Raw genomic sequence first — 144,179 nt, 5'->3', positions numbered from 1 at the left:
AGGGGCCGGTGTACGCACCTGGTGATCGAGTCTGGCTCTCTACCAGAAACCTGCCCCTCCGCCTGCCCTGTCGGAAACTGGGTCGGCGGTTTGTGGGGCCATTTAAAGTCCTGAGAAGATTGAACGAGGTGTGTTACAGATTACAACTGCCTATTGAGTATAAGAATATTAACCCCTCGTTCCATGTGTCTCTTCTCAGGCCGGTGGTAGCTGGTCCACTCCAGGAAGATGAAATCAGGGAGACTCCTCCGCCCCCATTGGACATCGAGGGGGCACCGGCGTACTCCGTGCGGTCCATCTTGGATTTGAGACGTCGGATGGGGGGTCTCCAATATCTCGTGGAGTGGGAGGGGTACGGCCCGGAGGAACGGTGCTGGGTGCCGAGGAGAGACATTTTGGACCCGTCTCTCCTGACAGAATTCCACCGTAGTCACCCGACGCGCCCTGCTCCGCGTCCTCCTGGTCGTCCCCGAGGCCGGAGTCGGCGCACGTCTGGAGCCGCGCGTCAAGGGGGGGTACTGTCACGGTTTCGGCCGAGGCTGCCTCTCTTCCTTGCTCGGGCAGGCTTCGGCGGTCGTCGTCTCCGGAGTACTAGCTGCCACCGTTGTATGTTTCGATGTTCGTTTGGTTTTGTCTTTATGTTGTACACCTGTTTTCGTTTAGCGCTCATTAGTGTCCTATAAGTTCTCGTTGTGTTTGTCAGGTGTTGTGTGTGATTGTTCTTGCTGTCGGGATTGTGCGCTACTGTTGCTCGTCTGCTCTTCGTTGTTTTCCTCCTCTGTTTAGGAGGGTTATCGCGCATGTTAGTGCGCATTTTGGTTTACGCCTGTGTGCGTATTTTCTCGCCTCCGGGCTTTTTGGCTCGTGTATTAAGTGAGCATTCACTAAAGTCTTTTGGACTAATTTTCTGCGTCCTGCGCCTGATTCCTGCACCACACCCATCTACAGCACCCACTGACAGTGTGCTCAACTATGAATGGTCCTGGCGCACCATAAAAAAGTGTCAAAGGAAGCCAGTTTGGATTTGGCTTCACACCAATCACAAGCCAAATGTAATTTACAGAAAAAACTTGAATTGTTGCGTCTCTTTGTGTCGTTGTCCTCCGGTGGCTAGCTAGCTAAAATGGTCCCTTTCCTAAATTAGCCATGGATGGAGATAGGGATTTGGACTTGTGGTTTTACTTAGTTCTCCATACTGGTGAATTGTGCCCCTGGCCTGAGAGGATGAAAGTTCAATATGTAGCTTGATGTAGTAGGCTAATGTTAAATAGGTGGCCTGGTGCATTGTTGCCCATGAAAGGAAGTTAGGCGAGCAAGTATTTTAGCCAGGTAGCCTAGGACAACAAAAACTACAAGCGTTTACTGAGTCATGAAAGAGAGGAGGATGGCATTGGCGTTTCTGGGTGAGTCAACTTGTTCTTTTTTTTATTTTCACGCACACACGCACACAGAAATCAGTACCATGGACAGCCATATCATATTTAGCTTTCGTTGATTGGACTAAATTGTTTTTGGTATCTTAGTTGTCACTGTATTAGACTAAGCATAGGTGATTTGATGAGGTTGAAATATTGAAGTTGAAATGGTGGTGGAATAGTGAAGGCAGATGTGTTGTTACCTACCCTTACCACCTGTGGGTGGCCCGTCAGGAAATCCAGGATCCAGTTGCAGAGGGAGGTGTTTAGTCCCAGGGTCCTTAGCTTAGTGATGAGATTTGAGGGCACTATGGTGTTGAACGCTGAGCTGTGTGGAGCGCAATAGAGATTGCATCATCTGTGAATCTGTTGGGGCGGTATGCAAATTGGAGTGGGTCTAGGGTTTCTGGGATAATGGTGTTGATGTGAGCCATGACCAGCCTTTCAAAGCACTTCATGGCTACAGACGTGAGTGCTATGGGTCGGTAGTCATTTAGGCAGGTTACCTTAGTGTTCTTGGGCACAGGGACTATGGTGGTCTACTTGAAACATGTTGGTATTACAGACTCAGACAGGGAGAGGTTAAAAGTGTCAGTGAAGACACCTGCCAGTTGGTCAGCGCATGCTCAGAGTACACGTCCTGGTAATCCGTCTGGCCCTGCGACCTTGTGAATGTTGACCTGTTTAAAGGTCTTACTCACATCAGCTACGGAGAGCGTGATCACACAGTCTTCCGGAACAGTGTTACTTGCCTCGAAGCGAGCATAGAAGTAATTTAGCTAGTCTGGTAGGCTTGTGTCACTGGGCAGCTCGCGGCTGTGCTTCCCTTTGTAGTCTGTAATAGTTTGCAAGCCCTGCCACATCCGTCGAGCGTCGGAGCCGGTGTAGTAGAATTCGATCTTAGTCCTGTATTGACGTTTTGCCTGTTTGATGGTTCGTCGGAGGGCATAGCGGGATTTATTATAAACTTCCGGGTTAGAGTCCCGCTCCTTGAAAGCGGCAGCTCTACCCTTTAGCTCAGTGCGGATGTTGCCTGTAATCTATGGCTTCTGGTTGGGGTATGTACGTACGGTCATTGTGGGGACGACATCATCGATGCACTTATTGATGAAGCCAGTGACTGATGTGGTGTACTCCTCAATGCCATCAGAAGAATCCCGGAACATATTCCAGTCTGTGCTAGCAAAACAGTCCTGTAGCTTAGCATCTGCTTCATCTGACCACTGTTTTATTGACCAAATCACTGGTGCTTCCTGCTTTAGTTTTTGCTTGTAAGCAGGAATCAGGAGGATAGAATTATGTTCAGATTTGCCAAATGGAGGGCGAGGAAGAGCTTTGTACGCATCTCTGTGTGTGGAGTAAAGGTGGTCAAGAGTTGTTTTCCCTCTGGTTGCACATTTAACATGCTGGTAGAAATGAGGTTAAACAGATTTAAGTTTCCCTGCATTAAAGTCCCCGGCCACTAGGAGACCCGCATCTGGATGAGCGTTTTCCAGTTTTCTTAAGGCCGTATACAGTTCATTGAGTGCGGTCTTAGTGCCAGCATCGGTTTGTGGTGGTAAATAGACAGCTACGAAGAATATAGATGAAAACTCTCTTGGTAGATAGTGTGGTCTACAGTTTATCATGAGATACTCTACCTCAGGCGAGCAAAACCTCAAGACTTCCTTAGATATCGTGCACCAGCTGTTGTTTACAAATATACATAGACCGCCACCTCTTGTCTTACCAGAGGCTGCTGTTCTATCCTGCCGATACAGTGCATAACCCACCAGCTGAATGTTATTCATGTCGTCGTTCAGCCACGACTCGGTGAAACATAAGATATTACAGTTTTTAATGTACCGTTGGTAGGATATACGTGCTTGTAGTTCGGCCACTTTATTATCAAGCGATTGTAAGTTGGCCAATAGTATCGATGGCAAAGGCAGATTAGCCACTCGTCGCCGACTCCTTACCAGGCACCCCGATCTCCTTCCGCGATATCTCCTTTTCTTTCTACTGCGAATGACGGGGATGAGGGCCCTGTCGGGTGTCTGGAGTCTGGAGAAAATGTATTCATCCAGTTCAAGGTGAGTAATCGCTGTTCTGATGTCCAGAAGCTCTTTTCGGTCATAAGAGACGGGAGCAGCAACATTATGTACAAAATAAGTTACAAACAATGCGAAAAAACACACAAAATAGCACGGTTGGTTAAGAGTCCATTAAACGACAGCCATCCCCTCCGGCGCCATTATCTATCTATTATTGTGTCACTTTTTGCAAAGAACTGCAGCTTTGGATCTCTGGCTGAGGCTGACCATACTAAGAATGAAATATACCTTTAGACAATATCAAGACTATCACATCACTTTCTTTACACATGTTAATTTAACCACAGATTAATCTCGCCCACCAGCCCACTCTCTCTCTCTGTGGAGACATCTGGTTTCCGAGTGCCTCAAAACGGGACTTGACTGGAGGCCTATGGCAGGACCGGACGAAACAACCGCTGGATTTTCATTGGCTGATCTCTCAATCCATCACCATCTAGCATAACCCTTAGAACCTCGCCTCTACATTGTGGATTTCAAAGCGCGAGCAGCACAAGTCAGCAAGGATAAGCAAGGAAATTAGTTCGGGAAATCAGAAAGTATGCATCAAATAAATAGTTTTCACATATGAACTATATATGCCTGAACTCAGAAATAATTGGGCTCTCCAAAAACATGGTCGCTGTGATAGAACATTGCCGATTTTCTGCACTTTGTTGGACAGTGTCTGTAGGCTCTATATGTGGTAGCAATTTAGCCTGGGGACAAGGTTAATCACAGATGGATATGGGAAATGTACAAATATATATATTTTACCTGCAAGAAAGTGGTACAGTGCCTTCAGAAAGTATTCACACCCCTTGACTACCTCATGAAGCTGGTTGAGAGAATGCCAAGAGTGTCACGCCCTGGCTCTGGGGACTCTTATATGTTGAGCCAGGGTGTGGATTTTCTATGTGTTATTTTCTATGTTGTGTTCTAGATCGTTTAGATCTATGTTGGCCAGGGTGGTTCCCAATCAGAGGCAGCTGTAGCTCGTTGTCTCTGATTGGGGACCATACTTAGGCAGCCTGTTTTCACTAGTTTGGTGTGGGATCTTGTTCCGGAAGGTTTGTGTTGTAACCTAGGACTTCACGTATCGTTTGTTTATTGTTTTGGTTCGTGTTGTGTACGCAATAAAATATGTACGCTTATCACGCTGCGCCTTGGTCCGCTTCATCAGTCAGCGATCGTGACAAAGAGTGTGCAAAGCTGTCATCAAGGCAAAGGGTGGCTATTTGAAGAATCTCAAATATAAAATATGTTTTGATTTGTTTAACACTTTTTTGGTTACTACATGATTCCATATGTGTTATTTCATATTTTTAATGTCTTCACTATTATTCTACAATGTAGAAAATAGTAAAAATTAAGAAAAACCCTTGAATGAGTAGGTGTGTCCAAACTTCTGACTCGTACTGTATGACTGTAACCAGCCATAAAATAACACAATATATGTCACAACAGGTGTAAATATATGGGTCATGACAGTGTTATGACCATATTATGACAGGTTATGACATGTTATGTCAGCTGTTATGACATATGTCATGGATTTGACCGTGTCATAACATGTTATGGCGCTGGGTGTCAAGTAAAGTGTTACCCAATTATCTGTAAGGTCGCCCAGTCGAGCAGTGAATTTCAAACAGATTCAACCACAAAGACCAGAGACGTTTTCCAATGCCTCACAAAGAAAGGCACCTATTGGTAGATCGGTAAAAAAAATAAAAATACTGATATTGAATATTCCTTTGAACATGATGAAGTTATTAATTACACTTTGGATAGTGTATCAATACACCCAGTCACTACAAAGATACAGTCGTCCTTCCTAAAAAAGAAGAAGCCTGGCTGGCCTTTCTCCAAGGGGAACCCTATGCTTGGCACCTGAATAATCAACATGTTGAGGGACAGCTGAGAGAGAAATCTTTCTCTTCCCCGTTGAATGCTAACTGGGAAGTGTCTGAACACCTACATTGTACTTTTGCTGTTCCCGAAGAGGACCCTGAACACCAACAGAGATGGTCAAAACAAAAAGAGAAAGTTGAGAAGACTTCGTAGCAGTTGGAGTGTTGCTGACTAAGTCTGTATGAAGTCCCTGGCTCTGTTCCCCACTGTAGCTTATCAAAAGCTTCTGGAACACAATGGAAAGATGTGGGTGTTTGGATGAAGAAAGTGATGGCAGCAACTGATTGGGTGGCCTGTGAGGGAGAGGGAAAGTGGTAAGCTTCAACAGCAACTCACACATTTATTGGCTAAATGATATACCTAAAGAACTGTGGGCTAAATCAAAGACCGACATTGGGCGCATGAAAGGAGCGGCGCCAGTTGTGGTCGTTCCAAAAAGCACACACAGACCTTACAAAGCTCAGTACCCTCTTAGCAAAGAAGCCGAAAAGGGTATAGTGCATTAATTGAAAGAGGCAGTCTGGTTCCCTGCACGAATTCGCCCTGTAACACACCAATTTTATCTGTTAGGAAACCATCTGGTGATTATCGTTTTGTGCAAGACCTTAGAATAGTAAACGATGCCGGGGGCGCTGTTGGAAGCCAAGGATGTAGCACGCGTCTCCCTATCGCTCCTGAATTAGTGACCAAATTTATATATTTAACTTTGCAAAATTGCATACATTTCTGTTTGCCCAGGCGTCTGAAGAGACCCATAAACAACTCAGTTCAAGTTTAATAAATTTAAATTCGTAATGACATCAACCCGGCCAAAAACAGAGTCTGCAAGAGCAGGCCGCAGCAAGCCTGCAACTTCTCCCGACTCACCCCCGCCACCGAACGCTGCCAATGCCGGCCCCACGGAAACACTGACTGTGGAGATGCTGCAATCCGTGATAGGCACCCTCAAAACCGACATTTTCGGAAAAATTGACTGTCTCTCTACCAATCTCAGGTCAGAGATATCAACGATCAAAGACGAGCTTAAAAAATCTATCGAGAGTATACAGAATAAGCTCGACGCACATGGGGTGACTTTATCGGATTTGGAGCGAGGTGCTACAGACCACAGCACTCGCATTAGCGAGCTAGAGGCTAACGTCGGCTCATTGACAACTAGGGTGGCATTCCTCGATAATAGATGCGAAGATATGGAAAGTAGAATGCGGAGGAACAACATTCGTCTACTGGGAATACCGGAGGGAGTGGAGGGCCCAAGGCCCACGGAGTACATGGCCCAGCTACTTCAGGAGCTGCTCGGGCTAGAGGAGAAGCCATTGCTAGACCGGGCTCACCGCACTCTGCGTAGCCGACCCAGGGATGGAGAACCCCCGCGACCATTTGTCATCAGGGTGCATTTCTTTCACGTCCGCAACGACATACTGAGAAGATCGGGAGAAGCATCCCCTCTTCTACATAAGGGTAAAAGAGTCTCGATATTTGCGGACTACACAACAGCTGTGGCTAAGAGGCGGGCTAGCTTTGGAGCTGTGAAACGCCAACTACACGCCTGCCCGGGCGTGAAGTTCGGCCTCATCTACCCTGCGGTTTTGAGACTGACTTTACCGGACGGCTCCATGCACAGATTCGAGGACCCGGCTATAGCGGCAGATTTCATCAACAAGAACGTGAAAGCGGCTGTTGTACCGCATGGTGTGTAACAAATGGTTGGCTGGCTGGTCTTCCTAGCAGGCTAGTTAGCAGGCCGAATGGGTGACTAACGAAGCCATCTTTGCTGGGTTCATCGACATATGAAGGTCATTCTCTTTTTTATCTCTTTATTTCCAGCCCAGGTTTGCCGCCTCTAATGCCAATATCTGGGGGTCTGCATGGCTGTTTCAGTTTGATCATTTACCATCTGCGTCGAGGTTAAACCTCTCTTAATCGAGGATAGTTTTCCTTAGACTCTGTTGGGGACCATTCTATCCATGTTTGGCTTACTCTAGTTAAATGGTCACTAATCTTAGGTAGCACAGAGTAAGAGTTATCATGCTTAGCTCTAAACTTTCTTTGTATTTAGGGTTTTGCTTGCATCTCATTTGGGGAGATGCTTCGGCAAGGGCGGGTGTGAGGGAAGGGTTTGTTCACTCTCTATTTGTATATAGTTTGTATATGTTTTTTGTGCCTCTTCGCTTGTCTTTGTTTTTTACATTTGCGCTTTTAGGTTCAACTAAGATCTTCAGTTTACATTGTACCTTGTCCTTTACACATCCTCTCTCTCTCTTAAGATATGACTCAGCCTAGTGTAGCCCATACTGCTGGAGGGAATGGCTTTAATTTTCTTACTTGGAACTGCAGGGGCATAAATAACCCAGTTAAACGTAGTAAGGTGCTACACCATCTTCATCATTTGAAAGCTCACATCATCTTTCTCCAAGAAACTCATCTGAAGGTATCACAACACTCAAGTCTTAGGTGCAGATGGGTGGGTCAGGTGTTCCATTCCTCATTTCAGAGTAAGGCGAGAGGGGTGGCTATTTTACTTCACAGATCGGTACCTTTTACATGTTCTAAGGTGATCGCAGATCCCCATGGTAGATATATAATTGTCAGTGGTAGGCTGCTCAATACAAAGGTTCTTCTTGTTAATATCTATGCTCCTAATTGGGACAATGGTGATTTTTTCAAATCGGTTTTCTCTACACTCCCAGATATGTCCACCCATATGTTGATTTTAGGAGGTGACTTTAACTGTTGGTTAGACCCACAATTGGATCGATCCTCCACTAAACCTACCACCTTATCAACCTCAGCTAGAGTTGTTCGAACCTTTATGTCTGAATTCGCAGTCTCAGATCCTTGGAGAATGGTTAATCCAGCTGGGAAAGCATACTCTTTTTTCTCATCGGTTCACCACACTTTTACGCGCATAGACTACTTCCTTGTTGATGACCGGCTCCTCCACTCCATATCTTCATGTTCATATAACCCAATTGTTGTATCTGACCACGCCCCTGTTACTATGGAAGTAGCTTTTCAAAATGTTGACAATCAGCGACCGCCTTGGCGACTAAAAACTCAACTGCTCAGTAATGAACACTTTGTCAATTTTGTTTTGAGTCAAATCGACTTTTTCATGATTACAAATAGAACCCCAAACATCTCTGCGTCTACTCTCTGGGAAACTTTGAAAGCTTATATCAGAGGTGAAATTATCTCCTACACCGCACATGAGAACAAATTGAAAAGGCATAGGTTATCTATGTTAACACGCTGTATTGCCCAATTAGATGACATTTATGCCGTTTCACCATCCCCGGATATTTATAAGGAACGTTTAACTCTGCAAGCAGAATTTGACACACTATTAACAGACCAGGTTACTGAAATGCTTGTCAAGTCTAGGAGCACTTACTATGAACAAGGAGATAAAGCCAGTAAATTATTAGCTCACAAGTTACGTCAACTATCATCATCATCTCAGATTACAAAAATTCGTACATCATCTGGGATATCATTAGATCCTGGGGGGATCAATGAGGAGTTCAAGAGATATTACCAGTCTCTATATACCTCTGAAAGTAAAGCGGATACACTGGAATTGGATGATTTCTTCCACTCACTTTCTGTGCCTTCGGTCGGCCGGGATTTGGTTAAAAAATTAGAGCAGCCGATCACTGTTGAAGAACTGTCTAACGCTGTCAAATCCCTTCAATCTGGGAGAAGCCCAGGGCCTGATGGCTACTCGACAGAGTTTTATAAAAAGTTTATCTCCAAAATAGCCCCTATTCTAATTGAAATGTACAATGATGCATTTGTAAATGGTGCTCTCCCACATACTCTCACTCAAGCAACCATTTGTGTTATTCTTAAAAAAAACAAAGACCCTCTTGACTGTGCATCATACCGTCCAATTAGCCTGCTAAATGTGGACTATAAAATTCTAGCCAAAATTCTGGCAACGCGGCTAGAAACAGTCCTCCCATCAATTATCTCTCCGGATCAAACAGGATTTATAAAAAATAGACACTCATTCTTCAATCTCCGAAGATTATTTAATATTATATACAATCCTTCTGTCGACAATACCTCTGAAGCCATTATATCCCTGGACGCGGAGAAAGCGTTTGATCGGGTGGAATGGAAATACCTTTTTTACACTCTAAATAAATTTGGCTTTGGCTCCAAATTCATGACCTGGATAAAACTTCTGTACTCATCCCCCCAAGCCTCTGTCAGGACTAATAACACTCAATCAGATCGCTTCCCTTTGCAAAGATCGACACGTCAGGGTTGCCCTTTAAGTCCCTTACTGTTTGCCCTCGCCATAGAGCCACTTGCAATAGCACTTCGCTCCAACCCCCTCATCAAAGGCATAGTCAGATACGGACACGAACACAAACTGTCTTTATATGCAGATGATTTATTAATATACACATCCAATCTTTCTGTCTCTGTCCCTGCTGCCCTTGCTACTTTCGCATCCTTCGGTCACTTATCAGGGTATAAACTAAATCTCAGTAAAAGTGAATTGATGCCACTTAACATGGCTGCAAAAAAATCCCCTTTACATAACTTGCCATTTAAAATAGCTCACAGTAGTTTTATTTATCTCGGGGTACATGTCACAATTAGGTTTGAAAACCTTTTTCAAGCCAACTTTGCTCCTCTCTTAACCCGTACTAAGGACGATTTGGAACGGTGGTCTTTGCTACACCTCTCCTTAGTTGCTAGAATTAACTCTATTAAAATGAATACTCTCCCTAAATTCTTATACCTCTATCAGTGCCTTCCAATATTTCTACCCAATACATTTTTCAAAAAGATCGACGGCCTAATTCTACCCTTTATATGGGACAAAAAGCCTCCTAGGATGCGAAAACAGCTCTTGCAGAGGCCCAAACCAGACGGCGGTCTAGCTCTACCAGATTTCAGATTCTATTATTGGGCCGCTAACCTTAGGATCATTCAGTACTGGTTGCAGAGCAGAGTGATATTCCCACCCCCAACTTGGCTGGAGATGGAGGCTGCCTCGTCTACACCGGCATCATTGTCTTCCCTCGCTCACTCCTCTGTTACAGGCCCTTACTCCTCCTTCACCAATAATATATGTGTCAAAACAACATTGAAGATCTGGAATCAATTTAGGCGCCACTTTGGGTTTCAAACAACCTCTTCCTTGGCTCCGGTAGCCTCAAACCCAGCTTTTATCTATGATTGATGGTGCTTTCTCAACATGGTCTAATCTCGGTATTAAAAGATTCAGAGATCTGTATACTAACAATACATTTAGTACGTTTCAACAATTATCAGCTAAATTTGGTCTCCCCAGACATCATTTTTTTAGGTTCTTACAAGTCCGGAGTTATGTCCGCAGCATAGATCCAGGATTCCCCAACCTTTCTGGTGGAACACAGTTCGACACATTTCTCACCCCACTTCCTAATCAGAAAGGCACATTGTCAATAATCTATAGTCAAATTTGCTCACTACAAGCCATCTCATTAAACAATATCAAATCCTCTTGGGAGGAGGAACTGGGTGAGGAAATATCTGATGAACTATGGGAAGGGGCACTCAAAAGGGTACATAGCTCTTCTATTCGCGCTCGACACGGCCTCATCCAATGCAAACTCATTCATAGGGCCCACTGGACCAAAGCAAGACTATCAAAAATTTACAAGGATGTGAACCCTAATTGTGTTCGATGTAACCAGTCCCCTGCTAATCATGTGCACATGTTTTGGTGCTGCCCATCTCTTGTTGGTTTCTGGAAAGACATCTTTAACACACTCTCAGAATTAAGCGGCACACAGATCGAGCCAGACCCTCTCATTGCATTATTTGGAGTTTCCTTACCCACAATACAATTGACCAAAATGAATAAGGATGTAATTGCCTTTGTCACGTTGTTAGCGAGACGATTAATTTTACTTAGATGGAAATCCCCTGCAGCCCCTTCTCATGCTCTTTGGATTAAATCTATTTTGAATTGCATAAAGTTGGAGAAAATAAAACAGACACTCAATGGGTCTGTAGACAAATTCTATGCAAAGTGGGCTCCCTTCTTTTCTTATGTTAAAAGAATACATTTCCCTGCAGTTCCAGAGTGATGTGTATTTATATATTGGTGATGTAAGAAGCCTGGGATGTGCATATACGACATCTCGGATGTTAAGGACGGTAATAACTGTGCTAGCTGACCTATAACAACTGGATCAAAACAGATATTTTTCCTTTTTTTTTTTTTTTTTTTTTTGTGTTTTATCTTATTTATGTGTTTAATGTCTATTTTTTCTTTCATGTCTGTCTCTCTATGTTTTGCTGTATCGTTGTCTTCAAATTGTTGTTCCATATTCATACCAAATAACTTTCAAGTGCAATTATTTACTAAATGCTGGTACTGAAAATTCAATAAACAAAGTATAAAAAAAAAAGAATAGTAAACGATGCCGTACATGCTAGAGCACGCCTGGTGCCTAACACTGTTACCATTTTATCCCAGGTGCCTCCAGGTAGTTGTTGTTTTTCAGTAATTGATTTAGCTCATGCTTTCTTTTTCTCTTCTCTTCTTTTGTTGCTCCTGGAGGGAGTATTTTGGTTCAGTATGTTGACAATTTGTTGGTTTGCTCACAATCAGAGGAGATATGTCACGAGGACACTCTGGCATTGTTGATTTTTTGTTTTGTTTTGGCAGAAAATGGTCATAAAGTTTTCTCCAGTCAGATGCAATTATGCCGGAACGCCATTAAATATTTGGGTCATGACATTAATTCTGAGGGTTGCACCCGCTCCAAAGATAGATTAAAGGCAATTAAAGCTTTGCCTAAACCTGTTATGCCCTCTCCAGAGATATATTAGAGGCAATTCATGAGTTAAACCAGTGCAGGATTGTATTTATGGGACAAAGATGGAGGCGAGTGAAGTTGAGATCGGTAGCGGCTGCTACTGAGGCTGTTTTGACATGTTCTGATATTGTGGCAATGTCTTCTCTAACCATACATGTGCCCCATGCTGTGCACGCAATTATTACACAGGCAAGAACAGCTCATTTGCCGCCTCTGAGACTGCTAGACTATCAGAACATTCTGTTGACAATGTCCCATGTTACTCTGAAACGATGTACAATTCTTAACCCTTCAACTCTTCTCCCTACAGCAGATGCCGGTGAAGACCATGACTGTGATTTAGCTATTGAAGCAGACTGTAGCCCTAGATTGGACTTGAGAGACACCCCATTAGAGACCCCGGACTTTGAGTTTTGTACAACTATTTGGCTTGACTAGAGCTTGTATTTTGGCAAAGGACAGCTCTGTTAACATTTACACTGACAGTAGATATGTGTTTGGTATAGTGCATGATTTTGGAACATTGTGGAAGAATAGAGGGTTTTTGACCTCGTCTGGAAAACAGATTGCAGACAGTAATCTTGTTTCGTCTCTGTTACAGGCTGTGTTAGGGACATACTTCCTCTGAAGATAACATTTCTAAATTGGCTGCTTCATCTTCTGCCCCCCCCCCCCCCACACACACACACAGATGGCAGCAGTTCCTGCTTCCACTAATGACATCATTGCTTTGCAGGCAAATGCAGATGCATCAGAGAAGGACGCCTCAGGTGTATGTCTGGACGAGTAGAGCAGACCAGCCATGCCCCGTTGAACCAAACTCTGAAAACAAAATTGATTAAACAAATTAATTGGTGAAATAAGCCTGACATGGGTAAAGGTGATTCCATTGGCATTGATGAGAATTTCCCCAGAACAGGTTGTCCCTGCAAGGAATGTGTCACGACTTCCGCCGAGGCTGCCTCATTACATTACATTTACGTCATTTAGCAGACGCTCTTATCCAGAGCGACTTACAAATAGGTGCATTCACCTTATAGCCAGTGGGATAACCACTTTACAATGTTATTTTTTTTGGGGGGGGGGGGGGGGGGGGGTTGGAGTAAGGGGGGGGGGGGGGTAGAAGGATTACTTTATCCTATCCCAGGTATTCCTTAAAGAGGTGGGGTTTCAAATGTCTCCGGAAGGTGGTCAGTGACTCCGCTGTCCTGGCGTCGTGAGGGAGCTTGTTCCACCATTGGGGTGCCAGAGCAGCGAACAGTTTTGACTGGGCTGAGCGGGAACTATGCTTCCGCAGAGGTAGGGGAGCCAGCAGGCCAGAGGTGGATGAACGCAGTGCCCTCGTTTGGGTGTAGGGACTGATCAGAGCCTGAAAGTACAGAGGTGCCTTTCCCCTCACAGCTCCGTAGGCAAGCACCATGGTCTTGTAGCAGATGCGAGCTTCAACTGGAAGCCAGTGGAGTGTGCGGAGGAGCGGGGTGACGTGAGAGAACTTGGGAAGGTTGAACACCAGACGGCCTGCGACATTCTGGATGAGTTGTAGGGGTTTAATGGCACAGGCAGGGAGCCCAGCCAACAGCGAGTTGCAGTAATCCAGACGGGAGATGACAAGTGCCTGGATTAGGACCTGTGCCGCTTCCTGTGTAAGGCAGGGTCGTACTCTCCGAATGTTGTAGAGCATGAACCTACAGGATCGGGTCACCGCCTTGATGTTAGCGGAGAACGACAGGGTGTTGTCCAGGGTCACGCCAAGGCTCTTCGCACTCTGGGAGGAGGACACAACGGAGTTGTCAACCGTGATGGCGAGATCATGGAACAGGCAGTCCTTCCCCGGGAGGAAGAGCAGCTCCGTCTTGCCAAGGTTCAGCTTGAGGTGGTGATCCGTCATCCATACTGATATGTCTGCCAGACATGCAGAGATGCGATTCGCCACCTGGTTATCAGAAGGGGGAAAGGAGAAGATTAGTTGTGTGTCGTCAGCGTAGCAATGATAGGAGAGGCCATGTGAGGATATGACAGAGCCAAGTGACTTGGTGTATAGCGAGAATAGGAGAGGGCCTAGAACTGAGCCCTGGGGGACACCAGTGGTGAGAGCACGTGGTGCGGAGACAGCTTCTCGCCACGCCACTTGGTAGGAGCGACCGGTCAGGTAGGACGCAATCCAAGAGTGAGCCGCGCCGGAGATGCCCAGCTCGGAGAGGGTGGAGAGGAGGATCTGATGGTTCACAGTATCAAAGGCAGCAGACAGGTCTAGAAGGACAAGAGCAGAGGAGAGAGAGTTAGCTTTAGCAGTGCGGAGAGCCTCCGTGACACAGAGAAGAGCAGTCTCAGTTGAATGACCAGTCTTGAAACCTGACTGGTTTGGATCAAGAAGGTCATTCTGAGAGAGATAGCAAGAGAGTTGGCTAAAGTCGGCACGCTCAATAGTTTTGGAGAGAAAAGAAAGAAGGGATACTGGTCTGTAGTTGTTGACATCAGAGGGATCGAGTGTTGGTTTTTTGAGAAGGGGTGCAACTCTCGCTCTCTTGAAGACAGAAGGGACATAGCCAGCAGTCAAGGATGAGTTGATCAGCGAGGTGAGGTAAGGGAGAAGGTCACCGGAGATGGTCTGGAGAAGAGAGGAGGGGATAGGGTCAAGCGGGCAGGTTGTTGGGCGGCCTGCCGTCACAAGTCGCAAGATTTTATCTGGAGAGAGAGGGGAGAAAGAAGTCAAAGCATAGGGTAGGGCAGTGTGAGCAGGACCAGCAGTGTCATTTGACTTAACAAACGAGGATCGGATGTCGTCAACCTTCTTTTCAAAATGGTTGACGAAGTCATCCACAGAGAGGGGGGGGGGGATTCAGCAGGGAGGAGAATGTGGCAAAGAGCTTCCTAGGGTTAGAGGCAGATGCTTGGAATTTAGAGTGGTAGAAAGTGGCCTTAGCAGCAGAAACAGATGAAGAAAATGTAGAGAGGAGGGAGTGAAAAGATGCCAGGTCCGCAGGGAGTCTAGTTTTCTTCCATTTCCGCTCAGCTGCCCGGAGCTCTGTTCTGTGAGCTCGCAATGAGTCATCAAGCCACGGAGCTGGAGGGGAGGACCGAGCCGGCCGGGAGGATAGGGGACATAGAGAGTCAAAGGATGCAGAAAGGGAGGAGAGGAGGGTTGAGGAGGCAGAATCAGGAGATTGGAGGGAGAAGGATTGAGCAGAGGGAAGAGATGATAGGATGGAAGAGGAGAGAGTAGCGGGAGAGAGAGAGCGAAGGTTGCGACGGCGCATTACCATCTGTGTAGGGGCAGAGTGAGTAGTGTTGGAGGAGAGGGAGAGAGAAAAGGATACCATGTAGTGGTCGGAGACTTGGAGGGGAGTTGCAGTGAGATTAGTAGAACAACAGCATCTAGTAAAGATGAGGTCAAGCGTATTGCCTGCCTTGTGAGTAGGGGGGGACGGTGAGAGGGTGAGGTCAAAAGAGGAGAGGAGTGGAAAGAAGGAGGCAGAGAGAAATTAGTCAAATGTAGACGTAGGGAGGTTGAAATCCCCCAGAACTGTGAGGGGTGAGCCATCCTCAGGAAAGGAACTTATCAATGCGTCAAGCTCATTGATGAACTCTCCAAGGGAACCTGGAGGGCGATAGATGACAAGGATATTAAGCTTAAATGGGCTAGTGACTGTGACAGCATGGCATTCAAATGAGGAGATAGACAGATGGGTCAGGGGAAAAATTGAGAATGTCCACTTAGGAGAGATGAGGATTCCTGTGCCACCACCCCGCTGACCAGATGCTCTCGGGGTATGCGAGAACACATGGTCAGACGAGGAGAGAGCAGCAGGAGTAGCAGTGTTTTCAGTGGTAATCCATGTTTCCGTCAGCTTCAAGAAGTCGAGGGACTGGAGGGTAGCATAGGCTGAGATGAACTCTGCCTTGTTGGCAGCAGAACGGCAGTTCCAGAGGCTGCCTGAGACCTGGAACTCCACGTGGGTCGTGCGTGCAGGGACCACCAGGTTAGAGAGGCAGCAGCCACGCGGTGTGAGGCGTTTGTGTAGCCTGTGCGGAGAGGAGAGAACAGGGATAGGCAGAGGCATAGTTGACAGGCTGCAGCAGATGGCTACAATAATGCAGAGGAGATCGGAATGAAATGAACTAAACATCTGGGAAAGGAGAGAGCGGGGCCTCCCTCACCACAACTCCCAAATATAACTCTCCCAACTTCCACCTCAGAAACTATAATTGTTGTAAACTACAGCGGTTCAATGTTTTCTAGGAATAGACTAACTTAGTTTATTCAGCTAGCTAACTAGGTGCAGTATTATTCCGTGAAAAACGTGTCCGTGTCTAAGGTTGTGGGTTAGTCCCGACAGCTTGAGCGAGTCCGTCGTCAACTTATTCAGCCAGTTAGTTAGCTAGAATAGTTAGCAAACTAGCTAGCCATTGCTTTCAGACAAAGAAGAACCCCTCCTTTCACGGCACGAACACACAGAGAGAGCCAAACTAACGTTAACTAGTCACCCATGTCCCGAATTCCTTGAACGACTTGGGCTATCAATATGTAAAAAACAAAACACAAGTGTAGGTTATGACTTACCCCTAGCAGCTACTGTTAGCTAGCCAAGTGCAAAGCTAGCCACTGAATTGACTCAGCCAGTTCGCGTCTGTTCGCTCGGTCGTTCCAAAAAAAAAGAGTAACTTTCATGTTTTTTTTGGGGGGGGGGCTTAGTTATAGTGAAACACGTCAATTCTGGTCTTCATTTTGACAGTTCGTTGCAAAAGTAATATGTTTTGGTCTTTTAGTAGTGAATGCCTCCCCTCCTTGTTCAGGCAGGTTTCAGCGTTCGTCGTCACCGGCTTACTAGCTGCTGCCGATCCATTTATCATCACTCCACTTGTCTTGTCTAATTAATCACACACACCTGGTCCTTATCTCCAATTAGTCATTGTATAAGTGTTCCCTCTGCTTCCTTGTCTGTGTGGGTGATTGTTTGTAGTGAGCTGTGTGTAGCTCGGTTGAGCTACCCTTACCTGGTTGTTGCCAGGGTAGATATTTCCCCTGTGCCTGAGTTTTGTTGTCGCATGCTTGCGCAACTCTTTATCGACGGAATAAACTCTTTGGATGCGTATTACTCTCCTGCACCTGACTCCTTCTATCACACGCATCACAGAATGGAGAAAGACATGGTTGAGTATTGTGTCACCCTTAACAGTGTTCTTAAGACTCTTTTACCCCGGGTGGCGTCTTTGCCAAACTTGGCAGGTGGAGCTGAGCACTATTTGAACCCAGGTGATTTCGTGGTGGTCAAAGACTTCAGGAGAAAGAGTTGGAAGGACCCCCATTGAGAAGGCCGTACCAAGTTCTTCTGACCATCCCCACTGTGGAAACCTGACAGAGGGTGAGATGAGTCCTGAGCCAAAGGGACCAACGCAGGCCCGGAGTAGTGGCCCAGAAGAGGGTGAGATGAGTCCTGAGCCAAAGGGACCAACGCAGGCACGGAGTAGTGGCCCAAAAGTAGATGGTCATCGTAGAAGGAGAGCCCTGCTGGGCCCTCATAACCAAGAGGACTGATGGAATGGCCACTACCAAGTTTTCTGATGAGTATGACTGTCTAAAGGTTCTGGGAAATAAAGCCTCAGACAAAGATTGGTACATTTTCTATACTTTTAAAACAGCTTCCAACGCAAAATATTATCGCCATGTTAAATCAGAGGCTTCGTCAATAATTAAATTAAATTAACCAGCCACAATAGGGACGCCCCTCAGGAGAGACAACATATTTAATACAGCAATACCCACAACAGCAATACCCACAGATAAAAGTAGACCAATCTGGCCCAAACATTATGGTAAAAATACAAGGGAAAGAAATTCCTATGTTGGTGGATATGGATGCTACTACCTCCACTTTTGGTAAAGGTACGGGACTTGACCTACCCCTAACCTATAAAACTATAAACGCGTATGGGATTTCCTCCACCCGGTAATACATTTTGAAACAAAACCCATGCCCTGTTCAATAGGACCAATTAATGTTGAAAATGATTTTCTTTATTCACCCACTCAATCGTTTAACTTGCTAGGTAGAGACTTGTTAACTAAACTTACGGCTACAATTGATTGTACTCCAGATGGATATTTTTTTAAATATCCCAAACAATGGATATTAAACCAATGAGTAAGCAGGCAAATTGAACCACTCCCCCAGGAGGAGTGGGAGTCTGACACTGTTTACCAGTCTATCCTGTCTCAGATGCCAGACTCATTATGGACAGAGCACTCCAATCACAGTGGACTGATAGGCAGTGCTAGCCCAGTTATAATAACTGTTGATCCCAGAAAGAAACTCTAGTCTCGAGAGCTACCTTAAAAAGGAGGCTCCCTCCAAAGTTTATCTCTCCACTTCTGAACTGGCCAATGTATTTTATAATTTTGGCGCATTACATATGAATCTCAAAATAATAGACATTTAATGAGTGCGAAGCATAAAGTGAATATTCAACATAAATTGGTAATAAATATAGAGTAACATTGTTAGGGTTAATGCAAACAATGCCTTCCAATAAGGAGAAAGTTATCATGTTTGTTTTGTTTGTTTTTAAACCTTACAGTAGGGGTAAAAGCAGAACATAGTTTGAGAGTGATCCGTGTGCATTAGCAGTAGTGATTGAGAGGGTTTTTCCTATTGGGAAGAGCAGAGGGATCCTAGTTGAAGGAAACTGATATGACGACTAGTGAAAGTAAGCAAAGACAGTGATAAAGACAGTAAAATGGAAAGATTCATGGTACTCATGATCTATCAGTTGATGTCAAATTTAATGAGTGTTGACAGTATGTGAATGGTAATATTAGTGACTTTCCGATAGCACTCTAATAATGCAGTGTCTTAGTAATTTGAAGAAGTAAATGTTTCAATACAAGGTCACATGACTAACAGAGGGATTGAGCCTTGGGACTGATATAATATTAGAGGCTGCCATCTGGTGTTTAGTTTAAAGATAAGCTTCCTGTGGACCAATAGATAAGCCACCAGTGAAAGTGAGTGTTACTCACTGAAAACAGGCTGTAAGGGACACAGTGGGGAAATTTGGGACAGAGTTATGAATAATTGAATAAGATACGTTTTTGACAATTTCCAATTATTATTTCTCAATTCGATAGTTTGAATATACCAGTGATTAAATAAGGAGGTAATGTCATCTAAAACAATAATCTGTTTCCATTACATGGAACACTGTCCAGAATTGAAGTAGATCCAAGTAAATGTTTTTAGTACTGAATATTGAGCTGATAAGTCAGTAGCAACTTTTTGAAGGCCCTAGCAGATTTGCTAAACAACAGGTTTTATATTTTGACTAGTTGATGTCCCAGGGAAAGTTAGTGCAGAACAGATGTCACTGCAACCCGATTGAGGTAAGAGCCATGGAAACAATGGTTAAACATTGAGAGATTTGTTTACCTCTGACTCTACAGATCCCTTGTGTATGTGTGTGTATTTTAGATTGTACAACCCAGAGTGAAGGGTTTGAAGGGATAAATGTCTGGTTTTATGTGTTGATTTCGCTTACTTTAATAGAAGTATAGAACCTCCTTTTTACTAGTTTAAGCCATAATCTAATGCTTACCTTAAAATGTAACAATAATTATCACAGAGTGATTAAAGGAGGGAATGTGAGGGAAGATGTTGTTGTCTGAAGAGATAGCATTGAATTGAACACAGCATCTCCTCTCAGTCTATCTTGGTTCGTGCAGGTGACAGTGACCTCCTCCTCAGTCCAATTGGCAGTATGCCCAGAACATTGTTCTGGGAATCAAGAGTAGTATCTCAGTTTCAAGGTCCCAGCTTTGAGAGAAGAAGCCTCGTGAGGTGTCAGTCAGTCACGTGCAGGAACCAATGTTAATAATGAATAATGAATAATGTACATCATGCTTATATGACTTGCTTGTGTAGCAGTATATAAGAACTGAGAGGGAAGGCCCTTTTCAGAGTTTACGTCAAGCTTGGATTGAGTTTGTGAACCTCTCCGGCCATGATAATAAAGATTGATTCATTTACATTGAGTATGAGTCCTCAGTGGTGAATTTCTACGACACTAGCTAATGTTGCGCATGAATGAATGTAACACTTGCGGTAACTCTCTGTGGTTCTAAATCAATAGTTGTTTAGTGGTCCGAAAATGTCAAACATTCACTTGCTTGACCATGCTGTAGGTAATGTAACTGTCCGTTACTGTACATGCAATATGCTTTGTGGACTTCACTGGACAGAGGTTGCTATCAAGTTTTGTGATAAAACAAAGTTGTGGTTGAATTTATTCTGCCGCTGAGTCTTCTTATTGTCTCTGCCTTTAGGCCTACAGTGCATTCGGAAAGTATTCAGACCCCTTTACTTTTTCCACATTTTGTTACGTTACAGCATTATTCTAAAACGGATTAAATTGTTTTGTTTTTCCCTCATCAATCTACACACAATACCCCATAATGACAAAGCAAAAACAGGTTTGTAGAGATTTTAGCAAATTTATAAGTATATAAGTATTCAGACCCTTTTCTCAGTACTTTGTTGAAGCACCTTTGGCAGCGATTACAGCCTTGAGTCTTCTTGGGTATGACGCTACAAGCTTGGCACACATGTATTTGGAGAGTTTTTCCCATTCTTCTCTGCAGATCCTCTCAAGCTCGGTCAGGTTGGATGGGGAGCGTCGCTGCGCAGCTATTTTCAGGTCTCTCCAGAGATGTTCGATCGGTTTCAAGTCCAGGCTCTGGCTGGGCCACTCAAGGACATTCAGAAACTTGTCCCGTAGCCACTCCTGCGTTTTCTTGGCTGTGGGCTTAGGGTCATTGTCCTGTTGGAAGGTGAACCTTCACCCCAGTCTGAGGTCCTGAGCGCTCTGGAGCAGGTTTTCATGAAGGATCTCTCTGTACTTTGCTCCGTTCACCTATCCTGACTAGTCTCCCAGTCCCTGCAGGTAGCTTAGTGGTTAAGAGCGTTGTGCCAGTAACCGAAAGGTCGCTGGTTCTAATCCCCGAGCCGACTAGGTGAAAAATCTGTCGATGTGCCCTTGAGCAAGGCACTTAACCCTAATTGCTCCTGTAAGTCGCTCTGGATAAGAGCGTCTGCTAAATGTCTAAAATGTAAATGTAATAAACATCCCCACAGCATGATGCTGCCACCACCATGCTTCACCGTGGGGATGGTTCCAGGTTTCCTCCAGATGTGATGCTTGGCATTCAGGCCAAAGAGTTCAATCTTGGTTTCATCAGACCGTCTGGCCACTCTACCATAAAGGCCTGATTGGTGGAGTGCTGCAGAGATGGTTGTCCTTCTGGAAGATTCTCCCATCTCCACAGAGAAACTCTGGAGCTCTGTCAGAGTGACAATCGGGTTCTTGGTTACCTCCCTGACCAAGGCCCTTCTCCCCGGATTGCTCAGTTTGGCCGGGCGGCCAGCTCTAGGAAGAATCTTGGTTGTTCCAAACTTCTTCCATTTAAGAATGATGGAGGCCACTGTGTCTTTGGGGACCGTCAATGCTGCAGAAATGTTTTGGTACCCTTCCCCAGATAAGTGCCTCTACATAATATTGTGTCGGAGCACTACGGACAATTCCTTCAACCTCATGGCTTGGTTTTAGCACTGACATGCACTGTCAACCATGGGACCTTATATAGACAGGTGTGTGCCTTTCCAAATCATTTCCAATCAATTTAATTTACCACATGTGGACTCAAGTTGTCGAAACATCTCAAGGATGATCAATGGAAACAGGATGCACCTGAGCTCAATTTCGAGTCTCATAGCAAAGGGTCTGAATACTTACGTAAATAAAGTATTTCTGTTTTTTTTTTTTATACATTTGCAAAAATGTCTAAAAACCTGTTTTTGCTTTGTCATTATGGGGTATTGTGGGTAGATTGATGAGGAAAAAAAGTAATTTAATACATTTTAGAATAAGGCTGTAACGTAACAAAATGTGGAAAAAGGGATGTGGTCTGAATACTTTCCAAATGCACTATATATATCACGGACGCAATTAGAACAAACAACGCAATTATAACAACACATACAGTACCTGTCAAAAGTTTGGACACACCTACTCATTCAAGGGTTTTTCTTTATTTTTTACTATTTTCTACATTGTAGAATAATAGTGAAGACATCAAAACTATGAAATAACACATATGGAATCATGTAGTAACCAAAAAAGTGTTAAACAAATCAAAATATATTTCATATTTGAGATTCTTCAAATAGCCACCATTTGCCTTGATTACAGCTTTGCACACTCTTGGCACTCTCTCAACCAGCTTCACCTGGAATGCTTTTCCAACAGTCTTGAAGGAGTTCCCACATATGCTGAGCACTTGTTGGCTGCTTTTCCTTCACTCTGCAGTCCAACTCATCCAAAACCATCTCAATTGGGTTGAGGTCGGGTGATTGTGGAGGCCAGGTCATCTGATGCAGCACTCCATCACTCTCCTTCTTGGTAAAAATAACCCTTACACAGCCTGGAGGTGTGTTCGGTCATTGTCCTGTTGAAAAACAAATGATAGAACCACTAAGCCCAAACCAGATGGGATGGCGTATCGCTGCAGAACGCTGTGGTAGCCATGCTGGTTAAGTGTGCCTTGAATTGTAAATAAATCACAGACAGTGTCACCAGCAAAGCACCCCCACACCATAACACCTCCTCCTCCATGCTTCATGGTGGGAAATACACATGCAGAGATCATCCGTTCACCCACACCGCATCTCACGAAGCCACGGCGGTTGGATCCAAAAATCTCCAATTTCGACTCCAGACCAAAGGACAAATTTCCACCGGTCTAATGTTCATTGCTCGTGTTTCTTGGCCCAAGCAAGTCTCTTCTTCTTATTGATGTCCTTTAGTAGTGGTTTCATTGCAGCAATTCAACCATGAAGGCCTGATTTACACAGACTCCTCTGAACAGTTGATGTTGAGATGTGTCTGTTACTTGAACTCTGTGAAGCCTTTATTTCTGAGGCTAGTAACTCTAATTAACTTATCCTCTGCAGCAGAGGTAACTCTGGGTCTTCCATTCCTGTGGCGGTCCTCATGAGAGCCAGTTTCATCATAGCGCTTGATGGTTTTTGTGACTGCACTTGAAGAAACGTTCAAAGTTCTTGAAATGTTCCATATTGACTGACCTTCATGTCTTAAAGTAATGATAGGCTGTTGTTTCTCTTTGCTTATTTGAGCTGTTCTTGAGTTAATGTGGACTTAATAATAATATACCCCCCCCCCCCACCTTGTCACAACACAACTGATTGGCTCAAACGTATTAAGAAGGAAAGAAATTCCACAAATTAACTTTTAACAAGGCACACCTGTTAGTTGAAATGCATTCCAGGTGACTACCTCATGAAGCTGGTTGAGAGAATGGCAAGAATGTGCAAAGCTGTCATCAAGGCAAAGGGTGGCTATTTGACGAATCTCAAATAGAAAATATATTTTGATTTGTTTAACACTTTTTTGGTTACTACATGATTCCATATGTGTTATTTCATAGTTTTGATGTCTTCCCTATTATTCTACAATGTAGAAAATAGTATGAATAAAGAAATACCCTTGAATGAGTAGGTGTGTCCAAACTTTTGACTGGTAGTGTAGGTTGCACTATGGCTTTTTTTTTTTACCCACGCACCGCTACTGCTCATGACGTGACTATGAGACGTGGCTGTATCTAGGGGGCTTTTTATTATTTAGCTGATTCTGCTAGCTAGCAAAATGTTGGCTAGCTAGCAATTGCTGTGAAGTCACCAAAATCATTTGAAATAACAATCAAGGTAGCTACAGTATGTATTAAAGTTAACTAATTTAAGTTACAATAAATAAAGGCTAAGTTAGTTGTTTTTCACATTATCAACAACACTAAAAAAGTACTTTGGGGTCAAGGAATTTTCAAAATAAAAGTGCCCCACGTAATTGTAGAAACGTTTCAATAACCTGTATTTATTCATGATATATGAAAAATAATTGTCTAAACATGAACATTGACTCATATTTGTTCATATTTAATTGACATTTGCATTACATTTGGGTTTTACATGTTCCAAGGTCAAATACAAGCATTTCGCAACACCCGCAATAACATCAGCTAAATATGTGTATGCGACCAATAACATTTTATTTTATTTGATATATTCCCCCAATGCTAATCACTGTATATGGAATACATATTGGCTTAGAGCAAGAACTATTCTGGGTGCAGCAGTAAAAGTATTGTAGGGAATACTCAGTAGGGTCCGTAGAATGTATATATGGTGCCATTTCATGGGGCTCTGAATAATACGGAGTGTTGCTGGCCTTCTACTCCACCCATTCCATTGGAGGCCACAATTCAAATCACTGTATCTGGAATACATGATCATCATGTGCGCTTACTGAGCTACAGAAAACCCGCTAACCAAACAACACTGCAGGGCATGCTCACTGAATTAAAGGGCAACTACACTCAAAAAGTAGTTTTTAAAAATTTTCCCAGACCTAAAAGTCATCCCGATGTGGTTTAAGCATTGTTGTGAACACAGAAAATCAAATGTAGTTGTTTTTCTATTAAAAAAGTGTGAAAAAATAGGAAAAACTGAACAAATGGGGGAAATCCGAAACCTGGAAAAACAAAACAGAGAAAACAAAATTTTGAAGAAGAAAAACTGAAATAGGCAAACAAATTCACTGATTTTAAAAGGCCCTACCAACAATTTTTTTGCTGTGCATGACTGCACTTTAGAGTGTGTGTCATCTTGCAGCACAGCATTTTGGAGAAGGTTGAGGTCAGGTCCAATATTGACTATGCACCCAAGAGGTAAAGAGGTTGGGCCATCCTAGGTTGGGCCATCCATTTAGAGTAATATAATATATATACAATTTAGCAGACACTTTTAACCAAAACGACTTACAGTCATGCGTGAATACATTTTTACGTATGGGTTGTCCCGGGAATCCCAAGATGCATGACAGGGTTATAAATGCTTTGTGAAGCCTCGGGCTTATGTCATATTTGACATAGTGGGTTATGTCACGTTTGACATTGTTGGTTATGGCACAAAGTTATGCCACATTTATTAACCTTTTATAAAGCATGACATACAGTTATAGATGATTTGTAACACATTTATGTAGTGTTTATGAAGGCTTTATGAGCCTTTATAAGCTGCACTTCATTTAAAGCGGGACCCAGTTTTGACTTAAATCTGCTTGAAAATCTATGGCAAGACCTGAAAATGGTTGTCTAGCAATGATCAATAACCAACTTTACAGAGCTTGAAGAATTTGGAAAATAATGGTCAAGTGTTGCAAAATCCAGGTGTGCAAAGCTCTTAGAGACTTACCCAGAAAGACTCACAGCTGTAATCGCTGCCAAAGGCGCTTCTACAAAGTATTGACTCAGGGGTGGGAATAGCTTACTTATGTAAATTAGATATTTCTGTATTTAATTTTCAATAAATTCGCACAAAAAAACAAACATGTTTTCACTTTGTCATTATGGTGTATTGTGTGTAAATGGGTGAGATTAAAAAAACGTATATTAATCAATTTTGAATTCTGGCTGTAACACAACAAAATGTGAAATAAGTCAAGGGGTATGAATACTTTCTGAAAGCACTGTAAACCTTGTCTTATATATTTTTTTACAGGTAATATACCACATCTTCTGTCTGAAATGGGTACTAAAGACCTAGTCATGATTCCTGCATTTTCACAGACCCTGCAACCTAAATACAGGTATCGGGTTTGTAAATGGTTCCATTGCTTAAGGCCCAATGCAGCCATTTTTATCTCAACATCAAATCATTTCTGGGTAACACCTTACTGTGATTGTTTTCAAACAAAATGGTCAAAAAGGAAAAAAAGAGCTTCTTAGCAAGAGCAATTTCTCAAGCAATAATTTTGATAAGACTGTCTGGGAGTGGTCTGAGTGGCGAGGGGGAGACTGAAAATTAGCTGTTATTGGCAGAGAGGTTTGGAACTCTGTCTTATTTGGTCTATTAACTAATTTACCACTTGGGGATGTCACCAGGCAGGCCAAAACACCATCTCACCAAAACAGGCTGAAATTTCAGGCGGTATTTTAAAACAGCTCTTACACTAAAAAGGCATTATTATAATTTTCACAATTTCACAGTATTATTACAACCTCAGAGTGGAAATATATATAAAACACAGAAAAATCCAGTTTTTGACTGCACTGGGCCTTTAACACCTTCCTAATTTGAAATGCAAACAGCCCATCTGGTGTTAACAACACCTCCCAATTTGCCAGTTACCCACTGATATGTATAAAAGGGGTATACCTGCAAGAAAGTGTTAAATAAAGGGCTGTTTGGAAGGGGGTTGCCTTATGTTTTAAAAACCGGTAATACCGGTGTCTGAAATGTGTATTTGATCACTTTGAATTTGCCTGCAGTAGCACAACCACGCCATAGGGCGGCGCTGTAGCATCAGATTGTGTCTTTTACAGCGAGTCTCTTATCTTGGATAGAAAAGCATGAGCTTTCCTTGACTTATCGGTGATATCCATGGCAACTAGAGATAGACAACAAAAACGGGCAGAAGTAGTCAGACAAGAAGTAACAACAATGGAGACGGACGATAAGATAATGGAAAATTAAACGTTAGCTAGCTAGCTAGCTAATTAGCGAACCCAGCAATCAACGGTCAGCTTGAACAGTTGAAGTTAAAAAGTTGAAGTTTAACTTTGTTGTTTCAAATCAACTACGCCAGATATGGCAACTTTTCGATTCACCGTCCAAAGTGCGAAAAAGTTGTGGTTTCTGAAGTGAGCAAGTTACTGTGCCTTTATCTGTAAAACGAAGTGGGTGTCTGCGTGAAACGCCATAGAGGTAGACAGAGTGACTCATTTAGTATCTAACGTTCAGTGACCGGTTTGGTAATGGGAGAAGTGTGTGTGCGGGTTGTGGTTCGGGTCAGACCGCTGCTTCCCAAAGAGGTGCTCCACAACCACCAGCTGTGTGTGCGCGTGGTGCCCGACACCGCCCAGGTGATGCTGGGTAGCGACCGAATCTTTTCTTTTGACCACGCCTTTGGACCGACCGCACAGCACGGTCAGATTTACAAGTCCTGTGTCAAACCTCTGGTGGCATCTCTAGTTGACGGCAACAATGCTACAGTGTTCGCCTATGGACAAACCGGGTCTGGAAAGACATACACTCTTGGTGGGGGACATGTAGGTAAGTTATTGGTCCAGTGCAGCCGTTTTTATCTCAATATAAAATCATTTCTGGGTAACAATTAAGTACCTTACTGTGATTGTTTTAAATTAAAATGGTCAAAAACAATTCTGCTTGACTGTCTGGGAGGGGTCTGAGTGGGAAGGGGAAACCTGAAAATGTGGTTGATGTCACCATGGAAGGCTAAAACTCCATCCCACCAAATAGGCTGAGATTTCAGCTGCTTTTCAAACAGCTCTTACACTAAAAGGGCATTGTCATCATTTTCACAATTTCACAGTATTATTCCAACATCATAGTGTGGAAATATATATATAAAACACAGGAAAATCTATTTTTTGACTGCACTGGGCCTTTAAAAGTGTGAGCTCAAGTGTACTCTTTGACATCATGCCGACACCAAGTGCATTGAGGGATGATGATGTTCTGTTCTGACATGAATCCTTGAATAATCTATCTACTATGATTCTACCCTGAGCTGTCACTTGAGGCAAATGCAGAGAATGTTATGATTATACGATTATTCTCTAGTGAGAGGATAAACACCTTTAACCTGACCCTCCTCTCCAGGCAGTTCTTGCACGCGCAAGTTCAGTTGGTAGAGCATGGCGTTTGCAACGCCAGGGTTGTGGGTTCGATTCCCACGGGGGGCCAGTATGAAAATGTATGCACTCACTAACTGTAAGTCGCTCTGGATAAGAGCATCTGCTAAATGACTAAAATCTAAATGTAATATGATTATATTATCATCAGACAACTCTGCTTTTGTGTTTTCACCAAGGAAGTTGCTCTCCCTCTGTACTTGTACCCTTGATAGCATCTCTGTCGGTGGAGGAGAGTGGGATCATTGGTCGGGTTGCAGCGGATCTGTTTGTGCTCCTGGGGGAGAGGAGGGCTGCGGACGCCAGGGCTGCAGTAGACGTTAGGGTGTCCTACATGGAACTGTACCAGGAGGAGCTCAGGGACCTGCTGGAGCTCCACACTGCACACAAGGAGCTGCACATCAGAGAGGATGACAGGGGCAACACTGGTAACACCACTCACTCTGTCTGTGCTAGGGTGTGTGTGTGATGTGTCGAGTGTGTGTGTTTAACCCCTTATGGTTGATGTCCGCCCCCCCGCGGAAATCAAATTAGCAAATTGACATAATAGAAATCTGTCCGTTTAAGCTAGAGATACAGTATCTGTTTTTTTGCATTGGATGTGTCTCAATTTGTCACACTTCCACATCGCTGGTGAAAGGTGACAGAGCTAGAGCGTCATTTGTCAGACCATGAGACATCCCGAAACTCGGTCTTCTCACAAAATCGTCTGAACGGTTTGGCCTACAAACTATGGAAAGATGAGACTCACATTTTTACATTACATTTTAGTCATTTAGCAACGCTCTTATCCAGAGCGACTTACAGGAGCAATTAGGGTTAAGTGCCTTGCTCAAGGGCACATCAACAGATTTTTCACCTAGTCGGCTCTGGGATTAGAACCAGCGACCTTTCGGTTACTGGCACAACGCTCTTAACCACTAAGCTACCTGCCGCCCTCACGAACACGATGGTGTTCTCCGGTTTGCTCTACGACCTCCACAAGTGTCAGGAGACTCGTCTGAAGTCAGTACAACTGATCTGCCAACTTCTGTCTGAACTGTTTGGGCTACACACTAATATGACCCCTCTGTGCAAAGGTGAGACTCTCACGAACATGTTTTGCTCTAGGACGCCCACAGGCCTCACAAGACTCGTCTGAAGGTCCCCCGGTAGCAGTTTAAAAAATGAATGGAAGTACAGTGCATTCGGAAAGTATTCAGACCCCTTTAATTTTCCACATTTTGTTACATTACAGCCTTACAGTTTTTGCTTTGTCATTATGGGGTATTGTGTGTATATTGATGAGGGAAAAAAAACTATTTAATCCATTTTAGAAATTGATTAAATTGTTTTTTCCCCTCATCAATCTACACATAATACCCCAGAATGACAAAGCAAAAACTGGTTTTTAGAAATTTTGGCAAATGTATTAAAAATAAAAAATGGAAATATCACATAACTATTCAGACCTTTTACTCAGTACTTTGTTGAAGCACCTTTGGCAGCGATTACAGCCTCAAGTCTTCTTGGGTATGATGCTACACACCTGTATTTGGGGAGTTTCTCCCATTCTTCTCTGCAGATCCTCTCAAGCTCTGTCAGGTTGGATGGGGAGAGTCTCTGCACAGCTATTTTCAGGTCTCTCCAGAGATGTTCGATCGGGTTCAAGTCCGGGCTCTGGCTGGGCCACTCATGGACATTCAGAGATTTGTCCTGAAGCCACTCCTGCGTTTTCTTGCCTATGTTCTTAGGGTTGTTGTCCTGTTGTAACGTGAACCTTCGCCCCAGTCTGAGGTCCTGAGCGCTCTGGAGCAGGTTTTCATCAAGGATCTCTCTGTACTTTGCTCCGTTCATCTTTCCCTCGATCCTCACTAGTCTCCCAGTCCCTGCCGCTGAAAAACATCCCCACAGCATGATGCTGCCACCACCATGCTTCACCGTGGGGATGGTTTCAGGTTTCCTCCAGACGTGACGCTTGGCATTCAGGCCAAAGAGTTCAATCTTGGTTTCATCAGACCAGATAATCTTTTCTCATGGTCTGAGAGTCCTTTAGGTGCCTTTTGGCAAACTCCAAGCGGGCTATCATGTGTATTTTACTGAGGAGTGGCTTCCGTCTGGCCACTCTACCATAAAGGCCAGATTGGTGGAGTGCTGCAGAGATGGTTGTCCTTCTGGAAGGTTCTCCCATTACCACAGAGGAACTCTGGAGCTCTGTCAGAGTGACCATCGGGTTCTTGGTCACCTCCCTGACCAAGGCCCTTCTCCCCGATTGCTCAGTTTGGCCGGGCGGCCAGCTCTAGGAAGAGTCTTGGTGGTTCCAAACTTCTTCCATTTAAGAATGATGGCGGCGACTGTGTTCTTGGGGACCTTCAATGCTGCAGAAATATTTTGGTACACTTCCCCAGATCTGTGCCTCGACACAATCGTGACTCAGAGCTCTACGGACAATTCCTTCGACCTCAAGGCTTAGTTTTTGCTCTGATATGCACTGTCAACTGTGGGATCTTATATAAACAGGTGTGTGCCTTTCCAAAATTTTATTTAATCATGTCCAATCAATTGAATTTACAACCGGTGGAACCCAATCAAGTTGTAGAAACATCTCAAGGATGATCAATGGAAACAGAATGCACCTGATCTCAATTTCGAGTCTCATAGGAAAGGGTCTGAATATTTATGTAAATAAGGTATGTTTTTTATTTGTAATACATTTGAAAACATTTCTAAAAACCTGTTTTCGCTTTGTCATTATGGGGTATTGTGTGTAGATTGTTGAGGACATTTTATTTAATCCATTTTAGAATAATACTTTCCGAATGCACTGTATATATGGAGACTGTTTAATGTCAAAAATATGGGGTTAAATACATGTCAAAAAAACTAACAAATGTTTCCTGATCTTTCTTATATCTCTCAGATATAGGAGAGACACTTCAGAACAAACTTCCTTTTGATATTTTTTTGGGACTATCTGTTGTTCCATGTAGTGAATCTGTTATTCAATGCGTTTGTATGGGCTAATAGCAGTAAGGCCAAAACATTTTTTTCATCTAATAATTTTTTGGGTAGTTCAAGGGGTCCTTAAATTCTAAATCAAATAGCTAAATGATCCTTGGTATGACCTTAAAACAATTCCATAAAGCTTAGTAGATATATATATATATATATATATATATATATATAGCTTTAGACAAGGCTTAGACTCTGATGGGTTAAACCAGCTTCATGGAATGCATTTCAATTAACAGGTGTGGCTTGTTAAAAGTTAATTTGTCGAATTTCTTTCCTTAATGCGTTTGAGCCATTCAGTTGTGTTGTGACAAGGTAGGGGTGGTGTACAGAAGATAGCCCTATTTGGTAAAAGACCAAGTCCATATTATGGCAAGAACAGCTCAAATAAGCAAAGAGAAACGACAGTCCATCATTACTTGAAGACATGAAGGTCAGTCAATCCGGAAAATGTCAAGAACTTTGAAAGTTTCTTTAAGTACAGTCGTAAAAACCATCAAGCGCTATGATGAAACTGGCTCTCATGAGGACTGCCACAGGAAAGGAAGACCCAGAGTTACCTCTGCTGCAGAGGATAAGTTCATTAGATTTAACTGCACCTCAGATTGCAGCCCAAATATATGCTTCACAGAATTCAAGTAACAGACACATCTCAACATCAACTGTTCAGAGGAGACTGCGTAAATCAGGCCTTCATGGTCGAATTGCTGCAAAGAAACCACTACTAAAGGACACCAATAAGAAGAAGAGACTTTCTTGGGCCAAGAAACACAAGCAATGGACATTAGATCGGTGGAAATATGTCCTTTGGTCTGATGAGTCCAAATGTGAGATTTTTGGTTCCAACCGCCGTGTCTTTGTGAGACGCAGAGTAGGTGAACGGATGATCTCCGCATTTGTGGTTCCCACCGTGAAGCATGGAGGAGGAGGTGTGATGGTGTGGTGGTGCTTTGCTGGTGACACTGTCTGTGATTTATTTAGAATTCAAGGCACACTTAAACAGCATGGCTACCACAGCATTCTGCAGCGATACGCCATCCCATCTGGTTTGCGCTTAGTGGGACTATCATTTGTTTTTCAACAGCACAATGACCAAACACATCTCCAGGCTGTGTAAGGGCTATTTGACCAAGAAGCAGAGTGATGGAGTGCTGCATCAGATGCCCTGGCCTCCACAATCACCCGACCTCAACCCAATTGAGATGGTTTGGGATGAGTTGGACCGCAGAGTGAAGAAAAAGCAGCCAACAAGTGCTCAGCATATGTGGGAACTCCTTCAAGACCGTTGGAAAAGCATTCCAGGTGAAGCTGGTTGGGAGAGTGCCAAGAGTGTGCAAAGCTGTCATCAAGTCAAAGGGTGGCTACATTGAAGAATCTCAAATATGAAATATATTTAGATTTGTTTAGCACTTTCTTAGTTACTACATGATTCCATATGTGTTATTTCATAGTTTTGATGTCTTCACTATTTTTCTACAATGTAGAAAATAGTAAAAATAAAGAAAAACCCTTGAAAGAGTAGGTGTGTCCAAGCTTTCGACTGGTGCTGTCATGCTGTATGGAATCTGACTGTAGTGTGTGGGTGTGTTTCAGTGGTAGTTGGGGCCAGAGAGGCTGTGATTACCTCAGCTGAGGAGTTGCTGAGCGTCCTTGAGGCTGGCAATGCCATGAGGCACACTGGCCACACTCAGATGAACGAGCGCTCCAGCCGCTCTCACGCCATCGTTACCCTACAGCTGATGCAGCATCACCACGACAATGGCTCCGTCCGCTCCTCTAAACTCCACTTGGTGGATCTGTCCGGGTCAGAGCGGGCTGCACGCACCGGGAACACAGGCCTGCGCCTCAAAGAGTCCGTCCACATCAACACCGGCCTGCTGGCGCTGGGCAACGTCATCCGCGCACTCTCCAACCCCCATCGCCGCCGCAACCATGTGCCATACCGCGACGCCAAGATCACGCGCATCCTCCGGGACTCACTGGGTGGCTCCGCCCACACACTGATGGTGGCCTGCGTCAGCCCTTCTCACCACAGTGTCACAGAGACACTGAGTGTGCTGCAGTTTGCCTCACGGGCACGCCACGTGAAGAACCAGCCTGGGTTGTGTCCTGCCAGGGCGTGTCCGGGCTGGCACCCTGAAGAGGCTCGTGTGGGGGAGCTGGAGCAGGAGGTCCAGACTCTGAGAGACGCACTGAGAGAGAAGGATAAGACAGGGGGAGGGATTGCTTTGACTGACAGCACCAAACAGGCCACTCAGGAGGAGCGTGATGACAGGGGGATGGACCTAGTGGAGGAGTCCCAGTACCGCTGCCTTGCACAGGACGCTGCCTTCCTATTGGAGGAGCTCCAGAGTTCCACCCAGAGTCCTGTTCTGCAGCAGCGTTTGCAGGAATGGCTGGAGAGACACAGGGAGCTTAGCCACTCCGGCCACACTGACTATCAACAACCTGTGGGGGATGCAGGGGATGAGCCTCACCAGATCACCATCCTCCAGCTCAGACGTGAGCTCAAGAACTGCCAGGTAGTGTATGTAGTGGGCTCAGTTTCTCAGCTTTGTTTGCTCAATATGATCTGTTACAAACATATTCTAAACATAGGTATGAATTGTAATTGTCTCTCTTCCCCCCCCCCCCCCCCCCAACTCTATTTTACTCACTCTCTCTCCCACTCTCCATCAGGATACTCTGGCTATAGACAAGCAGGTGTTTGACCAGAGGGCATCTGAGCTGCAGCAGGTGCAGAGGCAGGTGCAGACACTGCTACAGGAGAAACAGACACACCTCCAGTCCTTACAGGAGGAGAGGGAGCACAGACGCATACAGGTAAAGAGAGAGACAGGATAGCGAGAAATTGAGAAACAGTATATGCAATGTTTGAATGGGGCATTTCTACATTGGTTGATGACTGATGTTTTTTTCCGTTGGTTGGGTAGCTGGTGGAGCAGCAGCTATTAATAGATCGTCTCCGTGGTGATCTCCTGACCTCCAGGATGGGATCCTTGAGAGCCTCGCTGGACACTGGAGCTTCTAGGAAGTCAGCGAGGAGACCTCACAGTGTTCCCCTGATCAGCCAGGGCCAAGGCAATGGTGGTACGAGGAAGGTACGTGTCCAGAGCAACTGTGTGTGTGTGTGTGTGTGTGTGTGTGTGTGTGTGTGTGTGTGCAACAATGGAGTTTATTTTTCTGTGTCTCTTATGTAGATCCATACTAGTCCTCCGGCCTGTTCATTGGAGAGGGTAATGGCTGCCTTTAAGACCCGCAGTCAGCTGCTGCTGACTCAGATAGAGGAGAGAGACGAGGTCCTCTGCCCTCAAAAAACACAGAAGGAAAGGAGGGAAGATGAGGAAGAGGAGGAGGAGCTGGGGGGGAGAAGGGTATTCAGGTGAGCAAGACTGTAATACTGTAACATCCTGCTTCAGAGCTATGTAATTGTTCTGCTTGCTCAGAACAGACTAGTTCTTTAATCAGATGGATATATAGTACCAGTCAAAAGTTTGGACACACCTACTCATTCAAGGGTTTTTCTTTATTTTTACTATTTTCTACATTGTAGAATAATAGGGAAGACATCAAAACTATAAAATAACAAAAAAGTGTTAAACAAATCAAAATATATTTGAGATTTGAGATTCTTCAAAGTAGCCACCCTTTGCCTTGATGACAGCTTTGCACACTCTTGGCATTCTCTCAACCAGCTTCACCTGGAATGCTTTTCCAACCGTCTTGAAGGACTTCCCACATATGCTAAGCACTTGTTGGCTGCTTTTCTTTCACTCTGCAGTCCAACTCGTCCCAAACCATCTCAATTGGGTTGAGGTCGGGTGATTGTGGAGGCCAGGTCATCTGATTCAGCACTCCATCACTCTCCTTCTTGGTAAAATAGCCCTTACACAGCCTGGAGGTGTGTTGGGTCATTGTCCTATTGAAAAACAAATGACAGTCCCACTAAGTGCAAACCAGATGGGATGGCGTATTGCTGCAGAATGCTGTGGTAGCCATACTGGTTAAGTGTGCCTTGAATTGTAAATACATCACCGACAGTGTCACCAGCAAAGCACCACCACACCATCACACCTCCTCCTCCATGCTTCACGGTGGGAACCACACATGTGGAGATCATCCGTTCACCTACTCTGCGTCTCACAAAGACACGGCGGTTGGAACCAAAAATAAGAATAATAAGAAGAGACTCATCAGACCAAAGGACACATTTCCACCGGTCGAATGTCCATTGCTCGTGTTTCTTGGCCCAAGCAGGTCTCTTCTTATTATTGGTGTCCTTTAGTAGCGGTTTCTTAACAGCAATTCGACCATGAAGGCCTGATTCACACAGTCCCCTCTGAACAGTTGATGTTGAGATGTGTCTGTTACTTGAACTCTGTGAAGCATTTATTTGGGCTGCAATTTTTGAGGCTGGTAACTCTAATGAACTTGTCCTCTGCAGCAGAGGTAACTCTGGGTCTTCCATCCCTGTGGCGGTCCTCATGAGAGCCAGTTTCATCATAGCACTTGATGGTTTTTGCGACTGCACTTGAAGAAACTTTCCAAGTTCTTGAAATCTTCCGGATTGACTGACCTTCATGTCTTAAAGTAATGATGGACTGTTGTTTCTCTTTGCTTATTTGAGCTGTTCTTGCCATAATATGGACTTGGTCTTTTACCAAATAGGGCTATCTTCTGTATACCACCCCTACCTTGTCACAACACAACTGATTGGCTCAAGCGCATGAATAAGGAAATACATTCTACAAATTAACTTTTAACAAGGCACACCTGTTAATTGAAATGCATTCCAGGTGACTACCTCATGAAGCTGGTTGAGAGAATGCGACGAGTGTGCAAAACTGTCATCAAGGCAAAGGGTGGCTGCTTTGAAGAATCTCAAATATAAAATATGTTTTATTTGTTTAACACTTTTTTGGTTACTACATGATTCCATATATGTTGTTTCATAGTTTTGATTTCTTCAGTATTATTCTACAATGTAGAAAATAGTAAAAAATAAAGAAAAACCTTGAATGAATGAGTAGGTGTGTCCAAACTGTTGACTGGTACTGTATTGCAGGCGCTCTATGAACCACACATGGACAATCAGACAGATTCCAGCCTGCTTTAGCCAGAACCAGGCACAAAATACTAGTTTGGACCAGATTCAGGACGGGCTCCAGTTACTTCACCCGTCAGAACGCCCTACAGGTAAATACAGTTTATATTACACTATATGAGTCTTAGGGGGAATATTACCTGTATTTTCTGTTTCATTGCCAAGACCGGCCTGTGCCTTCTATATGGTGCAAGGAGCGCAGAGTGAGGCGGAGGCAGACGGTGAACCTGCAGCGCTTAAAGACGGCGGAGACACAGAGCAGGGCTAGCCTGCAGACCAGTGGCTCCAGGAATCTGCACAGGACCAAGGTCAGTGCTAACAATACAGCATTCAGAGAACATTCATAGAGCATTTATACAGACCTCATAGAGCATTTATATAGCATTCATAGAGCATTTATGGTGCATTTATACAGCACTCGTATAGCATTCATAGAGCACTTAGAGTATTCATTTAGCATTCATAAACGCTCTCATAGAGCATTCATAGAGCATTCCTACAGCACTCATATAGCACTCAGAGTATTCATATAGCATTCATAAAGCTCTCAGCGCATTCAGAGAGCATTTATACAGCACTCAGAGTCATAAAGCATTTATTAAGCACTAATAGAGTATTGAAGGAGCATTAATACAGAACTCCTGTTGACCTTCACGACTGTCAGTCCTTGCATCCATATAGCTCCATCAGTGGATGTGGTTACATTTCTCCAGTCCCATCCTTCAGCATCATAGCAAACCAAGTGGTGGGGCTGCCATTTTGTTGTTTTTCAAATGTAGGAGTGGGCCTTTCATTAAAGAGAATTCATCCTGTGAACAGCATGCTAAAGGGTTTGCTGCTGCTGTGTTGCAGGACCTGAGGACAGACAACAAGGCTGTCTTTCAAAATGGAGACTGCAAAGACTCAGAGGAAAAGGTAGAATGACGTTCCAGAATTAAAAGTGTGCCCACATTACATCTGTAAAGGATCACAGGTTTGGGGTGCCCCTCCCTGCAGGATGAGTTTGTTATGGCAAAAAAGTATATTTCAATGTTCACCATGCAGTCATGGTGATTCCTTAGATCTCATTTGGATATTCAACATAGTTGAAAATAGGCAAACTGTGTGTGTTTTGAAGTGTTGATGTGTTCGTTTTGCCACTGTATGATGCCCAGCTGTCTGAGAGACGTGCGTGGCTGGAGCAAGAGGAGGAGCGTGCTCTGCAGAGGAGAAGGGGCCTGCAAGAGCTGGAGGAGGAGCTGAGGCGCAGAGAAGAGGTGCTGCAGCACCGAGAGGCCTGTGTCCAGGAGAGGAACCAGCTGCAGATCAAGAGGCTTCGCTCCAGCCAGGTAAACACAGAGTGGGGCTCTATGGAAGAAAAAAAAGAAGAACCGTATATTTATTTTTTGTGTGTGTAATTTACGGCATTCCAATGTTATTATCTGCAATTGAAAGTGATTGTGCGTATGTTCACGTGTGTTCCTCAGGCTCTGAGTCAGGACTTGCTGCGAGTGTCGGCTCGTCTGGGAGATCTGGATCAGGAGCTTGAGGAGAGAGGAGGGGTAGAGAGGCGACGGTCCTCCTCTGCAGCGGGGCTGTGTGGAGCGTCCATGGAGGAGCTGCTGAAGGAGAGAGAGAGCCTGTGTCAGAGGAGGGACACGCTGGACACACAGCTGAGGGACGGCAGGGTGCTCACGCAAGAGGTGAGCTCCTTAACATTCACTATTTTCCTTCAGCCTGGATGTCACTCTGACTACGGGGGGCTGATGTGGAAATACATGGTGTGTGTGTTCTCGTGTGTGTGTTCTTGTGTGTGTGTGTATAGGAGGAGCATGCTCTGCTGCAGTTGGAGGAGGCCTTGGAGGCGCTGGATGCTGCAGTAGAGTTTAAGAACCGTTCCATCCAGGAGAGACAGAGAGACCTCAGGGACACTTCTAACTCCGCCCACGGAGACGACGACAATGATGTCATGAGGGCGCTGAGAGAGCTGTCACTTCCAGAGGCCTCGGCGCTGTTGGTGAAATACTTCAACAAGGTCAGAGTCCCAACACACACACACACACACACACTCACCACAAACTACTTTGAGCAACCAAACTACCGTAATTCAGTTATTTTCGATGAAGGAGGCGACATGAGGAGAATTATTTGACCATTGGCGAGCGATACGACCAGAGTTGTGCAAAGTGAAACTCTATGCAAATCATCATCAGAGATTTGGCTGCGTGATAACCAATCTGGGGAGGGAGGCTCTTACTAGTCTAGCCAGCTTTGACACTATGCTTGATGGTGAACATGATATTTTGCATGCTGTTTGGAATAAACACCCACAATGGGCGAACTAGGTGATGCCTACAACAAAGTAGTATCTCTAGACGACGGTACACTCTGCATTAGAACCCTCATTTGAGGAAAGGCTGGGGGGCTGGGATTGAGATTAGGGGGTCGAAAATAAAAGAGGCAGACATAAAAGAGATGGTTCACCGCACTCCTAACCTTCCATTACCCTCCTGCTAAACTGCCAGTTGAACCAATAACTGAGCAGATAGTTGAAAGCGTTCCCATGGCCCCTCCAGGTGCTGTGTCTGCGGGAGTCGGAGCGGCAGCTGCAGCTGCGCTGTGAGGAGCTGCAGCTGCAGAGTGGAGAGCAGGAGGCGGCGACCAGGGAGTTGGAGGCAGCTCTACATCGCCTCACTCTGGACACAGACCGCCGGCTCACTGAGCAGCATCAAGAGCACCAACACAGCATACAGCTACTAATGCAGCAGGTCCGAGGTCAGTGTGTGTATGTATGCATCAAGTGTGTGGTATTCCTGCCCCTTCATGATGTTTCTGTCTGTTTTACAGTGTTCTCACTGCTCATTTTGTGTGTGTGTAGAGGGTGGCTTAGGGGACAGTGATCAGGCGGTCCAGGCTAGGCTGCAGCAGCTGGAGAGAGACCTGTTCTTCTATAAGAGCTCCAGCCGTGAGCTGAAGAGGAAGCTCAGAGAGCTGGTCACAGACTCCCTCCCCCCCCAGGCTCCAGACCTGCAGGGCAGTAAGGAGGCCAGTGACGGAGCAGGGGACAGCCCCAGCCTGCAGACTCCCAGAGTGGAGCTGGCCCCTGTCCGTCTGTCCTGTAGAGAGCTGAGGCAGAGCTCACCCTCTGACTTCTGCAGCACTAGGGGGCACTCTGCCTTGAAGGCCAGCAGAGGCTCATTCCAGGAGGACTCCATCGAAGTGCCCAGAAACACTGACTGACCACGAGGCTCGAGCACATACTGACCATTTCTTTCCTCCGTCCACACTAATCTAGAAGAACAGGTTAGGTGAAACTAAGGGCTCTATTCAATCAGATCCGCTTTAGCCAACATCCGCATAGCGGTTGTTTTGGCAGAGGTGGAACTGTGTTAGAGCTGTCAAATCCAAAAGTGGCTCAGGACATTCTACCTAAAGCTGGACATTGCCATTAGCTGCACGTAGTCACATTAAGTCATCCCATGCAGTCAAGTTCAAACACTGGAATGTGAGATGTAATCTACACTTCGATTAGGATGATAGAAATCCTCATGATTTAGTTGAATGATTTTTCAATTTGAGCGTAATTACAATGTATATACAAAGGTATGTGGACACCCCTTCAAATTAGTGGATTCGGCTATTTCAGCAACACCGGTTGCTGACAGGTGTATACAATCAGTAGAATGGCCTTACTGAAGAGCTCAGTAACTTTCAACATTGCACCGTCATAGGATGCCACCTTTCCAACAAGTCAGTATGTCAAATTTCTGCCTGCTAGAGCTGCCCCGGTCAACTGTTAGTGCTGTTATTGTGAAGTGGAAACGTCTAGGAGCAACAATGGCTCAGCCACGAAGTGGTAGGCCACACAAGCTCACAGAACGGGACCACCGAGTGCTGAAGCGCGTAAAAATAATCTGTCCTCGGTTGCAACACTAACTACCCAGTTCCAAACTGTTTCTGGAAGCAACGTCGGCACAAGAACTGTTCGTCGGGAGATTCATGAAATGTGTTTCCATTACTGAGCAGCCGCACACAAGCCTAAGATCACCATGCGCAATGCCAACCGTCGGCTGGAGTGGTGTAAAGCTTGCCACCATTGGACTCTGGAGCAGTGGAAACACGTTCTCTGGAGTGATGAATTATGCTTCACCATCTGGCAGTCCGACTGACAAATCTGGGTTTGGCGGATGCCAGGAGAACAGTGCATAGTGCCAACTGGAGTAATGGTGCGGGGCTGTTTTTCACTGTTCGGGCTAGGCCCCCTTAGTTCCAGTGAAGGAAAATCTTAACGCTACAGCATACAATGACATTCTAGACGATTCTGTGCTTCCAACTTTGTGGCAATAGTCTGGGGAAGGCCCTTTCCTGTTTCAGCATGACAATACCCCGTGCACAAAGCGAGGTCCATACAGAAATGTTTTGTCGAGATCCCATCTAACACCTTTGGGGTGAATTGGAACGCCGACTGCGAGCCAGGCCAAATCGCCCAACATCAGTGCCCGACCTCACTAATGCTCGTGGCTGAATGGAAGAAAGTCCCTGCAGCAAGTCCCTGTTATAGCAGCAAAGGGGGGACCAACTCCATATTAATGGCCTTGATTCTGGAATGAGATGTTCGACGGGCAGGTGTCCACATACTTTTGGTCATGTAGTGTATTTATATATAGCCTACTCTTTCTCATTTTGACCTTCTAACCGAGTTGGGCTGGTGTGGCTTCATGACAATGATCACAAGAGCAGCTGCTCACCGATTTGACGGCTCCAACGCAGTTACACCTCTGACGCCACCAAAACATCTGCTATGCGGGTGTCTGCTATCACCCGTTAAATGGTTGATCTGATTGAATCTAGGCCCAAGTCAAATAGGACTCCTATTTGTTGTTCTCACTCATGCAGTGTGATTGAGATCAATATGGATGAAGGAGAGGCGGCAAGGAATGGAAGCCACCAACTGTGAAACTATTGAGACACACGTAGACTGATCCCAAGCACAGAGTGAAAGCCCTGTGCACTTTGCAACACTTAAAGCAGACTGAATAGCACTTCAAACTTCACTCATCGGTTACTCAGAGATCAGATGAGCACACAGCTAAATGATATCACAATCATGTGTATTATAAATGAGTTGTTTAAATGTTCCTTTTTTAACTTTTAAAGATGATTTAAAATCATTCGGTTTTTTGCCTTTGTTTAAAGTGTGTTTTATACAGTAGTGTGTTTGCGGCGTTCTAGACCCTCAGACCACTAACACTAATCAAGCCATTGGTCATTCATGCAATACAATGTACCTTCCCCTGCTTCCGTAGGTGTGGTTTGGTTATTTTAGTGTTGCACAACTGTTGACATCAAATTAATTGGATCAAACCTCTTAATTTGCAGTAGTTCAATAATTGGCCGTACATTTTTTTGCAGACTACTGGTTAATGCAAGTGCAATCTGCAATGGTCATTGTTGCATGGTTTAATGGTCATTTCAACAATTGATATACCCATTGATTCTTGAATAATAAAACTTACAGTATAACTAATACATGCCTCTAATATCATAAAGCCAAAAATGTTAGTCTGATGCCTGGTAGCCTGGCTGACACACAAGTCTAGTCATCCACCACCACCCCTGAAATGTTTTTGTTGCAAAACAAAAACGTTAAAATTCTAAATGTCATTCATGCTTGTGTAATGTAGTGCTCATGATATGAGATGAGGAAATAAATCTAAGTTAGAAAGGCAATTGGAAAAATAAGAATCATTACATGACATTTTTTTACAAATACATATACCATTTAATATCTATATTTAGAATTGGATTGTTTTCAATTTAGTTTTACTGACTTCAAAGTAACAAGTATATAACCTTTACATACAAAAGCAGAAACTTCATAAATAAATAAATATGTTAACTAATAAATAGATGTTACAAGATAATACAATTGTTAGGTTTTCTTATTCTGGTGTAACATACAGCAGTTTGCATTCACAGAGAACCATCAATGCTCAATGCAATAGGTGTCAACACATTCATGAAACAACACTGGTAGAACTGAAGTGATGTTCTACCTCGGCAATAGAAAACAGGAATGGTGGTTCAAGAAATATATTACATTTACAATTAGCATTAATTTAAGGGAATGAAAGCACACACATATTCCCCCACAAAAATCTTAACTAGCTAGGCTCCTTCAAGATATAGTAACACACCCCTAATCCTTCATCTGTTTCCTAGATCCACCCGTTTTAGATGGATTCCTAGGGCCAAAATTAATATCCATATCCGTCTTGATCTTGCTGGCCAGGGATCTAAGCATCCCCCAACCTTTAAATTGGCAACCATGATTGGCAATTGTCACAGAGCACAATAGCTTGGCTATCTAATAAGATATTCCCCATTCACCATTATGTTCCAACTTTTAAAGCAAAACTGAATACGTAATTATTTGGAATCCTATTTCCACTCTCTCTGCAAATACAGACATTTGTGGCCAACCACTTCTCCAAAACAAAAACAAAAAACATTAAGAATTTGATTAAAAGAACAGAAGAACATGAAATGCCAAAAGACAATACGAGGTACTGAGAAAGCAACACAATTGACATAATATAGAGTGGCTCACTGGAGTATATCAATAATTGAAAAAAGAAATAAGACCACTTAAATAGTCAACTCTGGGATTATTTTGTATCCATTTCTGCTCAGACAACTATAAGTCACATGTATGATCATATACGTATGTATCATAAATATATGTTTTGAAGGTTTAAAATTGCCTCGGTTTAGTTCACCTTAAAAGTACAATTCATACACAACAATATACAGAGACATAATATAGAATAGACAAACAAGGCAGAGTGAGAAATAATCAAAACTTTGCCCATTACTAAATTACTGACATGGTTTCAACTGATTCATGACTCATACCAGTTATATGTACCCATTGATTTTAGATTCTTAGTTCAACAGTTGTACCCATCAGAACCCAAAATATAAGCTTGTTTTACTCCAATGTTTGTAAACAAATTAAATGTAAGAAAACACTATATAGCATCAAAACAGGGTTCAAACTATAATGTTGATATCATGGATGGATCCATAGCTCTGTCTATATTTCTCCAGCCCCATCCCTCAGCTTTTTACCGAAACAGAGGCGGGGAAATTGCTTTGTTATTGTTTCTACTGCTGATTGCAGCTTTAAGCAACCCAATTAATGATGTTCCTTGATTTCAGTTGAAAGAAATTCTAAAATATATTGTGATATAACACCTACCTACCAAACTACATGCAGTAACAACTTACTTGGGACAAGGTTACTTGCGAGGTAGTCTACTTATTCAACACAGTGGAAAATTTAAGCTAATCTAATTTGCTCCCTAATGCTGTCCTTTGGCACATCTGGTAGGTACCCTACCTGTCACCTAATTTAAACTACTGCTCCAGACGGAGTCTGTTAATGAGTTTAAACTCTAACATTATGGACATTTCGCTTGACCAGGTTAAGCCTACTCCTGTACTGAATTGCACTTTAATAAAGATTCATGGTAACTATCACATCTTAAAATATTCCAGGACTAATTGTTCATCTTATTTTGAAAAAAATAAAATAGTTAACTGATATTCAGTTCTTGAGTAACTACGGCAGAAAAAATAATCTATATTCATTTGATCTGGGTCTGTGAAACCAGCCTTGTGTACGTATATTCAAACCCCACTTCAATCAAGACAGGCCACTGTCTACAAGGCATACCACATACACATCCTATGATGACTAAATATATGTCACAGTTAACAATAAAAAATAAATCAAACTGTTTCACTGACAGAATAACTGGAGGTAAATCACCATTCCTTTGGTGTTCCATGACATAACCTGAAATGACAGAGTAATGGTATAACATGATATGGCATACCCTGGCTGGTATTACATAAATAAGGAGAAGGTAGTGAACAGTGGAGCACATCTCAGTCATGTTCATTAAGGCACGCAATTTTAAACGTTTTAAAACCTTTTGTGACAGTTTCTTATAGGACTAGTCTAAGTAGTGCCTCCCTATGTCTGTTTTATTCCATTTGGTGCCTAATGATCTGAACCCTGATCTCTCTGTTCTGTTGCAGCTGTTCAAACTGACCATAGAGAATGATAGAGGCCTCTAGTAGCCAAAAGGCTGTATTAGCATGTGCAGCGCAGGGTCATCAGGAGGGATCAGCCAATCGTGAAAATGTACTACTTCGAAATGGAGATAGCCTCAATGGCACTGCCCATGCTGTCACAGACGCTGTAATGGCACAGATACAAAGATGAGTCCTCTATCTATCTCTATGTTTGAGAAAGACTGATGGGAAACAGGAAGAGGAAGAATGAAGAGAAGTGGACGGCTCCTGGAGATCACTTGTTCTCAATGAGCGTCTGCACCTTGCACACCAGTTCCCGGGCCAGTGTCAGGATCTGCTTGCTGTTGTGATGCTCAGCCATTTCTGAAAGGAGAAGAGAGAAGATTTAATTCCCGCTGGACCACTTCCAACATCGATACACAAGGCAATAACACCATTTTTATTTTGTGTATGCGTGTTATTCATTGAACCATTCATTTGCTCAGCACAGGTACCCATTCAACATTATTATTACCCTTTCAACTATTGACAGTGGGACATGAACAAAAAAACACCTTTAGATTTCTCTAGGCAATTAAAGCAATGGCATGCTCCACATTGAAAATGTATCTGTAATCTACAGCTTGTGCCCTAGTCGAGTGTTTCATATAAACTGCTGCAAGGTGGTAGACAGTTTACCATAAAAAAGGTATAGTACTGTACACAAATGTACATTTACATTTTAGTCATTTAGCAGACGCTCTTATCCAGAGCGACTTACAGTTAGTGAGTGCATACATTTTTCATACTTTTTTTCATACTTTTTTCATACTTGAGATCAGAATTTTAACGCCCACAGTGTTAAATGTAAAATGTTCTTAGAAATTACATGTGACCCATAGGGGTGTAATGGTTCACCAAACCCACGGTTCGGAAGGTAGTGCGGTTTTGGGGTGACGGTTCAATTCGGGTTTTGGTACAGTGGGAAAATGTAATGCCATTCACAATGTTCAGCATTCACAATGTTCATGGCATTGTCTGTTGTGACCAGATTGTTATGTTGGGCCTCTCAAGTTTCCACTCTGATGCTGCATTTGTAACCATGTGGGAGGTGGGAATTTACCAGTTGTGAATTCGTAAATACCAGTTGGATGCATTCATGTGATTTGAACTAGTTGAGAAACACCGATTGGCTAATGCCCAACAAGCTGCGTCAACCATAAACTAAAAGTACAGCTATCATGATCGTAAACAAATTATAGTTAAAAAAAACACATGAATGGATTGCTTTTTACAAAATGTTTTGTTGTTGCATTTAATAATAATAATAATAATAATAATAATAAGCCATTTAGCAGACGCTTTTATCCAAAGCGACTTACAGTCATGCGTGCATACATTTTTGTGTATGAGTGGTCCCGGGAATCGAACCCACTACCCTGACGTTATAAGCGCCGTGCTCTACCAGCTGAGCTACAGAGGACGTAACTGCCGATAATGCTGTTATAGAGGCCATTTCCTTAGTAGGTGACGTCAGAGGTTACCATGTGGGAGCTCAGGATGATAGATGAGTTTTCTCACTAGTAATTATCAAATCAAATTGTATTGGCCACATGCGCCGAATACAACAGGTGCAGACATTACAGTGAAATGCTTACTTACAGCCCTTAACCAACAGTGCATTTATTTTTAACTAAAAAGTAAAAATAAAACAACAACAAAAAAAGTGTTGAGAAAAAAAGAGCAGAAGTAAAATAAAATAACAGTAGGGAGGCTATATATACAGGGGGGTACCGGTGCAGAGTCAATGTGCGGGGGCACCGGCTAGTTGAGGTAGTTGAAGTAATATGTACATGTGGGCAGAGTTAAAGTGACTATGCATAAATAATTAACAGAGTAGCAGCAGCGTAAAAGGATGGGGTGGGGTGGTAGCCATGATTAGCTGTTCAGGAGTCTTATGGCTTGGGGGTAGAAGCTGTTGAGAAGTCTTTTGGACCTAGACTTGGCACTCCGGTACCGCTTGCCGTGCGGTAGCAGAGAGAACAGTCTATGACTAGGGTGGCTGGAGTCTTTGACAATTTTGAGGGCTTTCCTCTGACACCGCCTGGTATAGAGGTCCTGGATGGCAGGAAGCTTGGCCCCAGTGATGTACCATTTAGAGGCCGGTCAACTATTCTTTTGAGGAATTCCCACTTCCATCTTGGTTACGAAAGCACTATGACACTGCCTCCTTCAGTGCCAGATGCGCACTTGAGATTCATAAAGGGGACGTGTCTGTAGCGCGGTACATTTCCCACTCTGGGGTAAAGTGATGGGCTGTCACCAGTGTTGCCATGGTCGCAGTTTTCCGGCCAAATTGGGCTACTTTGAAAACGATGTCGCGCATGCATTGTTTTTTGGTTGCGGGTTTTTGGCCTATTTCTAAGTTGCACCGCGGCCGCCATGGCATTTCTCCTTAAAAATATATATTTCCATTTCACCTGCTGTTGACTGTCAGGGAGTGAGGCATGCTGTTGCTGAGTGAGTGAGTTGTGGGGAGGGCCGTGTGTATGTGTGTGTTGAGAGAGCACTACAGCTATTGGCTGAGTCACTTGAGCGAGAGGAGAGGGAGCAGCACGCGCGCACTTAGTAGACACTAAGCAGTGTAAAATGACTTTGGGCGCACATGATCGGAGGTGGTTTAAACGGCATTCTAATGTTGACTTTGCTTAAAGAAAAATGGTATCAAGCTATGTGTTTTATGCATTCTCAGTTCTTGAGTCTCGGGGCCTGCCTGAATGGAAATTTGAAATTGAAGTTTTGGAACTGCCTCACGTGGTTCTTTTTAAAAATGTGGAAAAGTCCTCAATGAAACTGACATTAAAATGTGGAGAATGATACATTTGTATCTGTTGGCCATCAAGTATCCTATTCATTTATATGCTATTGTAGCCTACCATTTGATACAATAAATATGTTGAAATGACTATCACTGGAATATATATTGCAAATATATTTGTTTCACTTGTGTAGCCTACCTGGAGCTGGCAAACCAATTTAATAGCCTATAACTTCAGTTTATTGTTTTGTAGCATTATGTTATTATGCTATTATTAATAGTCATGTTTAGTTAATTAAATTGGAAGTTATCAAAGTGGAAAGGTCTAGGAGCAACAACGGCTCACTCGCGAAGTGGTAGGCCACACAAGCTCACGGAACGGGATCGACGTGTGCTGAAGTGCGTAAAAATCTGGAGCAGTTGAAACGCATTCTCTGGAGTGATGAATCACCATCTGGCAGTCCAACGGACTAATCTGGGTTTGCGGATGCCAAGAGAACGCTACCTGCCCGAATGCATAGTGCCAACTGTAAAGTTTGGTGGAGGAGGAATAATGGTGTGGAGCTGATTTTCATGGTTCGGGATAGGCCCCTTAGTTCCAGTGAAGGGAAATCTTAACGCTACAGCATACATTTTATTTTATTTTATTTTATTTATTTCACCTTTATTTAACCAGGTAGGCCAGTTGAGAACAAGTTCTCAAGTTCTCATACAATGACATTCTAGACGATTCTGTGCTTCCAACTTTGTGGCAACAGTTTGGGGAAGGCCCTTTGCTGTTTCAGCATGACAATGCCCCCATGCACAAAGTGAGGTCCATACAGAAATGGTTTGTCGAGCTCGGTGTGGAAGAACATGACTGGCCTGCACAGAGCCCTGACCTCAACCCCATCGTACACCTTTGGGATGAATTGGAACGCAGACTGCGAGCCAGGCCAAATCGCCCAACATCAGTGCCCACCCTCACTAATGCTCGTGGCTGAATGGAAGCAAGTCCCCGCAGCAATGTTACAACATCTAGTGGAAAGCCTTCCCAGAAGAGTGGAGGCTGTTATAGCAGCAAAGGGAGGGACCAACTCCATATTAATGCCCATGATTTTGGAATGAGATGTTCGACGAGCAGGTGTCCACATACTTTTGGTAATGTAGTGTTTGTTGACTATGAAGTGACAATGATAGTTAGAAGTCATGATTTGAAGGTTTGGCTTGGAAAGATTTTTTTGCCTGGTCACAGATAGCTAATTTGTTGTGCACTTAAGTGCACAAGCGAAGGGAAAAGGTCAACGAAATGGGGATAAACATAGCTGAATTTGTCCAATAGAAACTCTCATTTGTAACTGTTGGATTAATGATTACATCCTAGATCAGCTAGATGCAGGAAAGCGTGTGCAAGGCGGTATTGAATGTGTCACTGTCACCTTGATTACTCAATTCTCTCGACCTGTGCACCTACGTTGTAAACTTTCATTCATAGGATAGGTTGTAGCAACCTCATGATGGGTACAGGGACATTTCGAGCATCATGTAGTAGCCTAAACCTATCACTGTTACATTGAGCTGTGTGAATGGAATATGAATGACAGTCATCCAATATGCTGTAATAGAAATAAGGCCACGCATCATTTAAACGGCACCGACCACCACTGGTCTGTAGTCTATGCCTATTGAAATTACAAGTCAATCTCGCAAATGGGCCATTTATAATGGTTTGTGGTCTTAACATCTGGCACATAGTTTTTTTAAAATCTTCGTCCAAGCCTCTGTCCAACTTTCATAACTCAAAACTCTCCTGTTGGATTTATTATAGTTCTGCACATTCGCAAACCTCGTTCGAGCCTTGAATGCTGAAAGCCGTGGTATATCAGACCATATACCACGGGTATGACAAAAAAATACTAATTACGTTGGTAACCAGTTTATAATAGCAATAAGGCTTCCCGGGGGTTTGTGGTATATGGCCAATATACCACGGCTAACAGCTGTATCCAGGCACTACGTGTTGCGTCATGCTTAAGAACAGCCCTTAGCCGTGGTATATTTAAGTGATAATGCCAGAGAAGCCGGTGTTTGGAGGATATATTGGCACGGGTGTTGTTAGGCTTGAGACAAAGTCAAGGGCTGGCAAACCGTGCCAATATATCCTCCAAACACCGGCTTCTCTGGCATTATCACTTTTATACAATGAGTTATCAACATATTCAAATAATAATTTACATATTTTCATAAAAAACATTATTTTGATGAATTTACTCATACTATTTCATCCTTCCATGAGCTACAGTTCCAACACAAATCTAAAGGTTGCTACCCAAAGCCGGGTGGTCGTTTGTTCTATTGGTTCGGTTGCCCGATACGCGACCCAGTTAAGTATTTTTGTTCTGCATCTATGGTTCGTTCTAAATGTTCCATTGCCATACTGGCTGGCAACGTTCCTATCCCTTGCTTGCTAGCTAGCCAACTACAGCTAACTTGCAGTCACATCAAACAGTGCAGCCAGAATAACAGCAAAGTAGCTGCATTTGCGTTTGTTTAAGCTGACAATTATTTGGATACATCCATAACAATGAGCTAATGATGCACGATTTCACCTGGCATGGAAAATGTCCTCTCTCATCAGGACACTGTTGTTCAGAGGAGCTAGCCAACAACACATCTAACACAATCACTTCAAACTGAAGCTGGACAGACTGCAAACTAGCTGCATTTCGTTTAGTTTTACCTGTTTTCTATTAACATTCCTTTGTATATATCCATAAAAATTATGCCAGCTGATTCATGATTTCGACTGGCTGAGAAAAGCTGTCTGTCTCGTCCCGACAGCTGGAGATCGAATTTCAATATTGAAACAATGTTGCAAATGTCGGAGAGACAGACAGCAAGATTTATACAAATCTCCGCTGTTGAAAACCAAATGTTAGTCTAAAATAAATGGGAGATAATGTCTAGATGCTTTTTACAGTGGAGATGAAGTTTACAAATTGCCTGGCTGGGCTGATGAGACAGTGGATTGCGCAGTGAGATGGAACAGAGTAAATAGGCATTTCAACATCATAGTTTTAGCTGGTGATGACTTGTTGAATAGACACCGACTGGAATGGGGTTTTAACCAATCAGCATCCAGGATTATGGCAACTCCTCTCTTATGGAAAAAAAATTGGGCTCGTTTTCAGGCCTTTTGGGTGGGTTTTGAGTGGTCATCGGGCTATACATTTTTGTTTGACCTGCCAACCATGGCTGTCATTGTTAAGTAAGCACAATACAGGGTGCATTGGCCAATTCATTGAAAACTTCAGCTTTGGTTTGCATATATAGAGCGGGTACACCCGTTTGCTGAAATGAGTACAAGAGGGAAATTCGTAACTTTGCTCGAGCACTTTCACGAGGTGCTGAAACCGCCTATTCTCAACCACCGAGAATGGGCGCATATCCGCAGATATAAACCAAAGACTGTAAAAAAATATAAACATAGCCTACCTATCGCGCTTGTAATTTCTTTGGCCCTGTCAGCTGCCAAGGGCTGCTTGAATGCAGAGGGGAGGCGATGTTGTGTTGTTTCTTCGCGTTTCTGTCTTGTTCTGGTATACTGGGAATATGTCGGTGTAAATGTGTAAACCATATTTGAGGTATTGGCAGCTGCATAGGTTATTCTCGTTGAGCGTGGCGACATACTGTTAACGTTTTATCCACAACTCTCTCGCCGTTGTAATCTACTGGGAAGCCAACATTTTCCCAAACTGGAGATTTAAAATGATGATGGACGATGCTCCAATTCTGGTTTATTGACCCCATCATTCGCAATCGTACAGAACTAGTTCCCGGCTGCGCCTCACAAAAGGACAGTTTGAAATGGCCAATTTAAGATTTGAATTTTGATTACAATGCGCGCATAGGCTGTGGTTGTTTTAATGGAATAGCTCAGATTTACTCAAGAGACAGGCAAATATTTATTTTATAACTAACCCAAGATAGATTCAAATGGGAGCAAATTAATCATAGTGGGCAGAACAAACAAGAAGATGGGCAGAGCCAAGCATGAGTTAGTGAGATCATATTTCCATTAGGGAACGCCTACTCTGTGAAGTGCACTTGTGCAATAACAGAATTCGCCCTTGCACTCCTAAACAACGCAATTTTTTGAAACTTTGGCAAAGGGTAAAGTCTACAAAATGCAGTCCACTCTGATACAGAGTCTAGTTTTGGAAACAGAAAACTGTATGGAGATGAAATATTTCATCATGAGAAAATTAACAGAAGTTCGGCCCAAATCCATCTGGCTCCTTCTCCCACTGCCGGCCACTAGGCTTCCTCTCATCACCATATTTGGTAGTGAGTGGAAACGCCAACTGGATACTTCACATTTATACAGTACATCCAGTGAAATGTCTGGCTCATTGTTCCATTCGTGGCATAGGCCAACAACGCAGCATAGGCATGCATAGCCTATAGTCCTAGTGTTTTTATTTTGAATTATATATTTTTTAATGTACTCATTCTGGTTCACAGTGCGGACCGAACCGAAGACCCCGTACTGAATGGGAATACATGTAGGCCTACCTTTACACCCCTAGTGACCCACTGAAATAGTGTTAAACTAACACTTTTCAAAGTGTTCACAAACGAACACTTGTGTTGGTCCCTAAAACCATGGGTGTTGTAAATTCCGATTTAAATTAACACTTTAATAGATGCCATTACACGTTTTTTTGTTTTAGGTAAAATGTAGTGTTACAGTATATTGGGGGGTTGCTTTAACATTGTAGGTTGTAAAGCCTTATTTGCATATTTCCCAGCATGCCTTTCAAGTGAATGTGAGAGATATCCACCTATGACTGTGTTTGTTAGTGACAGAGGCATGGTTGTTGCATTCAATAACTAGTCCTGAAGCCTTAACCAAGTGGCTGCCTAAGTGAATGTGTTTGAATAAAAAAGTAAACCCTTTATGACCATATATTATACATTTCATAAGGCCTTTAGTTATGGCCTAGTTATCCCCAACATTGTGGTCTGAAAATCTTGGCCCATGGGGCCACATTAGACCTGCAAGTCACAATAAACTGGTTTGTGAAGTGATTAGTAATTCCTATTGGAATCCAGCCAGAGGGAGGATATCCAACAATTTGAATATTTTATCACCCACAACCTGCACTCAGAATGACTGCTATGGTGAAGGACTTGATAAACAAGACTACCTAAACCACCTAAACTGGAACACCCATTTCAGTAACAGGTGCAATAATAATAATAATAAGCCATTTAGCAGACGCTTTTATCCAAAGCGACTTACAGTCATGCGTGCATACATTTTTGTGTATGGGTGGTCCCGGGGATCGAACCCACTACCTTGGCGTTACAAGCGCCGTGCTCTACCAGCTGAGCTACAGAGGACCACCAAATCCAACCCCTTACAGATTGGATTGGTTTAGAAAAATGTAAGTTATTTATCTTTGTATAGTATAAGAGCAATTCATCAATCAATGAGCATGCAGAAACATAGATATTAAAACAAACTATTAAAAAAAAAAAATACCTGCAACAAAGCATTCTGGGAAGAATGATAATGAGGCCCTGCCCACGTCTTTTTCACTCATAGATTTAACGGAAATGAATTTAACACAGTTGAGTAACAACAACATGCAGTGTTGATTGCACTGTGATTCAAATAACACCTCATTTATTCACCGCATGTGGTGTCAATTTCAGTCCTACTGGTGTTAACCCCACTAGAGTCAACACTCGGGTATAACACTCAAAACACTTTTTACCTTAACACAGAGATTTAACACTTGCACATTTGCTGTGTATGCACATACTTATCGTATGTCCAAGTGCAGGGGAAAAAATCAGTGTAAATACATATTTTGAGAGCTTGGGACTATAAAGTTATATCTACATTTATTTAATTTTTTTGTTAGCGTCACACTGTGTAGAGATCACTGTGGCAGCAAGCTCAATTTAAGTTAGATTTTCTTAACCACCTGCGTTGCGGGTGAAGGGTAACTTTTAAACTAGCGCAACTGTATGAAGAAAGACTCCAGACCTCTAATGCTCCACAAACAATTGAATGAATGTTGATTCATTGTTAGAAAGTGTACCGTTGAAAAACTTAATGATGTCGGTGAAGTCCATGTTGTTCTCCAGAATGATGTCCCGGTAGACCTCAACCAGTGCCAGCGCGATGAAGAGGACAAAGTGGCCAGAGGAGGCGTACTTCGCTGCCCAGATGGTTTCCCACACCGCAAACACATCGTCATACACCAGCTCTGAGAAAGAAAAAGGTACAGGGGATGCAGAAGTCAGGTGTGGTTGGGGTATGGCATATTAAAATGGAATAAGTCATGGCAAAATGTGAAGAATTTCAGCTAATTAGCTTTGAAACTGAAAAATTGACTCAACCCCATGGCAAAACGTGTAGAATTGCAGAAAACTAACTGTCTCTCTGCAGTCAAAAGGGGGGAAACTAAAGTGTTTTGCCCGCGAGGTGGGGGGGCCCGCCACCAAATCTTGCTTAGGACCCCCAAAAGGCTAGGGCCGGCCCTGAATCAGTTACCCAACCACGGCAGGGCCCTTTAGTTACCCATGTTGGCCTGTTTTTCCTGAGTGATCTTACTGCCTGCCATATCCTTCATATGGAAACGGCTCATTAGAACTAGGTCTTGTTAGCCTTCTTCTTTGCTGTTTGACATTTAGTTGACGGTATGAAAACACTCTCCCCTAAGTTTAATTGGTATTTGCTACGGTATAAAATCCCCTAACAGCAGGATGTCATTACCACGCTTTAAGTCTAGGAGGAACCATCGGTAGCAGAAGTAGAAGTGGGTGTAGTCGCCATTCTGGTGCATTAGCTCAAATAGCTCAGAATCCAGGATCTACAGAGGGGTAGGCAGGAGTAGGAGGAGAGAGGGCACACAGACAGTTGAAGGAAGAGAGATGGGTTTGGTTGAGTAGTGGAAAAGGGTCGGGGAAGAGAGGAGGGAGAGGTTAGTGGAGAACATAAAGTTGGATGTGTTATATTCACTGTATCCTACTTTTCATGACAACAACTGGATGCATGCCAATATATACACAACATGACAAAAGGTATGTGGACACCTGCTCGTCGAACATTCTAAAATCATGGGCATTAATATGGAGTTGGTCCCCCCTTTGCTGCTGCAACAGCCTACATTCTTCTGGGAAAGCTTTCCACTAGATGTTGTACCATTGCTGCTGGGACTTGCTTCCATTCAGCCACAAGAGCTTTAGTGAGGTCGGGCACTGATGTTGGGCGATTTGGCCTGGTTCACAGTCGGCGTTCCAATTCATCCCAAAGGGAGGTCAGGGCTCTGTGCAGGCCAGTCAAGTTCTTCCACACAGATCTCGACAAACCATTTCTGTATGGACCTCGCCTTGTGCATGGGGGCATTGTCATGCTGAAACCGGAAAGGGCCTTCCCCAAACTGTTGCCACAAAGTTGGAAGTACAGAATCGTCTAGAATGTCATTGTATGCTCTAGCCCAAACCACAATAACAGCACTTACAGTTCACCGGGGCAACTCTAGCAGGGCAGACATTTTACAAACTGACTTGTTGGAAAGGTGGCATCCTATGACGGTGCCACGTTGAAAGTCACTGAGCTCTTCAGTAAGGCCATTCTATTGCCAATGTTTGTCTATGGAGATTACATGGCTGTGTGCTCGATTTTATACACCTGTCAGCAACGGGTGTGGCTGAAATAGCCAAATCCACTAATTTGAAGGTGTGTCCACATACTTTTGTACCGTGTATTCAGAAAGTATTCAGACCCCTTCCCTTTTTCCACATTGTTACGTTACAGCCTTATTCTAAAATGGATTGAATAAACTTTTTGCCTCATCAATTTACTCACAATACCCCATAATAACAAAGAAAACAGGTTTTTAGATATTTTTGCAATTGTATTAAAAATAAAAAACAGAAATACCTAAGTATTCAGACCCTTTGCTCTCAGACTCGAAATTGAGCTCAGGTGCATCTTGTTTCCATTGATCATCCTTGAGATGTTTCTACAACTTGACTGGAGTCCACCTGTGGTCAATTCAATTGATTGGACATGATTTGGAAAGGCACACACCAGTCTAGATAAGGCCTCACAGTTGACAGTGCATGTCAGAGCAAAAACCAGGCCATGAGGTTAAAGGAATTGTCCGTAGAGCTCCGAGACAGGATTGTGTCGAAGCACAGATCTGGGGAAAGGTACCTTTTTTTTCAGCATTGAAGGTCCCCAAGAACACAGTGGCCTCCATCATTCTTAAATGGAAGAAGTTTGGAACCACCAAGACTCTTCCTAGAGCTGTCCACCCGGCCCAACTGAGCAATCGGGGGAAAAGGGCCTTGGTCAGGGAGGTGACCAAGAACCCGATGGTCACTCTGGCAGAGTTCCTCTGTGGAGATGGGAGAACCTTCCAGAAGGACAACCATCTCTGCAGCACTCCACCAAATCAGACCTTTATGGTAGAGTGGCCAGACTGAAGCCACTCCTCAGTAAAAGGCACATGACAGCCTGCTTGGAATTTGCCAAAAGGCACCTAAAGGACTCTCAGACCATGAGAAACATGATTCTCTGGTCTGATGAAACCAAGATTGAACTCTTTGGCCTGAATGCCAAGCGTCACGTCTGGAGGAAACCTGGCACAATCCCTACGGTGAAGCATGGTGGTGGCAGCATCATGCTGTGGGGATGTTTTTCAGCGGCAGGGACTGGGAGACTAGTCAGGATCGAGGGAAAGATGAACGGGGCAAAGTACAGAGAGATCCTTGATGAAAACCTACTTCAGAGCTCTCAGGACCTCAGACTGGGGCGAAGGTTCACCTTCCAACAGGACAACGACCCTAAGCACACAGCCAAGACAACACAGGAGTGGCTTCGTGACAAGTCTCTTAATGTCCTTGAGTGGACCAGCCAGAGCCCAGACATCCCTGGAGAGACCTGAAAATAGATGTGCAGCAACGCTCCCCATCCAACCTGACAGAGTTTGAGAGGATCTGCAGAGAAGAATGGGAGAAACTCCCCAAATACAGGTGTGCCAAGCTTGTAGCGTCATACCCAAGAAGACTCAAGGCTGTAATCACTGCCAAAGGTGCTTCAACAAAGTACTGAGTAAAGGGTCAATACTTATGTAAATAAGGTATTTCTGTTGAATTGTTTTTAGAAATTAGCAAAGATTTCTAAAAACCTGTTTTTGCTTCATCATTATGGGGTATTGTGTGTAGATTGAGGGGAAAAAACGATGTAATCAATTTTAGAATAAGGCTGTAACGTAACAAAATATGGAAAAAGTAAAGGGATCTGAATACTTTCCGAAGGCACTGTATATATGTATATATAGAAGTTAAAGTGCCTCTGTGGCCTCACCTGGATGAGAGAGCGCATGTTGGAAAAGTGAGTGTCCATGGCCCCGCCGTGGGGGAAGTTCTGATTCATCCGCTTCATGAGCTCAGTGAAACAGCTGAAGGCCATGGCCTCTGAGAGTGAGTGAGCGTGAGAGAGCGTGAGAGAGAGAGAAAAAAAGACCGACAGGGAGAGATGAGGAAAGACCGGGAGAGAGATTGATGAAAGACAGATAAATGTTGAGCGGCCCGCTTCATCGCCATTTCTGTTGTCCTCCCTGAAGCACAACAATATCCCTGTCCTGTTTCATAAGATTATATTCATTGTACTCCTCCTTTACATTCCAATACTGCCGTATGATATAGTGATAATCTATGATGAGTCTCATTGACAGACTGTCATTTGACTAAGCTTATGTAGAATCTTAATTTGACCTTTTGCCACAGCAAAATAATTCTGTAGTAATGGGATTTTAACGTTTAGTCCATTACGTTGGTTGATCGGTGGTTAGGCTATTAGCTGGCCTAAAGTAGGCTACATGAAGTGCAATACCGTTAATATAAACGTGTGTTAGTGTGGGTTTTCAGTGAATTTATGTAAATCACAAAGCTCATCAGCATTTCCTGCAGTGCAGGAAAATTCTCAGCAACAAAAGAGTGATCAAATGAAGATCCTACATCTGTATATGTGTGTTAAAAAAAGGACTGATCAAATCAAATTTCAGAAGGTAAAGTAATCTTGAAGGTTGACACATTTTGCTGCCATCGCAGAATCCATATCACAACTACCAAGGAGGAGAGTGACGGGGGAACACACACAGTCACAGCCTTGACTCAACAGCGTTAACTCACCATCATCCAGAATGACAAGGAGGGGAGCCAGCAGGTCACACATGCCCTGCACATAGCCAATCTCCAGGTGCTGCCAGATATAGCTGAGAAGAGAAGTCAGCATCATGTGTAACTCGTTTATTCTTCCTATTTTCCATTTGACATTGAGCTCCACACATAACATAATGAGTCAAGATTATTTCCAAACCTTTCTGCAAAAGAGCACTAGAGAAACATGAATGACTGTTTTTATTTTACCTGCACATGATGTTGCGCAGTTTCTCCAGGTTGGCAGGGGTAAAGTACCAGTAGTTTCTGTCACATCGCTGGACATCCTTCTCAATGCGGTGCAGGTTCATCGTGTACATGTCTAAAAGCTCCTGCTGCAACAAAAGGCGCAACACCCCCCCACACACAAATGTTAAAGCATAACTTACTCGGAACTGTAAAACCAAAAACCTAAATAAATCTTGATTATTCGGGAAGAATATATTCCGAAAATAAAATGCCAAGTGCCTACAGAATAGGTGGTTCCGATGGATGACACTGGAGAGATGGCCTCGTTTTTCAGCTCTCTGCCCACGGCCAGGGAGTCAAATTGTGGGAAAATGCTCTCCATCTCAGGCTCCTCAGACAAGTTGGACTCTGTGCCCTCTGGGCTGGGCTTGCACTGTTCCTCCTCCTCCAGTCGGAGCTCCAGATGGGGGACTGAGCCCTCAGAGAGAGCAGCCCCGACCCCGGAACGGTCGCACGGACCCTTCCTGTCCCACAGTGGGGCCATGGAGACTTTTGCCAAGGAGATCTCCTCCATCTCAATGGCTGAAGGAGACTCGTCAGATTCTGTGGTGGCCAGAGCCTCCTCACTCTGGGTGGTGCAACCAAATGCTTCCATTGCCCTTGCCAACCTGGTCTCTGCTACGGGGCTTGTATTCTTCTCGGTCTCTGGGAGCTCGGCCTCAGATGGTATGATCTCCTCCTCCTCTCTTTTTCCCACTTCCTTAGATTTTGTAATGTCCTCCACTTTTGCCTCTGCAACTTCTTTGTGTGACACCGTCTTAACCACCTTTGTTTCGGCTACCTCAGATTTTAAAGTCTGATTGGCTCCTACTTCTTTCTCAGTTTCTGTCTTTTCCATAGTATTTTCTTCGGCTTCCTTTACTTCCGATGTTTCAGCACTCTTTGTTTCTCCAGCCTCTGAAGTTCGCTCATCCTCCAGTTCTGATGTCTTGTCCTCCATTGCTTCTGCAGTCACCGTTGATATCAATGACTTCTCCTCTTTTGGCTCTCTATGGTTTGTTTCATTCTCTTCTGGATCTACAGATTCTGGTTCTGATCCTTCGTCCTCTGTTTCTCTTGACTCTCGAGTTTTCAATGTTTCCAGTGACTGCATCTCCTCTGTGTCTGCTAGCATGGCTGGCTCTCCATCCAACATTTTCACCACTTCTGTCTCAGGCTCTTTAGCATCCATTGTTTTGAACTCATCTGTTTCGGACTCCACTGTTTCTTCTACAGCATCCACTTCTGCTTTCGGTAACTCAATGTCCTCCCTTTCAGAGGTCCTTACCTCTTCTGTCTCGGCAGTTTCAGTCACGGAAGTATTTTCTTCCTCTATTTTCTGGCTCTCTAACACACCTGCGTCTGTTGCCTTGTCCCCCCTTGTCACTGTCTTTTTGTCTATTTCTATATCTGGCACTTCTGTCTCGTTGCCCTCAGTCTCTTGGGTCACTTCGGTCACACTCTCTTCCTTCTCTTTTTCCTCCTTCTCTGGTGGGTCCATGGCCTGGAGGTCCCTCTCCTCCTGCAGGGCCTGGGGTTGGATGTTTGGGCTCTCTGCCTCCAACTCTTCCTCATGGGCTATGACTGGGCTCTGTGGGGCTGGGGCCAACTGTGGAGGAGTGCTGGTGGTGTTTTTAGGGGTGGTGTCAGGTGCAGTGCTGTCCTCTGTGCTCAGAGAGCGTTCTGACAGGCCTGAGGTGACTGAGAAGTTGCGAGAGGAGGGGTGCCCCGAGTCTGGGGAGCTGGTCCCGTTGGGCAGGGCTCCTCCATTGGGGATCTTGGGCACCTGCTTGGCCTCTTCGCTCTTGGGCTCGGTCTCAATCTGATCCACCTCCTCCACGGACTCAAACACCTAAAAGAACAAGCCAAAGGGAAGCAGGCTAGTCTAGGCGAAGGAATGGGAGGATGTGAACTGAAGAACTAGCAGGAGAGAGAGTGTGGGGTTGAGGAACTTTGGTTCAAAAAAGCTAAAAGATCACTTTACACATATAACAATATAACTGTAAAAGACTAGAGCAGCGTTTCCCAAACTCTTCTTAAAGATTGGGTTGGTGGATTGCATCCAACTTAAGGTGCATACACCGCCACCTACTGTACTGGAGTGTGAGGCCAGTCACAGCCTACCTTATTAAATTCTTCATTAGTCCTGTTGCTCTAAGAAAGTGAAATAGAGCCCTAGACACACTGTCTGTAATTTATTTAGAATTCAAGGCACACTTAACCAGCATGGCTACCACAGCATTCTGCAGCGATACGCCACCCCATCTGGTTTGGGCTTAGTGGGACTATAATTTGTTTTTCAACAGGACAATGACCCAACACACCTCCAGGCTGTGTAAGGGCTATTTAACCAAGAAAGTGAGTGATGGAGTGCTGCATCAGATGACCTGGCCTCCACAATCCCCCGACCTCAACCAAATTGAGATGGCTTGGGCTCAGTCGGACCGCAGAGTGAAGGAAAAGCAGCCAACAAGTGCTCAGCTTATGTGGGAACTCCTTCAAGACTGTTGGAAAAGCATTCCAGGTGAAGCTGGTTGAGAGAATGCCAAGAGTGTGCAAAGCTGTCATCAAAGCAAAGGGTGGCTATTTGAAGAATCTCAAATATATAAAATATAATTTGAATTGTTTAACACATTTTTGGTTACTACATGTGTGTTATTTCATAGTTTTGATGTCTTCACTATTATTCTACAATGTAGAAAATAGTAAAAATTAAAGAAAAACCCTTGAATAAGTAGGTGTTCTAAAACTTTTGACCGGTAGTGTGTAATATATATCTTCACACCCCATCTCACGTCCTCACCCAATTCTCTCCTACCCTCAATCATATCCACAGCTACACTTGGTTTCAGAAACAACCACGGAGGAACATTCCCCAATGCAATTGCCAGCCCCATCTCGCTCTACCCTAGTCCATATTCTACCACCTTCTGGCCAATTGTCCACCCGTACGCCTTCTGCTTACCCACTCCTCGCTCCCAACATTCCCCATTTGCCATGACCGCAGGATGTCCTTCTGAACTCCCTTTCAACCTCGCCCAGTATGCTAATGCAAGTTTGTCCCGCTTTATCCTCACTGGCACTTCCCCACTATCCACCTACAATACCTCAACAGGTGTCGTCCTGAAGGCACCCATACACAATCTCAGGCCGTTGACTGTATCCTATCCAGATGCTGTAGTACCGTTTTGGTTGCCGATCCATATACAAAGCACCCATAATCCAAAGATGACCTGATCAATGCCTGATACATACACAAGTGTTTGTCTATCCAACCCCCAATCATATCCTTCCACTGCCCTCATGAGGTTCAGCACCTTCCTACACTTAATTTCAATATACTCAACATGTCTCTTCCACGTAAGCCTCTCATCAAACCACATACCTAAATATTTAAACTCAGACACCCTACCTATATCCTGAACGTATATTTGCAGCCTAACATCTTTTGACCTTCCTCCTAGAAAACACCATAAAGCAGGACTTGGTCACAGACATCCTAAATCCCCATGTTAGAGACCAATCTTCCACAACTCCCACAGCTTCTTGCTTCTTCCTCATCACATTTCACATTCCTACCTCTCTTCCATACAGCCCCATCATCAGCATTCAAGGCCACACCCACTCCCTGTCCCACCTTTTTAAATATATAATCTATCATCAGGGTGAACGACACCGGACTAACCACACTTCCCTGAGGAGTACCATTGTCCACTTCAAACCACATTGACAATTCTGACCCCACCCTCAACCGTATGACCCGATCGAACAGGAAGTCCATGATCCAGTTATACAGACGTCCCCCAATGCACTCAACTTGATCAACAACCCATCCCTCCACATGGTATCGTAAGCTTGCTCAATGTCAAAATACACAACACTCATCACCTCTTTTATTGACAGGGCCTTGGCTATCTCTGTACTAATGGTCACCAGAGCATCCATGGCAGACCTCCCTCTCCTGAACCCACTCTGTGCTACACTCAACAAACCCCTAACTTCCAAGCAATACATCATCCTACTCACTATAATATTTTCCATGAATGTACACATATTGGATGTCAACACGATAGGCCTATAACTGCCCGCCCTCGCAGGATCTTTACCTGGTTTTACAAACGGCAACACCACCACACGTTTCCACCCAGCACCTTATTATACAACCTTACACTGCTTCCAACACACTGTTCGGTGCATGCTTAAACATCACGTAACACACCCTATCTTCTCCAGGAGCAGTCCGCCCGCATCCCACCAACACCCTTGTCATCTCATACATAGATAACTCTGCATCCATAGCTTCTCCTGACTCCCCTTTTTCCTTTAAACATCTCCATTCTCCTTTAACCTTTCCCTACGTCTCCTCTTACTCTCACCTGCAAATGCACCACCTAGGACATTAGCCTTTTCTTTCCTTTTCTTGTTGGTGACATTTGTTTCTACCAACACTGGAATTCCAGCATATTTACCCTTCCCCATAATGTTTTTAAACATTTTCCAAAACGCACCATTCCCAAACTCTGTGCACATTTTGGTTTTTGCCCTAACACTACACAGCTGATTCACTACACAGCTGATCAAAGCTTGATGATTAGTTAATTATTTGAATGTAGTGCTAGGGCAAAAACCAAAACATGCATCCCTTGGGGTCCTGAGGACTGAGTTTGGGAAACCCTGGACTAGAGTAATTCAATAGGTTTGAAACAATAGGAATATTATAATTCTAATATGAAAGGTGTTTTTGGTATGAATTACAAAAATGGAACGATTGTATTTTATAAAAAATGCAACGTATCGTGTGTCATGGAACGATTTCTAGCTTTTGGAGGCACTCTTAGAATTTGACCTTGAAGCCATAATCCAACATATTTCCATTAAAATAGTGATTGCTAGACCATAATCGTTGTACACCATCATGGGTAAGCTCAGGACATCGTTCTACAGTTCACTTTTCAGTACTGTGGGACTAAGCAGCTTTTGTGTATGGGTCATTCTACAGAAGTGGTGCAAATAGGGGGTTGGACAAAAATTGAAATGTGTATCCTATTTTTCATAAGTCTTCCAACATTGAGTATATATTAGTCACACACTTTGTTTGTATTGCATATATGAAATATTTACCCGAATTCCTTATCACCCCACTACATTTGTCACTACCGAAACATAGTAAAACAGTTGCAATAAAGGGAGAACAGTAGTGATTCTTTTTTATTACAGATACATTTTATAAAATGTTATTTGCATACCAAATTAACAAAAAAGTAATAACATGATTTAACTAGATTTTTTAAATTGAATTTAGAGAAATATAATATCCATTGTTCTCTGTTGATTGTATGAATCTGAAACTTGTTAATTGATTGAATTACTTACGCATCTAATTAATGATGTTGTTACAGTGAGGGAAAAAAGTATTTGATCCCCTGCTGATTTTGTACGTTTGCCCACTGACAAAGAAATGATCAGTTTAATTTTAATGGTAGGTTTATTTGAACAGTGAGAGACAGAATAACAACAACAAAATCCAGAAAAACGTATGTCAAAAATGTTATACATTGATTTGCATTTTAATGAGGGAAATAAGTATTTTACCCCCTCTCAATCAGAAAGATTTCTGGCTCCCAGGTGTCTTTTATACAGGTAACGAGCTGAGATTAGGAGCACACTCTTAAAGGGAGTGCTCCTAATCTCAGCTTGTTACCTGTATAAAAGACACCTGTCCACAGAAGCAATCAATCAGATTCCAAACTCTCCACCATGGCCAAGACGAAAGAGCTCTCCAAGGATGTCAGGGACAAGATTGTAGACCTACACAAGGCTGGAATGGGCTACAAGACCATCGCCAAGCAGCTTGGTGAGAAGGTGACAACAGTTGGTGCAATTACTCGCAAATGGAAGAAACACAAAATAACTGTCAATCTCCCTCGGCCTGGGGCTCCATGCAAGATCTCACCTCGTGGAGTTGCAATGATCATGAGAACGGTGAGGAATCAGCCCAGAACTACACGGGAGGATCTTGTCAATGATCTCAAGGCAGCTGGGACCATAGTCACCAAGAAAACAATTGGTAACACACCACGCCGCGAAGGACTGAAATCCTGCAGCGCCCGCAAGGTCCCCCTGCTCAAGAAAGCACATATACATGCCCGTCTGAAGTTTGCCAATGAACATCTGAATGATTCAGAGGAGAACTGGGTGAAAGTGTTGTGATCAGATGAGACCAAAATCGAGCTCTTTGGCATCAACTCAACTCGCCGTGTTTGGAGGAGGAGGAATGCTGCCTATGACCCCAAGAACACCATCCCCACGTCAAACATGGAGGTGGAAACATTATGCTTTGGGGGTGTTTTTCTGCTAAGGGGACAGGAAAACTTCACCGCATCAAAGGGATGATGGACGGGGCCATGTACCGTCAAATCTTGGGTGAGAACCTCCTTCCCTCAGCCAGGGCATTGAAAATGGGTCGTGGATGGGTATTCCAGCATGACAATGACCCAAAACACACGGCCAAGGCAACAAAGGAGTGGCTCAAGAAGCAGCACATTAAGGTCCTGGAGTGGCCTAGCCAGTCTCCAGACCTTAATCCCATAGAAAATCTGTGGAGGGAGCTGAAGGTTTGAGTTGGCAAACGTCAGCCTCGAAACCTTAATGACTTGGAGAATATCTGCAAAGAGGAGTGGGACAAAATCCCTCCTGAGATGTGTGCAAACCTGGTGGCCAACTACAAGAAACGTCTGACCTCTGATTGCCAACAAGGGTTTTGCCACCAAGTACTAAGTAATGTTTTGCAGAGGGGTCAAATACTTATTTCCCTCATTAAAATGCAAATCCATTTATAACATTTTTGACATGCGTTTTTCTGGATTTTTTTGTTGTTATTCTGTCTCTCACTGTTCAAATAAACCTACCATAAAAATGATAGACTGATAATTTATTTGTCAGTGGGCAAACGTACAAAATCAGCATGGGATCAAATACTTTTTTCCCTTCACTGTAGACGTTTAAATTATTACTTTAGCAATCTTTATTTTGGCAGCATAACAGGCATTTTGGTGTCAAGTGTAAATCATAGAGATAAATGGAGGACTCTAGATGGATATAACTCCTTTTAGTATAGACATTGCAATTGAGGGCTTCCACCATTTAAAAGTAGACCAATGGGTGGGGATTCCTATGGGTTGGGAGTGATCAGCCAATGATCAGAGAGCATTGTCTTCTTCAGATTGGGTTGCCTATGGTTTGTAAACCAAAGACTAAGGTAATATCCAGGCTAAGACCAAGATTTATACCAGGACATTGGTCCCAAGATCCAGACCCAGTGAGTTGAGACAAATGACAAATTAAAGACTGAATTTATTTATGTTATGTCTCAAGACCATGAAATCAAGAGTCCATGGGCCCTTTCTTCAATTGTAAGAAACTCAAGTAGAGTAAACTTGAGTACAGTATAGAACAGTACGGTAGAGCACATTATAGACGTCTAGGTTTTGGCCAAATAGATGTCAATGTTTGGGCTCTTGGAGGGTTGAAGCCCCCCTGCTGGCTATGCATTTCAATACTCTATACCTTTTCCTGAAGACGTGCACTTGTCCACTACCCACATGGTGGTCCTCTGTAGCTCAGTTGGTAGAGCATGGCGCATGCAACTTTAAAATGGAGATAGCCTCTATGGCGCTGCCCGTGCCGTCACAGACGCCATAATGGCACAGATACAAAGATGAGACCTCTATATCGCTATGGTTTCAATTGTTTCGGTTGTGACCATTTCAGTTTGGACAATTTTGACTTATTTTGTATTTTAAAGAATCTCCATAGTTAACATATGGCTGGCTATCTTTCATTTGGATGGATGTACATCCCAGCAAACATATTTTAGTCACAAATCCGTACTTCTTATATTTCTTGATACATTAGATGTTCAGTAGTGACACGTCGTAAAAAGACATGAAGATTTACCAACTTGCTCACTCATTTTCTCCAAAATGATTGCAGACAGACTATTCGCCATGCTGGAGAGGGGTGCAATCCCATCACCTGGTGATACCTGTAGGGGTGTGACTTAAGGCACATTTATTTTAAAGTTTTAATGTGGTGACATCAAAAGGTGGGACAGACTTTTTTGAGAAAGCGGTTTAAAAATAAACAAAACGACTAATTATATCCGTATATTTCAATGTAATAATATAACTCAAATCATTAATTGCTTTATTTTCAAACATGAAGTTTAGGAGTCAGGGTTTGGGACAACTACCTCTCAATAGATATAGGTGTGTAAACAATGCCTTTGTACTATATTAATTTAACAATATGTTTATTATTGCCTTGGATTGAATTAGAACATATCATGATGTAAATAAATGTCCTAAGTTTTTGGGGATGGGACTGTAATTTGCAAAACTTCTGTAGAATCACCTGTATACAGGCAAGTGTGTATTCAGCCCTGTGTGTTATTATTTGTATTGTTAGTTATTATGAATAATTAGATACTTTTAATTAGGTGAGCATAGAGCATAGAATGACATACAAAATCAAATGTAACATTTCAGCTCCAGTATTTAATAGGATCTCAGTGTGCATGAGGGGTACCTGGGTGCTGCTGCTGGAGCCACTCTGCAGGCGAGCCAGGCTCTGTCTGTCTGAGCTGCAGCTCTGGGAGGACTGGCATGGGTAGTACCAGAGAACCAGCAGGGGAGAAAACAGGTCAGTAAAACCTGGCACAACACAACATACTAATGTGGACACGTTTGACAGTAGGCCTGTATGTATTGATATGTAACTGTCGTAAAGGCAGTGTATTATTAGTGCCCCAAGTTAACATTTCACTATATGCTTTGTACTTTCATATTATTGAGGCGTTGGAGATCTAACATGTTGGTCAAGACAACATATTGGTCTACCGGGTATCCTGTGTTCCATAAGACTGTGCGTGTGGACAGGCGTGGGTGCGTCACCTCATTACTGATGCTGGAGTCACGGTGCATCATCCTCTGAACAGGGCTTGGATTATCCACGCTGGCCGAGACAGACAAGCACTTAGCCAGCGCCGCTGCATGCTGCTCCTTCTCCCGCTGCCGCACGATGGCCTCGCAGCCCAGCCACTCGCTCATGGTCTGCTCGTAGCACGCCCGCACCTGCTCATCCACCTGCACAGTGTCACAGGGCAAGGATCAGGGGATGGAGGTCAAAGGGTTTTGGTGGTGATATCTAATGGCAAGGGTGACACCAACCTCTTCCCTGTCAGACTCAGACATGCCAAACTGGTAGTGGCCCAGGAGGAAGGGCCACACCTCCTTACGCAGCGAAGGTTCAACACCGCCGAAGTACACCAGGCGCAGCAGCTCCTGCTCCTTATAGGCCTGGAGAGCAGAGGGGGACAGGCCTCAGTCATTGAACCGCAACACACACAGATATAGAAAGGCGTATGTACAGACTTGGGTTGAAATACCAGTAGTAGTCGCTTTCATTAAGTTACTCGTTTTGAGAGTTTGATCGAGCCTGTCTGGAGTGCGGGTTTCACTTTTAGGACTATTCCATTGGTTCCATTGTGCCAGGTGAGCTCATTTAAGCGCCACTAAACTATTTGAAAGCTAACAAATATTTTGTGAGCCCAGGTCGGAATATACTGTACAGTACACACAATGACGTACCCACACATGAATACACTAACATTTACATATACACTGACATAAAACAATTCACAAGAACACATAACAAAAAAAGGAGGCCAGTGGCTTATCTACAGTACATCAATTCTTCTGCAGAATGGTTGTGTACCACTGGATGTCAGTGGGGGTCCTAATTCACTGTTAAATAATGTATAATACATAATCTAGCCCTTTTAGCTAAATGCCCAGATTGACTACACACAGTAGAACTGTACAAACACAGATTGGACACACATGGATGAACTAGATAGATTATTAGTCAACCGAGTCCCTCCCATGAAAATGTCTGCTGTTACGCTTAATGGCAGGGCATTAGTCACCCTTGCATACGTTTGGTTGTGTGAGTAAGAATGTGTGAGTGATGTGATGATTAACGGGTGAATATAGATGAGTGTGTGTATGTGCGTGCGTGTGTCTGTATGTGCATCTGTGTGTGCGCGCGCATCTTGTCGCCAGGGGGTTTGAGCTGGCTGGTACTGCACAGTGTGTGTCTGTGATGATGTTAGCAATGATGCTAATAATGTGATGGTGATACTTACAGTGCAGTCCTGAAGGAACCTCTGCCACACCTCGGCGGTGAGGCCCGTGAAGGCATCACTGGGCACATCGGGCGCCACGATGGTGTGGTTGACCAGGGCCGAGAGGTGTGTACGTACAGTGGACAGTTGACGACAATAAGCTAGCCCTGAAATACAAAAACATAACTGCTTTCAAATGATCCTCCTTTCCGAGATTTTATGTGATAAAGTATCTAATAAGGCGATCATACATCTGACACCTAATTAATAGTTGGACGCTAGACTAATTGATGAACTGTTTGAAATTAAAATCCGTTGCAACGCGTTGCAAATCATCTAGGGGTACAGAAGATAGAGGAGTTGTGTTCACAATCACGTACAGCCGTAGAACGCCCGGGAGATGATCTGATTCTTCATTTGGTCACACAGCAGCTTCAAAGGGGCTCTGCAGAGGGAAACAGCACACAAATCTAAGTGTCCTCGATACTGCCTTCAGCTGTTTGTTCTTCAGCCTTTACCGATCCCACTGACCTGAGAAGGATACGAGATCCACAAACCCGCGTTCAAATACTATTTGAAATTATTTGTGCTTGAATGAGCTTGCCTATTGCAATGGAACCAATAGAAAAGTCTAGAAAGTGCATACCCCGCCCACCTGGCACTCCAAGTCAGGCTAAAGCAAACACTCAAAGTATTTGAAAGATTTCAAAGAGTATTTGAACCTGGGTCTGTGGATCTCGTATCCTTCTCAGGTCAGTGGGATCAGTAAAGGCCAGGGATGATGTCTGGGTAACCAGCAGTGTGTGTCCTTCTCTGACCTTTCATGGTTGCACCCGTTGGGGGGTCCTCCATGTGAGAAGCTGACCTGGGTACAGGACGAGCAGGAGGACTTCCTGGGGGTGGGCTGCCACATGTTGGCCCCCTGGTCCATCAGCTCTGGAGCCACTACACCACAGAACAGCATACACACACATCATGGTTAGCGCACAGTGTGAGGTTTGAAACATATCAGACCCACGTCAAATACATAAATAAAATACTTGAAAGTATTTGAGGTGTACCTGATTTAGCTTGGAGTTGCCATTGTACTAGGCAAACTATATCAAGCATAGCTCACGTATGAGAGTATCTGACTTATATGTACAGGAAACTGCCAAAATAAAGGAAATGTATATTGAACGCAGGTGCTTCCACACAGGTGTGGTTCCTGAGTTAATTAAGCAATTAAAACATCCCATCATGCTTAGGGTCATGTATATAAATGCCCAGTTGCCCATTATTTTGTCTACCATGGCTAGAAGAGATCTCAGTAGCTAGGTTTCCATCCAATTGGCGATATAGTTTCATGCGAATATTCTAAAATCTGCATAAAGAAAATATGTGTGTTTCCACCAAACTGACTTGTTGCATATAAAAATCAGTGCGTGATGACAGTGCACACAAAATGTACTTTTTTGCTTAAGTTTTCATGTACCGAATAAAATTTTAAAGTTAAATGTGTTTCCACTGCATTTTCAACTCTACCTATAGTTTTGTCACAAAAACTGTTGCGTTAAATAGAAAATGTGCTTACTCTGGTCTTGGCACGTGCAAGTAGGCTAGTCTACATGATGAGATTATTAATATTTTTAGTTGTCAAAACGGCAGACAAGTATCAATCATCATGTCACCAGAATAAGACCCTCGATATTTATTAGCTCATCCCCGTGCACTTTCACCACCCTGTGAAGCTCATCATATAATTTATTTAATCCGTAGCCTAATAAACTGCATGGTTTATTGAGTCGTAGTGGGACGACCTAACGCCATATCATCGCGTGACTCCAAGTTTACTTTGATATGATCTTTCCATTGCCATTTCTCGCATAATTAATTTTACAGACACAGAAAGATACCACCATGTTTTAACGAAAAAATGTGTCGGCATTTATAAAATTGAACCGAAACTTCCTGTTTCCATCACAGCTGTTGGGATTTTGTTTTTCATGAAGGTATAACTTTACTCGCATAAAAACTGTGCATGGAAATGTGGTTAGTGACTTTAAAAGAGGGGTCTCAAAGGAGCATAGGGGGTTTAAAAGTGTGTGTGTGTGTCTCAGTCACCAGATCGCAACCCTATTGAACACTTATGGAAGATTCTGGAGCGGCACCTGAGACAGCGTTTTCCACCACCATCAACAAAACACCAAATTATGGAATTTATCATGGAAGAATAGGGTTGCATCCCTCCAATAGAGTTCCAAACACTTGTAGAATCTATGCCAAGCGCGTTGAAGCTGTTCTGGCGGCTCATTGTGGCCCAACGCCCTATTAAGACACTTTATGTTGGTTTTTCCTTTATTTTGGCAGTTACCTGTATTTGACCATGGTCAAACTCTGTGCTATACTGTCACTGCACAGGCTCAAACTCTCAGACAGAATCACATTGCCCCATCATGATTTGGATACCTCTGCAGATGATTCTCAAGACACGATCACAGCTGAATTAGATTGAGCATGATCCGTCACTAGATTAGAGGATAGGTTAATAGCTGCCATAGAGGTTAGGTGGCATTAGAGAACAAATCAAGCACATCAACAAGGACATTTGGGGAATCAAAACATTTCAATCTGTGGAGGGTGTAGAACTGTCTGTCGGCATGGTAATGACGACACATTCTTATTGGACTTTCTCTATTCTGTTAACGCGCACATACTGAAGTTTTCACGCAAATCTTCCATTGACGTCAAGGCATGACATTCTGAGTTAAGTGTGTGCATCTGAACTTAGGATTCAACCCTTAACATGTCAATTTCAACATTTGCTCTTTTGCTACTACTGTAAACCACTATTTACCTCGACATAACGTTTTGATTTTTCGATTGGAAGACCCATAGTCAGCCACCTATTGTCCAAGAGGAACTGAGGTTAAGGAAAGGGGACAGAGAGTGCTTGATTAGGGGACTCATTTGTAAGGTTTGTAGGGAGGAGACAGAGGGCGAGGCGGTGATTGAAGCAAAGCAAGTGGACGGACAGACAGACGGAGGAGCTGAGGTGTGGCAACATTACAGCTGTTCCCTGTGGTGTGTGAGGAGGGGTCTCTGGGACAGCTGAAGGAGCGCTTGGGGACCACCAAGGTCCATTTGGATGGGGGCTGTCCTCTCAGGTGGAGGGAGAAGGAGTGGGACTGGAGAGGAGCCCCCGGGGAAACACGGGGAGGGTGTGTTATAGTCACTGGAACGGACAATGAGGACAGTTGGACAAAAAATAAACAAAAAACATGATTCCGGGGCCACCTGAAGTTACCACACGAATAATAGTTGTCATGGAGCAAATGAAAACCAGGATATTACCAGTGCTCTGGAGGAGGGGTCAAAGTCACTTACCAAACTCTGATTGGCTGTTGGGGAACAGGATGCGGAAGACATAGTCTGTGGCTTCATCCTCCTCCTTATCGGACACTGAGTCCGAGGAGCCCTGTAAACACTTGTTTCTCAGTTTAGGGAACACCTTCCCCTGTAATCAGAAATAGGTGAATAGTAGATACAGTAAATGCCAACAAAACAATTTTTAAGAAGGTGACAAACTGTAGCAAAACTGTTATTCAGGATCGAAAATGATTAACAGCATTCTTTGTTTGTTTAGACAAAACTAATAATAAATTTAAAAAATGACAATTTTAAATCGCACAGGGTCTTTAAATAGCCTAGATTTTGAAAACATCCACACTTTCACCAAACCGAAGGACTGCTTATATAAGCCATACTTAATAAGGTCTGGCTTAAAGCAGCCATGTGTGGGTGGTTTTTATCATTTCTTCTGCCCAGTAGACATGATGTAGTCTTTACAGTCTAACACATACAGTGCCTAGTGAAAGTCTACAAACCCCTTTCCCAATTGTCAAAAAAGGGATTCAATTATATTATTTTTCCTACAGATTTACATAACCTGCTCCACATTTTCAAGTAAAAGAAACAGTAAAGAACACTTTCTAAATTAATAAAAAATTCACACCAAGAGTTAATACTTGGTGTAAGCCACTTTGGCAGCAATATATTTTTTTTTTACAGATGTAATTCTATTGGAATAATATTCTACTCTGCACAACTCTTAGGGCAACATACACTATATATACAAAGGTATGTGGACACCCCTTGAAATGCGTGAAAAGGAAATTTCAGCCACACCCGTTGCGGATATGTCTATAAAATGTAGCACACTGCCATGGAATCTACATAAACAAACATTGGCAGTAGAATGGCCTTACTGAAGAGCTGAATGACTTTCAACGTGGCACCGTCATAGGATGCCACCTTTCCAACAAGTCAGTTCGTCAAATTTCTGCCCTGCTAGAGCTGCCCTGGTCAACTAAGTGCTTTTATTGTGAAGTGGAAACATCTAGGAGCAACAACGGCTCAGTCACAATGTGGTAGGCCACACAAGCTCACAGAACGGGACCAGCATAAGAACTGTTCAGGAACTTAATGAAATGGGTTTCCATGGCCAAGCAGCAGCACACAAGCCTAAGATCACCATGCGCAATGTGAAGCGTCGGCTGGAGTGGTGTAAAGCTCGCCGCCATTGGACTCTGGAGCAGTGGAAACGCGTTCTCTGCGGTGATGAATCACGCTTCCCCATCTGGCAGTCCAATAGACGAATCTGGGATTGGCGGATACCAGGAGAACTCTACACGCCCCAATGCATAGTGCCAACTGTAAAGTTTGGTGGAGGAGGAATAATGGTCTGGGGCTGTTTTCCATGGTTTGGGCTAGGCCCCTTAGTTCCAGTGAAGGGAAATCTTAACGCTACAGCATACAATTACATTCTAGACGATTCTGTGCTTCCAACTTTGTGGCAACAGTTTGGGGAAGGCCCTTTCCTGTTTGAGCATGACAATGCCCCCGTGCACAAAGCGAGGTCCGTACAGAAATGGTTTGTCAAGATCGGTGTGGAAGAACTTGACTGGCCTGCACAGAGCCCTGACCTCAACCCCATCAAACACCTTTGAGATTAATTGGAACGCCGACTGTGAGCCAGGCTTAGTCACCCAACATCAGTGCCCGAACTCACTAATGCTTGTGGCAGCAAGTCCCTGCAGCAATGTTCCAACATCTAGTGGAAAGCCTTCCCAGAAGAGTGGAGGCTGTTTTAGCAGCAAAAGGGGGACAAACTCCATATTAATGCTCATGATTTTGGAACGAGATGATCGACAAGCAGGTGTCTGCATACCTTTGGTCATGTAGTGTACAGTGCATTCGGAAAGTATTCAGACCCCTTGGACTTTTTCCACATTTTGTTACGTTACAGCCATATTCTAAAATGGATAAAAAAAAAAAAATCCTCTTCAATCTACACACAATTCCCCATAATGACAAAGCGAAAACAGGTTTTTAGAAATGTTTGCTAATTTATTACGATTAAAAAACAGAAATACCTTATTTACATAAGTATTCAGACATTTGCTATTAGACTCGAAATTGAGCTCATGTGCATCCTGTTTCCATTGATCATCCTTGAGATGTTTCTACAATGTGATTGGAGTCCACCTGTGGTAAATTGAATTGATTGGACATGATTTGGAAAGGCACACACCTGTCTATATAAGGTCCCATAGTTGACAGTGCATGTCAGAGCAAAAACCAAGCCATGAGGTCGAAGGAATTGTCCGTAGAGCTCAGAGAAAGGATTGTGTCGAGGCACAGATCTGGGGAAAGGTACCAAAAAAATTTCTGCAGCATTGAAGATCCCCAAGAACACAATGGCCTCCATAATTCTTAAATGGAAAAAGTTTGGAACCACCAAGACTCTTTCTAGAGCTGGCCGCCTGGCCAAACTGAGCAATCGGGGGAGAAGGGCTTTGGTCAGGGAGGTGACCAAGAACCCGATGGTCACTCTAACAGAGCTCATATGTGGAGATTTGAGAACCTTCCAGAAGGGCAACCATCTCTGCAGCACTCCACCAATCAGGCCTTTATGGTAGAGTGGCCAGACGGAAGCCACTCCTCAGTAAAAGGCACATGACAGCCCACTTGGAGTTTGAAAAAATGGCACCTAAAGGACTCAGACCATTAGAAACAAGATTCTCTGGTCTGATGAAACTAAACTTGATCTCTTTGGCCTGAATGCCAAGTGTCACGTCTGGAGGAAACCTGGCACCATCCCTACAGTGAAGCATGGTGGTGGCAGTATCATGTTTTTCAGCAGCAGGGACTGGGAGACTAGTCAGGATCGAGGGAAAGATGAACGGAGCAAAGTACAGAGAGATCCTTGATGAAAACCTGCTCCAGAGCGCTCAGGACCTCGGACTGGGGAGAAGGTTCACCTTCCAACAGGACAACGACCCTAAGCACACAGCCAAGAAAACTCAGGAGTGGTCTCTGAATGTCCTTGAGTGGCCCAGCCAGAGCCCGGACTTGAACCCGATCTAATATCTCTGGAGAGACCTGAAAATAGCTGTGGAGCAGCGCTCCCCATCAACCTGACGGAGTTGGAGAGGATCTGCAGAGAAGAATGGGAGAAACTCCCCAAATACAGGTGTGCCAAGCTTGTAGCGTCATACCCAAGAATACTCGAGGCTGTAATCGCTGCCAAAGTTGTTTCAACAAAGTATTGAGTAAAGGGTCTGAATACTTATGTAAAATGTGATATTTTGCAAAAATGTCTTTGTTATTATGGGGTATTGTGTGTAGATTGAGATGAGGGGGAAAAAACAATTGAATCCATTTTAGAATAAGGCTGTAACATAACAAAATGTGGAAATAGTTAAGTGGTCTGAATACTTTTCGAATGCACTGTATATCCATTGTTTTTGTAAAAATTGCTCAAGCGCTGTAAATTTGGTTGGGAATCATTAATGGACAGCAATATTCAAACCTTGTCTCAGTTTTTCAAGCAGTTTAAATGTCAGGACTGAGACTGGACCCCTCAGGAACACTCAACACCTCTTGGAAAGCCATTCTGGTGTCTTTGGCATAATCTGGCAGGGAATTGTCCTGCTGAAAAATGTAATTCTATTACATTTACATTTTAGCAGACGCTCTTATCCAGAGCGACTTACAGTTAGTGCACACATTATTATTATTTTTAATTTTTTTCATACTGGCCCCCCATGGGAATCGAACCCACAACCCTGGCGTTGCAAACGCCATGCTCTACCAACTGAGCTACATCCCTGGGTTATGTATTCAGGAGACTGAGGCAGGTTTTCCTCTAGCTTTAAACCTGGGCTTTGCTCCTTTCACATTATTTTGATCCTGACAAACTCCCCAGCCCCTGCCAGTTACAAGCATACCCATAACATGATGCTGCCCCCACAATACTTGAAAATATAAAAAGGATCAACAACATTGCATTCACACTACATTACTGCCATTTTGACAAAGTGAAACAAAGGAAGCCTGTGTTAAGAAAAATAAATGTCAAGTCATCCATTAGGTTTGCAAGAAGGCCCTTAAGTAATACTGGAAGACATCATGGCAAATAAATTAACCTTTTGGCTTAAAATAAAAACTTTAGGTTTGGGACAAACCCAATAAAACACATCACAGTGTGTATTTTCAAGTATTGTGGTGGCAGCATCTTGTTATATGTACGCTTCTCACCGGGAAGGGACATCATGAGTTTGTCAGGGACTGAGGAGTTCGTCAGGATCAAAATAAATATGAAAGGAGCAAAGCCCAGGTAAAAAGGTAGAGGAAAACCTTTCTATACTTCTATAATTTTCTATACTTGTTCTTTCACTTTGAAAATGTGGATCAGGTTGTGTAGATCTGTAGGCAAAATATCAAATGTAATCCCTTTTTAGTTTTAATTTTAAGGCAGCAAAAATGTGACATCTGTGCAAGGGGTGTTTAAACCCTGGATTGCTGATGCTATGCATTGGCCATTAAGAGGCTTTGAAGCCACTGGTCGGCCATATTGGCACTCCCCAGTAGGAGCAGTCCTCAATAAGAATTAATGGAATTCAATGTTTCAAGGACAAAATTACATGTATTTATGTCTTTTTTGTTTTAGTGAGGACAGTAACATTAGAAATCCCAAAAATATATATTTTAAGGATTCTTTCTGTAATAGAATAAATGTTGCAAAAACGAATGTAGACATTAAGAAATGCATTTCTATAGCTTCCAAAATATATTTTACAATGGTGGGAGAGTGCAAAGATGGAGTCACGGTGGCTTCAACACTGCGCCCCCCTATCGGTCAAGTGTATATACAGTGCATATACATCATTGATATTAACACACGTGCAGGTTCCAAAATAATCCAATATCTGCCCCCCAAAAATCGAACTATTAAATGAAATAATATTTGGCTCTGTCAGGGACCCCCCATTCACATGGTTGTATTGAACTGTTGGATGACTAAACAGAGCATTCCCCCATGTGTCACCCCTCAGATAGTCCCTTGTGAGTAGACATCCAGGGCTGACCTTTCCTCTCTGGGACCAGAGCGGAGGATCCAGCTGGCCATGGGGCAAGAGGCCGTTCTCCAGGCAGGAGAGGAACTGGAGCAGATGCCCCCCTCTGGGGAAGTGCAGCGGGGGTCTCTGGATGCCGTCCTGGCTCACCAGCACCACCGTGCCCCCGCTGTCCACTGCAGAGACAATATTATACCTTTTATGGACCTTTTAAACCTATTATTACAGTTTTGATGGTAAAATCATAATGAAAAAACTGTGCAAATTGATTATCCATTGTAAGGATATGAACAACTCTATAAATGAACCAGAACTAGCTGTTGTTGATATCAGTAGCTAGCAGACTAGCTCCATAAAAGACACAGCAATTACATTCCAGACATTACAATGAGCCTGTGCTCTGAATGTCTACCTCCACTAGCCTCTGCTTGTGAACCTACCCTGCTGATGACAGTGCAAATAAACAATCTCCTCCAGACGGATGGTCATAGCGTAATCCCAGTACACACTGAAAGAGATGGAATCAAAGCCGGGGTTATTGAGATGTCACTCACCTTGTCACACTGAGCTAAACAACAAAGTTGGCCAAAGGGATATGTGTGTTGTATCGCTCTTGGTGTGTGTAGAACTCTGAATAGGATTGGTGTTACTGAATGTAGAAACGATTTAAGTTGGGGTTCAGTATTTTGCATAAGTAGGTGGAGTGAAACCGATGCTGGCACTAAGACCACACTCAATGAACTGTATACAGCCATAAGCAAACAGGAAAACGCTCATCCAGAGGTGGCGCTCCTAGTGGCCAGGGACTTTAATGCAGGGAAACTTAAATAAGTTTTACCTAATTTCTACCAGCATGTTAAATGTGCAACCAGAGGGGGAAAAAAAAAAACTCTAGACGACCTTTACTCCACACACAGAGACGCGTACAAAGCTCTCCCTCGCCCTCCATTTGGCAAATCTGACCATAATTCTATCCTCCTGATTCCTGCATAGAAGCAAAAACTAAAGCAGGAAGCACCAGTGACTCGGTCAATAAAAAAGTGGTCAGATGAAGCAGATGCTAAGCTACAGGACTGTTTTGCTAGCACAGACTGGAATATGTTCAGAGATTCTTACGATGGCATTGAGGAGTACACCACATCAGTCACTGGCTTCATCAATAAGTGCATTGATGACGTCGTCCCCACAGTGACCGTACGTACATACCCCAACCAGAAGCCATGGATTACAGGCAACATCCGCACTGAGCTAAAGGGTAGAGCTGCCACTTCAAGGAGCGGGACTCTAACCCGGAAGCTTATAAGAAATCCCGCTATGCCCTCCGACGAACCATCAAACAGGCAAAGCGTCAATTCAGGACTAAGATAGAATCGTACTAAACAGGCTCCGACGCTCGTCGAATTTGGCAGGGCTTGCAAACTATTACAGACTACAAAAGGGAAGCACAGCCGCGGCTGCCCAGTGACACGAGCCTACCAGACGAGCTAAATTACTTCTATGCTTGCTTCGAGGCAAGTAACACTGAAACATGCATGAGAGCATCAGCTGTTCAGGACGACTGTGTGATCATACTCTCCGTAGTCGATGTGAGTAAGACCTTTAAACAGGTCAACATTCACAAGGCCGCAGGGCCAGATGGACTACCAGGACGTGTACTCCGAGCACTGACATTTTCAACCTCTCCCTGTCTGAGTCTGTAATACCAACATGTTTCAAGCAGACCACCATAGTCCCTGTGCCCAAGAACACTAAGGTAACCTGGCTAAGTGACTACCGACCCATAGCACTCACGTCTGAAGCCATGAAGTGCTTTGAAAGGCTGGTCATGGCTCACATCAACACCATTATCCCAAAACCATAGACCAACTCCAATTTGCATACCGCCCCAACAGATCCACCGATGACGCAATCTCTATTGCGCTCCACACTGCCCTTTCACACCTGGACAAAAGGAACACCTATGTGAGAATGCTATTCATTGACTACAGCTCAGCGTTCAACACCAAAGTGCCCTCAAAGCTCATCACTAAGCTAATGACCCTGGGACTAAACACCTCCCTCTGCAACTGGATCCTGGACTTCCTGACGGGCCGCCCCCAGGTGGTAAGGGTAGGTAACAACACATCTGCCACGCTGATCCTCAACACGGGGGCCCCTCAGGGGTGCGTGCTCAGTCCCCTCATGTACTCCCTATTCACTCATGACTACATGGCCAGGCACGACTCCAACACCATCATTAAGTTTGCCGATGACACAACAGTGGTAGGCCTGATCACCGACAACGACGAGACAGCCTATAGGGAGGAGGTCAGAGACCTGGCCATGTGGTGCCGGGACAACAACCCCTCCCTCAACGTGATCAAGACAAATGAGATGATTGTGGACTACAGGAAAAAAATGAGGAACGAGCACGCCCCCATTCTCATCGACGGGGCTGTAGTAGAGCATGTTGAGAGCTTCAAGTTCCTTGGTGTCCACATCACCAACAAACTAACATTGTCCAAGCACACCAAGACAGTCGTGAAGAGGGCACGACAAAACCTATTCCCCCTAAGGAGACTGAAAAGATTTGGCATGGGTCCTCAGATCCTCAAAAAGTTCTACATCTGCACCATCGAGAGCATCCTGACTGGTTGCATCACTGCCTGGTATGGCAACTGCTTGGCCTCCGACTGCAAGGCACTACAGAGGGTAGTGCATACGGCCCAGTACATCACTGGGGCCAAGCTTCCTGCCATCCAGGACCTCTATACCAGATGGTGTCAGAGGAAGGCCCTAAAAATTGTCTAAGACTCCAGCCATCCTAGTCATAGACTGTTCTCTGCTACCGCACGGCAAGCGGTACAGGAGCGCCAAGTCTAGATCCAAGAGGCTTCTTAACAGCTTCTACCCCCAAGCCATAAGACTCCTGAACATCTAATCAAATGGTTACCCAGACTATTTGCATTGCCCCCCCTCTTTTACGCTGCTGCTACTCTCTGTTTATTATCTATGCATAGTCACATTAATAACTCTACCTACAAGTACAGTGACGGAAAATAGTATTTGATCCCCTGCTGATTTTGTATGTTTGCCCACTGACAAAGAAATGATCAGTCTATAATTTTAATGGTAGGTTTATTTGAACAGTGAGAGGCATTTTATTGAGGGAAATAAGTATTTGACGCCCTCTCAATCAGAAAGATTTCTGGCTCCCAGGTGTCTTTTATACAGGTAACGAGCTGAGATTAGGAGCACACTCTTAAAGGGAGTGCTCCTAATCTCTGCTTGTTACCTGTATAAAAGACACCTGTCCACAGAAGCAATCAATCAATCAGATTCCAAACTCTCCACCATGGCCAAGACCAAAGAGCTCTCCAAGGATGTCAGGGACAAGATTGTAGACCTACACAAGGCTGGAATGGGCTACAAGACCATCGCCAAGCAGCTTGGTGAGAAGATGACAACAGTTGGTGCGATTATTCGCAAATGGAAGAAACACAAAAGAACTGTCAATCTCCCTCGGCCTGGGGCTCCATGCAAGATCTCACCTCGTGGAGTTGCAATGATCATGAGAACGGTGAGGAATCAGCCCAGAACTACACGGGAGGATCTTGTCAATGATCTCAAGGCAGCTGGCACCATAGTCACCAAGAAAACAATTGGTAACACACTACGCCGTGAAGGACTGAAATCCTGCAGCGCCCGCAAGGTCCCCCTGCTCAAGAAAGCACATATACAGGGTCGTCTGAAGTTTGCCAATGAACATCTGAAAGATTCAGAGGAGAACTGGGTAAGTGTTGTGGTCAGATGAGACCAAAATGGAGCTCTTTGGCATCAACTCAACTCGCTGTGTTAGGAGGAGGAATGCTGCCTATGACCCCCAAGAACACCATCCCCACCGTCAAATATGGAGGTGGAAACACTATGCTTTGGGGGTGTTTTTCTGCTAAGGAACAGGACAACTTCACTGCATCAAAGTGACGATGGACGGGGCCATGTACCGTCAAATCTTGGGTGAGAACCTCCTTCCCTCAGCCAGGGCATTGAAAATGGGTCATGGATGGGTATTCCAGCATGACAATGACCCAAAACACACGGCCAAGGCAACAAAGGAGTGGCTCAAGAAGAAGCACATTAAGGTCCTGGAGTGGCCTATCCAGTCTCCAGACCTTAATCCCATAGAAAATCTGTGGAGGGAGCTGAAGGTTCGAGTTGCCAAACGTCAGCCTCGAAACCTTAATGACTTGGAGAAGATTTGCAAAGAGGAGTGGGACAAAATCCCTCCTGAGATGTGTGCAAACCTGGTGGCCAACTACAAGAAACTTCTGACCTCTGATTGCCAACAAGGGTTTTGCCACCAAGTACTAAGTCATGTTTTGCAGAGGGGTCAAATACTTATTTCCCTCATTAAAATGCAAATCAATTCATAACATTTTTGACATACGTTTTTCTGGATTTTTTTGTTGTTATTCTGTCTCACACTGTTCAAATAAACCTACCATTAAAATGATAGACTGATCATTTCTTTGTCAGTGGGCAAACGTACAAAATCAGCAGGGGATCAAATACTTTTCCCCCCTCACTGTACATATTACCCAAATTACCTCGACTAACCGGTGCCCCTGCACATTGGCACATTGACTCGTTACCAGTACCCCCTGTATGTAGCCTCGCGGTTGTTATTTTTACTGCTGCTCTTTAATTATTTGTTCATTTCATTTCGTATAATTTTTTATTGTATTTATTTGTGTAATTTTTTTTGGTATTCTTTCTTAAAACTGCATTGTTGGTTAAGGGCTTGTAAGTAAGCATTTCACTGTAAGGTCTACACCTGTTGTATTTGGCGCTTGTGACAAATATTTGATTTGATTTGGAGGGGCATTTTATTGTACATTGAGAATGAGTGGCTAAGAACCAGATGTGTTTTACATGCCCTATAACACGTACGAACACACAGATGTGATCATTCTACAGTGGTCGCTGCAGCGTACGCTCAAACCGGTGTGATTAGAACACTTATTTAGAACGTCCAGTTATGATTGACGCAACAGTCAGCGTTTGAGCTGGCCACACTGTTTTTGCACAGAAACATTTTGCACAAACAGTCTTTACAACGTTATGTCCTCAATGTGAGCAGTTTATTTTTGGATGCAATGTTCAGACATTCACAGAAGTAGCGACAGTATAACACAATTCTCATCCAAACTGGAACATTTTGGCTACATTAGTCGTAGCGCTAACTGAGGAAGGAATGACCTAACACAAGCGGTCCTATTTAGCTAACGCTCGGCTGACAGAACCATAATATGAATTAGCTAATAGCAATTACTATTTACAATTCACACATCACGGGTTACCTCACCAGTGATTGAAATAATTGAGTAAAACTTTAAAAGTTTAAAGTTATCCAACGATGGGTAGTTTGTGCACGCCGCCATGTTTGTTTTTTCGCGTTAACCAAAGACAAGAGGTTGCAAGAAGAGTTGGGTCTGTTTGCAGTATGCAGGTTGAAGGGGGGGTGTCGTCTACCATCATTCAATTCCGTCATTCACTTGCGGAAGTTTATTTGAAAGACGAGTGAACCATTCCTTCACCTCGTTTTGTTATAACATCTTTGGTCTGACAGACGTCTACGTGACAACCAGACTGCATTGCATGATGTCAACAAACATGGCGGCAAACATAGCTGTAATTAGCTTAGCATTAGCTCATCATAATCAGTACAACCTTCAAAAAAGTATTTTACACACATCATATCTGTCCATTACAATCTATGCAAGAATCGGAATGCATGATTTGTCACCAGTACTTGAAAACGGGAATAAAACAGCAAATACATTATGCTCCATAAGGTGTGCTACAGTAGAAACGACAACACGATATACAGAAACTATAATAATACAGTAATAAGGCACTTAATTTGATAGGAACGCACACATGTCCAAAGTTATTATTAGTAGTGAAGGCAATGCAGGCGTCAGACGGAAAATGTGCCAGGGAGGAAAAAGTTTGTTTGGGCTCTCTTCAAAGAGGGAAGTTTGTCCGGCTCAGTAATGCCTCAAACGTAAAATGTCCGCCACAGTGAAATGGGCTACTTCTATGTGAATTAATGAGGAGGCGGAACACACCTCAATTCAAACGGGTGTTAGAAAATAAAACTTGTTAAAAAATAATTGACAGGTTGAAACACAGCCTATAGATAATTAGCAGGCAGCGTGCTTTGGTTTGAGGGCAGTAAGGGTTAACTGTTCTGTTGTGTAACAATCACATTTTGGAACAGTGAGTGCATTCTGACATCACGCGCATAAAATAAAAAAAACTCACGATATTTGGAACTCACGTGTGAAAAGGTTAATACAGCCACAAACAACATTACGGCCTAAGAACCAGAGTCACTAAAATAATATGACTGGTTGCTTTGAAATATGCATGAACATTTCCCCATCAAAACCGTACCCCTGCTGCCCCTGAAAGCAACCCTCATCATATCCCCATCTCCAGAGTTGACCCCAGGACACAGAGCCCTCCTGAATCTCACTCAGACAGACACGCTGCATGATTTAGTGACACTGATCCACTGTAGACAATAACTACAACACACAGGTGGTGCATGTCATCGCTCTGTTGTGCCAGCTTGATGTACATAAATAAGAGACATGATTGTTAGTGAATTGCTCTCCACACCTGTGCTCATAGTCCAGGTCTCCCACAGAGCCGTTCATCAGCTGATTGGGCGTCCACTTCAGCGTCATGATGTCGGCGGTCTGGTGGAGAGAGAGGTATCCTGGGATAGCCTCCATGTCATCCCTCTGTAACACCAAGAAGGATATTAGTTTGACGATCTGTTTTCTATAGTGCACTATGAAGAAATGTTTGACACTTTTTTTTTCAGATTGGCATTAGAAATGTCTCTCCAAATGGGTCTACTATTTTGTGGTGTTAACAACTGGTATATTCGCTTTCACTGAATATTTTGAGAGTTTCCAAAAGCTATCATAAATATGGGGGAGTCCGGACACTGACAGATCATCTTGCACAGCAACCACAAAATGGCCAATCTCTCTACATACTGTATATGGCTCTGAGCATATCTAGAGATGCTCATTTCTTATTTATACAGTACATAGAACACTCCTAGAGATGGTAGAAGGATGAAATGTTTACCGGCTGCACCAGCACGTTGTTCTTTCCAAACAGCAGGGTGGCTCTGTTGTTCTGGTGCAGTGACTCCACATAGTCCCGGGCTGAGGGCGAGGGGGAAGGCCGCTCATCAATGCTGCTACTGGAATGTCTCTTCTGGATCTGGAAACACAGACAATTTGTATGTTTTTACCCCCATTCCAATTTATCCATCCGTCCATCCAGCTTCCATATATTGGCCAATTAGTTTCACACATCATAGGCTGTCCACCCACTCTGCCCGCTTTGGTGATGACATTTCACTTCCTTATATATTCGTAAGCTAATACATCCGCTAATAAGCACCGATCTCTGTTGACAGAGGGGTGCAGCTAAACTTTTTAGGATTTTACATTTTGTTGTCGTTGTCTTCCAAGTTGTTTCCGCGGGTGACAAGTAGCAAAATTAGCATGACACAAGCTGAATTAAGTGTAAAAGGCTTTGGAAATAAAAAGCTTGCGGTACGCTCAGTGCTCCGTTGACATTTCACAGAGATACGCTTGCCCAGCAAACATGACTGAGCGGGGCCCTTTGTGGCTGAGATTGGGCTGTGCGGGCTTAAGATGGCCCGAAATCAGCCATCAGTGGCCCCTCGCGGTCAAGAAAATTCTGGGCCACCACTGAGCGGTTGGGATTGGACCCGCACTCAGTGAAGCGCACATTAAGAATACTCCAATCGTTTGCCAATTCATCATCTTCACTAGAGGATATTAATGATTAATGTGTTAGAAGATGTTCATCCGGAATTGAATCTTCACGAGGAGCCTAATCATGTGTATCTGGATTGCTTAAGTTCTTTGGATGAAAATCTTGTTGGTGACGATAGTGATGAGACAAGTAACAGCTTTGATGAGGAAGAAGAGGAAGATAATAATTCTGCAAAGTTATGCAAGGTGTTATGTGAGTGGGCATTGAGAAATGATATACCACAGAACACCCTCTCAGATCTTCTTGGTGTGCTGAAGGAATTCCATCCAAATCTACCAAAGCATGCTCGTACTGTCCTACAAACGGCAAAAATAGAATCCAACGTTCAAACCATTAAGGGTGGCGAGTATTTACACCTTGGCATTGTGTCTTATCTCAAGACAATATCCAGCCGCCTCGTCAACATTGCCAACACCACCATTGGCCTCCAAGTGAATGTTGATGGTTTTTCCTTATACAGCTCTTCTTTGCAGTTGTGACCAATTTTAGGCAAAGTCTATTTTGAGAAGGAGTGTTTTTTCTGGCAAGAGTAAACCACATGATTTGGGGGTATATTTGTCTGACTTTATGGAGGAGGTAGGGAGACTACAGGAGGGTTTTGAGGTGGCAGGGAAATCATTCACTTTACATATTGTTTCATTTGTGATGCTCCAGCAAGATCGTTCATTAAGAACATTAAGGGCCATAATGGGTACAGTGGGTGTGAGCGCTGTACTCAGGAAGGGGTCTATGTCAAGAATCATATGACGTTCCCAGATAAAACAGCTACAATCCGCACAGAAGATCAGTTTGAGACAGGAAGATGAAAATCACCATAAAAGGACAATCTAATGTTACCCCGATGAACATAGGCATGGTCACAACGTTCATTCTTGACTACATGCACCTTGTTTGTCTTGGAGTAACTCGGAAGTTGATGTATTTTTGGATGAAATGGGATTTTTCTTGTAGATTGGAATCTTGGGCAGTGAGAGCCACCTCAAGGGGTTGGTGTCAATCACACAGCACATTCCAATGGAGTTTCAGAGAAAACCAAGAGGATTGGAAGAAATAGACAGATGGAAGCAACCGAATTCTGCCAATTCCTATTATACACAGGCCCTTGTCGTGTTGCAAGACATCCTTTCCTCCTCCCACTACAGCAACTTCTTGAGTCTTTCCATTGCCATGTACTTGATGCTCTGCCCTGCCTTGTGCTGTTACTACTGTGACTATGCAGATGACCTCATGAAACACTTCCTCAGTGAGTTTGAGAATTTGTATGGTATTGAAGAGTTGGTCTACAATGTCCATAATCTGACTCATTTGTCAGAGGATGTGAGGAGGTTTGGGTCCTTAGATAGTGTGTCAGCTTTTCCTTTTGAAAACTATCTGAGAAAGTTGAAGAAAGTCTGCCGGAAACCACAATTTGTTCTCAAACAAATTAATCACCAAATTACTTGAGGACGTTTCCATCCAAAAAGACAAAAGAGAACCAAGGACAAGAAACATTCTCTGAAAAGAACACTCTAGAGGCCCAACCATTCCCTCACTCCACCCAGTTTCTGAAAGCTATATTTGAACAGTTCAGCATTGCCACTACTGGGGACAACTGTGTTATGGTTAACGGAGACCTGGGACTGGTACAGAACATCCTACGGAATAGTCACACAGGGGAGGAGTACATTATTTTCAGGAAGTTCTTGACATTAGAGTCACTCTTCTCCAGTCCCCTGGATTCAAAAGACATTGGCATTTATAAAGCACGCCATCTTCAACTAAGAGACGAAGCTCACCACCTATTGGACATTACCAGAAAATATGTTTTGATCCCAATGGGCACAGATTGGGCAGCCACGCCCTTGCTGCATAGTCAGAGGTATACCGTTTTTTGTTTTGTTTTACCTATTTACTGAATTTCCCAAACTCTTATTTTTCTATTGTCCTACAGAGATCTACATTGTTTACTAATGGCACAGTATCACATTGTGGTGTTTCTTGATCATTCAGTTGGGATTGTTAGTCATACATAGATACAGGAGCACTCATCCATAATGTTATGGCCACCTTATACCGATCCGAACAAACGCAAGAGAGCTTTAATGACTCATGAAGTACCTGGTGAAACATGGATTTCATATGAGATGACAACTTCAGGCCCAGCAGGTAGGCATTTTTTCTGAATTCTTTCTGCATGTAAGGTCACCCACAAAAATACAATAGGAACATGTAAATAGCACCAGATTCTTGACCCATATGGTGTGCTGAAAGAATAACGTCTTGAACAGCATAATGTCATATTAAGGGGTGAATAGATTTTTTGTACAGTACGTCCCACAAATTGCGAACAGCTGCCAAATTAAATTAATTTGTCTTTTACAGTTGATTATGAAAAGGCAAGATTCAAAGCTAGAGAAGCGGAGACCAAAATGGTTTTACTAAGCGACCCAGAAGAACTTGAACGCAACAGACTTTTCCAAGTGCAAGTGACCTGTGTCCAGTTGTGTCTGTGCTTCCATTCCCACCACCACCAATACGTTTGCCAATACCTTCACCTCCCAGTAACTCTCCATCTACCAGCAACCCTACGAACCCTGTGAGCCACTCACTTATTTTGAGTCGCCCCCAATCTGCGAGACGCTCTCTGACTCCAAGCCATCTTCTAGCGCCGAGAGACCCGCTGCCTCCGAGCCACCCTTTGCCTGCTAGCCACTCTTTGTCTGCAGGTAAGTCTTGCAAAATTCTTTGCTAAGCCGAAATTATATAAAAATAACGCAATTGGGCTTTCAGCGTCGCTGAGTACATGTGGCCAAAGTTTGTGATTAGATGCTTTCTTGTCAGGTATCGATAGGTACTTGGTCAATGCGCTTGAAGAAATGAAGGACAGACTGACAAAACTTGAGAGAATGGTGTCAGATCTCTCTCGATCAAGTATAGCAGAGGCCACTTTATCTGACGACATCAGCCTACCCTTACAAAACTATGATGAACTTGATCGCCTGGAACAAAAAATTGAGGACCACCAAAGTCGAAAAGACTTAGTAAACCTACTCAATACAGTAATTACTTTCTTACTAATAGTGTCTCTTTCCATTACACATTTTAGTTTTTATTTATTTCCCTTAATTTTAGATTACATATCTGGCGACCATTGGAGCTTGTGATGTCCAAGTGACAACAAGAAGGACAATGGCAGCACTGTTAAGTCATGCCCTGGCAAGACAGCTCAACTGGAAAGGCACGAATGACAAAATACCCTTTCACAACCTGGGGCTAAGGAAGGTTGTTGCAGGTACATCCGGGGGAATCTCAAACATTTTCACATTCTTTCGAACACCTAGACATCTGTGATTTAAATGTTTGAAACTGCAACGGTTTCAACTCCTTCTCCGACTATGGCCTGAAATGGTAATTATGTAGAATATCAATGTGTTGCCATGGGAACCTTGTCGGCTATAGTAAGCATGACACATGCTGCTTAAATGTGGGGGGTGAGTTTATCGTAGCAGAAACCACATCTTCCTACTAGACACCCGTAGCTTTCTCGTGATATATGGCGATCCTATATCTGACCCCTGACCCTTTTTCTTTGCAACTCTGCCTAGAAGGTCAGCATCCCGGAGTCCCCTCTTAACTGTTGACATTGAGACTGGTGTTTTGCGGGTACTATTTAATGAAGCTGCCAGTTGAGGACCTGTGAGGCGTCTGTTTCTCAAACTAGACACTAATGTATTTGTCCTCTTGCTCAGTTGTGCACTGGGGCCTCCCACTCCTCTTTCTATTCTGATTAGAGCCAATTTGCGCTGTTCTGTGAAGGGAGTAGTACACAGCGTTGTACGAGATCTTCAGTTTCTTGGCAATTTCTCGCATGGAATTACCTTCATTTCTCAAAACATGAATAGACTGAAGAGTTTCAGAAGAAAGTTCTTTGTTTCTGGCCATTTTGAGCCTGTAATCGAACCCACAATTGCTGATGCTCCAGATACTCAACTAGTCTCAAGAAGGCCAGTTTTATTGCTTCTTTAATCAGCACAACAGTTTTCAGCTGTGCTAACATAATTGCAAAAGGGTTTTCTAATGATCAATTAGCCTTTTAAAATGATAAACTTGGATTAGCAAACAACATGCCATTGGAACACAGGACTGATGGTTGCTGATAAATGGGCCTCTGTACGCCTATGTAGATATTCCATTAGAAATCAGACGTTTCCAGCTACAATAGCCATTTACAACATCTACACTGTATTTCTGATCAATTTTATGTTATTTTAAAAATGGACAAAAAAATTTGCTTTTCTTTTGAAAACAAGGACATTTCTAAGTGTCCCCAAACTTTTGAACGGTAGTGTATATAGTATTGTATATATCGTATGCACGTTCATATTTAAGTGCAGGAATGTTTTTCTGAAACCAAGTTTAGCACCATCTGTTGACCATGTGTTGTAAAATATTACACAAATATGATACGAAATTGAGGGACATAGATTAACTATGTTACGAACCCGATTGTGAGGTCAGGTTGGGCTATGCTATACCCTAAAAGAGACTCATCTCACTCTAACAGAGGGTATAGTTCAAGTGGGTGACTGTGTGGCGCTCACTGCAGAGTTGTCAGTGAGGTGGCCCTTCATCACTCCAACTCACCTGCACTCTAACGGACTGAGAGAGACTAATGGGAAGAGCTAACTACACACTCAGACAAGACGGGTGAAAGAGAGCAAGGGGAGCACAAGAAAATCTGAGACGTTGCTACACAGTAGAGGTCACACAGGAGAAAGACTAGCGGCGGAAACCTGGAGAGAGAACACTGGAACTACTTTGTCTCGGAGGCTGTCTGTGTACAGATACGTAACAGCCCAGTATCAGCCTAGTCCTTGAGGTTCACGTCTAAACGTTTGGTTGCTGGACGCAAGCTCAAAAATGGGGATTGTGTTTACATTTTAGCCCCACAGTCAACCTCAGCTTTTTCTGATGTGAACACAGCCTGAGAAACCGTCTGTCAGCTCTCACAGCTGCTGGACAGAGTATACATGAGAATCATACGTTCTGTATACTCTGTCCAGCAGCTGATGTGTTTGTAATTGTCTGTGGTGTGTCTCTGTATATTTAAACCAGGAAATGTTCATGTTATGTTAATGAAACGTCAATGTTGTGCATGTTGAAGTTGTAAACTCACTTTGAAAGCACACTTTCTTAATTAATATTTTATTGTACTTAAGCTAAAGACTCCATTCAAAGTCTTATATACTTAAATGGGCTCCCGAGTGGCGCAGCGGTCTAAGGCACTGCATCTCAGTGCTTGAGGCGTCACTACAGACCCCCTGGTTCAATTCCAGGCTGTATCACAACTGGCCGTGATTGGGAGTCCCATAGGGCAGCGCACAATTGGTCCAGCGTCGTCCGGGTTTGGCCGGTGTAGGCCGTCATTGTAAATAAGAATTTGTTCTTAACTGACTTGCCTTGTTAAATAAAAAAATAAAAAATACTCAATGTTATGCTTGTTATTTCTCTGAAAAACTATGTTATATTTATATTCATTTTATTATATTATATTATCCAATTGTTAGAAAATCTTGCCCTTTTAATTGTATTGTATTTACTGCATATTAACCTAAGACTCCATTCAGACCCTGAGGTACTTAACTGTTATTTAATATTGACAATAAAATCTATAGAATTTGAACATGTTATTTAATTTATGTTTATTACATTTTTGGGACTTAACATAGATATTTTATACCTGCAGAATTAACAGGTTTACTGCAGCTGTTTGGGTAGAATGTGGGTAATATTTGGGAATTCATCACTAGGCCATCAAACTTTAATTTGGACCGTAATGGACCCAATGACGGCAGGCCTAATAACATAAGGGCTTCTTGTGGGCTGGTACTGGGCTACCCACACTTACCTGGGGCTGAATAAGGGCTGACAGCAATTAGGGGCCAACTATTTGCCCATGAGCAAAAACCCACGGGCCCAGTGCATGTAGCCCAAGGCGGGCCTTTATTACAGCCCAAAGTGGACCCCTACGGTGCCAACCTGGGTGTGTTTTCTGGGTGTTTTTGTGAAAAGGAACAGGAACTTCGCATTAAATGGATACTTTGAGATTTTGGCAAGGAGGCCCTTCATCTACTTCCCCAGAGTCAGATAAACTTGTGGATACCATTTTTATATATCTGTGTCCAGTATTAAGGAAGTCGGAGGTAGTTTTGCGAGCCAATGCTAACTAGCATTAGTGCATTGCGCTAACGCTAGTTAGCAACTGCGCTATCGCTAGTTAGCAACTTCCTTCAAACTGCATGCAGAGATAAAAAAAATGGTATCCACGAGTTCATCTGACTCCAGGCAAGTAGATAAAGGGCCTCATTGCCAAACTCCCAAAGTATCCCTTTAACATGAACAGTGTATAGTAAAATATGAAAATACTACATTTAATGTCTCAAAATCGATATATAGTTTTTATTTTTAGTCATTTTAGCAGACGCTCTTATCCAGAGCGACTTACAGTTAGTGAGTGCATACATTTTTCATACTGACCAACTGTTTTATGTCCTCCGGATTTGAGAAGAAAGATGACGAGTTCAATGGTAAGCCTGTCAGGTAGCCTTAATTCTTGCACAGCATCCAGCCTTGCTGGAGTGATGCTATTTTACAGATTTCTTTACAACTTTTTTTCTCTGGCCTCCATCAACTTAGTCACCCTAATTTTGACCATCCTACAAGGGTAAAAACTCAGATACCTTTTGAACGGAGTATGATAGAGACATGAGGTTTGGACCATTCACATTCTTAGAGGATTATCTACAGAATTAACATAATTGTACCAATTGGTCAAAATATGCATTTTTGATTGGATACCCTACACATCAATGGCACAAAATGTATGTATTGTGCATATTGTTCATCCACCATTGAGCGCATTTAGTTTGTTTGATACTGTTTACCACAATAATTATCCACTGTGAATGAATTAGCCACGACTGAACTTATCCCACTCTGTAAGAACCCTTTAAGCCCTGTATTTGAGTCAGGTTGCTACACTTGCGTTTGCTTGCTTGAAGAAAAACTAAATGGGAAACCATCTCGCCACTTTGTTTGTGTTGACAAAGCCCATTACATTTGCCTCTGGGGTACAAAGGATACAATCCTGCAATAAGTAGCTCTCCATTGTCAACGAGCATGGGAGTGGGATACGTGGCGAGATGTTTCTAGCTGCAGGGGTCATTGACAATGTGAAAATACTGTCCTCTCCGAAGGGATGCACTGTGCTCCTTAATGCATTGACAACAGCAGGTCTTTCTTCTACTGAAAGAGAGAGGCTGGGGGAGACTTCAATGACAGGATTGGTCACTGATATCCCCGCTACCTTTAAGCTAATTTTGTCCAGTGTCAGCAAAACAAAGATATTAAATAATCAAGAGCAATGTATACCAGGGGATAATGTGGTCATGGTCAATCCTATTTGGGGGAGTTTGGTAGACTAGTTGGATGGAAACTTACACAAAGGGCAGGCCTCTTGGTGGGGGAGTCCTGTCTGCAGTGGCCACTGTGGATGCGGTGTCTCTGGACCAGCTCGTCTGCTGAGGGGTCTGTCCAGAAGTGGTCAGCCGTCTTCATCTTCGTGTACTCCAAGGCACAGGGCCCCACTGCCAGAGTACAGAACAATGGCATGAAAAGATGCATGTGAGGAGAATCCCTTACATCAATCGGTGCCCTGTGTAAGTCGAAATCCCCTACCTACACTGATATAATGTCTGAGATGAGATGTATGTGAATAAAAGCTTAACAATGTTACCTAACAAAGAGGCCAGAATGGGTCCGTCCACCGGATCCATCAGAATGGCCTTTTTTTCGTAGAATTTACTGGAACATAAAGATGTGATGGAGGTGAGCCATGAATTTCTGCATTTTCTTTTCCTCCTCCTTGCAGGTGACCACGCCCCCCCCCCCCCCCCCCCCCCCCCCCCCCGACTCACCTGCTGTTCTCCACGAGGTAGAGCACGATCTTGTCCAGCACCTTCTCGATGAGGGCCGTGCGGAGCCACAGGTTTCTGACCACCTGCGGGTTGAGGCTGGGCAGCCTGGGCAGTCTCCGTACGCTGTCCTGGTTGGGAAAGCTTTGGTTCCGTCTGCCATGTAGAAACAGGGGAGAGGGAGGGAGGAACCCAGCAGTTTCCTTTGGTTAACCATGGCAATTTGCTACCAGTGATCATGTATTACAGTATGTTACACATTTATTGCATCAGTAAACTATAAATATGTGTGACAGATCATGACAAGCACTTCTTAGCAGTACTATACAGTAACAGCTCTTTGATTTTGAGTGCTATGGTCTGTGTCTGTACAGGGATCCGGTGGTGTATGTGTGTGTGTGGATATGAAGGTGTGCGTGCTCTCACTTGCTCTCGATGATCTGCTCCAGCTCCTGAGCCTTCCTGCACAGCTCCTCTGCCGGGGCGAAGCTCTTCCCCACCTTCATGAAGAGCGCTGCTATCTTATTGCTACGCAGGAATCCCGCTGCTCGCCGCTTAAGCCCATGTAGAACGCACGCCTCCACCGCAGCTGTGTTCACACACACACAAATAATAGTAATTTCTAAAGATTGATGGGAAACATCATAGGGGACTTCACTAAACGTTGTCACCATTATAAATACTATGTTCTGCATTTTCATCTACATTTATTAACTTGTCGACAAGTTAATAGGATATTACAATAAATATCCTATTAACTTGTCGACAAGTGACATTGAATTGTGTTTGGTTGTAGACAAACTGAAATTAAAGCAGGACTAAGTCAGTGGCACAGATGGAATTATCCAAGCAGAAGATAAAGCTCCTTCAAATGTTGATATTTGGTTGTGTTGACAACCAAACACAATTCAATATCACTAAATATCATTACATTTGAAATCAGGGGTTGAAACCCTAGGCCCAATGTTCCCTCTATTTTTTTGTTGTTGCACTGAGCAAATTTCAGGTCTGCTGAGCACAAACTTGATCGTTGTGGAAATTCTGTGCAGCTTCCAGCGCGCGTTTACTGTGAACACTGAGGCTGTACCGCTTTAAGTTACAGTTTTAACAGTGTCCATGTAGGGTACTGTGGCTATTTGATCATAATGTAGGCCTACCAGAGTGGCCTACCATCAAAAACAATGGAGAAAATGCATCCCATAACATTTTAACATGGAAATAGCTGTTCTATCATTCAGCCTACAGTAGCAGCCAATGTGTGGTGTTCAATGTAGGCCTACATTCCATGAGACTTTTGGGGAAAAAACATGCAGGGCTTGACATTAACCTGTTTATCTACTTGTCCTTCAGACAAGGAGGTGACTGAAAATGTTGTTTTGTTGTTTGATGCAAGAAATCACTTTACAAAATAAAATGCATTATTATTCCCATACCACTATTACAGAGAATCAGACAAATTATGCTACCCTCTGCCTATTCGCTACTTAGCTTATTCAAGCATGTCTCAAAATACAACACTGCCCCTTTAAGACAAAAAAAAGCTCTTTACCTGACTCGCTTTTCAAATATGTATACATTTTTTACACTTGTAGTTAACAATCACTCCCCTATTGCTAACTACAAATGATCTATATCTGGGCTAATAACTCTAACTAGCAAAGGATATTAACAAAATGTGCACACGTGGCTACATGCAGCTCTCACTTTGATCTACTCGTGACTGCTCATGCTGTAAACACAGTTCAGTTCAAAGTAAATGGCACAGATCCATATATGGCAATATATGCATATAGGCCACTGCAGCTCTGATAGTTTATGCCACACCGGTCTGTGTAGAGTACGGGCTGAGTAGTGCATGTCAATGCAATAGAATCCTACTCTGATGCGTTCTGCCAACAACAACAAAATAATAATAATAATAATAATAATAAGCCATTTAGCAGACGCTTTTATCCAAAGCGACTTACAGTCATGTGTGCATACATTTTTACGTATGGGTGTTCCTGGGGATCGAACCCACTACCCTGGCGTTACAAGCGCCATGCTCTACGAATTGAGCTAAAGAGGACCACAAAATCTTTGCGTAGTTCGTTTTGTTTCGGTATGTTGCATTGAAAGTGGTTAATATTGTGTTGATTCGATGACAATTGCCACAGTAGAGGGAAACGTTGATAGGGAAAACTCTAGAACAGTGGTCACCAAGATCACTGAGTCAAAATATAATTGCAAGCCGAGATCTACCGCTCAGATTATTTTTATTTTTTACATGACTTAAAAAACGTAAGCCTATGCAACATTAACCAATTAAAAACAGTCCTGTAGCAATGAGGTTTGCAGTAAGCTATAGGCCCCAATACATTATCACCGCATATTGGCTTTGCTTGAATTGCCCTGCCAATGCATTGTTGTTCGGGCCATTTTTTAGGTAGGCTATATGCTCACACCGTTAATAGATCTGTTGTTGTATTACTTGTGAAGCACAGCTGAGTGAGCATACATTTAAATAATTTATTTTACTGGGCTGATGGTGCCTGCATCTGATGGTCAGTCATAGCGGAGGGAGAGAGCAGCAGACTGAGGGGCCGCCTCTCAACATCCCTCCGCTCTCCCTTTCCTCCACTGACACTGTCCAAAAAGGGACATCGTCTTCCAGCTGATGGCGAAACTCGAGTTGCACCGTATTATTTCTGCCTCATGCTCAAATTCATGTTGTTACTCCTATGAACAGAGAAAGTGAAATATTCCTTGATATTAAAAAAGACCCAAGCCGCTAATAATAACAACAATGCAAGCCTATAGATACACTTTCCTACTCATTCATTATTACTGCAGTGCTTGTTGTAGCGCTGTGTGGAAATAGGACAAAAGCGCATTTTATGGCTTATAAAAGTGTTGAATACAAAGTGTTGACAGTGCTGAGTAAGAACTTAAACATGAACTTACTCATATTCGTTGACAGTCTCTCTCTAGTCATGGTTTTAAATGTTTTGAAATCTCACAGTATTAACTTTGCTGTAGCTTTATTTTATGCCTACTATGTTACTGCAGACACGGACATCTGAGCCATCCGATTGGCCAGCGGTAGGCCTATAGTGCATTTGATTTGCTGTCTGGGCCCGCCGGGAAGGCAGGTTTTGTACCTTCAGACACATGAAATGGTTAAAAATGGCAACAGTTCGCCTACCTGGCGCGCAGGGCAGCTGAACCGCCAACTGCCCGAGACGAAAAATAAATAAAATAGGAACACAAGGCTTTATCGTTGGTTTTTTTACAGAAATGTTTGGTGATCGACTAGGAATGCCTTGGAGATCAACCAGTCGGTGAGCACTGCTATAGAAAGTTGAGTGAAGTTCAATCTCTCTGTGGGCTGATATTTCTGCGTGAGGGAACATTGCCTAGGCCTATTGTATTGTCTGTTTTTTGTTGAATTCAAAACAAACAATAACTGTTGATGACTTTGCAAATACTATATAGGCCTAAATAGCATCATTGATGTTATGAGTGATAATGTATTGTCACATTTAATTTGCTCTGTTAAACCTACCCTTTGGAATGACATCGATAGCAACAGTGAATTTATTTCGTTTTTAAGTTGAGATCTCTCAACAATAATTCTCACGATAGCACATTGGTAATAGTCAGTGACAAATGGCATAGCTAAACTGGGCGTGGTTAAAACCCTGGATGGGAGACCAAAAAGTTGCTGTAGATAGGTCAATTCTCCAGTAGGAGGTGCTGCCCAAATGTATTTTTCTGATAGTGGATTTAACGTTGAAGATCTGATGTTGTTTTAAAAGGTACAAATTCAGTCTATGTAGAATTTTGGTTACCATTATGACAATCTGTGGTTGAAATTTCACCCTCAAAACAAGTTTACATTGATGACGTTTTTCAAATCCAAATGTATTTTCCATGTAGATTCCACTTCACAATACAAATTACGTTGAAACGGCATTGATTCAATCAGTTTGTGCCCAGTGGGTAGCTTCTGTCTAATTATGACTGAGCCGCATGATAGACACTAAAGACAAAGCTCTGCGGTTTGAGGCTCTTGAGTGGCTCAAATAAGCCAATAATCTTTATCAGGTTATCCATAAACATAGCTATTTTTGCCTAAGTCGTGAGCTTTGCAGTAAATACAAGTGCCCACACACACACACACACACACACACACACACACACACACACACAAAGCAGTGTTCAGAGTAACAAAGTTGTAAAAACAATGACACATCCATACAGTACAGAGCCACATATCTTCCTATAAGGCCTATGTGGCATGTCTTGAGCAGTGTTGACATTTGAGCTCTCTCTCAGGACTAATCATGTTGCTCTGCTCAAATGGTGAAAGCCGTGGTCGTCATGGAAACCCCTGCTGATGGAGAGCTTCAGCACTAGAGTGAGAGAGCAGTGGAGGGAAGTAGCTCTTGCAAAAAAAAAGGCTGGGAAGGACATTATATTTTAATTGCTATCTGGTTGAAGCCACATCAAATAACCAGATTACAACAGGATAAAAGCATATTTTTTAGGACTACAAAAATACATGTTAAAGGCCCAGTGCAGTCAAAAACGTGATTTTCCTGTGTTTTATATATATTTCCACACTGAGGTTGGAATAATACTGTGAAATTGTGAAAATTATGATGATGCCCTTTTAGTCCATGGTGACATCGTCATGCGGTAAATTAGTTAACAGACCATAAGGTTGACCCCATTTAGTCCACTGGTCGATTGTTTGGTCGAAAAAGCTGTTGGTCGACCGAGATTGTTTTAGTTGAGCAGTGGCAAATATATGTAAAAACAATTATGGCACACGAGACACCTGTTTGATTGACGCCTGTCTGAGTGGACTAATCCATTGCGGAGGCCGCGGGGATGGCACACCAGTATCACTAGTACATTTACTGTAAATTACCATAATTTGTAATCTACAATGTTTGCTTGGTTACGGTAATTTCTGTTAATGCATTCAATATATTATTATTACAGTCTTACCGTTGTCATTGTAGGAGTGGACACGTTGTTTGCAGAGTGTACAACCTAGGCTACACTTGTGAGGAAAAGGTTTTGGTTTATTTCATTATTTTCATATTTCATTGTCTTTTGTTTGGAGCGCTCCTGTCAATCTTGAGTAAGGACACGCACCTGATTACGCATAGAAGTAGGCCTAGGCTACCTCGCCTGCGCGCAAATGTAGACTTATAAATGTGCCTTACCTCACCATCACTGTCGACCTTCAAAGTCATTTTTTCTTCGCCTCAAGAAGCAAGTCAACAAAAGTCTGTTTTCACATCCATTGAGAATGACAATAGTTCCTCAACATAGCCTATTTGAAAAATCTTTCCAGCTCTCTCCCTTTCGATAACCACTCAGCATGAAAGGAGAAAAAATATCATGCTCTGATCAGGTGGACATGTCATTAAAAAAAGGCCTACCTGATTACTTCTTATCCCTTGCGCAAATAGCCTACAGCTGTGTCTGTCTGTCCAGAGCTCACTGGCTCCAGGAAACTCTGAGGGCCCAGAATATTTTATAAAATGTTGCAAGTTTGCTAGTGCTAGCTTCAGGCCTGACCAAAGTTAATAGTTGATACAATGTTTCAAGTTACTTGCAGACAGGCCATGCATAGCCAATGTGATTTATAGGATATTTATTTTTATCAGGATATTTTCTACCTGCGGACTGCATTGTTTTTATTTGTTGCCTTTATGTAGGCTATTTTTACATATTGGCAATGGCAATAGAAGTACGTTTTAGATTTGTATCATTTTCATTTAGATAGAATTTTGATTAACCACATGTCATTGATTGAGATAGTTAGACTTTATTATAAATGAAATGAAACTGTTCCACGGAAATGTGCAAATGAAAATCATAACTGGCACGCAGATCGGTAGAAATGGTACAATAACTTGTCACTCCAAATGGAAAAGGTTGCTGACCGCTGGTGTAGCCTATTACCGGCAACTTCAGGAGCATAATGGCAGAGGAACAGGTTTTTTTCTTCTGGTTAGGCTAAATTGGTCTCTGGCTCCCTCTTTAGTAATTTCTGTGTCTTCATTTTTAATTGCAGTGCATAAAGCATCAGACAAAGTAGCCTACATATAGTTGATTTTATTCAATATAGGGTGTATCTATATATGGAAAAATACCAGTTTGAAAATTGGAACAGATTATTTATTTTTTGACAAATAATAACTGGATCCTGGACTTCCTGACGGGCCGCCCCCAGGTGGTAAGGGTAGGTAACAACATATCTGCCACGCTGAGCCTCAACACGGGGGCCCCTCAGGGGTGTGTGCTCAGTCCCCTCCTGTACTCCCTGTTCACCCATGACTGCATGGCCACATTGACTCTGTACCGGTACCCCTTGTATATAGCCTCCCTACTGTTATTTTTTTTACTGCTGCCCTTTAAATTATTTGCTAAATTACTTTTCTTAAAACTCCATTGTTGGTTAAAGGCTTGTAAGTAAGCATTTCACCTGTTGAATTCGGCGCATGTGGCAAATAAGATTTGATTTGAAAGAGAGTTTTCGGTTTTCCCCTCCCCACTCAGACCACTCCCAGACAGTCCTAGCAAAATTCTGGCTTGAGAAATTGCTCTTTGCTAAGAAGCAATGTTGGTTTCTTTTTTTACAATTTTAATTGAAAACAATCACAGTAAGGTACTTAATCGCTACCCAAAAATGATTTGATATTGAGAAAAAAAACAGCTGCATTGGACCTTAAACATTTTTTTTTACCTGACCATGACATCCTAAAAGATGTCAGCCTGTGATATATTTTTTACCAACTTAGCCCACCGGCTGTACAGTATCCTCATAACATAGTCTATATCAAAATCATTACCATACCATGTCAATTATTGCACTGAATAACTAAACGTATCATGTATAAAAACAGCAACAACTGTAAAGTTCTCAAATCTACAAATAATACATTCAACCATGTAATCAGTTATCTTCTTGTATTCTCCAGCTGTTCAGTAGCTTTGTAATCATAATGTTGGAGCAGTGACCTGTATACACTCACTGATACAGTATCTACTCTCTCTTCCTTCCTTTCTCTTTATCTGTTGTTATTTTCCTTATTATTACAGGAGAGAGAAGCGTAATTTGCAATCAAACTCAAGATGTATCAATAGCATGCCCCTAGTCTTTTTAGCTACTAGAAAATACATTCCAATATTGAAAACAATATTCCAGAGGGTGAAACGTCCTTGGCTTTGTGATACTTTGGCTCCACATAACCCGGGGACGATGCAACCAAAGCAATATCCACTGCGTCAAACAAACCATGTGGTTAAAGCAGTCACAGGAAATGAGTGGCTGGACCCGGTCCTCTCTCTACACAGGCACTCTTATTAAAAAGGAAATCACAGCTACTGAAGTAATGACCCCTAATCAGCATGTATCTGTGGCAACAGAACACATTAGGGGACTCTGTGTTGCTACTGACCTGGACCGGCTCGTCTAGTGCTACACTCACAGGAGATTTCAGCACAATGACATTAACACATTCTAAATATGACCAACCACCATTTTGGCTTATATGAATTCTTCAAATGTGCCAAAATCACGACTACCCTGGGTGTCAGTCTGTTTCTGCCCTCTTGCCATCTCCTTATGGAATTGACATGGCAGATTGGAACTCAGGCTACCTCATGACCAATTTGAGAAAGAAACACCTTTAAATGTTAAGCTTCATTAACAATTGGATGACTGTTGACTATCTCTGTCACAGCAGTGAAAGGAATAATAGCTATTTTGGTGAGGAGAAAAGGAAGAAGAGACGGGGCAAGCGGCTAACACTTGACATTTTCCCAGGCGCTCCTGCCTTGGCAACTTGGAAATGTGACCATGATGATAGAGGCTAATTACTCCCCGGTGACCTGCCTAAGCAAGTCCTCGCCTCCACCCCTCGCCCTACCCATCCATCTCCATCCTGTGATCTCTGCACAGACACATATCTATTGTGACAGCTTGGTGTAAAACGTGAGCAGAGTAGAACATGTGGGAGTAAAGAGCCACAACAACACAGAGAGATGGGGGGATGCAGGGGGGAGCTAACAGCCACCACGGTGTATGAGGTAGAGGGAAAGCTCTTACATCCAGGTCTGTTAAAAGGCAAGCTACTCTGTTGTAGTGGGAGGGGAGAGCCTTTCCTTGGAGATGGTTCTCACAGTTTTCAGCTAGCAGCTGCTCAAACGCTCCACCCACAGGTTGACGAGATATGCAGATTTGGTATTTTCCTTTGCCACATTTATCAGTTGATAAAATAGCCTGCGAACCTCAGTAGGATGTCAGTGAGGCTTGATGACTAACATGCCACTCACCCTCCCCCACATCTGAGTCTGCGCAGAATCTCTGAGTGACTGTGAGATGATTCTTTCACACCCCAATGCAGTACAACAGATTGTCATTATCACCTAGCCTTATGCTTACAACAAGCCTTTTTCTACTAATGTGTTAAATCACCTGAACTCTTCACAGGGCTTGACGACCTCGTTCCCTGGCTGTGTTACATAAGATGCCTCCTAGCAATGGTTGCAATTACGTGATTGACAGATTTTCTTTGCGATGTCAGGTTTTATAGACACATTTTAAGGTACCAGAAAATGGGAAACCAATATGATTCTTATACCAAATATACACTGAGTGTACAAAACATTAAGAACACCTCCTTAATATTGAGTTGCACCCACCCCTTTTGCCTTCAGAACAGCTTCAATTCATCGGGGCATGGACTCTACAAGGTGTTGAAAACGTTCCACAGGGATGCTGGCCATGTTGACTCCAATGCTTCCCACAGTTGTCTCAAGTTGGCTGGATGTCCTTTGGGTGGTGGACCATTCTTGAAACACATGGGAAACTGTTGAGCGTGAAAAACCCAGCAGCGTTGCAGTTCTTGACACACTCAAACCGGTGTGCCTGGCACCTACTACCATACCCTGTTTAACGGCACTTAAATCTTTTGTCTTGCCCTTTACCCTCTGAATGGCACACATAAACAATCCATGACTCAATTGTCTCAATGATTAAAAATCCTTCTTTAACCTGTCTCCTCCCCTTCATCTACACTGATTGAAGTGGCTTTAACAAGTGACATCAATAAGGGATCTTAGCTTTCACCTGGATTCACCTGGTCAGTCTGTCATGGAAAGAGCAGGTGTTCTTAATGTTTTGTACACTCAGTGTATGTCTGGAAAACCGCCTAGCCAATGGAAGCTGACTGACTCATGTCCAACAGGAGACCTGTTCCTTCTGATTGGCACAATGACAAAAGGTTATATTTTTAGGTGATTAATGAGCAAATATGTCCCAATAGTTAAAACTCACCACAAAATGAGACAATGTGGCTGCTGTCTTCATGTACAAACTTCCTGGTGACAGCCTCCTCCATGATCTGCTTCACCTGTGAATGACAGAGGGAGGCACTCAGACATTCTCTATAAAACCACTAGTCTATGGGAACGAGGAGGAGGGAAGGATACATTTCTACTGCATTTTCAACATTGGTAAGAGATAGGAGAGATGGAGGGACAGAGGGAAGGAGGGAGAGAGTGAGAGAGAATGAGATGAGTGCGTGCCAAGAGTACACACCAAGTTAGATGAATGAGTCACCCAGCTTGCATCAAGTGGATCTCAGATGGATAGGGCTGAAAATGGTTGAGGTTGGGTGGTTGGGTGGGGGGGGCTACTATACCCACACTTCTGAGGCCCACCTCACAGACTAGCTTTATAATTCAATCTCTTTAGATGTGAATGGAGAAAGAGAGCGTGAGAGCAGTGTCACAGGCTTTTCATGTCTCATCAAGGCTGGCACCATACGACACCTGCAATTGATTCAGTGACGTCAGATACAGCAGAAACACATGCACACACAGCCTAGGAAAAACAAGCGGGAGGAGGGGGTCAGAGTACGACTCATTTGAAGTGTTTGGTTTTATCGAAACCGGGGTTTCCCCCTTGCTGACCTGGACACAGGCTGTGCTCACAGGGACAACATCAGACCTGCACCCCAGATGACTGATAACTCTGACCCTGGTGAATATGGGGACATCTCCTAGCACTGCCACTGCTCTGTGTCTGGGAAATCAGCCTGCAGATAGAGCAGCCCAGATAACACTCATTTCCTGTTGTAATAGAACCCAAAGAGAGAGAGACACACACACACACACACACACACACCTGTGCAGACATAGAGGAGCTTTGAATATCACAACGGAGGGCGGATTAAAAGTCCACAATGCTCCATTGAAGCAGAAATTACTTGATTGTGTATCTCTGATTGTAAATATAGTATGGTTAAACAGATGTAGAAGTATTATTGTCTGTCATAAGTGTAACAGATGTGGTTCAGTGAACCACAATTGTGTGATGAGTAACCTTGCCTGAGACCTGTAGCCTTGCTAATGCCTAGGCTTAGATCAGTGGGCAAACAGTCTTTTGGCGTGAAGTCGGGTCACATAAAGAAAAACACAGCCATTTCAGTTTGTGGATGTAAAACTTGCCCATAACATGACGGCTGGAGTACATTGGTGACACCACCTTCCTGGAGTTCCAGTTTCTTGCTCTGTTGGCTAAGACGGTTGGCTGTGAATGGTGTGTGATGTGGTGCAGAAGATTGTGAGTTCGAGCCCTGCTCAGCGCAAATGCACTGTGACATTTACATATATATATAACTAGTAGATAGCTAGAGTTCGCATAATTAACAAAATGAAGACAAAACAGAAAAAGGACGGTAGGGAAATGAAGAGAAAACTAGGGAAGTAAAAACATAATATTGTATAGATGTATGATCTGAATATAATCACTCTTTCGTTGCTGAAATTTTCCTGCACCGCAGGAAATGCAGATGAGCTGAGTGATTTACATAAATTCACTGAAAACCCACACTAATGCATTAACACATGCGATTCTCACAATTGTATTTGTATTGCGATACAATAGAGATTTTATTGCGATTCCATGGTCCAAACATATTGCTCAACATGTCTGCTGCAGAGGGACAAGAGAGCCATGAGAAAATGAGTTTTGATCAGTCATGGAAATAAAAGTGCTGAAAACAAATTGGCTCCACTTTTAAAAAGAATATGGAGAACAAGCTATGAAGGAAAAATACTGGAGTTTTGGTGCAGGTACAGCCAACTAGCGGAAAAATCATATTGTGATATTGTCAAAACGATACGATATATAGCGTCAAAAATAATATCCTGATATGTAACTATATCAATGTTTTCCCCAATCATTACCAACACGCGGTTGTATTAATAGTATTGCACTTTTCATGTAGCCTACTTTTGGCAAGCTAATAGCCTAACCACCGATCAAGCAACATTATGGTCTAAACGTTAAAATCCTGTTGCAGGATTATTTTGCTGACAATATAGGTCAAATTAAGATCTTACATCTGTACACCTCATCATGAAATTGCATAACATTTGCCCAACTCAGTTTCTGATTATAGTACATATAAACATCAGTTAATATCCCTCTGTTGGCAATAATATTGACAATTATATGATGTAGATTTAGCGCAGTAAAGCATAGCTATGCAGTTTATAAATTAGACTTTCATTTAACTTTTTTTTGCTTCAGGTCCATTTGCTTTACATTGCACTTGGTGCTGTTGTCTGTGACCAAAAGAAATGTGTTCCATGTTTTGTTCTGCTACCATGTTGTGCTGCTGCCATGTTGTGTTGCTACCATGTTGTTGTCGTCATGTTGTGTTGCTACCATGCTATGTTGTTGTCTTAGGTCTCTCTTTATGTAGTGTTGTGGTGTCTCGTCTTGATGTGTGTTTTGTCCTAATATATATATATATATATATATATATATATATATATATATATATATATATATATATATATATATATATATATATATATATATACACACACTGCTCAAAAAAATAAAGGGAACACTTAAACAACACAATGTAACTCCAAGTCAATCACACTTCTGTGAAATCAAACTGTCCACTTAGGAAGCAACACTGATTGACAATACATTTCACATGCTGTTGTGCAAATGGAATATAGACAACAGGTGGAAATTATAGGCAATTAGCAAGACACCCCCAATAAAGAAGTGGTTCTGCAGGTGGTGACCACAGACCACTTCTCAGTTCCTATGCTTCCTGGCTGATGTTTTGGTCACCTTTGAATGCTGGCGGTGCTTTCACTCTAGTGGTAGCATGAGACGGAGTCTACAACCCACACAAGTGGCTCAGGTAGTGCAGCTCATCCAGGATGGCACATCAATGCGAGCTGTGGCAAGAAGGTTTGCTGTGTCTGTCAGCGTAGTGTCCAGAGCATGGAGGCGCTACCAGGAGACAGGCCAGTACATCAGGAGACGTGGAGGAGGCCGTAGGAGGGCAACAACCCAGCAGCAGGACCGCTACCTCCGCCTTTGTGCAAGGAGGAGCAGGTGGAGCACTGCCAGAGCCCTGCAAAATGACCTCCAGCAGGCCACAAATGTGCATGTGTCTGCTCAAACGGTCAGAAACAGACTCCATGAGGGTGGTATGAGGGCCCGACGTCCACAGGTGGGGGTTGTGCTTACAGCCCAACACCGTGCAGGACGTTTGGCATTTGCCAGAGAACACCAAGATTGGCAAATTTGCCACTGGCGCCCTGGGCTCTTCACAGATGAAAGCAGGTTCACACTGAGCACATCTGACAGACGTGACAGAGTCTGGAGACGCCGTGGAGAACGTTCTGCTGCCTGCAACATCCTCCAGCATGACCGGTTTGGCGGTGGGTCAGTCATGGTGTGGGGTGGCATTTCTTTGGGGGGCCGCACAGCCCTCCATGTGCTCGCCAGACTGACTGCCATTAGGTACAGAGATGAGATCCTCAGACCCCTTGTGAGACCATATGCTGGTGCGGTTGGCCCTGGGTTCCTCCTAATGCAAGACAATGCTAGACCTCATGTGGCTGGAGTGTGTCAGCAGTTCCTGCAAGAGGAAGGCATTGATGCTATGGACTGGCCCGCCCGTTCCCCAGACCTGAATCCAATTGAGCACATCTGGGACATCATGTCTCGCTCCATCCACCAACGCCACGTTGCACCACAGACTGTACAGGAGTTGGCGGATGCTTTAGTCCAGGTCTGGGAGGAGATCCCTCAGGAGACCATCCGCCACCTCATCAGGAGCATGCCCAGGCATTGTAGGGAGGTCATACAGGCACGTGGAGGCCACACACACACTACTGAGCCTCATTTTGACTTGTTTTAAGGACATTACATCAAAGTTGGATCAGCCTGTAGTGTGGTTTTCCACTTTAATTTTGAGGGTGACTCCAAATCCAGACCACCATGGGTTGATAAATTTGATTTCCATTGATAATTTTTGTGTGATTTTGTTGTCAGCACATTCAACTATGTAAAGAAAAAAGTATTTAATAAGATTATTTCATTCATTCAGATCTAGGATGTGTTGTTTAAGTGTTCCCTTTATTTTTTTGAGTAGTATATATATATATATATTTTTTTTTTTTTTTTTTTTTTTTTATCCCAGCCCCCGTCCCCATAGGAGGCCTTTTGCCTTTTGGTAGGCCGTCATTGTAAATAAGAATTTGTTCTTAACTGACTTGCCTAGTTAAATAAAGGTTAAATAAAAATGTCACCATCATGCCCTCTCCACCCCGGACAGGATGGGGTTCTCCTCAGCAGGGCAGTTCCTGGTCTCCAGAGCCACCCGGAGTTTCTCCTAGAAGACCCCAGTGTGCTCCCCAGCTCTGGGCCAGTTCAAGTAGGTGCGTCTTTTCACCAGCCTCCTGTCTATGATGGGTTTGCCTGGCTCGAAGTCTCGGTGGTGCAGACACAACCTCCAGCCCTGCTCTCCCTCCAGCTTTGGCTGAAGCTCCCTCAGGACGCAAGGCTCATGGTGGGCATTGTAGGAGACAAAGGCATCGTACTGACCTCCATGAGGCGCATGTGTCTTCCTCCTCTTGGTATCGTGGAGATAAGCCAGGAAGAGGTAGTAGGCATAGACCACCTTCCATCTCAGGAGATGGTAGGTAAAGGACCCCATCAGGGTGAGGAGAACCAGAAAAGTGGTGGAGATTAAGTAGAAGAAGCCTGTGTCTATTGAACAGTAGTGGGTGTCAAGGTCCAACAGTTTGGTACCTCGTCGGTCAACTGGGATGTGGCATAATCATAGGCATCAACAACTTGCCTTTGTTGTCTGTTTTCACCAGGGGCGCAACTTTCACTGGGGATGGGGGGGACATGACCCCCCCCCCATTCTGAAATAGCATTTTTGTCCCCACCAACCCCAGTTTTCTAATTGCGCTGTGATACAAAACGCGGCTCCGGTATGCTTTAGGACCATGCGGACGCCTCAGAGCGGTCAGGTAGGCTGTTTTTCGGTTTCAGCCGGCTGGATTTAGGACGGCACAGACACCACAAAGCATGCGGACATGCTGTATGAAGGCAAAGCTTCTGAAAGGCTGGCGTATAGGACCAGCACAGGAGAGATTAACAGAGGCAGCTGCTGTCTGTGTTACGCTTTTTCTCAGAGTTGTAAAAGCAAGCAGAGCAGAAACTGGCTACTCTTTAGTTGACTGATCTAGCTGGCAAGGTAATTGCTGAAAAAATAACTATTTAGTGCTGAGCTAGTAGTGTAACTGACATGTTACGTTAGTTAATGTTTCATCCCCTTTCGACTGAAGTGAACGAACTACTAGCAGCTAGTTAGCTAGGGCTCTATTTGGCAAAAGACCAACTCCATATTATGGCAAGAACAACTCAAATACGCAAAGAGAAACAACAGTCCATCATTATTTTAAGACATGAAGGTCAGTCAATATGGAACATTTCAAGAACTTTGAAAGTTTCTTCAAGTGCAGTCGCAAAAACCATTAAGCGCTATGATGAAACTGGCTCTCATGAGGACCGCCACAGGAATGGAAGACCAAGAGTTACCTCTGCTGCAGACAATAAGTTCATTAGAGTTACCAGCCTCAGAAATTGCAGCCCAAATATATTCTTCACAGAGTTCAAGTCACAGACACATCTCAACATCAACTGTTCAAAGGGGACTGTGTGAATCAGGCCTTCATGGTCGAATTGCTGCAAAGACATCACTACTATAGGACACCAATAAGAAGAAGAGACCTGCTTGGGCCAAAAAACACGATCAATGGACATTAGACCGGTGGAAATGTGTCCTTTGGTCTGGAGTCCAAATTGGAGATTTTTGGTTCCAACCGCTGTGTCTTTGTGAGACGCGGTGTGGTTGAACGGATGATCTCCGCATGTGTATTTCCCACCGTAAAGCATGGAGGAGCAGGTGTTATGGTGTGGGGGTGCTTTGCTGGTTATGGGAGAACCTGGTACTGTAAGTATTCAGACCCTTTACTCAGTACTTTGTTGAAGCACCTTTGGCAGCGATTACAGCCTTGAGTCTTCTTGGGTATGACGCTACAAGCTTGGCACATCTGTATTTAGGGAGTTTCTCCCATTCTTCTCTGCAGATCCTCTCAAGCTCTCTCAGGTTGGATGGGGAGCGTCGATGCACAGCTATTTTCAGGTCTCTCCAGAGATGTTAGATCGGGTTCAAGTCCGGGCTCTGGCTGGTCCACTCAAGAACATTCAGAGACTTGTCCTGAAGCCACTCTTGCGTTGTCTTGGCTGTGTGCTTAGGGTCGTTGTCCTGTTGGAAGGTGAACCTTCGCCCCAGTCTGAGGTCCTGAGCGCTCTGGAGTAGGTTTTCATCAAGGATCTCTGTACTTTGCTCCGTTCATCTTTCCCTCGATCATGACAAGTCTCCCAGTCCCTGCCGCTGACAAACATCGCCACAGCATGATGCTGCCACCACCATGCTTCACCGTAGGGATGGTTCCAGGTTTCCTCCAGATGTGACGCTTGGCATTCAGGCCAAAGAGTTCAATCTTGGTTTCGTCAGACCAGAGAATCTTGTTTCTCATGGTCTGAGAGTCCTTAAGGTGCCTTTTGGCAAACTGCAAGCAAGCTGTCATGTGCCTTTTACTGGAGGAGTGGCTTCCGTCTGGCCACTCTACAATAAAGGCCTGTATGGTGGAGTGCTGCAGAGATGGTTGTCCTCCTGGAAGGTTCTCCCATCTCCACAGAGGAACTCTGGAGCTCTGTCAGTGACCATCGGGTTCTTGGTCACCTCCCTGACCAAGGCCTGTCTCCCCCGATTGCTCAGTTTGGCCGGGCGGCCAGCTCTAGGAAGAGTCTCGGTGGTTCCAAACTTCTTCCATTTAAGAATGATGGAGGCCACTGTGTTCTTGGGGACCTTCAATGCTGCAGAATTTTTTTGGTACCCTTCCCAGATCTGTGCTTCGACACAATCCTGTCTCGGAGCTCTACGGACAATTCCTTTGACCTCATGGCTTGGTTTTTGCTCTGATATGCACTGTCAACTGTGGGACCTTATATAGACATGTCCAATCAATTGAATTTACCACAGGTGGACTCCAATCAAGTTGTAGAAACATCTCAAGGATGGTCAATGGAAACAGGATGCACCGGAGCTCAATTTTGAGTCTCATAGCAAAGGGTCTGAATACTTATGTAAATAATATTTTTTTATACATTTGCAAAAATGTCTAAACAAAAACAGTTTTTGCTTTGTCATGTGGTATTTTGTGTAGATTGACGAGGGAAAAAAATAATGTAATCAATTTTAGAATAAGGCTGTAACATAACATTTTGAAAAAGTCAAGGGGTCTGAATACTTTCCGAATGCACTGTATTTCTAAGGCTACATATATTAATATAGGCTATTTTGGGGTAGCTTATCTAGACATAATATGGAAAAGAAATAGTGGGTGTAAGCAATGTCCCCACACAATCTGGCAGCTTTCATGGCTAGGATAAGTTATTTCCTCTTCTGGTGCACAGCTTCAGGATAGTCCTTGTTGAGGAAGATGTACGTTCCTCAAGTTCTTGGCTCTTTCCAGAACAGCTACAGTACCTTGTCCTTGAACCTCAAGAACTTGACCACTATCGGGCCTGTCACTTGGGCCGGTTGTGGGTTTTCCAGTCCTGGGGGCACGCTCCACCTCAATCTTCCTGTGGTCCATCTTCAGTTTTTCAGGTTCCGTCCAGGTCTCATGTGGAGATTCTGCTATTCCATCCACAATAATGTTGTTCCGCCTTGATTGTCCCTCGAGATAATCTGATTTCTCTGTCATTGTTATCATGGATCAAGGACCTTGCTGTTCTCTTGTTTAAACTTATCGATCTGACCCTGGGAGAACTGCAAACTGTTCTTCAGGTCCTGGACCTCTCTGGTCAGGTCTTTTATTAGTTGACTCCACCTGTATTTGGACACAATACTTGAACCTATTTTCTTGTTGTTGTAACAACTGCTTGTAGAACTCTTTTTGTTTATTTAGAATATCCTTTACCTGTGAGAGAGACACCACTGTCCTCAACGCTACTCCCACCAGATTTGGTCTTTGTCATGGTAGCAACGTATGCAACGCTGTTACTCTTTGCAGTTCCAGAGAGGGCAGGTCGTAGGGCAGATGGAAATAGCAGGAAACAGCAGGGATTCAAACAGTCACACTCCCGGGACAATCCGTCGTCCTAGCCGAAAGGGCTGTGTACAAGCTGCTGAGGAAACCTGACTAGCTTGATAGCTAGCTAGCTAACGTTAGCTAGAAGCTAAGCTATTGTCTGCGCCAACGAGGGGACAATGAGCTACTTCTCTGGAGCAAAATAGACCTGCTATCTTTCCCTGTAATACATGTGATGTTATATGTAGACAATTATTAGAAAATAAGAAGTTAGTTAATTCATAGTTATTTTGCAAAAGAGAGCCACGGGAATGATATGCGTTTCAATGAAGCAGGCAAGAATGACTAAGTGATCCACCAGAATATCACAGTTGTTGATCCACATGGCCCATGCAGGGGTCAAAATGATCAAGTGTCAATGCCTTGACGACCGGGAAACAACATTGAGTGACATAAATCAATACTTGGGGAAGCTTACTAATCCAGCCTTGTTTTTAAAGAGGACTGGGCTAATCAATATTTTCTGTTGCCATTTTTAGACAAAACATAGCCATGAAAATCATCATTTTTTGTGACTTTGTGGAGAACGGAAAACATGAATACAAGCTTGCATAATTCCTGAGGTCATAACTTATCTTCGTATGATGTTTCTCCATCGATCTGTTTTCTCACAATAATAAGGTGTACTGTACAATCAGAGTTGCCCAGACTGTACATTAACCATGTTGTATGACAATTATAAAAAATATTAAGTGAATGTGTTATTCGCCCCAACACTGCAATAACATTCTCAATTGCGTTGTCCTCCAGGGCCCCACACACACAAACACACACACACGCCAGCGTAAGGTTCAGACTGCCCTGTCCTGACATTTCTGCCACTACCTTTCTCGTTGTCTCCCTGTCCAGACCCTGACTCAATGAGACAACCCAAGGCCTTGGGAGCAAATCTTTCTAATTTGTCTAACCTCACTGGTATGATGCCGGACCAGTTGACTGGGCGGAGATATTACCCTTTGGAATGGAATTCTGCGCTGTACTACTGACACTGTACGTAAATTTAAAAAATATATATATTAAAAGCATTGATTTTATACAAAAGTGAAACCTCTCTGAAGACCTAAATTCCCTTGATTGCTCCCTGAGCCCTCCCCATCCCACCCACATATCTCCAAGTTTTCACCATCATTGTAAAGCCCTAGTTATTTTGTTGCTTTTACAAAGTCATTTCTGAAGATTAATATTTATTTCATGTTATTAGTGATTCATAAAAAAATATATTTTTTAAAAACTATCCCTCATTTTAAGGTCAACTCTGTTACGTGAACTGAACTCTCATTTTAATATGGTAAAACTATTTCCTTATAAAAAATACATGTCAAGACATTGAACATCTAACTAACTGAAATCAGTGGAAACGCAGGTGAGCTGGTTCTACTCTTCTTGGCAATTTTCTGGTGTTTTGTGGTGGAAAACTGAGCAGGTTGAGCATAACATGAACCATGGTAATTAAAGTATGCTAACTAAGGCTTGGACACAACTGATACTAATGTGTAAATACAGCGCATATTCAATTTTGGCCTCCTGAAAGCATTATATAGCCTCCCTACTGTTATTTTATTTTCCTGCTGCTCTTTAGTTATTTGCTTAATTTTTTTGCTTAACACTTTTTTATTTGTTTTACTTTGTTGGTTAAGGGCTTGTAAGTAAGCATTTCACTGTAATGTCTACACCTGTTGTATTCGGCGCATGTGGCAAATAAAAATTGATTTGATTTGATCCCCCTTGGCGTTTTTCCCATTTTGTTGCATTACAACATGTAATTTAGATGTTTATTTGATGTAATGGACATACACAAAATAGTCCAAATTGGTCAAGTGAAATAAAAAAAAAAAACTTGTTTCAAGAAATTCTAAAAAATAAATAAACGGAAAAGTGGTGCGTGTACAGTATATATATTAACCCCCTTTGCTATGAAGCCCCTAAATAATATCTGGTGCAACCAATTACCTTCAGAAGTCACATAATTAGTTAAATAAAGTCTACCTGTGTGCAATCTAAGTGTCACATGCACTCAATATATATATATATATATATATATATATATATATATATATACACACACACCTGTTCTGAAAGGCCCCAGAGTCTGCAACACCACTAAGCAAGTGGCACCATGAAGCCAAGGAGCTCTCCAAAACAGGTCAGGGACAAAGTTGTGGAGAAGTACTGATCAGGGTTGGGTTATAAAAAAATATCCGAAACTTTGAACATCCCATGGAGCACCATTAAATCCATTATTAAAAAATACCACACCACAACGAGCCACTGTACCAATTACAAACCAATAATGATGCAATGTTGCCCTGCCTTTGGCTGAGTTCACAACCTTGTCAGCAGCGATGTTAAGAATCAGCCACAAACATGACTCATGCTGCCATCACGATAACAATAGCAATCCCAAAGTCTGATCACACACACACACACACACACACACACACACACACACACACACACACACACAGACACATACATCCTGCTCATTAGAGGCCAGGCTTAGAGAGAGAGGCTCAGGGGGCCGCTGAGTGACACGGTTAATCAGAGCTGCTCAAACAGGCCTCTGGTCAATACTGAACATGAGACAATACAAGGAATTTACTCATTCACTGTTTTTAAATGAAGGTTAAGTTGAAAGCTTTGAAGTGCATCTCCTTGTTGTTTTACATGCAAAACATGCAGGCTGTTTTAGAATTCCCTCACAACCCACATTCCCACTGGGATAAAGGCCTGTAACTTCCTTTTTGGTCTAGCTGCTGAGTTCCCTTCTGTGTTAACGTTGAGAACCAGATCCTGAAGCCTGGCTTCACCTGTCGAGAGACAGTCATTGTGGAGAACGACGACCCAGGGGAAGTCTTTGAGTTATCCCCCTTCTCCAGAGGACCCTGGTACATCAACATATGTCTGGCACACGGACAGGCATCATGAATGTTGATGCGCATCTGTTTCATCTACTGTGATGCATGTTGAATATTGACCAACCAGGTCATTTTTGCAAACGACCATGTGTTCTCAATGGCTTACCTACATCAATAACAGCAACACTTCTGACCCCTAGTTTGTCCCCTATGGTTTGCCCTGCAACCTTTTATTTATAGGGGGGTAAGGAGCTGTGTGTCATCAGGGCCCAGGGGCAGCTGCTCATGCCCTCAGGCAACGCAGAGTTCTACGGCGCCGCGGGCATCCTGGAGTTTAAGCCCGGGGAGAGGGAGGTGTAGGTGGCACTGGTGGCATGGCCTGACGGGGTCCCTGAGGTACAGCAACACTGTCTGTCCCCCCTTTATGGCATCATGCATGTATGGCATGGACACTCCTTCCTGACTGAGGGTGTCACTGGTCCTACAGTTTCCAGTTTTAAATGCCTTTGAAATTCAAAATCAGTTTGCTGGTTTTTATATTTTATACATCTGTGTTAACCTGTAGAACACAGTGCACAGATTACAGTGTGACAGTCCTGTTAAAGTGCCTGTGTGTGTGTGTGTCTCTGTCTGTGTGTAGCTGTATGAGACGTTCTCGATGGTACTTAGCAGCTACAGCACTCCACCCAGTCGCCTTGGCAACCACTGAGGTCAACATCACGGTGCGGAAGAGTTCGCCCGGTCTGGAGTGGCAGAGGCCATCAACGACAGCAAAGGCTCAGAGTTTCACTCAGGTCCAATGGAGCAGTGGACAAACAGTGTCTAACAACTAGACAGTACTTTAAGACAAGATAGTATAAAGAAAGAAAAAATTTTTTGGGGTGAAGCTTGCATTCAATTGCCCCTCCCTGTTGCACACAAAAAGCTTCCATTGCCCCTGTCACAAGGAGATTTATGGCTGATTTAAGATGAAGTCATCAACCCTGTTACTTTATTTGGCACATAAGAGTCATTTTTTTTATTTAACCTCTTTTGATGGGAAAAAATAGTTTTTTATTAAGGTGAACATGTGCTCTTTATGGCAGAATGTTAAAATTAGAAGAAAAAAATTATATCACCAAGTTACTTTACTCAAAAGGCACCTAATTGGTGGAACTACCCTGCTATCTTTATCTAAATGCTTGGAAATCAAACTAACAGCATCCCTAATTGCAATATAGTACGATTTGACCATTTGAACATTGACCATATAGGGTAGATAATGTCAATATGCCCTCAAAAATACTCCTCCTTCTCCTCCTTCTAATAATATATCATACAAATTATAATAAATTAGATTTATATAGGATTTTTTTCTAGGACCTAAAGTCCCTTTACATAGTTTACTGAGAAGTGAAAAACACTAGTTGCTCATATGATAGTTGACTTGAACTATGGTCATTTAACGTAGGCTAACTAAGGCTTGGACACAACTGATGATACTAGTGTGTAAATACAGCACATATTCCATTTTGGCCCCTGGAAGCATTAAAATAGAAATACTAAATATAAATGACAAACCAATCATGATGCCTTTGGCTGTCTGAGTTCACAACCTTGTCAGCAGCGATGTTAAAAATCAGCCACAAACATGACTCATGCTGCCATCACGATAACAATAGCAATCCCTAAGTCTGATCACACACACACACACACCATATAGGACAACAGTTAATAGGAATCCACTTTTTAAATGACCATAGGTAGTGACAACAATTTACAGTGCATTCGGAAAGTATTCAGATCCCCCATTTTGTTACGTTACAGCCTTATTCTAAAAGGATACAATTGTTGTTGTTTTATCAATCTACACACAATACCCCATAATGACAAAGCAAAAACAGGTTTAGAATTGTTTGCAAAATGTATTAAAAACGGAAATAAACCATTTACATAAGTATTCATACACTTTACTCAGTACTTTGTTGAAGCACCTTTGGCAGCGATTACAGCCTTGAGGCTTCTTAGGTATGACGATACAAGCTTGGCACACCTGTATTTGGGGAGTTTCTCTGCAGAACCTCTCAAGTTCTGTCAGGTTGGATGGGAGCGTCGCTGCACAGCTTTCTTCAGGTCTCTCCAGAGATGTTAGATCGGGTTCCGGGCTCTGGCTAGGCCACTCAAGGACATTCAGAGACTTGTCTCGAAGCCACTCCTGCATTGTCTTGGCTGTGTGTTTAGGGTCATTGTCCTGTTGGAATGTGAACCTTCGCCCCAGTCTGAGGTCTTGAGCGCCCTGGAGCAGGTTTTCATGAAGGATCTCTCTTTACTTTGCTCCGTTCATCTTGCCATCGATCCTGACTAGTCTCCCGGTCCCTGCCGCTGAAAAACATCCCCACAGCATGATGCTGCCACCACCATGCTTCACCGTAGGGATGGTGCCAGGTTTCCTCCAGACGTGATGCTTGGCATTCAGGCCAAAGAGTTCAATCTTGGTTTCATCAGAACAGAGAATCTTGTTTCTCATGGTCTGAGAGTCTTTAGGTGCCTTTGGCAAACTCCAAGCGGGCTGTCATGTGCCTTTTACTGAGGAGTGGCTTCCGTCTGGCCACTCTAACATAAAGGCCTGATTGGTGGAGTGCTGCAGAGATGGTTGTCCTCCTGGAAGGTTCTCCCATCTCCACAGAAGAACTTTGGAGCTCTGTCAGCGCGACCATCGGGTTCATGGTCACCTCCCTGACCAAGGCCCTTCTCCCCCGTTTGCTCAGTTTGGCTGGGCGGCCAGCTCTAGGAAGTCTTGGTGGATCCAAACTTCTTCCATTTAAGAATGATGGTGGCCACGGTGTTCTTTGGGACCTTCAATGCTGCAGACATTTTTTGGTACCCTTCCCCAGATCTGTGCCGACACAATCCTGTCTCGGAGCTCTACGGAGAATTACTTCAACCTCATGGCTTGGTATTTGCTCTGACATGCACTGTCAACTGTGGGACCTTATATAGACAGGTGTGTGCCTTTCCAAATAATGTCCAATCAATTGAATTTACCACAGGTGGACTCAAATCAAGTTGTAGAAACATCAAGGATGATCAATGGAAACAGGATGCACCTGAGCTCAATTTCGAGTCTCATAGCAAAGGGTCTGAATACATATGTAAATAAGGTACTGTTTATCTTTAATACATTTGCACAATAATAATAATAATAATACCGTTTTCGCCTTTTCATTATGGGGTATTGTGTGTAGATTGATGAGGCTGTAATGTAACAAAATGTGAAAAAAGGGAAGGGGTCTGAATACTTTCCGAATGCACTGTATTTACCTACTTAAGTTGAATGCACTGATTGTATGTTGCTGTGGATAAGAGATACAGTGGGGGAAAAATCATTTAGTCAGCCACCAATTGTGCAAGTTCTCCCACTTAAAAAGATGAGAGGCCTGTAATTTTCATCATAGGTACACGTCAACTATGACAGACAAAATGAGAAACAAAATTCCAGAAAATCACATTGTATGATTTTTAATGAATTTATTTGCAAATTATGGTGGAAAATAAGTATTTGGTCAATAACAAAAGTTTCTCAATACTTTGTTATATACCCTTTGTTGGCAATGACACATGTCAAACGTTTTCTGTAAGTCTTCACAAGGTTTTCACACACTGTTGCTGGTATTTTGGCCCATTCCTCCATGCAGATCTCCTCTAGAGCAGTGATGTTTTGGGGCTGTCGCTGGGCAACACGGACTTTCAACTCCCTCCAAAGATTTTCTATGGGGTTGAGATCTGGAGACTGGCTAGGCCACTCCAGGACCTTGAAATGCTTCTTACGAAGCCACTCCTTTGTTGCCCGGGCGGTGTGTTTGGGATCATTGTCATGCTGAAAGACCCAGCCACGTTTCATCTTCAATGCCCTTGCTGATGGAAGGAGGTTTTCACTCAAAATCTCACGATACATGGCCCCATTCATTCTTTCCTTTACACGGATCAGTCGTCCTGGTCCCTTTGCAGAAAAACAGCCCCAAAGCATGATGTTTCCACCCCCATGCTTCACAGTAGGTATGGTGTTCTTTGGATGCAACTCAGCATTCTTTGTCCTCCAAACACGACGAGTTGAGTTTTTACCAAAAGTTATATTTTGGTTTCATCTGACCATATGACATTCTCCCAATCCTCTTCTGGATCATCCAAATGCACTCTAGCAAACTTCAGAAGGGCCTGGACACATCTGGCACTGCAGGATTTGAGTCCCTGGCGGCGTAGTGTGTTACTGATGGTAGGCTTTGTTAATTTGGTCCCAGCTCTCTGCAGGTCATTCACTAGGTCCCCCCGTGTGGTTCTGGGATTTTTGCTCACCGTTCTTGTGATCATTTTGACCCCACGGGGTGAGATCTTGCGTGGAGCCCCAGATCGAGGGAGATTATCAGTGGTCTTGTATGTCTTCCATTTCCTAATAATTGCTCCCACAGTTGATTTCTTCAAACCAAGCTGCTTACCTATTGCAGATTCAGTCTTCCCAGCCTGGTGCAGGTCTACAATTTTGTTTCTGGTGTCCTTTGACAGCTCTTTGGTCTTGGCCATAGTGGAGTTTGGAGTGTGACTGTTTGAGGTTGTGGACAGGTGTCTTTTATACTGATAACAAGTTCAAACAGGTGCCATTAATACAGGTAACGAGTGGAGGACAGAGGAGCCTCTTAAAGAAGAAGTTACAGGTCTGTGAGAGCCAGAAATCTTGCTTGTTTGTAGGTGACCAAATACTCATTTTCCACCATAATTTGCAAATAAATTCATTAAAAATCCTACAATGTGATTTTCTGGAGAAAAAAATGCTCAATTTGTCTGTCATAGTTGACATGTACCTATGATGAAAATTACAGGCCTCTCTCATCTTTTTAAGTGGGAGAACTTGCACAATTGGTGGCTGACTAAATACTTTTCCCCCCCACTGTATGTAGGTGATAATGTAGGTTCAATCACTAAGGCAGCCTGAATGGCTTGCTGCTTCAACTTAATCCCGTAAGTATAACATATTCACATTGTTTCCTCTCTATGGGAATTTATATCTGATGTTGATATGCTCATTAACAGCACAACGTCATGTCACTCCTTTACTATCGATTAGCCATGTGCAGAATGTCAGTCACCTATTACCCTATGGCCAATGAGCACAGCTGACTAATGCAACTTTACCACGCTTGCTAAACAACCTATGGGCATACATGTGCAATAATTACCTTGCCCTCTTCTCACCAATGGCAATACATCTTGTGATGTATTTAAATGAAGACTTACTCTTGTTTCTCTCACTTGAATCTTACAGCAAAAGGTTCACAGCAGACTCTTCCACATAGTCTCTGTTCAGATACATTGACATGCCTTTGCCTATCGTGGCTAATTGTGTAGGCTACCTTCGCTTGCAGTTTGCGATTCGGAGGATTGGCTGGGGTTTTAGGCTATTGCTCTAATTCAATTAGCCTACCTCTCATTTCTCTATCCACCTAGTATTATAGAATCATGGTCGCCTAGCTGATAACTGTAGGCTATTCAAACAAGTGAGAGCATTTGCCCAAATCGATGCATGGCGCGGACCTCCGGACCTTCTTCTATTAAAATTGCCGGGGAAGCTAGCTTTTCCCAGCTCCTGACAAGCGTAGCCTCATTACTGTATCGCATGTCGCTGTCTGCATTTTAATTAACTCAATCATGCTGCCGTGTCTAGTGTCATCCCAGTTGATGTATTTAATATCATTCACTTCATCCATCAGATTCGGATGGATTTATCGTAATGCATGTTTTATGCAGTCTTCATGTTTTTCTTTCGGGATTCATAATCACTATAATTTTTTGACTAAAGAGAAACTATACCTTAGAAAATCCATGAATGTATAATTATTGTGCAATTTATATAGTCTACATTTAGGTTTTTCTTTCATTATTTTAGGCTATCTGGTATTAGTGCATAAGCCTAAACCTTAGGGCTTAACTGTACGCGTGACAAACTGCTTACACAGCCAATCGCCAAATAATGCTTTTGGGAATGGGCAGAAAAAGTGAACATCAATCCACGGATGCAAAAAGGACATTGTCGAAGTTTAATTCAATAAGACAAAATCTGCAAAAGGAGAGTTTAAAATAAAGAGAAGGGAGGGCCAGAAAAGCAATGTTTGGGAAAGATTTGGTGATGTGGTAAAAGAGGATGATAGCAGTGCCGGCTGTGTTATGTGTGATGACTGTGAGGTGCTATTCAAATTCAACAGTCACAAGAAGGGATTTCAAATAGGCCTATGGCATGTCAAGGGAACTGCAGCCTACTGTTTAAATGGGTTAAATGGAAACTGAAATCTGGATATTGACTAACCAGAATAACCTACTGTTTTTTGGCAAACTCCAAAGTCCTCTGATAATACTAGTACCGTGCAAATCGACATCCCTGTGTTTTGAGAGAAATGTCTGAGTTTTACAGGTGTTGCTGGCAGTTTGAGCAAGAAAACAATAACTGATTTGATAAACTGAATGAAGTGCTGTGCGTAGCCTATATATGAAGGGCCTACATGTATCAACTTTCACATTGAATGCTTTTGTTTATACGTTTTGTGCGAATGAATTGAACATTGCCAAACGCGTCATAAAAAAAGATTGCGCCTATTTAATGCAACCCTTGCTGTTTATAGATCACAAAGCAGCATACACCTGAGCTAAACGTTTGGAACAAGTTCACTTTCTCATCCATAGCCTAAAAACACACATCAAGTGCAAGTTAGCTATTAAGCTCACATCTGAAGGATGGGGGGCATTTAGGACGTCTTCTACAGCGGATCGCTAAAATATCCTAATGATTATGATCACACTTCCTCAATTCAAATATTATGGCGACAACACCAAAGATGGTTTTGTATTGTTTAGAAACTTGGGAACCAAGCACGAGTTATCAGTGTAGCCTGTAATCACCTGGACTGTATCGTCCTCTGGAATAATGGACATTCTGGGGTAATAAATACACAACCAACGTTCTCTAGTAATACTAGTCCCATGCGAATAGGGCTATAGCCTTAATAATAACTCCTGCAGAATTAAGCATTTCTTGCAGCAAAATGATACACCAAATGTAGGAAAATTTTTGACATGGGAACAGAAGTGGAGAAATATGATTTCTTTATGCATCTTGAGAGAATGCAATACTCAGTTAGCTAAGATCTGTAGAGGTGCTGTCTTCATCATAAAAGCTGATAGTATTTCAACCACATAAAATATGCATCGAAGCCGAACTGAAATCTTATCAGCAACACGTTGGGTCGTTTTTCACAGCTTTCTTTTTCCTTACAACTGGTCAAACTGATGTCATTTGGACATTTTGCTCCGCGAAAGTTGACAGAAAACTTTACCGATGTCAACTAGATTGAAGAATTCATTCTATCAATCTATTACATTATTCTGTTGAGCAAGGGTTTATTTAGTCTTCTAGTGCAACATATGATGACAAAAGAGAAGCTACATGTATCTAATTATAGACAAGTTGACTAACAAATAGCCTACCAAAATGTCAGAAATTATAAGCAGAAACATACAGTATCTAAAATCAGGCATAACAAAATCCTGTAACCCCTGTCAAATTTTTTTTTTGTTGCAGTCTTTGACTGTAGCCTATGGTGCATTTTCTATATTTGCGAGTTAGGGTTGGGTGCGGGCCTCAGATTTTCATTTTAACACATATAGGTCAGGCGGTTGCAGATGGGTTTTAGCAATTGCGGGCGGGTGCAGGTGAACAAACAGCTGACCCGCGCACCACTAGTCTACACGTAATGCATAGGCCTAGTGATTATATTATCGCTCTCTATCGGCTATCGTGCCTGCGCAAATCAAATAATATGTTATTGTCATACGCACAGGATAGCCTACATGTGGTGTCGGCCTGCAGTTCAATGATGTGCTTACTGGTGGAAATCTTATTTACTCATGGGGCTACGTCTATTTTACCATGTCTTGTTGATCGAGTACGAATCTAGCTCACATGTGCAGTCTTTTCGTGATTGGTTTCAGGCTGGTTAGGCCCAGGTCTATTCTCCCTCCCGCTTAATGCGTTGTGCTCTTTTCTCTCTCCTCTCTAGTGCTCTCTCCTTTCTATTTTATTCTATTTAGAATGTATGGAACGCCATTAACACCAGTGTTCCTTTCCATGATCGTGTCGTGCTGGCCCGTGGGAACGCCCGCTGGTCTACGCAGGCCTAGTGTGTCGCGCTGATCACCGCTTATTGGCTGCATGGAGTGGACTTGAACTCAAGAGCAGTTTGTCGAACAGCCTGCAATCATGGATCGGTATTGTATAGCTATCAGTGGCAACATCTAGCCTATCCTAAAGGCCTGTAGGCATAATCATCCAGATTTTACATTGTAATGTTGGCCTACATGCATAGGTCTAATTGTAGCCTTATTCACAGTGGTGCTTTGCAAGATCACTGTTATTTTATCAAATAATCTTTCAGTGGGGAATATTTCATTAATGCTTCATGAGCTTAGTATGCCTCCTACTGCCTATTTTCTCATCACTATAGGCATTTTCATTAATTGCTGTCAACAAAGTGTTTATCCGAGCGATTAACCGACATTTCTGTCATTTTTAAACAACTTTAATTGACCCGTTTATTTCTGTGAGCTCAATGCACTGTTTCTCTAGAGATAAATCAGATCAAGCCCGAACTGTGCGATGTAGTAGGGAGTTGTAGTTTCCAACAGGTCAATATTTGACATTGTTTAGCGCAGACAACGTGGTCATTAACTACAATGACCATAACCCACTGGAATCATGGTTATAGTCTCCAGCCCTCCCAGTAGCAAACCAAGTGGCAGGGCTGTCATTGACTGGAATATATTAATTAAGGATTGTGGCTGTGAGCTGCAGTTTGTTGCCTGCTAGAGTTCATGCTTGTTGTCTAATAACATTGTTTATCGTTACAGGTGGTGCTTCAGCTTTCAAAGGACCAGGCTACAGTGAGGGAAAAAAGTATTTGATTCCCTGCTGATTTTGTACGTTTGCCCACTGACAAAGAAATGATCAGTCTATAATTTTAACGGTAGGTTTATTTGAACAGTGAGAGACAGAATAACAACAGTGAGGGAAATAAGTATTTGACCCCTCTGCAAAACATGACTTAGTACTTGGTGGCAAAACCCTTGTTGGCAATCACAGAGGTCAGACGTTTCTTGTAGTTGGCCACCAGGTTTGCACACATCTCAGGACGGATTTTGTTCCACTCCTCTTTGCAGATCTTCTCCAAGTCATTAAGGTTTCGAGGCTGACGTTTGACAACTCGAACATTCATCTACCTCCACAGATTTTCTATGGGATTAAGGTCTGGAGACTGGCTAGGCCACTCCAGGACCTTAATGTGCTGCTTCTTGAGCCACTCCTTTGTTGCCTTGGCCGTGTGTTTTGGGTCATTGTCATGCTGGAATACCCATCCACGACCCATTTTCAATGCCCTGGCTGAGGGAAGGAGGTTCTCACCCAAGATTTGACGGTACATGGCCCCGTCCATCGTCTCTTTGATGCAGTGAAGTTGTCCTGTTCCCTTAGCAGAAAAACACCCCCAAAGCGTAATGTTTCCACCTCCATGTTTGACGGTGGGGATGGTGTTCTTGGGGTCATAGGCAGCATTCCTCCTCCTCCAAACATGGCGAGTTGAGTTGATGCCAAAGAGCTCAATTTTGGTCTCATCTGACCACAACACTTTCACCCAGTTCTCCTCTGAATCATTCAGATGTTCATTGGCAAACTTCAGACGGCCCTGTATATGTGCTTTCTTGAGCAGTGGGACCTTGTGGCCGCTGCAGGATTTCAGTCCTTCACGGCATAGTGTGTTACCAATTGTTTTCTTGGTGACTATGGTCCCAGCTGCCTTGAGATCATTGACAAGATCCTCCCTTGGGCTGATTCCTCACCGTTCTCATGATCATGGCAACTCCACGAGGTGAGATCTTGCATGGAGTCCCAGTCAGAGGGAGATTGACAGTTATCATACTTCTGTGATCATAGCTTATTGGTTGTCGTGCAGTCATGCCACTGATAACTTATGTACACAAGTTGGGCCTGGCGCAACCTCTATCACAAGCTCTCGTCACTAAACGGGTTACCGCTGAACATCATGTCTCTTGTCTTTGAAGCACAGTCTCATAGTTAATAGCCAAAGTAGTTGCAGCACAAGGTGTACTTCCTTCCATATCTGGGGCCAGTGCTCCAAGCTTCAAGATTACTTGAGCACTCATTCAACTAATTTGGATTTCCAGGACTCTATTTAGTTGATTATTATGTCAAATCTTATCTTCATTTGGAAGTATTGCGTGCCCTAGTACTTTCATTTTCAAAAGGGTGAGTTAACATCAGGATCATGCTAATTCATAGCTATTCTCTTCAATGTTGCATTATTATTAACTTTCTCAGCGTCTTAAAGTTACATTTACATCAGAATTAGTGTAACTGGATAACTTGGCCCCACGTACGGCTTATTTCATCACTCTCCTATGTGTTCTTATTACATGCGCACTAAGAACCCTAATCGCATCCTACCAAACTAACAACGGCTGGTCCTACAGTCACCACTTTGTTGCAATTTTATTAAAGCGCAACTGAAGGCAATAAACAACTTCTCTGGTAGAAAACAGCCTGCGTGGCATCCATATTAGTCAGACATTTCTGTCAGAAACAGATCATCTTGAAATGTGCCTGGACGATCTCTGATCGCATTATGCGTTAGACAGTTTGTCATTTGAGTCAGGGCTTCACTACGGATGCTTTCCACTCATGTACTTTTGGGAGATATTCAGGTTTAGTATTTTGCAGGCCATTTCCCTTACATTGGTAAATCTAGAGCGGGGCCTCAACTCATAGGCCTAGCGACGGCGTCACGTCACACACAAGGCTAATCACAATAACTCAAGCCACTATTACATCTTGTTGCCTATTGTCTAGTTGTCATCTCAGCCCTATTTATATTATATCAGCACGATTCCTTTCCTTGTAATATGCTCGCTGACGCCTTATTCCTGGTTTCCTATGGTTTTCTTTGTGGTGAGTTTACAACTTCCCCTGTGTCTTCTGTTCCTTCTCGCTATGTATGTTTTGCTGTTCAGGTTTCCACCCTACTAGTTATTGCCTTATTCTTAAGAAATCTAACGTGTTTGGTTGCACTTTTTATAGCTGGCATTAACACTCAATTCAGAATTTCTATAACTTCTCGCTCGACTGCTCTCTGCTCCACATCATTCGCTGTTTCTCACCCCACCTAACTTCCTTCATCCAATTCCAACTCTCTACTGCATACAGTGTACTCATCCTCCTCTCATCTACGTTACACTGGCCATTCTTTTAGAATTGGGTCGCAACCACAGCAGCCATGGAAGGTGTAGGCCAGAATTCCCCAACTGGCGCCAACGTATTCCCACACATAAGAGAGATATACTGTATGCGATCGTATACAAATGTAATCAAGGTTTGAAATGATTATGCTTTAGTCAAATGTTATATCTGTTTGGGCTTCTTGCGGTCAATTTGCAGTCTACAAATGATTTGTAATTCTGCTCTGGCCCCCTGACCATCCGCTCAAGAAAAAAATGTTGGCCTGCGGCTGAATCTAGTTGATGATCCCTGGTATAGACTATGCACCCTCACTCTCCAGCAACTACCGTAGGTTGAATGGTTATCCTCTGCCTACCTTTCATACGTTAGGATCAATTAATCAGCGTTCATAGTGGCTCCACGGTACCTCAAATTATAGTTATTCATAGCTAGTCATTTCATGTGAATTATAATTAGTCATGCATATAGAGTTGGTCATTGATTATTGCTTCATTCATATCATTCTCATTCCATAGCCACAGTTGGTGATTATCCAATTACAAACGTTTGTAATTATTAAAATAGTAAATGAAAAGGTGGTTATTCACTATTACATATTCTCAAATGTAACAATGCTAGGCATTCTGCAGGTCTGCATTGACATGTGTCCCTATCTCCTCGCAATATATCATGTGTGGTTGGATTCTACGTACAAGCAGACGTAGCATTCGGTCGGTTTCTACGTAGAAGTAGATGCAGCATTTCAAACTAACACATCAGCAGATGTAAGATTCTGGCGCTCAGCAGGCCATGCAGCATCATAATTCATTGATCTATTCAAATCACATTACGACATTCATGGTTAGGTTCTACGTACATCTACGTAGCATTTGGTTAGGTTCTATGTACAAGCAGACCTGCATTTCATCTAAACACATCAGCAGATGTTCAATTCTGGCACTCAGCACGCTATGCATTCACTGTACAATTAATTTGATACTTTTCATTACAGCATCATTTCACTTTTGTTTCATTCTTTGCATGGATCTCTTTTCCATATAATTAATATATTTGTTTCCAATTTCTAGATCCAATCGTTGCTTGAGACGTGTCCCATCTCCCTGGTTAAAATGTTGCATGGTTTGTCCCTTTTCCCTGGTGAGTAACTCACATTCTTTTGGGGGTGTTTCGATGCCAGCTGCCCCGCACAGGGCTACCAGCATCACAACATCTGACTCCGAGGATCATCCCTCGGAGACGAGGCCTGTATTTTAATTTTTGTTGACGGTATTTTATGTTTTTGAATAATAAAAGTTCTACATTGTCTTTATGAGTAGTAAGTGACCCTAGGGTGGCGACACATTCTACAGGATTTCAATGGGTCTTTCTACATTCTGATTGTTTTATACTGTTCAATTAATCTTCAACAACAAATACATTTCAGCATTTGCATCAATTTCTGCACTCATTTGAGATCATTTCCACACTGCCACATAGGGCTGCACGATATGGGCAAAAAATCCAGGTCTAAATGTTGCAATTGCGATATGACTTGCGATTTATATCAAAACACTTGAACTGTTAGAATCATGGAAAATGAATTAATATTCTGATTCTATACTTAGAAGATAGTGGGCACTTTGAATAAAGTGTTGTTTGACATGACAATGAATTAAAAATGCCATGGAGGAGTTATGTGACAGGGTAATAGGAACCAAAGTGTTGGTCAGTGTTTCCTAGGGGACCCTATAATCTTTGGCTACATTAAATGTTCTCTCTTAGCTACTTCATGTAGGGAACATATTCATGCTTCACCTATTCCTCTGATTTAGAAGATACTGTTGCACAAACAACATGCTGATTTAGGCCTACACAATCACTGGTATCAGGCTGTATAGCTAGCTACGTCTGCTCTGACTCAGTACATTTATTAGCCAGCTAGCTAGCTAGCGATCAGCATTAGCGGCTAACACGGCTTAGCCACCACTTGCTAAGAAAAGACAAACTAGCTGTTTGCAGAAACAAACAAAGTGTAATTATAGAACGCTTGTGGATTTATATTAAGAAGCAAAGTTGAAACAGCATCGTAGTCATCAACATTGTTGCATGTGCTGCATTGACCAGGCAGAATGAACGCAAGTGTCTCGTGGTCGAGCAACAACAAATGCGCTCCTTGAGTGACAGGGGGCGGGGCAAGTTCTGTGTGGAAAGCGGCATGAAGCGAGATGGCTCCAGTAGCGGAGTAAACTATAAAAATTGACATTACACACGGCATACCACATTTAACAAACCAAAACATTCAAATACCATTATAGAAGGTAAAGCAAAAACCCAAACCAGTACATGTTTAATACCGGTATATAGTAAAATACGGTATACTGCCCAGTCCTAGGCACAGCGGGAATTTATATCTGATGTTGATATGCTCATCAACAGCACAACGTCATGTCACTCCTCCTCTTTACCCACATGTAGAATGTCAGGTATTGTGTGTAGATTGATGAGGGGGAAAAACAATTTAAATCAATTTTAGAATAAGGCTGTAACGTAATAAAATGTGGAAAAAGTCAAGGGGTCTGAATACTTTCCGAATGCAATGTATGCATCTGTTGGGCCTCAGGATCTCGTCATGGCATCTCTGTTCATTCAAATTGCCATCAATAAAATGCAATTATGTTCGTTGTCTGTAGCTTATGCCGACCCGTACCATAACCCCATCGCAACCATGGCGCACTCTGTTCACAACATTGACATCAGCAAACTGCTCGCCCACACAACACCATACACGTGGTCTGTGGTTGGGAGGCTGGTTGGAAGTACTGCCATATTCTCTAACGACGTTGAATGCAGCTTATGGTAGAGACATTTATATTCAATTATCTGGCAAAAACTCTGGTGGACATTCATGCAGTCAGCATGCACGCTCCCTCAAAACTTGAGACATCTGTGGCATTGTGTTGTTTGACAAAACTGCACATTTTAGAATGGCCTTTTATTGTCCCCAGCACAAAGTGCACCTGTGTAATGATGATCATGCTGTTTAATCTGCTTCTTGATATGCCACACCTGTCAGGTGGATGGATTATCTTGGCAAAGAAGAAATATCACTAACAGGGATGTAAACAAAATGAGAGAAATAAGCTTTTTGTGCATATGGAACATTTCTGGGATCATTTATTTCAGCTCATGAAACATGGGACCAACACTTTACATGTTACGATTATATTTTTGTTCTGTGTAAAACATATATCTTTAGAACATCACCTTATCAAGCTCAGTTTGCTTCCTCTATTAATTGTCTATTATTTATGGTTTACCAACATGCTATGAATACTAACTGTAAGTCGCTCTGGATAAGAGCGTCAGCTAAATGACGTAAATGTAAATGTAAATGAATACATTAAGCTTTAATAATGCTATGTGTATGTAGCTATAATGTCTTGTTCATTGATGATGTGCTTATAGATGTGTAATGCATGCATGTGTTAATGTGAATCTTTACCGCAAAACAAAATCAAACCACTGAAATACAATGGGGCACAGCAAATGTGCATTCATTGGTTGGTTGGCAGCTAAAATAAATGTGCAAACTGGGGGGCACGTCACTTCTCTCAAGCCTTACTGGTTCTATCCCACCATCAGTCAGAATCTGGATCCCATCCAGCCATCACATAATCTAACTGGTGAGCTGTATTAGCAGACGACCTGCAGGTTTCTATGGCGACGGCATGTGTCACTCTGTTGCCTCAGTCCCCACCAGCTATCTGAGAGATACTGTAGCTGGTGGGGACTGAGGCAACAATGACAGAGAACGTCAACAAGCCCATTCATCAATGAGAAAAACAGATGACTGGTATTATGCATGATCATTGGCTCGCATTTCCCTTCATCAGCATAGGAAACAGTTCGGTGGAGGGATACGGACTGTGTTTCATTTCATAATTCCATAAAAATAAATATGTAGGCCCCTTGAAACTGTGTATATTATTATAGTTCCCAAAAAGTTTAACTTTCAACCTTATATGCACTTTTAACGCTAGAGTACTCTTGTCTTCCATTTCTCTTGTATGACATTTAGGCTAAATCTATTTGGTGAGCAGTAATACTTTTGACAGCTAATAGGTGCCTTGTTTATTGCCCAAAGGACAAGATCACTTCCATGCACAATATGAATCTTTACAGTCGCGTTCCGCAAGGGCTGGTGTCATTAGATGAAGCATACAGTACGTTCTCTATCAAGTATCACTATATATCTCTGCAGTCACAGTGAGGATAACATCTCATCAAACCTGGCAACCCTCCACTACCGCATAAGGGGGCTTGGATAGAGTAGATTTACACAGTCTTCCCATTAACTCATGCTATACAGCCACAATCAGAAGAGCCCATACATCATTCCCCATCGGCTGTTACAGTGTAAAACAACTAGCACAATTATGTAAGACAAGCTGTTGGCTAAAATCAGATGGCTAAAACTGCAGTTATACTGCAAAATTACTGTTGTAAAAAAAACAAAGGTTGTTTTGGAAGCAGTATTTTCAATATACTGCAGTTATACTGCACTCTGACTGCAATCGCTTTTCATAAGGGAAGGACCTTGTAAGGCCTTACAAAGATGTCCCTTCCTACTGTCAGTCTCATTCGCTAAATATGGACAGTTTGAACACAGCATTTCATAATCACAAGTAGATGCATTGCTGGACACAATGTTTCCAAATGTTACTCATGACGGGTTTCTATGGCGACAGCACGTGCCTCAGTCTCCACCAGCTATCTCGGAGAGATAGACCGTCAACAAGCCCATTTATCAATGAGAAAAATACAGATGACGAATTATGCATGATCATTGGTTCACATTTCACTTCAACACAAAAACGTGTTCACAGATTTTATATGACAGAAAATGGTTGTAAGTGGCTAAAATAATCTGTTGACAGTTCCTACTGTGCATTATTTGAGTGAATGACTCATATACCAAAATCAAATGCTGAGAAGTGACAGACTTGAGACAAGATGAATTCAGCTGTTTCATTCACATCGAAATTACTTGGCAAGCATACTTCCAAAGTTGTGGCAAAATGGCTTAAGGACAACAAAGTCAAGGTATTGGAGTGGCCATCACAAAGCCCTGACCTCAATCCTATAGAAAATGTGTGGGCAGAACTGAAAAAGCGTGTGCGAGCAAGGAGGCCTACAAACCTGACTCAGTTACACCAGCTCTGTCAGGAGGAATGGGCCAAAATTCACCCAACTTGACCCAAGTTAAACAATTTAAAAAGGCAATGCTACCATATACTAATTGAGTGTATCTAAACTTCTGACCCACTGGGAATGTGATGAAAGAAATAAAAGCTGAAATAAATCAATCTACTATTATTCTGACATTTCACATTTTTAAAATAAAGTGGTTAATCCTAACTGAGCTAAGACAGGATTAAATGTCAGGAATTGTGAAAAACTGAGTTTAAATGTATTTGGCTAAGGTGTATGTAAACTTCCGACTTCAACTGTATATGATATATTCGTTGTGACCTTGCTGAAACCTTATCCTAAGTAAGAAGCCAGGCAAAAAAAAGGTGACTGATACAGAAAAGCAAATGAAAGGTGAGCTGTTGCCCGCTGTGCCCTACTCCTCCTCTCTCCTTATGTAAACACAGGTGTGTGTGATGTGTGTCGGAGAGGGGGAGGGAGAGAGAGGGAAAGCGAGAGAGCACCCAGATACGTCCAGTATAGGCTTTTCGCATGCTTCCTTCACTGAACCCCACAAGCATAATGTTCTTGCCTAAACCCAGGTAGACATTGTACAAAGTGGCATGTAGCCAGTTGGAGAGGGAGAGCATTCAAGCATTCACTGCCACGTCATCAGACAAGCCGTATCCAAGCTAACACAGGGGAGAAAGAATGAATGAATACAAATAGAGGGTAGAGTACATGTGTACAACACATAATGTCCAGGTGAACATTCACAATCTTATCCAGACGCGTGCTGCACATAGATCCCATTTGTGGGTGGTATCCTTAGGTTTGGCAGCTTGCTAGTTGTTATTTTTATTTGCTACTTGGTAAAAGGTTAGCTGATGCAGCGGTAACACTTTTAATTAAGGTCTCTTAATAAAACACTGATAAAGAGGTTATTTCCCATGTATTAATCATTGTTCCTACATTTGTAAATGTCAATAAGCAATCTCTAAATAGTCATTTATGCATTTATAAATAATATTTTAATTAATCTGCCTTTTTCATCAGCATGCTAGGCTAGCTAATGCTAAAGCGTCCGGCAACAACTCACCCCAATGCTAGGTGTCGATTTTCATGGAATCCAATTGGCTGCTTTAGCATCAGCTAGCCTAGCAAACATATTTGCTTATTTTTTTTCTTTAAGCAATGGCTTTTTTCTGGCCACTCTTCCATAAAGCCCAGTTCTGTGGCGTGTATGGCTTAAAGTGGTCCTATGGACAGATACCCCAATCTCCGCTGTGGAGCTTTGCAGCTCCTTCAGGGTTATCTTTGGTCTCTTTTTTTGCCTCTGATTAATGCCCTCCTTGCCTGGTCCGTAAGTTTTGGTGGGCGGCCCTCTCTTGGCAGGTTTGTTGTGGTGCCATATTCTTTCCATTTTTTAATAATGGATTTTAAATGGTGCTCCGTGGGCTGTTCAATGCATCTGATATTTTTTTATAACCCAACCCTGATCTGTACTTCTCCACAACTTTGTCCCTGACCTGTTTGGAGAGCTCCTTGGTCTTCATGGTGCCGCTTGCTTAGTGGTGTTGCAGACTCTGGGGCTTTTCAGAACAGGTGTATATATACACACTGAGATCATGTGACAGATCATGTGACACTTAGATTGCACACAGGTGGACTTTAACTAATTATGTGACTTCTGAAGGTAATTGGTTGCACCAGATCTTATTTAGGGGCTTCATAGCAAAGGGGGTGAATAAATATGCACGCACCACTTTTCCGTGATTTATTTTTTAGAATTTTTTGAAACAAGTAATTTTTTTCATTTCACTTCACCAATTTGGACTATATAGTGTATGTCCATTACATGAAATCCAAATAAAAATCTATTTAAATTACAGGTTGTAATGCAACAAAATAGGAAAAACGCCAAGGGGGATGAATACTTTTGCAAGGCACTGTATAATGCTGTATCACTTGTTAACTTAACGCATGTATGAGCCCTTATTATTAAAGTGATAATCACTTTTTTGCAGTTTAAGCTTATTTTAGACTTCTCTAGGGTGTTGCTCTTTCTTCCATTTTTACATTTCCAGAATATCTTGGCTAGACATTTTTGAAGAAAGTAGTAATACTAGTAAACACAGATCGTATCAGTTAGCGGTGCATTCAAAACCATGGGTAAAGAGCTCTGTGTTTACAAAACTGTTTGGGAGGTTGAGAAATAAACTAAAACTTCCACACACAAAAAATGCACTATACCTTTAAGATTACCTGCATTTCTATGCAACAACACTTCAATTTAACATACCTATAGCTTATTTAGTTAGTATCATAATTATATGCCAGTAAAACAGAGGGTGGCTTAAGAGTCTTGCTTGACTGCATTCTAACGCATTTTACTTGTTGACGTTAAGTAAAGTGTTAACAATAAATGGGTTTAACAACAGCCAATTTCTCTTTTATGTTTTACAGTCTAGCTTACACACCAACTACAAAAAAGCATTATGTTTAAAAACCCATATCAGTTTGGGACAATCTGTTGATGAAGGCTCAAATAATAATGAACCTATAAACTACAGTTCCATGATTTAGGCTAGAGTTCCATTATTATTTATAGACCAGTACTATATAGCATACCCTAAACCCCTAATTAAACACTTAATTATTTCTAAGAATATGGTTGACTTTAAAATAGATATTACACCTTGTCCCAATGTTCATCTTATTTGCAATGATGGATAGCAAATACACGAGTGGATGTAGTGCTGTTTTACAAGCTATTAAAGTATGTAGGCTAATCTGTGCTCACCAAATGAAAATGTGAATAGTTACTGTAAAAGTAAATGACTGAACAAAAAACGAACATAGCCAATCTACTCAGGGCGGGCCTATTTTAGCAATGTCGGAAGTTTACTCATAACCAAAGAGTTTGTTTTTCTGATTCGATAATTGTTGCAGGCTGTCAGGTAACACCCACCTCCTTCTTGACCGTGCACAGTAGCCTCTGACGCATCTCTGCTTCTAAAACATATCAGAAAGGGTGTCATGTCATTTATTTGACAATACATTACGTCTACATCTTCAGTACATGATAGATACATCATTTGGTTATGTTTTAAACGCTCATGGTTTCTCTCACCTGACATTGCTGCTGCTGCTGCTGTTGTTGCTGTTGTTGTTGTTGTTGTTGTTGTTGTTGTTGGCATGAAATTTAGTCTCCTTTCCGTTGCTCCTTCACACTGATCCCATCAGCCGTATGTGGTTATATGGAGCCAGAGAGCTAGTCAGCGCTCGAGCCTTTACGCACACCTCTTAAAGCTACAGCAATCTCTAAATTCGATTCTTCCTCCTCAGTCTATAGACTCTTCCCAGAAACGCGAAATAAAACTGCTACATGTGAAGAATAAAGTGACTATTTTATACGTTTGCCGAGATTTTTTACATTTTACTTCTGTATTGTCTAATGACAGTACTACACATCAAAGAGACAGTGCCATTTAGGCATAATGTAACCTATTAAATACTGAAAAGCCTGAATTTGTCCAAACAGGTAGCATATTCTTCACATGGCCTTCTTCTATAAAGTCAGGAGCATATCATTAACCATTAATTTCCATAATAATGAAGCATTCTAATAACTGTTATCATGACCTCATCATATTCCACATGCACATTTTCACAGGTATGTCAGGTTTTACAGGTGATGCAAAACCGAGAAGAAGAAACAAAAGCCAGAGTCAGCATAAAGTACAGTAGCCTACATTTTCTGCATAATCATGTGCATTGGAGATGTTTCTATATGTGGCCTGTCTGTGTCTCAGTTGTTTGGACACAGAATTCTAGGCCTACCATTTTCAAATGCCTCATCCATCTTTACCATACCCTGCAGAGAAGTACGCATCCTGAGCCCTGTCCTGCAGCAAATTTGGTTACAAATACACAAAAGCTTTCCCTCACCAATAAGATATTTTGTTAAGCAACCCCCTGAAACATATTAGCAGAGCTAATTGAACACATCAGTAGATCTGGTGTCCTGGTCTTACAGCCTTCATCTCTTGGGGTAAATTGCATCATATACTGTTGGATATATCTATATTCCTTTTTATAGACATTGATCTGGGCTCACTGGAAATGAATCCACCATGTTCCTGGGGCACTATACACAGCAATACAAATCATAAGAACCATTGTGTGTATTCTATGCTTGAATAACACTGTGGTGGTCAGGAAGAGTTCAAAAAGCTGTGGACAAATATAGTGGTGTGAATAGAATCTTGGCGAGCAAACAAACCTCAAGTCTAATCTGTCTAGTGGGGATATCCAAATCCACATATATCCCATCTGCCTTCACAACATTCTTTAAAATTGATTAGAATTAATGAAATATGCCACAGGGATAGTATTGGTTCATTGGTAAACGAAAATGATGTCACTTGATGTGTTTGTATAACAAGGAGTTTCCACTTGTATTTGTTTTAGACACACAGTCAGTAGCCTCTCCTTTTATTATTACTCCATCTTCTGGTGAAATGTTGAACCGTAATTCTGAGGGTGGTAGATGGTGGTAGAGTATTTGGCTAGTAGGGCTAAGTAGCCTACCTTATTTAGCACCCCTGACGGAGACATGGATTACCCCAGAGAACACTGCTACTCCAGCTGCTCTCTGACTATGTGTTGTCACATAGTCCGAGAGCATCTGGTCGTCGCGGTGGTGGCACAGGGCTACTATTTCTCCTAGGTATAGATGTTCTATTTTTCCCCTTGCTCACCTGTCCATCTCCGCATTTGAATTCCATGTTGTCACTGTCACTTGTTCACTCAAGCTTAACATTGTTGTCATCTATCGCCTTCTTAATCCTCCACCTCCTCCCCCTCCTTCATCCTTCTCTGCGCACGACTTTGTCAACCACTTTGAAAAAAAGGTTGACAACATCAGCTCCTCATTTACTCAGGCTACTGAGTCCACTGGACCCACTTACACAGAACTACCCTACGCCTTGACCTCTTTCTCCCCTCTCTCTCCAGATTAAATCCTGTGACTAGTGATGTCCGGCCGCCCGACAACCTGCCCCCTCTACTCCATCCCCTCCTCCCTTCTCCAGACCATTTCTGGAGACCTTCTCCCATTCCTCACTTCCCTCATCAACTCATCCCTGACCACTGGCTGCGTCCCCTCTGACTTCAAGATGGCCAGCTACTCCGCTCCTCAAAAAAACATCAACCGACCCCTCTGACGTCAAAAGACTACACACCAGTATCCCTTCTTTCTTTTCTTTCCAAAACACTTGAGCGTGCTGTCTCTGACCAACTTTCTCGTTATCTATCTCAGAGCTATCTTTTTTACCCTAACCAGTCTGACTTAAAGACGGGTCATTCAACCGAGACTGCTGTCCTCTTTTCTCTGTACACCAAGTCACTCAGCTCCATCATATCCTCACATGGTCTCTCCTATCATTGCTATGCAGATGACACTCAACTACTTTTCTCATCCCACCCTTCTGACACCCAGGTGGCGACACGCATCTCTGTGTGCTTGGCAGACATCTCAGCTTGGGTGTCGGCCCACCACCTCAAGCTCAACCTCGACAAGACGGAGCTGCTATTCCTCCCGTAGAGTACGACCTTTCCTCACACTGGAAGCGGCACAGGTCCTAATCCATGCACCTGTCATCTCCCATATGGACTACTGCAACTCTCTTTTGGCTCCCCGCTTGTGCCATCAAACCCCTGCAACTTATCCTGAACGCCACAGCCCGACTGGTGTTTGACCTTCCCAAGTTCTCCCATGTCACCCTGATCATCCGCACACTCCACTGGCTTCCAGTCGAAGCTTGCATCCACTACAAGACCATGGTGCTTGCCTACGGAGCAGCAAGGGTAACTGCCCCTCCCTATCATCAGGCTCTGCTCAAATCATACATCCCAACCCAAGCACTCTGTTCTGCCGCCTCTGGTCTCTTGGCCATCCCACCCACACTGGAGGTCAGCTCTCGCTCAGGTAGAACCAGCTTCCCCCTGATGCTAGGACAGCATAGCCCCTGCCCATCTTCTGAAAACATCTGAAACCTCTTCAAAGAGTATCTTAAATAAGACATCTCAGTAAAAAAAAAAAAGTATTGCCCTTGTCTTTTTCTACTAGAACTAACTTGCTGATAACTTCTTTATTGAGGAAAAAATGTATTTACTACGACTGTGATATGTGGTTGTCTCACCTAGCTATCTGAAGATGAATGCACTAACTGTAAGTCGCTCTGGATAAAAGCCTCTGTTAAATGACTATGTCAATGTAATGTAAATTTAACACATTGAAATGAAAAACAATAATTTTACGCTCTGATGAAGGCTGACACCATGCCAAAACATGTTGACGTTTGTTTGTGATGTTTTGCTGCAGATAGGCCTACAGTATATGGATTGATACCCTAAACTCTTCACTGGGTGCATAGCATACAACTCCATACTTATTCACATACAGGATGGAAAAGCCCTGAAATACTATCTGAGAGTCCTAAAAACATGATTCATTCTGCATTTACTTAAGATCAGTTGCTTTTGTAGGCTACAGCATTGTCTGTGCACTAAGGGCAATATGTGTTTTCTAAAACAATTAGTTTACATGTTTGGAAACTTTTGATTGGTGAAATCCTGAGACGTTTTATTTACATTTAAAAAAAAGAACTTGCAAGGTTTACATTGTCCATTAGATGGTGATAGTGTCATTAGAAATGATTTCTTCAGGAGCCAAAGTGAGCTTTTTTTCTAGACCAAAATACTGTAGATGCATATCATGAGTGCATGTAATTAATGCAAAAGTAATTCTGAAGTAATGACAATTGTTTCCTTCTGCATCATTTTAGGTGCCACCACTATTTTACAGCAGTTTCTTCCGTTTGGTGGCACCATATATCATTTACTGACATCATGGTAAGTGAAACTCTATGTTTGGGCTGGTCTGAGGATGAGGACAGGTAGTACAGTAAATGTGTTGGGTGTGGACTTGACTAAACCCTTGTTGGTGCAACCCATTGGGGTGTGAGCAGCTTCGGTTCCCTCTGGCCCCTGGCTGCAGTTGGGGGGCCCTGGGGGGCCAAACTGCCAACTAGATCAGGTGGTGAAAGGGCAGACAGGTAATGCAGGATGACAGAGGAGGAAGTGGACATTGCTTAGCAGGGCCAGACACCAGCCTCCTACTCCTACACTGTGGGCCTGAACCATCATTCTCTCTCACTGCCTTCCTTACTCTCTGATGCCTGTCAAAATACCAATGAGCAGACACATGCTTTGCATCATGACATGTAGACATGTTCACATACTCATTTTGAAGAGGGTCATAAAGTGGTCAGCTGAAATAAACCCGAGGGAAAGTGATACTGTCTGAGATTTTGTAACCCTCATCTCTGGTGAGCCTGACACTCTTTACCATCTCTTATGGATGGCTTTATTAGATAACTAGGAAACTGAGAGTGTGAAATAGCAATGCTCCTACATTCTCATTTCTGAAATCCAATAGTCATTGAAGGGCTCCTGTCAAAGTAGCTATGCTGGCGGTGCCATTTAATACCTCTTTGTAGCCTGAAACATTATTATAATTATAATTCCTCTTCCCAGCCTCGTGCCATTTAATACCCCCACTGAAATACTATCAGAAATCCTAAAAACAGGAATTATTCTGCATTTACTTAAGATCAGCTGCTTTTGTAAGCTACAGCATTGTCTGTGCACTAAGGGAAATATGTTTTTTCTAAAACAATTAGCTAGTTGATGAAATGTGAAACCTTTTGATCTGTGAAATCCTGAGACGTTTTATTTACATTTTAAAGAAATAACTTGCAAGGTTTACATTGTCCATTAAATGGTGATAGTGTTATTGGAAATGATTTCTTCAGGAGCCAAAGTGAGCTTTTTTCTAGACCATAATAGATGCATATCATGAGTGCATGTAATTAATGCAAAAGTAATTCTGAAGTAATGACAATTGTTTCCATCTGCATCATTTTAGGTGCCACCACTATTTTACAGCAGTTTCTTCCGTTTGGTGGCACCATATATCATTTACTGACATCATGGTAAGTGAAACTCTATATTTGGGCTGGTCTGAGGATGAGGACAGGTAGTACAGTAAATGTGTTGGGTGTGGACTTGACTAAACCCTTGTTGGTGCAACCCATTGGAGTGTGAGCAGCTTGGGTTCCCTCTGGCCCCTGGCTTCAGGTGGGGGGCCCTGGGGGGCCAACCTGTCAGCTAGATCAGGTGGTGAAAGGGCAGACAGGTAATGCAGGATGACAGAGGAGGAAGTGGACATTGCTTAGCAGGGCCAGACACCAGCCTCCTACTCCTACACTGTGGGCCTGAAAATCATTCTCTCTCATTGCCTTCCTTACTCTCTGATGCCTGTCAAAATACCAATGACCAGACATTTGCTTTGCATCATGACATGTAGACATGTTCACATACTCGTTTTGAAGAGGGTCATAAAGTGGTCAGCTGAAATAAACCAGAGGGAAAGTGATACTGTCTGAGATTTTGTAACCCTCATCTCTGGTGAGCCTGACACTCTTTACCATCTCTTATGGATGGCTTTATTAGATAACTAGGAAACTGAGAGTGTGAAATAGCAATGCTCCTACATTCTCATTTCTCAAATCCAATAGTCATTGAAGGGCTCCTGTCAAAGTAGCTATGCTGGCGGTGCCATTTAATACCTCTTCATAGCCTAGTAATATTATTATTATTATTATTATAATACCTCTTTTCAGCCTTGGTGCCATTTAATGCCCCCCGTCCCTATATGAAGTTTAAAAGGATTTGGACTGCGCTGTTCTTCCACTGATTTCTGATGAATGTTATGATAAAAATAGTTAATATCATGTTGTTATTGTGATTGCTCATTTTCCACCAACAGCACAAAATCTGTATTGTACCTTTAACACTGGGATTCCCTTCCTGGGATGACTCACTCATTACTGTTGCTTTAGATAATGTAGTAAGCTTAATTCCATGCCAGGACTTCTGCCTGACTACACATTGTACCCAGCTCCTATCCGCTTACTCATGGATGGCAGGCCCATCGATTTTCACGCCATTAAAGCGCTCACGCCAGCACAGTACGAAAAGCACAACAGGGTTCTTGTATTCATTCAGGCACACAATGCAATGTTTCAGTCTGTTTTCTTCTGTTTGGTGCCTAATTCCTTTAAAACTCATAGGAATGACTTTGCCAAATGACGTCATCACCTGTCTGTAATCCCCTGTAAGCCCAGGCTGACTACAGCACCAGTAGATGGCTGGAAATCTCCACTCAGAGTGATAACAAGACACAGGGTATTCCTCTGAGTCCGAATGGATGTGTTCACAGGAGAATGTTCCAAAAATCAGCGCTTCTGATGCATAGCAGAAACACTATGTGGACACCAATGAGGATGGGGACAGAAAAGAAGAACAAGACAAGTAACAACACATGCAAAAAATGATGAGAAAAAAACAACAATGGTGTATATCCATATCGCTCGGACTGTGGGCGTGGAGATGTCAGTGACAGCTCCCCTGAGATATGAGTGCAAGGCCGCCATCATGCACACGTCCGTGTGTGATCTGAGTCGACAGTCTCTAATGGACACCAGGGCATGTGCAGGGAGGCCCTGTCAGTCCGATGTTCTTTTGCCCTTTTGTGCCAACGCAGATTGACAGGCTTGTATGTAGAAGATTGCCAGTGCCATATTGTGAGGGATCTGTGGCTGTGGTGGTTTGGCCCTCAGGGGCCCCCAGTCTTTGCCTGAGCAGACATGGCGTTTCTCCCTGACTGGCTGGTTACCCTATCCTCAGTCTCCTGTCACAGCTTTAGCAGTGGGTTGATGTTTGCAATATAAGGTTTGAACTACAGGAGCCATTGAAAAGGTCCTCGTCATGAGATACACTATATATACAGTGGGGAGAACAAGTATTTGATACACTGCCGATTTTGCAGGTTTTCCTACTTACAAAGCATGTAGAGGTCTGTAATTTTTATCATAGGTACACTTCAACTGTGAGAGACGGAAAAATCAAAAATCCAGAAAATCACATTGTATGATTTTTAAGTAATTAATTTGCATTTTATTGCATGACATAAGTATTTGATACATCAGAAAAGCAGAACTTAATATTTGGTACAGAAACCTCTCCTCTGAATCATTCAGATGTTCATTGGCATACTTCAGACGGCCCTGTATATGTGCTTTCTTGAGCAGGGGGGACCTTGCGGGCGCTGCAGGATTTCAGTCCTTCACGGCGTAGTGTGTTACCAATTGTTTTCTTGGTGACTATGATCCCAGCTGCCTTGAGATCATTGACAAGATCCTCCCGTGGAGTTCTGGGCTGATTCCTCACCGTTCTCATGGTCATTGCAACTCCATGAGGTGAGATCTTGCATGGAGCCCCAGGCCGAGGGAGAATGACAGTTATTTTGTGTTTCTTCCATTTGCGAATAATCGCACCAACTGTTGTCACCTTCTCACCAAGCTGCTTGGCGATGGTCTTGTAGCCCATTCCAGCCTTGTGTAGGTCTACAATCTTGTCCCTGACATCCTTGGAGAGCTCTTTGGTCTTGGCCATGGTGGAGAGTTTGGAATCTGATTGATTGATTGCTTCTGTGGACAGGTGTCTTTTATACAGGTAACAAGCTGAGATTAGGAGCACTCCCTTTAAGAGTGTGCTCCTAATCTCAGCTCGTTACCTGTATAAAAGACACCTGGGAGCCAGAAATCTTTCTGATTGAGAGGGGGTCAAATACTTATTTCCCTCATTAAAATGCAAATCAATTTATAACATTGTAAACTGTAAAGTTTGGTGGAGGAGGAATAATGGTCTGGGGCTGTTTTTCATGGTTAGGGCTAGGCCCCTTAGTTCCAGTGAAGGGAAATCTTAATGCTACAGCATACAATTACATTCTAGACGACTCTGTGCTTCCAACTTTGTGGCAACAGTTTTTTAATTTTTTAATTTTTAATTTAACCTTTATTTAACCAGGTAAGCCAGTTGAGAACAAGTTCTCATTTACAACTGCGACCTGGCCAAGATAAATCAAAGCAGTGCGATAAAAACAACAACACAGAGTTACATATGGGGTAAAACAAAACATAAAGTCAAAAATATAACAGAAAATATGTATACAGTGTGTGCAAATGTAGCAAGTTATGGAGGTAAGGCAATAAATAGGCTATAGTGCAAGATAATTACAATTAGTATTAACACTGGAATGATAGATGTGCAAGAGATGATGTGCAAATAGAGATACTGGAGTGCAAATGAGCAAAATAAATAACAATATGGGGATGAGGTAGTTGGGTGGGCTAATTTCAGATGGGCTGTGTACAGGTGCAGTGATCGGTAAGCTGCTCTGACAACTGATGCTTAAAGTTAGTGAGGGAGATAAGAGTCTCCAGCTTCAGAGATTTTTGCAATTCGTTCCAGTCATTGGCAGCAGAGAACTGGAAGGAATGGCGGCCAAAGGAGGTGTTGGCTTTGGGGATGACCAGTGAGATATACCTGCTGGAGCGCATACTACGGGTGGGTGTTGCTATGGTGACCAATGAGCTAAGATAAGGCGGGGATTTGCCTAGCAGTGATTTATAGATGGCCTGGAGCCAGTGGGTTTGGCGACGAATATGTAGTGAGGACCAGCCAACAAGAGCGTACAGGTCACAGTGGTGGGTAGTATATGGGGCTTTGGTGACAAAACGGATGGCACTGTGATAGACTACATCCAATTTGTTGAGTAGAGTGTTGGAGGCTATTTTGTAAATGACATCGCCGAAGTCAAGGATCGGTAGGATAGCCAGTTTTACGAGGGCATGTTTGGCAGCATGAGTGAAGGAGGCTTTGTTGCGAAATAGGGAGCCGATTCTAGATTTCACTTTGGATTGGAGATTCTTAATGTGAGTCTGGAAGGAGAGTTTACAGTATAACCAGACACCTAGGTATTTGTAGTTGTCCACATACTCTAGGTCAGACTCGTCGAGAGTAGTGATTCTAGTTGGGTGGGCGGGTGCCAGCAGCGTTCGATTGAAGAGCATGCATTTAGTTTTACTAGTGTTTAAGAGCAGTTGGAGGCTACTGAAGGAGTGTTGTATGGCATTGAAGCTCGTTTGGAGGTTTGTTAACACAGTGTCCAATGAAGGGCCGGATGTATACAAAATGGTGTCGTCTGCGTAGAGGTGGATCTGAGAGTCACCAGCAGCAAGAGCGACATCATTGATATACACGGAGAAAAGAGTCGTCCAAGAATTGAACCCTGTGGCACCCCCATAGAGACTGCCATAGGTCCAGACAACAGGCACTCCGATTTGACACATAGAACTCTATCTGAGAAGTAGTTGGTGAACCAGGTGAGGCAGTCATTAGAGAAACCAAGGCTATTTAGTCTGCCAATAAGAATGCGGTGGTTGACAGAGTCGAAAGCCTTGGCCAGGTCGATGAAGACGGCTGCACAGTACTGTCTATTATCGATCGCGGTTATAATATAATTTAGGACCTTGAGCGTGGCTGAGGTGCACCCATGACCAGCTCGGAAACCGGGTTGCATAGCGGAGAAGGTATGGTGGGATTCGAAATGGTCGGTGATCTGTTTGTTAACTTGGCTTTCAAAAACGTTCGAAAGGCAGGGCAGGATGGATATAGGTCTGTAACAGTTTGGATCTAGAGTGTCACCCCCTTTGAAGAGGGGGATGACCGCGGCAGCTTTCCAATCTCTGGGGATCTCAGACGTTACGAAAGAGAGGTTGAACAGGCTAGTAATAGGGGTTGCGACAATTTCGGCAGCTAGTTTTAGAAAGAAAGGGTCCAGATTGTCTAGCCCAGATGATTTGTAGGGGTCCAGATTTTGCAGCTCTTTCAGAACATCAGCTGTCTGAATTTGTGTGAAGGAGAAGCGGGGGGGGCATGGGCAAGTTGCAGCGGAGGGTGCAGAGCTGGTGGCCGGTGTAGTGGTAGCCAGGTGGAAAGCATGGCCAGCCGTAGCAAAATGCTTGTTGAAATTCTCGATTATTGTAGATTTATCGATGGTGATAGTGTTTCCTAGCCTCAGTGCAGTGGGCAGCTGGGAGGAAGTGCTCTTATTCTCCATGGACTTTACAGTGTCCCAAAACTTTTTGGAGTTAGTGCTACAGGATGCATATTTCTGTTTGAAAAAGTTAGCCTTTGCTTTCCTAACTGCTTGTGTATATTGGTTCCTCACTTCCCTGAAAAGTTGCATATCGCGGGGGCTATTTGATGCTAATGCAATACGCCACATTATGTTTTTGTGCTGGTCAAGGGCAGTCAAGTCTGAGGAGAACCAGGGGCTATATCTGTTCTTAGTTCTGTCTTTTTTAATGGGGCATGTTTATTTAAGATTGAGAGGAAATTACTTTTAAAGAACAACCAGGCATCCTCTACTGACGGAATGAGATATATATCCATCCAGGATACAGGTGTATTTAGAGGGTAAGTTAGTCAGGATGATATCTATGAGGGTACCCGTGTTTACCGATTTAGGTTGTACCTGGTAGGTTCGTTGATAATTTGTGTGAGATTGAGGGCATCTGGTTTGGATTGTAGGATGGCCGGGGTGTTAAGCATATCCCAATTTAGGTCACCAAGCAGTACGAACTCTGAGGATAAATGGGGGGCAATCAATTCACATATGGTGTCCAGGGCACAGCTGGGGGCTGAGGGGGGTCTGTAGCAAGCGGCAACAGTGAGAGACTTATTTCTGGAAAGGTGGATTTTTAGAAGTAGAAGCTCAAACTGTTTGGGCACAGACCTGGATAGTATGATAGAGCTCTGCAGGCTATCTCTACAGTAGATTGCAACTCCACCCCCTTTGGCAGTTCTATCTAGACGGAAAATGTTGTAGTTGGGGATGGACATTTCAGAATTTTTGGTGGCCTTCCTAAGCCAGGATTCAGACACTGCTAGAACATCATGGTTGGCGGAGTGTGCTAACGCAGTGAATAACTCAAACTTAGGAAGGAGGCTTCTGATATTAACGTGCAGAAAACCAAGGCTTTTACGGTTACAGAAGTCAACAAATGATAGCTCCTGGGGAGTAGGAGTGATACTGGGGGCTGCAGGGCCTGGGTTAGCCTCTACATCACCAGAGGAACAGAGGAGGACTAGAATAAGGATACGGCTAAAGGCTTTAAGAACTGGTCTTCTAGTGCATTGGGTACAGAGAATAAAGGGGGCAGATTTCCGGGCGTTGTAGAAAAGATTCAGGGCATTATGTACAGACAAGGATATGGAAGGATATGAGTACAGTGGAGGTAAACCTAAGCGTTGGGTAGAGATAGCATCACTGGAGGCACCGATTGAGCCGGTCTCGGCGTGTATGGGGGTGGAACAAAGGAACTATTTGAGGCAGTTTGAGAGGGACTTGGGGTTCTACAGTGAAATTGTATAATAAGATCTAACTGGAACAGCAATAGGCAAGGCATATTGACATGGGAGAGAGGCATAAAGCAATCACAGGTGTTATTAGAGAGAGCTAAGACAACAACTGGTAATGGCGATAAAGTTTGGGCTGAGGCTAAACAGAATAAACAGGACAGGGTACCGTGTAAAGGAACAGTCCAGCAGGCATCAGCTGTGCAGCTGAGTGATCATAAAGTCCAGTGAACAGCAATATGTGAGTCCGAGAGCAGTTCAAATTGGTGCTTCAGCACAGCGAGCAGGAAGCACGGTTGTAGTTTGCGTGTGCTAGCGGGCCGGGGCTAGCAGATGGATCTTCGTGGTCGTCGCAACAGGAAGCCTGTTGAAACCACAGACGATTACGTCGGCAGACCAGTCGTGATGGATCGGCAGGGCTCCGTGTCGACTCTAGGAGGTCCCGTCCGGTTGACAGAGAGGTAGATAGCCGGGAGATGTGCCTGACTCAAGGCTAGCTCAAGGCTGATTAGCCAACAACAAAGTTCATTTGGTTGCAGTTAGCTAGTTGCGATTATCCAGTGTTAATGGTCCAGTGATTCAGTGATTCCGGCAGAAAATCCGATAGGTTCTGGGTCGATAACTCGCTGTGCAGACAGTGCAGACTGGCCGATAGCCACGGACAATGGAGAAAATCTGCTAACGGTGGCTAATAGCAAGTAGCCAGTTAGCTGGTTAGCTGGCTACTCCCGTCCGGTAGACAGAGAGGTAGATAGCCGGGGCTAGCTCAAGGCTCATGGCTAACTGGTGCTACGGGGGCAGTGGTGATTAGCCTACAGCGACATCCATTCGGTTGCGGCTAGCTAGATCCGGTGTTATGGTCCAGTGATTCAGTTATTCCGGCAGAAAATCCGATGTTCTGGGTGAAAACCGCTAACGTCGGCTAATAGCAAGTAGCTAGTTAGCTAGTTAGCTGGCTGGCTAGTTTCAACTGGAGATTCTAGATAAAGGTGAGTAAATAATAAAAATCCGTTCCGCATTGAGTGAAGCGGGTTGCAAGAAAGT

The 144,179-nt window shown here is 43.2% G+C and overlaps 2 protein-coding genes across 2 annotated transcripts; one reads left to right on the top strand and one right to left on the bottom strand.

The window, feature by feature from the left end:
- Positions 1 to 27,103: 27,103 nt before the first annotated feature.
- Positions 27,104 to 39,892, top strand: LOC311144920 (kinesin-like protein KIF27; the record flags this gene model as incomplete). Its single annotated transcript, XM_084181099.1, has 14 exons — positions 27,104 to 27,401; positions 28,219 to 28,431; positions 32,588 to 33,516; positions 33,674 to 33,817; positions 33,928 to 34,095; positions 34,195 to 34,376; positions 36,060 to 36,190; positions 36,264 to 36,406; positions 36,951 to 37,013; positions 37,253 to 37,426; positions 37,565 to 37,780; positions 37,903 to 38,112; positions 38,654 to 38,852; positions 38,956 to 39,892. The coding sequence occupies 14 exons, from the start codon at positions 27,104 to 27,106 to the stop codon at positions 39,315 to 39,317; spliced, it is 3,432 nt and encodes a 1,143-aa protein (XP_084037225.1). The 3' UTR covers positions 39,318 to 39,892.
- Positions 39,893 to 41,215: 1,323 nt separating this feature from the next.
- LOC311144919 (small G protein signaling modulator 1-like) lies at positions 41,216 to 132,055 on the bottom strand. Its single transcript, XM_084181098.1, has 26 exons — positions 131,875 to 132,055; positions 131,713 to 131,756; positions 101,173 to 101,248; positions 92,259 to 92,421; positions 91,836 to 91,988; positions 91,655 to 91,722; positions 91,360 to 91,505; positions 83,158 to 83,295; positions 82,678 to 82,802; positions 76,452 to 76,519; positions 76,024 to 76,187; positions 70,979 to 71,108; positions 70,662 to 70,826; positions 68,431 to 68,557; positions 67,993 to 68,057; positions 67,634 to 67,779; positions 66,657 to 66,785; positions 66,381 to 66,572; positions 66,016 to 66,087; positions 57,674 to 59,281; positions 57,412 to 57,536; positions 57,175 to 57,257; positions 56,348 to 56,457; positions 53,747 to 53,843; positions 53,070 to 53,237; positions 41,216 to 44,543 (listed from the first exon to the last, which is right to left on the bottom strand). The coding sequence occupies exons 1-26, from the start codon at positions 131,939 to 131,941 to the stop codon at positions 44,455 to 44,457; spliced, it is 4,518 nt and encodes a 1,505-aa protein (XP_084037224.1). The 5' UTR covers positions 131,942 to 132,055; the 3' UTR covers positions 41,216 to 44,454.
- Positions 132,056 to 144,179: the final 12,124 nt, after the last annotated feature.

The sequence above is a fragment of the Coregonus lavaretus genome, assembly GCF_964263955.1.
Source record: "Coregonus lavaretus genome assembly, chromosome: 17".
Taxonomy (NCBI): domain Eukaryota; kingdom Metazoa; phylum Chordata; class Actinopteri; order Salmoniformes; family Salmonidae; genus Coregonus; species Coregonus lavaretus.
Note: the sequence above shows the minus strand (reverse complement) of the source record. Positions and strands in the feature narration are given on the sequence as shown.

What these genes read in the sequence shown, in the direction of transcription:
- LOC311144919 (XM_084181098.1), bottom strand. Translation starts at nt 131,941, where the DNA reads ATGCCAACAACAACAACAACAACAACAACAACAACAGCAACAACAGCA. An exon ending in GAGCAGATCATCGAGAGCAA is followed by an intron (nt 91,989 to 92,258) that starts GTGAGAGCACGC and finishes TCTACATGGCAG; the next exon opens with ACGGAACCAAAGCTTTCCCA. An exon ending in ACACACCACAGGGAACAGCT is followed by an intron (nt 68,558 to 70,661) that starts GTAATGTTGCCA and finishes TCTGTGGTGTAG; the next exon opens with TGGCTCCAGAGCTGATGGAC.